Genomic DNA, 144,179 nt, shown 5'->3' on the forward strand with positions numbered 1-144,179 from the left:
TCTCGCCGCTGGCGTATAAAGTGAAGGCTGTGAAGTGAAGCTACGGGTAGTCAGGCTCATGCCGTCAGTGCAAGAGGTGCGTTGTGAAATCAGTGCGCATTGTTTACGTTTGTTCCAAAGAAAAGGTTCCGTATCACAGATGTGAAATGTTGTTGAGTTCACACGAATATAGTTCATATCTAATTGGATGTGCATGAGGTACGTTTAATTGATTATAATACTCATTTCAATATTATATTCTATACCAATATCTTGGTGTCCGAAAAAGTATCTTCATATTTCGTCAGCTCGGTTGCCGACTTGCACCGCCAGCTTTTCAAGCGTGAGAACCGAAATTAGTTTATTTTGTCTTGAGCGGGACGATCTCTTTTGTTCTTAGATAAATCCAATCAATTATCCAGTTTGGAAGTAGAGTTGTTAACTCATGTCTTGTTTGTTCCAGTTGCGCTTGGTCACTTTGTCGTGCCAGTCGCAAAGCCATGAGATGGGTTCACTTGAGCATGTCGAAAGATTTCGCAGGTAGGGTGGTCCCACGCCCCTTCCTAATTACCGAACCCGCTCTGATTCCTTCGTGTTTTCGTCACCGTGAAATTAGTTTCAAAAAATATGTTTTCGGGTTTTAGATCTTTCGGTGGTTCTACTTCGTATTACATTCGTTCGTCCTACCGTAGATCCTTGCATTTTCAATTATCGGGAAGATTTATTGTTTTATTTGTCTATTTATTCACTATAATTTATGAAAGCTCACTGTCACTGTTTGGATTTACAGTTCGATTATTCACGGAGGTTACATCAATAAGAAAAATCATCATTGACCGTTTGTTTTTCTCTTGGCTGGATTGGAGTAGATAGTGAAACTCTCAGGAGACAGGAGGCTTATGTCCAATTTATGAAGTATATCAATAGAAAATCAACTAAAATGACCGTTTCCGTTTGCAACTACATAAGAGTATCACAGCACGAAGGGAGTGAATAAACTCGCTGCTCTCAGACTCAAACCGTCAACGCAACCCAGCAGAGCTAGTAAAAAATTAGTTTTTTTGTTTCACGCTGCGTCGAGCATTGATAGTTTTTCTATCTGTAAAATATGAATAGGAAATTACGAAGAGATAAGTTAGGGTTAGCACTTAGCATCAACAACGTCAACATGTATGGAAACCGCTGTTACGATAGTTGCCATAACGATTAACTCACGGTTAATGTGAATTGAACGAAAGCGCTGGAGTAAAGTTGATTATTATTAGACAGGAGTTACTGACGGGGAGTAAGCCCAAATTTTGAATTTATTTATTCTTGTCAGAAATTATGAATATATAACTTACGTCACAAGGATGTCGCTTGCCGCTGTATTTATTGGACGTATTCTAAAAGGATTCAACTGGCTCTTTTAAGTTTATTTCTTCTCTTATATGTAATTATGTTGCGCAAGAAGGACGCATAACTATTAAATTGCCGTCAACAGTGCAACGTTTATTGAAAGCGAAATTCTAATGCACATTTTAAATTTGGTTACCGTACTTGAAGTTCATAAATTGTTAAGTATATTTTGTAGAAAATTCAGCTGTAAAAATATATTTTTGCATTCCGCTAACTTCAACCTCCCTCGTTCATCTTGGAATTTCCGGCGATGCCATTGGTTTTTATAGGCTGAATTGGTAATGTGTACTCCTGCGCCTCGAGCTCGTGTTCTTATCTTCATCTGTGTTGTGGAATAAAATTCTTAGAATTGGTCTTGTCATTCGACTCGGAAATGCGAGGCTTCTGCTGAGTTAGAACATTTTTGCTTTGGAACCGGGATTAAGATTTGCAGTATGAAAGAATTTGTAGAGAAATTGTCTTTGCTATTTCTTTCCATTAGGTGGCAGATTAAATTGATATTTTATATTATTCATCGAAGGGATAGTTCATATGAACATTATATCAATTATGTAATCGTATTTGGATAGTACTCAACACACTTGCGGTATAGATTTCTTCCGTAGTTGTTAGTCGCTGTATAAAAGCATTTGTATATAACTATATTTTTCCAGGGTGGGATTAATTAATAATTTGCCCTCAGCTTGTTTTTTTTTATTTATATTCGTATATTTTCATTTGTTAAGTTTGATATCTTATGGTAAGAACTCGAGGAATTTGCTCCTTCAGTTCGGGATTCGTGACTGACAGAGACGGTGGTTGGTGTCGTCATCACGAACAAAGGACTACTCAAATATCGCGCAGCTGAAGAGCCAGACGACTCTCGCACAAGACTGCCTCACCATAACCTCTTATGAATTCATCTCTGTGAACTTCATTCTTTTCGGAAATTGCTGATTTTGTTCACACTTCGATGACTCTTGTTTATTATTTATAATTTTACAGCGCAAGATTTCGTTAGCTAAGAATACCGTACGCCTTTTAATTTAACCGTAGCTCCACTGAAAAATGTTACGTTAGCCATTTTCAACCAATTGGTGGGGCCTAGAGTTTGTTTTTCTTGCTGCTAGCGCTGCAGTATGTTAACTCTCCTGTAAGGATAACTTTGTTCTGCCTCATTGCGTCAGAAAAATACAAAATTTTTACATAGGAGGCGGAAACGGTATCGGCCTAAGGCCCTAAGCAATAACATATGGCCTGCTGGGCATCGTCCGTTGCTTGCAGCAACGGGTATGTGCCCTCGCGGCCTTCTTGACGGCATTAAAACCTGATTCTGAGAGACATTGGTAGATGTTCAAGGCTACAATCAACCTTATGTGACTTGAATAACTTAGGGATTTATGTGATTAGTGATAGTAACTAGCAAAAAACCATCCGCAGACGTTGGCTGAATGTTTGAAACGGCCCGATCAGCTTCGTCTAAAAAAATGCATTTCGCTTTCCTTACCTCCAAGCCTGCATGGTAACAATCATCAGGATATGACGCCAATCGTTAAGAAACCGGAAGAAACGTTAAGAGATAGACTTTAACCTGCAAGAATTAAATTACGAGATAGGCTCTTAATTTTAGAAATGTTTACGTGCAGTAATATAATTCATAGACAACAAAGAAATGTTGCCTACGGTTTTCAGCTAAGGAAGCACTTCCACATGCACGTCCAAGAAATATAAATACTTCTAGTAAATTCACACCGAGCTTCAGCCAGGTTCTCGATGGAAACTGAAGGACTGGGTCAGTGTGATGGAATGATCAGGGACGTTCAGTGCTCATGTAGACAAGAGGAGGGATGATAATGTATTTTAATTACTCGATTTGTCGTTTCCTTCTATGGGGATATTTTTGTGCCTCTCAATGGTTACTATTTCTGATGCAAGTTATGAGCTAGTTCCCCATGCTCTTTATAGACACCGTAATTAAACGGGGATGTAGGACGCTGTCTACATTAGATGTGGTTTGTCTTCGCTGCAATAAAGGAGGGTAACAATCACTTGAGCGAGCTGTGTTTCTATTTATGCTACTGTGAAGTTGTGAACTATTAAATGGCTGCTCTTCAGCAGTAAATTTGCCTGTTTGGGTATTGATCGCACATTAGTAAACCAAGACTCGACTGATCATTCCATTGTGAAGGCATTCATGGTGAAGAAATTTTCAAATATCTTTTGAAATACTTCATTTCTTAGGAATCTATGCTGCAATTTACCACCTCTGGAGATTATTGATTATTAAACGCTTGACAATGTTTTCATTTTGTTTGAAAAAAGTGGCTAGGAAATCATCTAATTATACAGTATCATTTGAGATTGAAGTTATTCCTCATGTAGGTGTAACTGTATCGCATCGCATTAATTTACGTTTTTTTTCAATTTGTCAGTTCACTCTGGGCTAGTTTCCTCGCTTGTAATCATTGTGAAGAGTGCGTTCCTGCTGTCTGTATATGTCATGGCGAGCACCAGGACGTTGTTTGCGTCGCAAAACCCTAAATATAGCGTCGACGTCGAGCCCTCCTCTGCGAGGTCTCTTTACTCTCCATAGACTGCTGCTTCTGAGCGCACAGCGAATGATATGGTGAAACCTATGAGCATTTTTGACCATATCTAAGTCGTTTACGTCGGTAACTGCAGTAGTCTTTATTGTTTCTTATGTGGCGGCCGTTTTATGTGATCGATTTGGCGTAACAGTCTAATGAAATGCGTTCTTTTTATTTTGTTAAATTCTTACTTGAGCTTTTGATTTCATGTGAAAAAAAGAGGTTCGACATCATTGATTACCAATCAATGATTTTGAAGTACAATTGCAAGTTTTTAAATTTGCAAGAGACCCTTTGAAATTTTATTATTAACTTTGACTTTTACAAAATGTAATCTATTTTTCCAGAAGCTTGCATAGGCCGAATTAAATCTTAATTTTTACGAAAGCATCTTTCACCTTAATACGATTAAAATTAACCATGAATGTGTCTGTGTTTGGCAGATGAAAATGGGGTCACGACGATGAGTTTCCAGTCGTGTATTTTGCGCTGCAGTCACATCGAAGCAGAGACCGCAATGCAGGGCCAGCTTGCCGTCGGATTAACTGAAGACCTCATCGCGACTGCCATCGTAGACTTCGTGCTATAGGATCCGCTGGTCTTGGTGTTGAAAAGATCAGCGCCACGAGGTCTTCCGCTGACATGAACGCAGATGTGAGGTGAGATAATATATTTATTTATCAAAACAAAGAACGAGTTGTGATTAAACGTGCACGGACATAACATAAGTTTCTGCCACATTACATAACGTTCATATATAATATCAAGGTAAGGATGTTGAAAGGCATACGTATTTTGAACACGATGCATGTTTTTGTATTAAGATTTTAAATAAGCATTAATAATGGTTATTGTTCAGAAAATATTTTATGCTCACAATATCTGCGCATAGCACAATAAACCGCCAATTTCTGACGTCCGATGAGAGGAGCATGGCCGACCAACGGGTGGGACACTCTGGGACTGAGGCTATCAATGGATTATTATTATTATTAATGATGCAGCTGGTAACATGCGGGCTGCCCGCGGTTCACATCGCTTGAAAAATTCCGCTATGGATGCATTTTAGCACTTCCCTGATACCATTTCTGCAGAAAGTCGTCATGCTGTTTGATCGGTGTTGTCTTTTGACTTTTAATGTCGTGCGCTGCTCGCGTGACTTGTAGCTCATTGCTGTGGCTCGTGTACCGTAATTTTGTATTGCGCTCCACAGTCATTTCTTATATTCGTGCTCATCTCATAACGATGTTACTTTGGAACTTTCGGATGCGAATCCGTGTCATTCTTGTAGTGGCCATCGTGCAACTAATATTCCGAGTAATTCTAACAAGCTAGTCACTTTTATACCTTATTTATTCTGTGTAAAAAAGCGGAGAGTGTTCTTTAGAAAAAGATGGAGATTATACATTTTAATGTAAAAGTATCAACTGGAAAATAATTCATATTATTAAGAATTAAAAACACAGTCTTTGCTCGGTGTTTTGTATTAAAAGTGAAAATTTGCGATTTCCCTATTAAAAATTTATCATTTATGTAAATTTTTCTTTTTAATCTGTGCCGATTCTACACTATACGACAGTATACGTGTATACTTTGAATTTTCAACCGCTCACCAGTGTATTCAATAAATGCAAGCATGCGGCAACTAACACTTTTTTCCTCTTATTTATCAATTTATAAACATGATTAGACCTCAATGAAAATGATATTTTCAACAGAAAATACAACCAACTGATCTGTCGTAATTTGGTATTCATGGTTTGACTGCTACGCGAGTGAATAAAGCTAAAAACGATTGTGGTAATAAATATTATAATTTTGGTTAGATTAACCCTGAAACTCGAGAATCTGTCGCTTAAATCGTCTTTCTAGATTTCCTATGCTCAAAACACCCAATTCTGTTGAAAAGTTCAAGCAACTCAAGGTTTTTATTCGTATCGAACTTTGGTAAATGAAAGTAAAAAAAATTTGTAAAATGTAAAGTAAATTTGTAAATTTACTTTGTAAAGTAAATGAAAAATTTCTTATCAATCCAACTCAGTTCAGCTATATGTCATTATTTTACCATTGAGATTAAAATTGACATATATGATCCAGGTAGTATTCCGGATTAAATTTCGAACAGGGAATCAGAAATTTGTGTCAAGTGCCGATGCCGGATCCAGCAAAAAGTGCCCATTCATGCCGACCTCTATGAGGCTATGATCTCCACATGGCCAGTTCGAATATCTTATCTAAGTAGATTATGAGAGTTCATTAAAATTTGACGTTTCTTTTATGGCTGTGGATTAATACATCCCTGGCATGCTACGCCGCCTCTACCCCTCACTCCACTGCTGCTGCTTCTCTAGCTGCTGCTGCTGCTGCTGCTGCGGCCGCTGCTGCTGCTTGTGCTGCTGCTGCCGCTGCTGGTGCTCTTACTAGCTGCTGCCCTCCTCCCACGAAAACCTCTCATGCGCTGCATAGCTTAGTATTTGCGTAATACTTCTAGTGCTCATTATGAGTTATGCGACAGCTTTGAGATGCGACGCCTAGCGTCTTTGAACTATGGTGTGAATACTTTGCTCGCAATGACTTTCAACTCGTCACTGGATCATGTTAAAATTCTTGGTTAATTTCAACAATTTCAGTACTCGAATCCCATGTCTCCCATTAGCCCGATGACTAGACAAGTGGACAGCCCTGGCTGTTTGCAATGTTGAAAATAAGTTTTCTATTCCTGAAAATCTTCTTGAGCCAATTCTGATTAACAGTTTATTGGAAAAAATTTCGGCTTATCGAGAAACCACGTGCACTAGAATAGCTTTTTACGGTCGCTTTTCCACGTATTTTCATTTCATTTCTGATTCTTGATTCACAATTGAACTTGAATGACACTTTACGAGTATAAAAGTATTTTGCTGACCAGCTTGCGCTGCGTCTAACCTGACTTCCGATAAACTTGTATATTATCTTGTATTGATATTTAATGAGATCCTTCACTTCCTAAAACAAAAATAAATTGTTAATTCATCTTGGACTCCCACTCCTAACATCCAAATACAACTTCTAATTGGAATTATTGATGCTGAGAACGAGGAGTATCGCTTAAATTTAATTTAATATCCAACTTAACAGATATAATTTTTGTGAATTGTTTCTATACGAAATAATATTTAAAAACGATATTCTTATCTACATAATTATTTATGTTTAATATATTTATTGTCACATTGCTGCAATAATTAATCCCCGAAAATCACAGTTATTGCCTTTCGTTCAATTGATTTATTTTGTATGCAATTTTTTGCGTGGATGCATTTTTACCCGACCAGTTAGATAGTAGACAATGACTTCCATTGTCAGAGAAACGTTGGGTCGTATTTTGGCTTGAAGTGTTCTCACTCGTTCAGCTCTGATCTCACCCTTACGTGTCATCAGCCAAGGTCTATGCCTGATTAAGCTATGAATGCTGCTTGGTGAGGCTATGATGTCCTTATTAAGAAGCACCACGAAGCCCCTTACGGTGTTGAAGCTCTTCGTCCCGAGCCCATTTAGTCTTTCATGGCAAGGAGCGTTTTCTTTGGAACATCCCAGCGTCGGCCGGTGTACGCAATGACATGGCCGTTGGTCTATATCGCTTCGTACACACGCACGCCAACCGACATGCACGCTCACCTCACCCACACCAACACACGAACAAACTTGTACTAGCCTGACACCTGTGGTGAGCTAGCCTTTACAACCGGACTTGGGGAGCTATCGCCGAGGTGAAACTCCACAGTCTTGTGACTTCATTACATCTAATAAGTATATCATTCATGTGTTCATATGTGTTTCAATTTCAACACTTATAAATTTGAGGATTGGCAGAAATTCTTTTGCTTGAGGGTGGACTATGTCAGTTGGTAGGCATTTCCAGTGGCTCGAAGGAATGGAACTTGGAGTGTGGTGGCAACGTGCAGGTAGAGCTGCTGGATTTTTTTTCAGTTGGCTCCTAGCAATGGCGAAGTGAAGGCACTCGTTCACGCTCTCAGACGAGTCGCGTCTCTCTTTGTTTCTGTGTAACAGGACTTGTAAATTGTGGGCACATATAAAAACATAAGTGAATATAACTACAGTGTAGTAAGAGAAACAGTGTGAATAAATGTAATTTAATGTGTTTTCACGACATTTTTTGCCGAACGTACGCTTGGAAAGAATCTTGGAGCACTTATAGGTGGACCGAGATGCGGAGTGAAGGTATGTTTTCACCCTCAAGTTCTTCGTTCATTTTAAAATACACTATTCACTGCTAATTTGTATTGCTATTTACTAGAGAGTCCGAATAAGAGTATTGAGTAAATTATTGTTGTATTGTTGCTGATATACTTGAGTAGCTCAAGTTTTGATTTACGATTAGAAAAAAAGGGAGAGTGCTGGTCGTCTTAAGCGGGTGGGTAGTCAATTTAGCTGCCGCTCGTTAGGTTCTGTTGCAAGTTTTGGCTCTTCCTGGCACTTGGGTGTTTCGAAAGAGCAACGGGGCTTTGTTAAAAGTCTGACTGAAACCTTTTATTTCTCGTTCTCTAGGTTTTAAAGACTTTATGGTTTTCTCGGGCCTGGAAACGGTGTATGTTAACGTATTTCAGGTTTATATTTTATTGAGCGCGTTCAAAGACCACAAATTTTTACTAACTCAGAATCAAATCAACAACAGTCAATGACACATGGGCCTGCGATGCTACGATCCATCCGAGCAGATACTGCACTCTACTCACCGCTCAAAAAAATAAAACCCCATTTGATATACCAATTTACCTATCCGGTAACCTTGTTATAAGTACGAAGCTGTTTGGATCTTGTCAAAAAAACTTGCGGTTCAATTTTGTTCAGGGAATAGATCATTTTATTAGAGGCCGTCGACATAATTGTTGTGGCCAATTAACAGGCATTTACGTTAGAGATATTGCTTGCTTGGTTCCTGGCGTTTGGTTCGTTTGAACCGGGCGCCACGAAAATTGCTTCATAGAATAATAATAATTCCTGTGCTACTTATATTCCGAAAACCTCTATTTTTCGTTGTTCCTGGAATATATTTTTTTTTTCTTGGCGTCTTGAACAACTTTTTGATACTGTGCGAAGAACAATCTGTATTGTCAGTGCCGCTTACGTCGCAACAAACTTATGTCGCCTGCGTTCAATAGAAACAAGCTACTATGTAATCAAGAGTGAACCACAACTTTCATGCGAGATCTGCTTAGCTTCATACTTAGCATGTGGTAATCCAACCCTGCAAATCATAGTTCTGTAAAGTATTAAACACTTTTTAGTGACGCGCGGCGGGGTAAGTGTCACTTGTACTCAGCTGAGTGGCGACTAATGTGTCACTGACGGTGGGTGTTGTATGGGAGAGGGAGACAAGGTATCAATCGGTTGGAGAGAATATTTTATGTACTGTGATTTATCCCGTTAACGCTGTTACACAGAGCGTCGGTTGGCGGTCGCTGGACAAATAAGCAGGTGTGCGACTGTTCTTGCGGCAATGCAGTTCTTGTGATATCGGTCTCTTGTAACTTTATACGCTTCTTGCGCTCATTTCATGATAATTATCTGTGACGATTTTACATAGATTTTTGCCTAATTTCGTTTTTATCTGTGAAACTTTTGTTCAATAAATACCTATAAGTATAAAAATTGGCTCGCAATTGGTGTCATCGTGAACTTTGTATCCATGTATTTAAACCTTGATAAGAATATTATGTCAATCGAATTTATGCGCAGAAAGGCCATCAAGTTTATGATTGTTCTTGCTAGTGTTTCATAGATACAGTCTAACATGTTTTCAGGTTCCTATCTGTCTACATTACATACATTGCTTATTAAAGAATTCGTTCATTAAGGACTGAACCCGATTTTCTCGCGGCTGTCTGGACGGAGCATCAAAGATATATTTTTTTTATAATATTACAAAACTATATTTCCGATTTATACATTTTCTAGGATTTCAACTCATTTGTGCTCAATGGATCCGAAACTTTAGTGTGCGCGAATAGATCACTTACCGAGGAAACAAACTAATATATATGTTTGCAAAAAAAACTGAAAGTTTTCTTTTTACACTGAATTTTGCACGAGCAGATACTGCACTCTACTCACCGCTCAAAAAAAAAAAAAAAATAAAATAAAACCCCATTTGATATACCAATTTACCTATCCGGTAACCTTGTTTTAAGTACGAAGCTGTTTGGATCTTGTCAAAAAACTTGCGGTTCAATTTTGTTCACGGAATAGATCATTTTATTAGAGGCCGTCGACATAATTGTTGTGGCCAATTAACAGGCATTTACGTTAAAGATATTGCTTGCGTGGTTCCTGGTGTTTGGTTCGTTTGAACCAGACGCCACGATAATTCCTTCGTAGAATAATAATAATAATTCCTGTGCTAGCTACCTACTTATATTCCGAAAACCTTTATTTTTCGTTGTTCCTGGAATATTTTTTTTCTTGGCGTCTTGAACAACTTTTTGATACTATGCGAAGAACAATCTGTATTGTCAGTGCCGCTTACGTCGCAACAAACTTATGTGGCCTGCGTTCAATAGAAACGATCTATTATGTAATCAAGAGTGAACCACAACTTCCTTGCGAGATCTGATTAGCCTCATACTTATCATGTATCATGTAATCCAACCCTGCAAATCATAGTTCTGTAAAGTATTAAACACTTTTTAGTGACGCGCGGCGGGGTAAGTGTCACTTGTACTCAGCTGAGTGGCGACTAATGTGTCACTGACGGTGGGTGTTGTATGGGAGAGGGAGACAAGGTATCAATCGGTTGGAGAGAATATTTTATGTACTGTGATTTATCCCGTTATCGCTGTTACACAGAGCGTCGGTTGGCGGTCGCTGGACAAATAAGCAGGTGTGCGACTGTTCTTGCGGCAATGCAGTTCTTGTGATATCGGTCTCATGTAACTTTATACGCTTCTTGCGCTCATTTCATGATAATTATCTGTGACGATTTTACATAGATTTTTGCCTAATTTCGTTTTTATCTGTGAAACTTTTGTTCAATAAATACCTATAAGTATAAAAATTGGCTCGCAATTGGTGTCATCGTGAACTTTGTATCCATGTATTTAAACCTTGATAAGAATATTATGTCAATCGAATTTATGCGCAGAAAGGCTTTCAAGTTTATGATTGTTCTTGCTAGTGTTTCATAGATACTTCCTAACATGTTTTCAGGTCTCAATAAGTCTACATCACATACATTGCTTATAAAATAATGCTTAATTAATGACTGAACCCGATTTTCTCGCGGCTGTCTGGACGGAGCATCAAAGATATATTTTTTTTATAATATTACAAAACTATATTTCCGATTTATACATTTTCTAGGATTTCAACTCATTTGTGCTCAATGGATCCGCAACTTTAGTGTACGCGAATAGAGCACTTACCGAGGAAACAAACTTATATATGTTCGCTAAAAAAACTGTGAAAGTTTTATTTTTACACTGAATTTTGCAATTGCAAAAACCTGAAAGTTTTCTTTTTACACCGAATTTTGTAATTGCAAAAAACTGTGAAAGTTTTCTTTTTACACTGAATTTTGCAATTGCAAAAAAAACTGAAAGTTTTCTTTTTACACTGAATTTTGCAAATTAGCCTAATTAGATTAGATTGTGAACTGAAATTTACCGTTGTGAACTGGACTGGAGTCCAGTCGACTGCAAGCGAGACACTCTATACGAGTGCAGCGTTGCTTGTGGTGTGGGTGTGGGATGCCCTTTCGCATTGACCTCTGACCATAACATTTGCACAATATCCGGGGAGTTTTTTCAACCCTGAAACATCATACCTTCACGTTTAAGAAAGTTCGCCAGGAATTGCCTGTTTTCTCCCATTTAAATTGCGTGAATATGTTTTTTTTTGCTAGAATCAGTGTTTCCTAAAATCTGGACAAGCGTTCCAGCAAAAAGATCAGTCGTAGGCTGCGCCTCACGAAATCCTCTTTTCTTGTGGGCTCGTTTGGTTAACCGCAGGAGGTCTTTCTTTGTTGACGGTCATTGATTGTGTTTTCGATGCTTGCTTCTTCTCAGGCATTTCTCGGCAAAACAGGCGCGCCAACTTAACCTTTGATGTTTCGTAAATGCTTACACAAATTACCGTATTATTCCTGGATGACCTTTAATATTCAAATTGCTTTAATTGATAGTTGGAAGACTTTTTTACCATCTTTTTAAATAGAAGTACGAAATATGGCATAAGTGCAAATTTGTGTTTAGCAATCAATTATATATATTTATTCAATACCGTGCTTCAGCATTGGTTTACATATCTAAAATTTTTCTTGTCTATGTATGAATTTGGCATTTAATACGCGTAATGGGAAGTATTTTTTGAATATTCAATTTTTCAATATGCGCAAGTTTAGGAAACTAACAAAATTTGATGGGATTCGAGTCAGGATTAAGTTTTAAGTTGTTCAAATCATCATATAAATCATTTTCTCTTATAGTTCATACAATCGGTATTTTGGATGACTGCTAAGAGTAAAGTTCCGTGACATATGTTGGTTGCACAATGCCCATTGCTCGATAATCGTGTTTATTCATGTAAGCCTTAGATCATAGATTGATTTTTTGATGGCACGCAAATTCAGAATCGGCGGAACGGAACCCAAAGTAGTGCAGCGCCGCCCGCATTCATCGCGCCACGAGCTTAGCTTGTATTTATTGGGAATATGTAGAATAGCAGCCGTTGATGCCCGAACTTTCTCGTCGGCGCTGCCAATCCTTCGTTGCGTGCTCTTCCGACCTCACAACCGCTACCATGACATGCAGTTGAAGCTCATTTGCTAATCAAATAATTTTTATTCGGGACATTTTCCAGCTGGAAATATAACCTACACCTACATCAATATGGCAGCTACTTACTCGATTAATTAATGAAATATATTGACCAGCATTTCAGTTAAGAAGACGAGAAAGAAGAGAACAGATGTGGTTTTACCTCAGTTTAAGCGGAAGTGAAAATTTTGCCGCTGAATATCTCATTTTTTTAATCAGTTTCTCACTCTAATTCGTTTTTCTTAACACTAAATGGAAGTTAATAGTTTAATAACTTTTCAGAGTGAAAGAGAACGAAGACGGACGACTTCACCCTCCAGGTTCATCAAGCAGTCTGTCCATCTCTCCAGCGTGGGGTGGGAACGCAAACAATAACGAATTTTCGCCACCGCCTCCACATAATCAGCCCAACAAAATTCTACGAACTTACGTCCGCAGCCCTACCCAACCGAGCCCCTTACGACGGTTCACGCGACCTGAACTCCCACATCAACGCTTGGTGCAACTTCACGATAACCTTAATTACACGAATGCACAAACGAACAAATATATTATCGACGACACCAATAGACATCAAATTGGTTATAGCGATTCCCAATTATCACAGGTTTTTAGACAGCAGCAGTCCTTTGATCCGAATTCCCAACAGACATTTGGGCCGAATACCGCACAGCTATTTGATCCAAGTTTCCAGCAGTCCTATGGTTCTAATTCCAAACACTCTCATTATCCAATTTTGCATCAGTCATTTGATCGAAATTGTCAACAGTCATTTACTTCGGATGGCCTACAGTCTTTTGCGATAAATTACCAACAACCAGTTGAACCTAATAGCCATATTTCGTTCGATCATAATTCCCAACAGCCATTTGCTCAAGATTCTCATCAACCATACGATCCAAATTCCCAACAACCATTTAGTTCAACTTGCTTACAGCCATTTACTCCAAATTTATATCATTCATCTGGTTCAAATTCCTCTCAATCCTGTGATCAAATTTTGCACAAGTCATTTAATCAAATTTTACAGCAGCCAAATAGCGCCATCTCATATCACAACAGCTCACGTCTACCCTCTTGTAATCCTAACTTGCAACAACAACTTTCCATTTCTAGCGCACAACAATTGCAACAACGATTTTTAGTTGAAAATACCTCTCATCCCCTGGAGGCGGAGCAATGCTCGCAGTTGCTTTTGAGTGCTGACAACCGCCTGAATTTGACCGCCGAACATCTTCAGAATAGAAGCCCAAGCCTTCAACAGCATCCTAGTTCTCAGCTGTCGTTCATTTCGAGTGTCGAGACTCCGACGTTTGCCACTATTTCTCACGAACAGAAGCTGAGCCCAAGCACTCAACAACAGACAAATAAAACAAATTCACATTTGCAGGGGATCGGTCTCAACCCAAAACATCAGGAACAGAAGCTGATACATTCGAATGCTGTACCGAAGTTAGTGCCAAGTCCAAATCAACGGACCCATCCGACGGCGGCTCCATATCAGTGCCACTATCGCAGCGCCACTTTACAGTCAGATGCACCGCAGCTGTTACCGCCCAGTCCCGAGTTGAAGGCAGTACCTCATCGTCCTCGTTCCCCACATTTAAAAAATCAGTCGCATCGCCAACCGCAAGTTCGAGCTACCAATAATTTGGTACATGATTCGAATCATTTGTTAGATCATCAACCTATTAACGACATTTCTCATTCAAACAATCAATCGTTTTTGAATCATTCGTTTCTGGATCGAAGCTATTCATCGGACCGTCTCAATCGCTCTTCTTCGTCCACTCACGCTCCCAATGCCTCCTCTAACGATTCCATCAAACGATCACAAATAACTCCAGAAAATTCTCCGTCTCAATTGCCTCAAGTACAAACTCCACGAAGAGAGGCCGTTGCAACCCCGATTTTCACATCAGCTGACAACGTTAAGAATAGTTTCCTGGACACCAGTTTAACTAGTGAACCTTCAATCCAGTCCTATAATTGGTCAGATCAGGTTTGTGGATTCACGAATTAGGTTCAGTTTTGTCATCTTAGCCGAGAAACTTTGATTTTGATTAGCACAGGGTTTGTTTTGTGAGCGCTTCATCACCTTGACGATCCCTTCTCCAAGATTGAATGGCCTGTTGTATTTTCAAAGACTTGCCTTGAATTATGCTCTGCCACAACTGGGGTATCGAAAAGTAGCTGAGACGTAAGTTATTGGTTTTTTTTGGAAACGTAGGTACATTTTGGTGTAAATTACAGTCTTGTCTGATTTTTTGCCGATGATGGCTAAAATTACTCTCTTTGGTTTGGTTGGATTCAATCGAATCAATTTGAAAATATTCTTGCCGGCATTCTACTATGAAAATTCATGATAGGTCTCCTTGTAGTTTGTTCTTAAAAATTACCACTTTTTAATTATCATGGCATGAATACCCAGGCCATTTCCAACGATTTTATATAAGTTTATGGTTAATAAATTCACTTTTATTTGTCATTTACCTTAAACCGTTTGTTTGTTTTTATGAAAATTTTAAGATGCGTTGTTTTTTGATGATTGGAGCATAAAGTATGGAAAATTCTGAGAACTACAAATTTATGGCATCTATGAAATTTTATCGAGAAATTAAAAAATATTGAACATTGAAGTTGAAATAGAATTAATTTCTCTATGCAAATTAATGTTTTTCATGTAAAATTACATATGTGGCAGTAAGGGGTCATTTTTCAAGCTTGAATGTTTTCTAATATTATAAAATAAATACACTACCGAAATACCTACCCTATCAAGACATGATTTCTTGATCAGAGAGCAGGGAGAAAGGGGCCATTAAGCACGTCAGTATGAATAGAAATCGATTGTGATGACAGAGAGCTTAATTACTCCAATTAAAGTTTTTGCTATTAATTTTACCATAAATGTTTTTTCAATATTCCGTCTGTATTTTCAGGCTTACAATGCAAGTCGAAGCGAAGTTCCAGAGAACAAAGTAAATGCTATCCGAAGCTCGTGCATGCGTCGTCCTCAGCCTGTGTATGCCAATGCCCCACCCAAACCAAAGCGTCAGAATGTCTTCACCGATCATAGTTCTTCCCCTGATCTTGTCAGCAGTTCACAAGAAGACCGTCGGTCAACTGGTCAAGCCTCGTCATCTAACCTAAGCGGTAAAGTTTTCTTGCTGAACACATCCTCTACTGAGAGACGTACTCCTGATGTGTATGGTGCTACTGCGTCTTCCAGTCACGAGTATGAAGAAATGCACGACTTGATTGAGAAAAACACCACAAGTAAAGAAGTTCGGGCAGATGCTCAGGATTTCGACAACACACACAATTCGTCTAAAGTATCCGATGACTTCGCTGAGCTAGATTCGTTCAAAGTAATAGAAAGCAATTCACGTAGAGTGGTTCGCCCTCAGAGTGCTGATATTTTGGACTACCAAAGGACCAGGATGTCGTACGATTCAGGTTTTGCGAATGATCATGAAACACAATCCCTCTCTCGCATGCGAAGTCAGTCTTCTATGGGGGAGGAAATTGATTATTGGTCTGAAGAGAACTACGCTCAAAAAATGCGACAATCCTCAATTTATCATTCCAAGAATCTGGCGCTGTCTTCTCATGGCCGAAGTGCCTCGTCAATCGGAGCCAGAATCCCTCCCGCAGGCGCCACCACGCCTGACCTTTACACCATTAACCATCGGCGAACTGTCCCGGAATTGAGGGAAAAACTAACCTTATTTTCCTCCAATATTCGAGAAGATAATGGAGCGCGGAACGATGTAACGTGCAAAAATTCCTCGTTGCCGACGGCCGCAGAGGAACACAACTTGTCGCAATGCAGCAACAACGATGCGTTGAACGCAAGTTGTGCCGATACTTCGTTCTCGGGCTCCACTTCGGCCAAGCTAGTAGGTGACCGTAGAGATGATTCTCTCAGTTCTTCATTTGCGCAAGAATTTGAAGAACTGGATGATAAGAAACTTTATTTGGTGAGTAGTTGAACAATTTCTGTTGTATAGTACACGAATTTCTTGTATTGCTCTCCTCCGTTAACCTTTTTTCTATCGAAACATTAGCCGCTTTTAGTGCTATTCTTATCTATAGCCTATGTATTATTCTCTTATTTTGAGATTTTATTGCTGACATAGCCATGTATTGCACTTATTGTGAGTCTTTATTGCTGATAAAGCCATATATTGCACTTATTGTGAATCTTTATTGGTGATAAAGCCATATATTGCAATTATTTTGAGACTTTATTGCTGATGTAGCCATATATTGCACAGAGAGAGGAGTCGATGAAGAGACTGCTGGAGTGGAAGCAGCGGATGCTGCAGTCGCCGCTCACGAAGAAGAACTCGCCGCGGTCTGCGTGCCCGTCCCCAGCTGTGGGGGCCTTCGCTAGCGCCCGACGCTCCAAGACTCCAGACGGCGCCTTAAACTCCACGTCATTCGAGGTGATGTCCTACACAGTGGAAGTGATGAAGGTGTTACTCATCACCGTGGTCACGGTGGCACCCACAATCACACTGGAAGTGATGATGGTGTTACTCATCATCGTGGTCACGGTGGTACCCACAACCACACTGGAAGCGATGATGGTGTTACTCATCATCGTGGTCACGGTGGCACCCATAATCACACTGGAAATACTAATCAAGTTCGTGAAGGTCCCGGATGTTCGAGTCCTCAATGCACTCTGCGTCAGCACGTAAACAGTCACAAAAGTCATTCTCGGAACGATGCCGGGATTGATGGTACGGTTGGTCACTCCTGTGCCTTTGCCGTACATTGTAGTGGGTCTAGAGTGCCCTGTAGACCGAGTCCTGTGGGATCCAAGGATCCTGCGTGCGAGTCTCGAGATCATGGTGCCAGAGGGAGCCTCGAGAAAACTGCCTGTAGCAGCTGTAGACGAGTACGAGACGAGTCTCACGCCCATTTACACACCTGCAAGCACGAGGACTCGCGAGACTGTCTCAAAACCAGTACCCGGAGGAGAGACGAGACAAGAGACAGCAGCAGCCGACGTAAGGAGAAGGAAGCGAGGCGTTCAGTGTCGTCGTCTCGTTGCGCCAGCTACTCTTCTGATGAAAATGGTATGTAATGTTGTATAAAATGCACCTCGATTAGGGGAGAGCTTACATTTCGCTCTATTTGTGATGTTGAGTAGCCCCATTTCTGACTGCAAATCCATCTGCATTGCACTGCCGTTTGCACTCTGTTCGATTTTTGCGATAGTTGTTTTGTAGTTTTCAAGTCACATTATTTGTATATGTAATTGTTTTTTTTCTAGCTGTTCCCAAATTTTTCATTGAGTGCGAATTAAATGTATTTCAAGTTCAAAATGTTTTCCACTGCTTTCGGTTCCCCGTTTGCAATGAGTGCAATCACAACATGTTTTTAATTTTGTAAGTTTACGGGGCTTGGTTTAAATTCATCTGCAGGGGAGTCTTCCTTCTCATATTGTAATTTTTTATACATACCTTATTTCTTACTGATTTTACTGCTTCGTCTAAAGTTTCTGTTCATTTTATATTTTTATTTGCTTTTAACTGATCGATTTCCTCTTCTCCGTATTACGGAATGATTAAAAATACCCACTTATGTGTAGATTTTTCACGTTATTCTAATCATTCAGTAATCACTTCATGAGCACCTATTAGCGTAAGATATGCTTAGGTGCTGAAAACCTTTTATTTTCAATAATGTTCACCTCTTTCATTCGTGAATCATTTTATACCGACATTTTTACGTACCTATCTACGACAACGCTGTCACTTACACAAAGCAACCTGCTAATTCTCCCATCCCTAATGTGTTTTCTTTAAAGAAGCCTGCATGTTGCTTTGTTCTCCACAACCAACCAATCCCGAGAACTTTATTTTGATACGAATTTTCGGTACACCAGCCAGTTAACTCAAACCTTGCTATGTGATTGCATTTCTGTTGAATGTAATTTAAAAGATCGTTCTCGTCTAAAAAAATGTTAATGCTTGCCACCACTCTTACTTACACGAACTGACTGACCGACCGACTAAAATATTCTCACCATCTCCATCTTTTACACAATAAACTAGAAATATCTTAACCAGAATGACCACTGTTTGATGCACCGTGATGCTCCTCTGGTCACAGATCATGTTGAAGATCGCGGATCAAGAAGAAAAACTCGTCGAAATTCCCGTCGTAGTTCGTCTTCGGAAATCATCAACGTACGGAAAACAGACACGTCATCTAAACCTGAAGTTTCCAGAAGGCCCTCGAGAAAGGTCAAAGTTGGAATTTCCTCACCTGATTATGTGAACTTCTCGGCGATGGGTAACTCGAACAGTCAGTCAGGTGACACTCATAAAGTAGTTCCTCCAAGTCTTCGTGCGGAGCCTATATTTATTGATAATCTCGGAAATGAAGTGAAGAATTCGTGTCTTAACAGTAGTCAGGAGACAGCTGTGTACACTGACAACAATTCTAGCCTTGAGAGGGAGATACTTTTATTGACCAATTCGGATGACCTGAATACTGATGCTGGAGCTCTTACTGCATCCGGGTTTCACGATGAAAAATTTATTCCTGTTTCCTCTTCGACCTTGCTTAGTCCAAGTACAGACTGCCTATCCCCTTCGAATGATGTCAAATTCAACCGATGTAGGAGATCTGTTGATGATCATTGCGCTAAATATTCAGACAGCGGATATGACACTTTACGCCCTGATCATAACGCTCGTAATGATCAAAGAGATAAAGACATAAACAACGGTTCTAATGATTCTCAGCTCATCGCGAGTGAAGAAACACCCGTTAAAATGAGAGATATTCGACCGAAGAAAGCCTTGAGACCAGAAACATGGAGCCCGGGTAAGTTTTCCAACACTCTTTCAGTCGATGGAGGTTTTGAGCCCAATTCTTCTTATGCCGATGGGAATACTTCGCGTAGTATGAATTCGAACAATTCCCCAGGACAAAATGCATGTCCGGCAGCGAGCATGTCCCTTGAAAGTCCTAAAATTGTTAGAGAAACTCAAGAAGCTGCTCAAAGGACGCTCGTTCAGGACCGAATAAAAGCTTTTAACCGAATGGAAGAAAGTGAACTGTCCAAGGGCGCTAATTCAAGGAGAAAAAGCGTCGATGATTCTCTCTTGCATCCGCCGCCTCGTCTGCCTAAATGTGAGGACGTCAATCCTGCGGATGACAATTCAGAAAATTTCGTTTCTCCGCTTAATGCAACGTTTGCTTTATCTCAGAGCACTGTAGTTAAGGCATACGAGGCTCAGGTTAAAAGTGTTCAGAAGTATGGGAAAATTTCCGATCATTCTCTTCCTGAAGAGGTCAACGACACTAAAAGCCCCGAAGATATTGTTTTTTCTAGGCTGAGCAGGAACAATCTTCGAAGATTCTTATTCGAAGAAGAGAATGCTACGAAGACTACATCTCCCAGTGCCCACTGTAATAGGTTGCTTGAGCGAGAAGGTCGAGGTCAAAACCGTGTTGCGAAAGTTATCCGGGACAATTTTGAGACGAACCCAAAACCAGAAAAAGTAATAGTCAATCAAACCCATTTGCCGAAGAGGAAACCTCACAGTAATATGCATATGTTTTCTGACTGTGGGCCGCCAAGTCGAACTGAAGCGGAATTATTACTTCATGGGACAAAGGAAAGGCATGGACCTGTTGAAATGAACACTAATCCTTCTCCTCCAGCTCGCAGGGAATATCTTCCTGCGGAGCCTCCTCGCACTAAAAGTACTCCGAGTAATTACAGAGTAACTGCAGAGATAGAAGAACAAATGTACGTTAATAACCCTTGTGCTCTGAATAATGTGATGGAATGCCGTGCTAATTCTGAAGCTTCTCTAGGTGACGCCCCTTCAGAAAATGCTCCTCTTCCGCCCACGAACGCCTCAATGACAAATTCGGCCTGCCATTATCCTGTTGTTCCGGAGGAAAATTACTTACCCATGAGCCCACCCAGGAAACCGTTATCTGGAGCCACAGCTCCAGCGAGCTCCTCTAGCAGCTTGAGTAGCAAGCATCAACTGACCCCAGAACCGTCGACGTACGTGCCAATTGATGCTGCTGGTGAGTTCGAAGAGCACACTTATATTGAGATGAATGGCGATGTTCCTAAACGTGGCCAGCGCCAACTCCTTGCTCCTCCTGTCCAGAATCCAGCCACTTCGTACCAACGTGATTCGAACAAGTTTGCCGCATCGCAGCCTGTAGAGAGTCCACGGTATTATGAGATAGGCGACCAAGATGAGACCCAGCATTATGAATACATTTACAGAGCAGCTTCTCATTATGAATCAATTTATATGGAGCTGCCTGGCTGTCGACCAGCTGGTATTCTTGAAGAAAAACCGGACCCCCCCGAAGTATCTTATGACGATAAGTACAAAAATTCAAAGTTTGCAGTTGCTCCATCTTCTAATCCTAAAAAAGGGAGGTCAGCTATGACTATTCCTTCTGATCGCTCATCAGACGCGGACGACGAAGCATCGAAAGACTTGGATTCAATAGATTTTCCAAGGAACAAAAGATTCAGTCTTTCCGATACTTTCCGTCCAGCTTCTTATTACCTGAACGGAGCAGAACCAAGCAGTGATCCTGAAGGGCATGACTCCTCTGACTCCGATTTAGTTTCGCCTCCTCCTATTCCCACGAGTCCGCCTCCTTTAGATGAACTCGACCACGATTCGAAAGTCGGTCTTGATTATGATAATCTGGCTACGCCAGAGCCACCGCCTCATTTGCGAAATGCTCTCAATGCCTCACGATCATCTCGTTCAGGAAAACGACTCGTGAAAGAAGAACAACCAACATTTGTTCCCGCCAATTACATAATGCATGAATCTTCAAATTTTGTTAACCCTGTTGGTCCTGATATGTCGAACTTTTCTAAAACACCCTATTCTGAAGAGCATTTTGGCTCGCAAAACTTTGATAGTTTTATTCTAGGATCGGAAGATCAATATCCTGTGTCGGCTGCCTACCCTGAAATAGACTCAAGATATCATGAACACAGCCGAGCTAACAGTAACGTTTCGTTTGAAACGATGCCGTCTCCTGCTAAACACAATCCCCATTTAGAAAATCCTGCTATTCCTCGTTCTGGATCATCATGCAAGATCGAATCTCATGTTCGCAGTTTTGACTCTCCTCGAAATCTTCCTAATACCTCGAACAAAAATCAGCGTCAAGTTTCCAAACCAGTGGACGGTTTATTCGAAGAAGCACCTCGAAATATCGATCGCGTTGTTGACAGGGAGACAGAAATTGCGTCTCATTATGACCAGCAGTGGAGTGGAGTGGTGTATCAAAACTTCCCTGCGATGGGTGCCAACAACTTGTCGGTTTTAGGCGACAAAAATATCAACGATATGACTGAGTCTAAAGATCATGTAACTGAGAGTCCTGATTTTAAGCATTCTAATACTTACAGTAAAAATCTTCCTCGGAGTGAGAAGAATGTACACGTACGTGATCTCTCCACGACATCGAACCCTAGTGATACGAGTCCCAGATCTGCTCCGTATTATTACTCGGATGTTATCAGAGATTCCCCTGATTCTGTTCATCCAGTAGCAGTTTCCCCTAGAGCTCGAATAGGTCAGTTGAATAATCAAAGAGACATGGACCACAATAAACGCCAGGACATCGGAAGGAAAGTCAACCACATTGGAATGTCCTCCATCTCAGATCAGCGTAATCTTGTTTCTGAACTGAGAGCTTCTGCTCAAATATTTGAGAAGAATTCAGGCCATCTCGTTACAACACCTGAAACTGAAATTGTTTCTCAACTTTTGAAGCGTGGTCAGACCTCAAACTTTGAAGTGGATTCTCGTAATATTTATTCTACCACTTTATTCTCTAAAGCCGACCCCATTACCTCTCAATACGTGCATCGTCGTACCCGTTCGTTGGAGGGACTAATGGATGAAAACAACTCTCGCAGCCAAGAACCATTACCCTCCGTTGAAACAGAGTCGAAAGTATACCCAGAAAAGCAAGTACAGCAGAGATGTTTAAGCGTTACTAGTCATTTGTCGTATCAGTCGAATCAAGAACTGGCCAAGTTTCACACTAGCTATCACGAAAAAGAAACTTCTCGTTTAGAGAGTAACCCATCTCGCTCATCAATCTTTGGAGATGCGCGTCGAGCTGAGTCTCGAACGTCTAATGATCCTAGACGATTATCGCCTCGCCAACAAGACATGGGCAGTGAATTGAATCATGATATGAGTTTTCTGGAAGCGACAGAAGCTGCTAGCAACTGGGAAGACGATCAAGAGTGGCGGAACCAGTTAAGGAGAGCTTCACTTCGGCACACGAAATCTTTGGAAACCTTGGATGAAAATAAAAGGGGTCCTATCCTTCCCTCAGAATTGCCCTCATTTACAGAGCAGGTGCCTCCGGATGTTACCGAAGATCGCAGAGGAACTTTACACAAGCGTTCTCAACAAAACATGAACGAGTATCGAGTCGATTATCGTGAAGGTTTAATAAATCCTATTCCCAAGCCCCCGGGTGCTCATGAGACACTCGAGAGAACGCGTCGTGGTGTGACGTACCTGGAAGGTTACGAATGGGATCCCATGGAAGAAAAGTTCACCAAACCTCTAGATTCCTCAGCAAGCGATGTTAACGACGTAAATAGCGTCAATCAGTTTTTAGACGAAGGCCTCTCATCTCTCCTAGACGAACAAGCTACGGACACAGTCGAAACAAATCATCCTGTCCAGACTTTAACACCTACTTCGAGCAGCCAAATAACAACTTACGATCAAAAGTCAACAATCCAACCAAAAACGGATGGCTTTAACGATCGAACAGAGGAAGAGATTAGTCAATCACAAAGGGATGAGAGGCCGAATATACTTAGTAATAACGCGAAACGCCTTGAAGACGTTTCACGTACCTACGCAAATAATTCAACCGAGCACCAAGAGAGCTGCGAATCTGAGTTGGCCAGGGAAGGACTCGCTACCAACCCTGATCAAGCAGGTAAGTTCATCACTTGTTCCCCGTATCACAAAATAACTGCAGACTGCATGACGAGTGCGTGAGGGTGGAAGAAGAAGGCGCACACTGTCCAACGTTGCCGTGACAAACTTTGAATTGTACAGCACGTAGTTTCGTTAAATTTGCAGCTGAAAACGATCCAATTTATCTGATCTTGTGGCTCTCTCTAGTTTGCTTGATGATAAGCTAGTTTACGATCACCGTGACACAATATTACTTGGCTGCACCTCACCTCAGTGCTCACCTCCCGTCCTTATTATGCAGTCTGCACGTCAATTGTGGCTTCAGCTCTGTACACTACTAGTTGTTTTATTATTTTTTATGCTTGATTTTAATGAATTTCAGTCTAGGTTGCTTTATATTCGAGTGATGTTTGGTTGTCATTTCTTTGCGATATTCACGGTACACTTCTAGGACTCCTCATCTCTGCGTGTTTAGTTTATTTTGAATTTTATGTTCAATATTTTTCACTAGCACTCTTTATTCCATGTGCAGGGGAATTATTCTTTCTTAATCTGATATTTTTCTGTAAAGTCGAATTATGCTCACTGTGGTAACAAAATTGAGTGCTTCCGTCGTGCAAGTTTTCTGTGCCCTCTTGATGCATTATAATATTTTCTACTAGTTTCATTTGATTTTACTTTTGAACAAATGAGTTGCCCCTACCATTTCCCGATTTTTCACCCGCAGTGTCAATTCTTGATTTTCTAAGTCATCAGGATTTTTTTGATAAAAAAAACAACGTTATTGTACTATACTGTTAGTCCAATTTTTAAGAGGTGGGATTCATCTTTTGGAATAATTATTTATTCTTGAATGGAATTAAGAAGTGAGTTTCAGCATGCATTTTCGGTATGCGTAAGTCGCGGAACGCCAAACGCGAAGCTGCAGCCACAGCAGAGTGCAGACAGCTGCCGTCAGTAGCGACTTGGCCGCGGTGAGGTGTGCGTCTGCGTAGCTCTCAATCCCCGCTGCTGAGCACCGTTATGAATGGGTGCGATGCCCATGTATTATAAACCATTCATCGGCAAATATTCTATGCGCCTGCGTAAGACTGTTTACTTCGGTTTATACATTAATATGCACTATTGCTGTCAAATCGTGCAAAAACATCATTTATATCAAAATACCTATTCGAAATTAAAATGACAAACCTTTAAAAATTGCAAATTCGAGAAATGAAATATAGGCCTGACAAGCTTAAACTTTGTGAAGCGAGAGTGCGATGAGGTATTTTTTTGCAGAAAGATAGTCGTGAGAAATACTTAGCAGGGTCACTTACTAGCCTTGGGTCAATACGCCAGCAGCGAGCCTCTTCTGCTGAATGTCGCAGCTGCTTTTGTAGCTGCAGCGTGTTCGGTTCAGCGCTTCGAAACCTGCTTGCGTGATGAGCTTCATCATGACATATATCCTAACGGTACTTGCCTTACTTCAGCTCTGCCTATCAGTTCAAGTTATGTGTTTATTTCGCAATTTGAGCCTGTATTTTATTGAGACAATTTCATTCGGCTGGTGATCATCTTTCGTCCGACCTAAACTTGCTTGTTTACATTGCGACCGTATACGACTTTACTTCTTGAGTTTTCCTAGGAATTTCATGATGCGTCCCCATGATTGAACTGCTTCTTCTTAACATTGGCGCGTCAGCTTTTACTTGTTGCATTGCTGAAATTAATACCTTCCTCTAAGTTGATTTTGAGAAAGGATTTTTTTCATGTAAAAAAACTCACGATGTTTATACATATACGATTGCCGTCTGGCCGGCTGATAAAGTTTTGAGGTAGGTTTAAAGAGTCAGGGGCCTCAGGGCTTAATTTCCGTTCGTACATCTTATCAAGCGTTAGCTCACGGTTTTTATTTTAAATCTTTTACCTATTTCTTTCATATTCCACCTTCTGAATAGAAAATAATGGAGTTTATGAAGCATTTTCTCGCCCATTCAAGGTCGGTGGCAGCCAATACAAAGAGAGGCGTAAATTTCTTGAGCTCTGATACGTTGATATGCATAGAGTGGCGTGCCATGTGTTGTATCAGGCATGAAATGGATTCGTGACTATTTTCTGATATAAATTAACAAACATGATGCTTACTGGCACCTTCCGTACTTAGTAGCGTTTCGTCGCATTTGAGATGTAGAAATTTGTGTGTTAATTTTTTAATACAGTTTTTTTCCGTCTTCCCGAAAGTATTTGGATCCACAACTATGATTTTCAATAGATGTTTCATTCAATACAATATTTTCTATTTAGTTTTGTTCGTAATGAGGCAAATGTAGTTTAGTTACTTGCTTGGACTTTACGGTAAATGTATGCAAATTTTCAATATGACGATCAAAACCTTGAACTCTATCGATTGTTGCTCTATCGATTCTTCCGTAACTATCCTGATTGCTATGCTACCATGTTGCCCCTGCCTATATTTTGTTTGCAAAGGGCTAAATTTTTGTAGTCGAGAACAGCAGGTTCCGCCATGATATAATTTTACACTTCATAAAAAGGATAAAAGGGTCGAATCGTCAATCCTTTGAGGCTACGATCCCTTCCTTAATTGATTTCTCTCGTGCGGGCGTGATAGGGGATTCGCTTGATGGTGAGGTGTGACTTATATTCACTGTTAGAATTCGGGTTGCATCTTAAAATTCAATAATCCACCTTTCATTTGTAAGAAATTACCGTTGTATTTGCGATAAATTGTTTGTAAAACACCCGTGTGTCAATGCTGCATAGAATGGGGCGGTGCCACTTATACTGGGTTGCGAACTTTCACTTTTCTTCACCGGCTTAGTTTATTTTTGGTCGTTTGTTATTTGTGGCGAAAATGATATATTAATTTCTAAAATATTAATTTCTAATATATTTCGAAACAATATACGACGATACTTTTCGACGACGAAAAGTTTTAATATTAGATTCACCAAGACAAATTAGTTTATGTTCCGAACTATATTTAATTTTATTTCAAATACGAAACAATCAATACTTCGAGTGATTCCCTCAAATCACTGTACTCCTGGATTCGCAAATTGATTAGAAAACTTCCATTGTATTAGATGTTGGTATTTGATAGATAAATGGTAGAGGAAAAATTCTTCGCAATTTTCTACTATCTAATGTGGCAATTATGAGACAATAACGAACATTTTTATTGAGGTCGTCCTGCATTCATGTGAGTAGGATACGACAGCTATCAGTGACACACAGACAGCCAAAGCAAGCGGACGCTATAGTATTTTGCACTTTTGTGATTGCCGTTTTTTATCATTTCGTTTTTATTTTATATATTGTTATTACGGTTGCATATTTGGCATCACAGTGCATCTTCTCACTTTATTCGAATTTTCCATTTGATTTTTGCCATGTTATTTAAAAGCGAAGAAGTTTTTATTCAACTTTGAAATTCAACGCGCAATCAAGAGAAGACTTATCATGTTCTGGATCTCCTGGCTTCGTTGCAAGGCTTGAATTTCTCGCTTGTGGTAAGACGTGTTCCGTCACGGCAGTGTCGTGTATCTTTTGTAGTGCGACCTGTCGTACATATAGCGCGTGTTTATTTATTGGGCTATGACCGCATTCTCGCGGGATTCCCATTGCTGTTCAAGAATGTCATTCGCAGTCAATTTAACCTAAGTCGCGATTCATTTTAATATAACGGGGACTAAATTCTGAAGAGTCCTAATTAAGACGCTCCGTGTAACTGAGAAACATTAGGGAAGGTATCTCTAAAGCTGCGCTTATACGTTCTGCGAAACTTGATGATATAAAATTTTTATTTCAATTGGTAATGAATTACATGTGTGAGATATTTTGTGGATAATAAGCATCACAAATCGAGTTTGCAATGCAGTTACGTTCAAATTTGAAACTTCATTTCCAGCACTGCGAATATGTATTAATGCCGCGTCTTTTTACGTATTAACAAACTCTTGATAATTCGAAAATACTGCGAGATTTTTCGCGTTTGCCAACTTTTTTGATTCTCAACTTTCACAAAGGTTCTTCAGCGAACAAAGGTTCACAGCATGCACTGGAATGGATTATTTTTGAGGTATTCGTTGCCATGTGAAGCGGTGGTGCAGACAGTGAAAATCTTCCTGCTGCCTATGTTGTTGAAGGACGGCGAAAACAGTGCGCGTTATAGTCACCACTCTCCTGGCCAACTAAGTTCATGCGGTGACACTCATTCCGGTGACAAATCCTACTCAATTTTTGTTAGGTCTCAACGCTTCATTAAATTCCGCTGTATAATATCGTTGGTGAGCTGATGCGCACCCTTCATTAAATTCTGGCCTTAATTGCAATTGGAGCACGCGAGTCATCTCGTCCTGCGTCGAATTTTTGTAAGTCTTGTATTAAATTCCAGCTGGGATGAAAATTAAGAAAGATTTGTAATAATTTTTTCTTTTCTGTTCTGGCGAATACGAGTAATTTTGGCATTAAATCCCAAGTGAGAGCTGTTTTTTTTTTCAAAAAGGATAAATATTCATTCGTCTAATGAAATTTTCTTTTTATTCCAGTCACACGCAAATTAACTAGAATAATTAATGATTTGTCTATCTGCTCTAATTTAGTAGAAATGCTTGCCGCTCAATAGGCCGTACATATTTTCTCGTGATATTAGCACATGAACACAGCCCTTATATGGACAATAGTAGGCGGAACGTGTCTCTACATTCTACAGCGCTAGTAATTAGCTTCGAAATAAGGCTTGTGTCGTCTAGTTTGTGCCACCGGTGCCTTTGTTCTGACACATTGTCCAATTTTCCGAAACTCGCAGTGAAACGCTTGGTCTTGTCAGCGTGGTCAACGTTGTTGTGGTGGCCATTGTGTTGTACGTCCTTGTTGATGCAGAACATAGTTTACGCCATTGATAGACTTCATTACAGCTTCTAAATATTTGTGCGGAAAGTTATTTGCGACATGATAATTATTGCAGCCATGACCGCTATCCTGTTGGGACTGTTGTTATTTTTTCTGTTTGATTCTAACGCTTGTGTACTCAATTGGCGAGTAAAATTCCAAGTTCTTGATCGAGGTATAACGCAATTTTCATGGCGCTGGCCTCTGCTACCGTCGCGTTGACGTAGCTTGGTTACCTATATGTTTAAGGGTTGTTGGTTGGCGGCAGTTTATTTAATGTCTACATTCTGAAAATCGTTAATTTTTTGATAATGTATTATCTGCAAACATTGTGTGAGGCTGCCAATGATTATTACAATCAAACCTTATGCTTTCACACTCGATGATCGAGCTATTTCTAAAAGCTAGTTGCGACAATTGCTTGAAATAAATTTCTACTGGACTGAACTACACTGCGCGAATCATAGCACTTGTTGAGGCGAATCAAAACAATTTAATGTAAGATATTTAGGAAATTTTCAAAAAACTTACCTAGAAAATTGGTTCGAAGTAAAGAGTTACAAAATATATTATTTTGTAAGAACTTTTGACTTTATCTCTTATTCTGGTATGATGCATTTCCTTTCCCTTTTTCGTTTCACATAGAAAATAAAATATTAATTCTAACTGACTTACAAAATTAGTTAGTTCTAACTAACCTACAGTGGAAAATTTATTTTATAACTTAACTAAATCTTCTGCTGAGATCTCATTGCGATAATTTTTTTGTAAGTAGGATTCAACTGCAATTTTCATTTTTGTACATGAAAATTGTACAGTAATTAAAATCGTATTTTCGTACTTCAACACCGTTTCAAATATCCTGTTGAAGTGAATAAATGAGAGTTCAGGCGATAAAAAATAACCTGCTTAAGGATTAGTTCGTGGAAATTTAGTTTCTAAAATTACCTTATTTAGAAATTAACTAAATGGGACTTCTAGTATATTGTATTGAAGCTGGGTTAATGGTGACCAATATTATACCTCGGAGGCATAAAACCTCCATAGTTGTTGCACTTGAAACTTAATTGTACAAGTTTGAGGTTGAGAACAATATCTAAATATGGGGGCGAAGTGCTGCTTGTTGTGTCAGGCGCCGTATGCTGGATACCGCCCGTACGCCGCTGGTGAGTATCAAGCTTCGTCTACATATGTTGTCTTTCAAACTTCGATTCTGTTGACTAAAAAATAAGCAATCACTTGGGTATAAACTTGCTAATTACGGTTCAAAAAATTTTAAGCAGTTTGCTTTTTAGTTTTTGTTCTTCACTATTTTTTGCAATGTAGATCTTGTGTTAAATCGCATTATAACTCTAATATCTTTTCTAAAATGAGTTGCCCGCGTTCAAAACATGAGGTTCTATTGTTCTCTATTCTCATTTGCATCGATACACCTTATGTTGACTTCTTGTTGATATTTATCGGTGTGTATTAATTTGCGATTAATAAAAACGTGAAAACATTTTATATTGGTACCTACCACAGTAATCATGTTGTCCATTGTCCAACTTGCCCGGCCAGTGAGTTGGGCAGGTGCTGCTATAGGGGGAATCTGCGCCTGTAGCACCAATACTGACTAAAATCGCGTTGAAATGACAAGCATAAAACAAAACATTTCTGGATTTATTGTTTATTCTGGATTTTCTGGATTTATTTATTGTAAAGTCTATTTGGAAATTTAGAACTGAAGACACGTATGGTATGAAATTTCGGTGTAGTAGTTCATGGTCTTTTTTTGTCTTGGCTTTTTAAAAAATGACAAGTTTTTAATATTTGAATGATTTTTCGATTGCTTCAGTAATTAGCTGCGACCATTTCGAATCCGCGTGACTCGAAACCAAAATAATGTTAAAAGAAATGTCAATTCCTCATAACTATATTATAATGGCATTATTCATCGTGAACCGCGACTCTATGAAAATTCCACATCATTTAAAAAAAGATATCTCCGTCTCCCTTGTACGGAGATGTCACTGACAATTGTCCACTGCTGATATTTCGCTGCTTTAAAAATGTCTAGCCCTCCGCGGCCCACATCCTCTCTCCTCTCTTAAAAAAAGTTAAATTCGCTTACTAAAAATGCTAGTTTATGCTGAATTGTGAGATTTTCCGAGCCTGGCCGTGGACAACGATTAATGCCTCTCAATCGTAGCGACCTATTCTATGAGCACCCATGTCGCGCTCTATCGCTGACAACCGCGAGCGTTCGGGTCCGCTGGCGTCCTCCGTTCTACCGCGTTTCGTTGCTGGCAACGTCAGGCTCCGCGCGCTGGCGGTCGGTAGACATTAAACTCAGCCTTGTCGATCTGGAAGTATCGTGTCTAAACTTTCCAAACAATTTTTACTGTTGCAGTGTTCAGGGATCACTCTTCCCGTTTCACCAGTTGCGATAGTGGAAAATCTGAGGTATCTATTTGAACAGTATTATGGGTAGTGGTATAATCTGTAAATAATCGAACACAATTCCTTAGTGGCTGAGATTAAACGGAAATATGTTCGTAACGTCTTTAGATGAGCGATTTATAATATTGATTCCACAAAGCGGAAGCACGTGACCGTCATTAACCATAACAAAAAAATGTCGTTTGACAATAACATTGAAACGTGAATCGTAAGTGCAGTGACAGCTTTAGCATTAATAACAATTTTGCAGCGGAAAAATAACAACCATCAAACATAACCCGGCAGTAACATCAACAAAAGCTAATGCAGTTAGAAAGTTCATAGAATATTTTAACTGTTATTATATGACTGGCAGACCATGTCTTTACCATCATCGAAGCAACAACAACATTGCTCTCACATATGATCCTTAGCAAAAGCATACCAACTGCAGGAGCCGGCTGCAGGCTAGGAAGCTGTGCTGTTAAAGGGGACATGCTCATCGCAGACAGGCTGCTCGCGCCAGCTGGCATCGCTGCGTCACATCTTACTATAATCTTATCTATGCGGGCCCTCAGCGGGGCAAACTGCATGCGAAATTAAGATAGAAATCATTAAAGAGGGCCTAATGAAGTATTTATTTATCCGCGCTCTCGTGTCTGGAGTTACAGCGACGAAGTTAGAGGAGTGACAAGATCGATTTCGATGAATGGAATATTTTTATGTTGCATGGTTACCAAGAAAAATATTGCGTGCAATTTTATTTATTTTAATGTGAATTTTATCTAATTCAGCGTTTTGATTGCAATCGAGTCTTAAAATCTGCGACTATGATGCACTTGAAGTTTTGCATTGGAAATATTTTGATATATAACTTCTAGTTTATTTTCTGCCGTGAAAAAGAAATTCAGGTGTTGATTGGCGACGAAAAGGCCTTCAAAAATTGAGAAATTGCCAAATTTACGGAGACGACTTTTTTTATGCCGTTAACTTTTTCGTAGAAATTTATGAACAGCTAATGGCAAGATAATTTTTCTGCTTACCTGGGACATGATGTATCTCACTAATATTAATACTATTGAAATTCTCCAGATGTGAGCAAGTTGGGAAGCAACCGACTAGAGCCATACGAGAACTCAGCCTACGGAGGCAAATACTCGACACAGAACTGTGGAGGGTCCATGTATGAACCCCTGACTCAGAACCAGACATACCAACCGCCGCTGCAGTCAAGCGACCTCCAGAACCAAGCATACCAGCGGGGCGCTAACATTTACTCCAGTTCGTCACACCTTGGTTATAGAGGCGTGACAGATAACATGTCACCATACCACCAACAGCCACCACAACCACCTAACTACCAAGAGACCGTCAACAACCTCTACAGGCGTTTGTCCCAGGAACAGTTCACCGACCCGGGAAGAAGCTATGGCAACGGAAACAGTTTACCTCACTCACATTATTCCGAATACAACGCGTACAGTAGCGAGACCAGTCCTGTGCATGTGTATGGGCACAATAAGGCCAACCAAAATACCTACATGTCAGCCACTGCTCTGCGCCAGAGCATAGAAGGTATGGACAGGCTCAACAAGTATCACAATTACGATATCGACAAAGATTATCCTCCAGAAGACATCTACAAAACCCGTGGTGACTACGGAACGTACGCGACTGGACTTGGTCACCTCTACCGAAAAGGAAATTTAGACCTCAGCGATCCAGAACTTGTATATATGGAGGTGAGACTTCTGTTTGGGACTCATTTAGGTTGAAATTGTAAATAATCGTTATTTTTATTATTGTGATGAATTAATAGTGCCCAAAGTTGTGAAAAATCGTTATCTTAAATTTATAAACGTCGATGCTATTTATTATGCCTTCACGAACTTGTACGATAGAAATGAAGTAAAAATTTTCCCTGTAAATAATAGGATCCACTTTTAATTTTTGACTGTGTGTGCAGCAAGAGCGCGTCCACCAGCAGCACATGCTTATGAAGGAGGAGGAAGAACTGAAGGCGGAGGAGCGTCGTCGCAAGATCATCTCAGACGTGGTGAGGGACGGCACCAGCAACGGGCTGGCGGGCGTCAGTGCCGGCGAGCTGTTGAACAAGACGCACGAGGAGCTGGTGCTGCTGCTCATACAACTGCGTCGGCAGCACTCGGCCCTGCAGGAGGCCAGGAAGCAGGCCCGGGCTGAGAGAGATGCTCATGTGAGTCGCAACACTATCTTGTCAAAGAGCTTGTTGCCGCCCTCGTAATGCTCGTATTTATCCCTAAGTAAGGAACCCTAGTTTTTGTCATGAAATGATTAGCATTGTTCCTGAGCGCCCCACCACAAATCTCACTGTATCTGATTGCTTATTTAAGTTGTTTGTTAACCCTCTACCGCCGTATGTCAGACTCCGTGAACGTAACTTTCAACTTAAATTATACGTAAACTATTGATTGTAGCAACCTGAGGACATTTGTACGCAACAGAGAACATTTTAAAGTTGTCGTACGTGTCGGCAACAATCTGCGCAAGTAATTTTGCGCTCACTAGAACGTCTCCTTTTTGGGAAGTAGGCTTGTAACAATATTGCTCCGGTTACTCATGTCAGGCGGTAGAGGGTTAAGTGTCCATGTGGGCAGGATTCCTTGCATTTCCCTTCCCTGTGTCTCTCGTGCGAGTAACCGATCTCTTGTGTGTGTGTAAGGACCTCTTGTACGAGTGTTTTCGTTCTTTTTGCTATTCATCTGTTCCTCCTTGTTACGTTAGCATCTCTTTCAAATGCGCTGCTTCTTTCTTGCCAGCTTCAGCGGCCTAGCAACTTGAGACCTTCCATCCCTTATGGGTGATGTACGATTTGAGAAATTTCCAAGAATTACGATATTCCGCCCTGTTAACGATGTTTATTTTTGACCTCCGTTGCGAAATTGCTTAATAGCTGAAGTGCTAGCAAAAACCGTCCTACTATTTTCACTCTGTCTACGAGGCCATCACGTTTCTTCATCAGAAGTGATCTTGGTTACTTCTAAGAAATTACCGTATAACTCAATTCGTAGCAGCAACTGACGCGAATATTATTATGAATTATTTTAAGAAATAATGATGATTAATCGTGACCAATTACGGTATTTCCTTGAGAAAGTTCTTACTCGAAAGCTTCGTTGATTCAATTAGGAAGTTAGTTCAATTCTAAAAATGTTCTAAAATAAAATCATTGTTCTAGTTGAATGACGAACATCGTTAATTTACGCAGATTATGAGAAAAAACGTAACTTTTTACTTAGCCCATTCTATCTGAAAATGCAATATTCGTGCATCAATAGCAGCACGTAAAAGTTTATGCGGAAACACCCTAAGGCTGAATAACTCGTGAAGGAAACATAACATTGATTCCTGATGACTGCTTGCTTTTGGTTCTCGTGTGGACGATTTTGAATCTAATAGCTTACTTCTGCTTCCCATATTCTTCCTAGTGGCAATATTGGGTGAGAATTAAACTTAGACTTTTAAATGTTTCTACTCCTCTATTAAATAATTTTTAATTTCTTATTGACCTACGTTTGTGCTTAACGTAATTTTTGTTTCCCGAATGGTGCCTATGAGTAATTGATGTCACTTGGCTGCATGTTTCATTTATCAGTACCCCCTCGTTTAATTGATCATTAATTCATTATGATTCATAGGTCATTATAACCTCCTTTTCATAACAATACACGAAACTTATTGAATGCGTTGTTAAACAAAAAATTCTCGAGACGTTCATCTTAATTATCTTATTAACACCAAATATCACAATTTTTCATCTCAAGGTTATGCTGTTATTGTTATTTAATTTGAATCAGTGGTAAAACACGCAATTCTTTCGTAAAACAGCTAAAAATATTCATCTGATTTTCCATACGAATCTCCATTATGATGTGTTGTCTTAAATCTGTTGCCATTTCTCAATATCGTGAAAAATCCTAGAATCGGGTGTTTCTTTTTCACCAACATAATATTTCTCTCGTGATAGTGACATAAAACTTAACCTTTATTCATTGCACTGTAGTTCTGAGTAAGTGTAATGATATTGACTGTAAATATTGCCATATTTATACTGTGTATCATTGTTGTAAATTACTTTACGCTTAGCTTTATGTGATCACAATTGCATTGTTGCTTCTACAGTCTTTACATGTCTTATCAGTTCCTATTTTCTAGTCCCTGCCGTGACTTGTCCATCTCTTTGCTCTTTGTTTTTTTTTTCAAGTTTATCTTGCACAGACACGCTCAGGACTTTTTAATAATCCTGAGACGTTCCCTCTCCGAGGCCACTATGTATTTGTTGACGCTTAAACCGTATTAACCCCCGCCCTTCGTCCAGAATGCAAATTTTTTTAGTTTGAACATGAAAGTGGGATAAAACTTGTGATGTCTCAGCGATTGTGCAGTTCAATCAACAGAATTTATTTGTTTATATCAGCTTGAAGTATATCACTCGTTACGAGAAAAATAGAATAGGTACATTTATTAAAATGGTGTGATAGCGTTGCTCATTTCAGCTCTTTCTTTGTAGGCTACGTCTGTGCCATGCTACGTCTGCATTCTGATGCTACGTGCTAATTTTTTTTACTGTAATAACACTATCATGGCGAGGTTTAATGGGTATTAGTAAACTTTTTAATTGGTAAACTTTTTCGCACTATTACTCAATCATGTTTTCGAGCATAACTCATTGAGCGTTCTACCCCAAGACCAAACTTGACCGCAGTAACAGCTTTTGTTATTTTCTTGGTATTAACACTTTGGGCGTTCTGCCATAAGACCAAGCTTGACCGCGGTAACACCTCCTACAATTTTTTTTTGGTAGTAACACGTTAAGCGTTGTGCCCTAAGACCAAAGCATGCCTGTGCCTGTTGTAACACGTACCCCCCGTCATGCCCAGGACGCCCAGAACGCCAACGACAGCCTGGAGTTCACACGTCGCGTGCAGGAGCGCCGCATCGTGGACGAGGACAGGGAGGAGTACGAGCTGCTGTCCCCCGACCAAGCGGACCTCGAGGTGAGGCGTCCAACGATTTTCGTTCATTTATCCTATTTAATCATGATTTTCTAAAACGTTTATTTATAAATCTTAATATGAACATTTGTGCTGAATCGTAACATTCCTCATTATTTCAGTCCAAATTCTCCTCTCTTGACAAAGTGTGTTACTTTTACTTTGTTTTCTTGTTGGTGCTAATTCTCTAATTTATTGTAGAGTTTAAATGTTGTTTTGCGATATTCCTTGTCTGAAACATTAGTAATAGTTTTTTCCACTCTTAAGCTTTCCTTATCGTAGTCTTGATCAAGTATTCAAACTAAATTTGTTTCTGGTATTTCAAGATTTGTATGTTTTTTAATGCACTTGATGGTATTTATCTTGTAACTAGATATTTTACGCGTTAGTTACGTGTCATTGGTGTTTTAATAACCGAGTAATGTTGGTCATTTTGACATTATGAACACTTTAAAGTTTATATGGCAGGCACCATATACTGTTTATGCTTTGAATCGTCGTTGATGCCGTTTATTGCATCAAACGCTGATAAATACTTTGCTAAAAAATACATTACGTTTGCCTTTTTATTTGTGTGAGCGTGCGCAACGTTTGGGTCAAATGCACGACTTCTGAAGAAGTAACTACGTTTTAGAAGTTGTTCTTGACTTGCGGTTAGACTTTGCATTGCAGTATTTTTCACTTTTTCAACTCTTTCTTACTAAGTTAGTACGTTATCTTGTGTTCTTCTGAGGTTTCATCGTCTTTAGTCGATACTTAGTGATTGGTTTCATATGCATTTTTGAGTGGTAACTCTCAAGAGACTCTTGATACCATTAGTTAGCACCTCACTTTAAGTAGTTTTTTAATATTTCCCAGTATTAGAGTTTCCCCTCGCTTGCTTTCAATTTCTGTAGCACCTACGGCAGAAATTAAAATCTACATTTAAGATTTGCATTCTGTTTTACTCATGTCTTGCGAAACTTTTATTGCTATTCTCTATAATCAATCCGTTCACGCATTTACTTCTAAACTGTGTTCAAGAATCGAATAACTTTGTATGGTATAAGCGCTTCTGTAATGATCATATTTTTTTATAGACGTAGTTTTGCGTTTTGAATTTCCCTGATTTATTCACTCCTCAACGCTTCTACTTCATTGTGTTCTCATCCTCCTGATTTACCTTTTCTTATCCTCCTAATTTACCTGTTCTTATCCTCCTGATTTACTCGATCGAATATTATTCGATTCTATTGTGAACTCTTTTAAATAATTTGTTCTATTATTTATTGTCTGCTGATCTAATCAATTTTTTTGGACGACTTTTTCGATTCAGGGTAAAGTCCTGCGCTTGTATAACCTGGAACACGCGATCCAGCAGGAATCTCTTACCATTCAGGCTTTGCAGACAGAAAAGGTACTGGCGAATGTACAGCTGAGTCGCAATTGCCTGTCAAATATGTATGCTTGATTAATTTAACACTAAACGCGTGGTCACTAACAAGTATCAGTAATTTGGCTCTGGTATTGCTAAAAAGCCTAATATTAACTCAGCTATTTAATCGGCCGTGAAGCCACGTTCATATAATAGTCTTTTTTCTTTTTATAATAAACTTCCACATTGAAATTTTAATACGGGTTATTATTTTTTAACGCGTTTTTCATCTGAGCCATTTGTTTGAAAAGATGAAACTCCTGTGTAATCAATGCCAATATGTACGGTCTCTAGCAAGCCATTAATGCTGTTATTTAACGCTTTTTCCACTAAGAAGTTGCTATAACGTACTAAATTGCACGACAGTAAAGAGTTACCGTATTTACAGCAAGGATGTACAAATCATCTCTGGTTATTGCTTACTTACACGACTCCCATCTTTCTTGGCACCTTAGGTTTGATACTATCACCTTCATTATGCAATAATTTACTATTTATTGAACAGAAGATGGATGAATTCTTACAGAATTCGAAGTTTTTAGCGCATTTTCTCATTTATGGAAAAAATGCACTATTGTGCTCGCCATCTCTTGCATTTATTTTGTTCATAATCCTGTTAATTATATTAACGCTTATGTATTCTAGTTAAAAAAACTGTTATTAAAAAAATTAACTAAAATTAGCTTTCAATTATTGTCCATTCCTTATCTCTAGTCTAAGTTTTGCTATGCTTTCCTATTCTCTCTCGGACTACGTACTATGGGAACAAATTTTCAGTTCAGGAAATATCACGATATCCTGGATACGCGCCAGGCGTATCCATGATACCGTATCCTCAAACTACGGTGCCAGGCTCCAAACACACATACAAAGAAACGCCCAAAAACACATCAACTCTGAAAAATATATTTTAGATTTCTTTCTCGGTATGATAAATTTTATGCATGACTGATTTTATTTTCACGGTTGCATCCGCTGTTTTTTGCAAAGGTATTACGTGAGTTATTCATCATTAAAACTGGGTGTTTAAGGCTTGGTTTGGGGTTCCTTTTTTTCTATCGTAATATTGGTGTGCGTTTTCTCTATTTTAGTTAATATGATATACTAAAATTTTCACGCTTTCTTAATTTTCTACTGGTTGTGGTTCGCTAAATTTAGATTCTGGTGGTCCTGTCAGTATTATGCATTTATTTATTTAAATTTTATTTCGTCTGGGAGGATAATTATTGTCATTAGTTATCGTTATTATTATTTTTATGATATTACATAGAGTCAAAAAACAGTATTTCAAGATCAAGCTTCTTTGGTGAAATCGTGTAAAGCTAAACCTCGCAACAAGCATAAGTAGAATTAAAAATTGTCGACCTACGGGCCTGTATAGTGTATATGCGTATCTGCTTGTGCAACTCGGAAGAAAAATAATTATATTTGAATGGAGTATGAAATTGCGTTATAATAACTATGACTGTAGAATTTTCTTTTGTTGAATCTTTAATGCCTACGGTTTTGTTCAGGAGACCTGTACGAAATCTGAACAGCTTTAAGCTTACGGCTAAACATTCACGTATGATTATAGTAATGATGCAAGTCACGCGTTATCACATTACTTAGAATTCATGTACGATTCTAGTAATGATGCAAGTCACGCGTTATCCCATCACGTAGGAGTCACTGGAACGCGCGTTGTTTGCTCTGCACTCGAGTTCGTCTCAAGTTCCAGCCACCATCGAGGAGGCTCAGAGACGAGATCGACTCCGATTGCGCCTTGAGAGGGAGCTTTCGCAACTACGATCCCATCTTGCCTTGTCTTCTGGGGTGAGTTTTGCGAGTGATGTTGCATTTGACATTCACTTCTTTGGCAGTTGACGCAAAAGTAGTCCTTATTTGGCGTAAATTGCTTCAACCGCTTGAATACATTGCCTGTTAACCATTCTATGACAGTTTTTTTTGTATGACAGTACGGTATTTTTTTATTTGTCTTCTATGGTAAGTTGATTAAATTACAACGAATTGTAGGCGTTCTACTTCATGTGGTATGTTTCCCGAATAAAATTAGCCTCGTTTTGTTCTCAGTATCGCAAGTGTTCACTGTGATGAACACTTGTAGCTCGAACGTCAAGGCGATCAGAGAATTCGTTCGCAACGCGTCTCAGTGTTCCACCATCAGCCGAGTGATGACCATGCAATGTTAGATACCCTAGTCTCGCCGTGCATTTTTACTCATGTCGGTGTGTGACGAAGACTGTATTCATGTACAAATAATATATGCAGATCCGTTTAATAATGACCTCCAGCATCGGATGCCAACAGCGATCAACTCAGAATACCGTGCGTGATGCGTGAACACTCGTCATAAACGAGTTTCCATTTCGTTCGTATTGCTCGTGCAGTCGTGCTGACACCTCGAGCAACTCTGGTCGCTTGTGCAAGGAAATAAGACTGTTAGCTGTACATAACGTGCGAATTTATATGAGGTTTTCAGTATTTTTACTGTAAACAAATTCTTTGCTGGAAATATATTAATTATTTTTCTTATCCCCTGTAATTTTCAATGAAAAAGAAAAACATTACTCGAGCGAAAATTAAGGTTTAAATCAGCAAACATTCTGAAAAAGATTATAAAATCAGTTGAATGATTAATATTTCCGATCTTTCTTGCTCACAAAAAACTCTGACGAATTGTTATCGTTTCTTTATAAATTTTTCGGTGAACTCCTTGAGATTGTCAATTTGTGATTCATGTTCTCCCATGTCATTTTTTGCCTGAAGAAATGAGTCACGCGCGACTGGTTAATGGGCATGCTACTCGTCAAGAACAATAGCAAATATAGAAACATTCTTGTTTCATTTCAGAAAATTAGCCGAGATCATAGAAACTTTAAATTTAGTTTGAAACAGGTCATAAGTTACCTCGTGAAAGACACTACATACATAGGTATGAATTAAAGTTTATATTTGTCATAATTTATCTCGAGCCAGTTTTATTGAGGAGGCGCTTTCTTATGAGACCGAACTGTGTCATGTATGATTTATCGTGAATTAGTCTCCGTATCGCTGCCATACAAGATTGATTGATCGATTTCGTGTATGCATAATATTTCCAGATTTACTTGCCAACCCTCGGCAATGTTACAGAATAAACTTAATAAACTAAACACAAACTTGTCCTTGCGTGCAGAAGCTGGAAGAAACCGCCGCCGAGAACAGTCGCCTGGAGCACGAGATGATGATGTTGCGGCAGAAGATACAGCAGACGATGGCCCGCAACGCTCGGCGTGACTGCGGTGACGGCACATCCAAAACCCGGCACATTGAGAGCGAGATGCTTCGCGTTCAGGCGCTTCTTGAAGACCTGCAGAACAGACGTTTGCATCTGAGTCAACAGGTGACTGCGCTGTCTCGTGCTTATCAAGATCTTTTCTCTTTCACGTTCCTGCTTGCTTTCTCGTTTTATTTGTTTTTCTGTTTTACTCATTCTTGTTGCTCTCATTCTATTGTAAAAACATTTATTCTTTACACATGATGTACTCATTGTGGTGTTGCTCGACATCGTAAGCAATATTTCCATGATATATATATATATATATGATTTTCAGGTTTTAATGTCCTCGCGATTGGTAAGGATCCAGCCTTTGCTGTATATTGCAATTGAATTTAATCGTTCTGTACCAAAGCAATTAGATATAATTTATGGGCATTAAGTCTGTGTCCTCTTTCACGAATTCCTCTTTTTATCTTTCGTGAATTCTCATTCTTCTTCCATGACATTTCACTCCCATGTCCCGAAATCCTGCTTCTATGTAACAAAACCCCTTCCGTCGTGCAAATCCCTTTACCACATAGATCCAATGTGTATTTCAGATCCACAAGTTGACGATGTCTAATTCCGAAGAGAAACGACTCTATGGCCTGCATTCCTCCTCGCCCCTGAGTCTCTCCAGCTCATACCACAGCAGCACGGGAGCTTCTCGGCATCGTTCACACACCACGTGGCTGGAGACCGACCTCGATCTCATGATCACTCGGGATATCGGCGTAGACATGCCCGACTCGCCTCTGCTTGATCCAGACTCCATGGACATTTATCGGAGAGGAATGGGCTATGATTCTGAGGTGAACTGTCAGATTTTATTCAATTAGGATTGAGTGTTCGTTTGTGCCACGGCTTATTTATAGAGCTCCTCTGGCTTGTCCTGAGAAGAAACCTTGGGAATTTCGTCCTTCAAACATATCTCAAAGCAATATAATTCAAGTATTTGAACACATATTTGAATATTGCTGTTTCTTTCGAGGGATATTATTTTATTAGTTAGTTGTCTTTAACTCAATGTGTACTTATACGTTGATCATCGTTAATGCTATTCGCATCTAAATTCCTTTTAAATATCGTTGCCATCAATAGACGATGGTTATACTGATTTACTTTGAACTTCATGGATGTTTTGGATCAAAACTTCCCACTTAGGTGACTAGTGAATTAATGATAGAGTACAAAATACTAAAACGCTCGAATTTTCCAGAGTCCTTACATGTCCGGGATGTACGGCCGGACTGGTCTTCCATCATCCGATGGTGAGGGATCCCGTCGGGAATTTTCAGGTATCCGCCGTCACACGATGGACTCGAGCTACTCCCGCAGACTGGAGCCTGACGAAGCAATGTACGCCGTGGAAAATCCAATGGCCCTATCCTCTGGGGAGCTTCGTGATCGCGCTTTCTATGGCGTCGGTTATGACCGCAACTCTGCGACCAATAAACCCGACGGCCAAGAGCAAGCGGGCATTGGTGGACTTCGTCTTGATGACTCTGATGATGCTGATGAGCGCATGAAGAGGTTCTATGGTACGTTTGATTCTTTGAGAAATTCTGAGCGATATTTGTGTTTTTATCAGCTTGGCTTTCATTGTCTAAGCTTATGTTACACCATTCACCCTCGTCTTTAGTACTGCTTTTTTTTATTCAATATTTTCTTGTGATGAATTAATTTTTAGGTAGTATATTATCATTGCTCCCAGGTTTGTTACCTAAAGAGAAGTCTCTGGAGCCGAAGACTGTGCGGATCGTGAAGCGCGAGTCCACAGAGCGTCGCAAGGACCGCACCTACAGCTCCAGCAGCGGCAAGAAACTTGGCGGAGACTCGCCCTTGTCGCACGTCTTGGAAGACGAACTCGAGAGCGACAGCGGCGAGCAAACATCCGAGCCGGAATTAGATTCCGAATCATCTCCTGTTCACGTCCCTCTTGCTTCCTCCATATCAATGACGAAGGGTTTGCCTCGTCACCATTTATCGTCTTCGTATTCGTCTGGATATTCTTCCTCGTCTCAAACATATCTTGCTCAGCAACAGTCATCCTATCCTCCCTCTACAATAAGTCTTTATCAAAATGCTCCTGATTATCAATCTTCTTCCGTTAGTTCCGTTCCTATCACCACAGCCGTGCCTGTGACAACCTCGGCGCTGCCCTCGTATCAGGAACGCACGGCTTCCTTGCCTCGTAATTATGGCCGGGATAGCGAGTGGGGCGATCGGCCCAACAAACGAGCAACTCAAACTGGGGCAACCGCGACCAAAACATCAGTTGCATCAAACGTCTCTGCGTCGTCCTCCTCCCGGCCGAGTAACCTGCCTCTCAAACCTAAGTCTGCCTGGAAGTCAAAGGTAGGTCGATTTCAAGTTAAGATTCCCAAATGGAAAAAAATAACAAAAGGAAACAACCCTCCTGCCGCCCCGGTGGTAAGGGAAAAGGTTTATTTAATTACAAATCTTTGGAAGGTCAAGCGCCTTTCGATTGTGCATGCAACTATTGGCACAGAGGAAGCATGATTTCATTCTTAATTTTATGCAATGTCCCTCTTTAATTTGACACCACATTTTTTTAAAGAGTAAAATCACGTATAATTTAGATTAGAAGCAAAATTTATTGCTGTGGTGGTGGAAACTTAACAGTGGTAACTCATTGATGTCGTAATTACAATATATGTGTTTTTATACTTTTTATATCTCATGCATTCCCCTAACAATCTTGACACTTGCAGGGAATTGTTGGAATTCTATTATCCACTCACATTTCATTAAGTATAATTCCTCATTGGTGTAAATCCTGCCTGTAAAGCTGTTCGCTTTGTGTTACCTGTACGAAAGTTTCATCTAATCTATTTTTACATAATTTTTTACAAAATTTTCAACATTTGTATTTTCCTCTTGAATCACAGCTACACTTATTACGTTGTCCGTGTACTATAGTATAGTTCTCTGAATCTAAGAACAGTACGATTTTGCTATGAATCCAAGTGAATCTTCATTAATGGACGCTATATACCCATGTGATATTTAATAATTATTTAACCTTACTGACCCTTAGTGCTTATCCGCTTCCTTTGTTATTGTACAAATGTAGCATGCGTTTGATGTCGATCACAAACCTCGCCTTATTCCTCGTCTCGTCTGTAGATGAATTTATTTATACGTCACATAAATATCCTCTTTCCGAATACTGTATAAGATGTGCGTGAGGATTGTAGTATGTATGTTGTGTACGTTGTTGTGAAGGTCGAGACAAGCCCCGCGCAGAGTGCCAGGGATCAGCTTTTCGGCAATTCTCCACCCGTATCTCCTTCAAAACCCCAGTCCCCGTCATCCCCGGTGTTCAAAAGTGCCGCTGCACAAGAGATTATCAAAGAAATTGTCTCGGAAGCTGAGAAATATCGCCGTGCTGTGCCAAAGGAGAAGAGGCGTCATGTCACCATTTCTAGCAGCAGGCCAATAACAATGGAAACCTCTCGTGAATCTCTTGAAGAGGTACCGACTACTGTTCCTTGTGCGCCTTCGAGCCTGGATGACTTTCTATCTTTCGGAGGATTGCCTGCGGTGCTAGACTTAACGACACTAACAAAACGTTATCAACTCTTCGAATTAATTTTTTTTTCGTTCTTTATTTTGGATCATGACTCGCAACGTGTTGCATCTTGAATCCGTGGGTTTTTGATTTCCTAATATGTTTGTATAATTCCTGCTTTTATAAAGACAGTGTTGAATACTTTATATCTTCTACGGTGTAGAATGTAGATCGTTAAATGTCATAATAACAGCATGCGTTTTGGATGCATTTTTAATGGTGAGAGATATGCTTTGGAGATTATGTGAGCAGTTTTTTTCGATTTTTCTGAGAATCGTTAATACAATGATCAATATTTTTTGTTAAAAATACTAATACTATTATCAGGTTTAATCTGAATAATTTTGCCAGTTCAAACCCTCAATTTAATTAAGGGTAATAAATAATTCTCATTGAATATTAATTAGTGAAATATTATCACATTCTTTAAATACATCAAATCTAATGAATGGAATGAAGGCATCAGTATTAAGTCTTCACTATCGCTAATGAAATGCTTCAGATTGTGCTAAATTGATATTTTTCGTGTTGCATTAGAATTGAGTAATATTACAAGCATGGATTTGCATGAGGTTGAGGACTTGGCATTAGTGCTTTGAAGTTATTCTTCATGTCTAGGAATAGGAATAGAATACTCCACCAACAAAAATAATCTATGCTTGTGGTGAGAAAACAGTCTGCAAGTATATGAACGTTTTAAAATTATTCCTCTCTGAAATCTGTCACATTCCTGTAACTCAACACTTTCCTTTTAGTTTCTATTCGCTATTTGGAACAGTGAGACACCTATAATTCGACATAGAGGTGTAATTACACTTCGGTTAGAGAACAGCAATTATTAAAATGTAAATAATTTGTGTAGTTTGATGAGAGAACTTAATGTTTAACAGGGAGCTCGATCGCGCGACGACTGCGACATGGCCAGGGCGCTGCGCCCCCGCAACCACCCTGACGTGGTCAAGTCGACGCTGAGCACCCGCGACCTGCGCATCAACGAGACCACCATTGACTCCATCTTCGGGGCTCCCAGCAAGATACATATTCCTGAGAGATACGTCCCTGATGAAGTAAGTACTTATATTTAGCAAATATTCGAATGTACTCTAGAGAAATTCTTCTCTCTAGAACCAACTTACTTTCTATGTAGCTACGCGACATCCTGTCAACTGATTCTTTTCTTTGAATCGGATTCCTTCTGCATATACTGCGCAAGAAGACTTTCTCCAATATGCGCACTATCGATGAAGTGATTTTTGCATAATAATATCCTTCAATAATCTGAAATATATTGTTACAACATTTCAAGTGTTATGTTTACCAAACCATTCTACTAGCTTTAATCTTGTCGAAAAAGTTCTACTTTAAGAATTTAATTGTACTTTAGTTATGCTGATTCGATGATCTAATGATGCTAAGAACATGTCCTGCCTTCGTGTCCAAATTTGCGCTCCATTTTCATTCTGTTATTCACTCTTTTTGTGTTCACGCATTCAAAGCGGCCTTTGAGTAACTCGTCTCGTTGCCAGGACGATGCAAAAGACGTGTCGCCTGAGGAGCGTCGGCGTCGTGAAGACAAGGCGCTCAGCATCAGGCGTATGTTGACCGAGTCCAGCACGAGTCTCGCAGCGGACGCCCCTCAGGACCAGCCCTCACAGTGGGCCAAGGGTGGCGCAGACAGCGATAACGGCGGAGAGTTCGTTGCTAAAGCCAAGGAGAGGAAGGAGAGGGAACATATCCTTGCTATGAACCAAATCCTGGCACGACAAGTCATGGAGAAAAGCCGTCTTGTTGCTGGTGAGTTATATGCTTTCCCGATTCTGTAAAATTTTATTATTTGTACTGTATGTTGTTTTGGTTGTATTATTTTATTGCTAATTTTGGTGTGCAATTTTTTTAGTAGTCATTATTTGTGTGTAAATTTGCGTTTTAACAAATTCTTTTTTGTTGCTGGCAATGCAATAGTTTTGTAAGTGTAGTCCTGAAATTATAGATTTAGATTCATCGTGACATTGCTTGAAAAAAATTGAGTATGTTATTGTTGCCTGAATTGTTTCAAGAAAGGTTGAGTATTGATTTGTTCACTTTCAAAAGTCTTCTTTTGATAATATTCGGTGTGAGTATTCTTTGTGTTTTGACTGTTGTTTGAGCAAAGCTCGAGAGCGCGTTTTATTCAAACGTGTTCCAGTGTTTAGGCTTTGGTATTCACCTGCAAATTCTGATAAATATTTCCGGGTCAAATTACGTGTATTATATGATGTTTGAATTTTTACAAACTTACAAAGTGAATTTCCATTCGAATTTCTATGGAAGCAGATTTTCCTGAAAGAACCTACGGTTGCTGACGAGCTTATTTGAGTGAGTGTTCAACACACTATTTTCCTTTACTGATGCATGGGTTAACCCTTGAAGCTTTCCCTACCCTGTATCCACGATAACTGATTTTCTTTGCATGTCTTCAGAACAGAATGTGATAAAAATATTTGTAAGTAATAAGTATTTATTACGAACGAAGCTCTACGAGTAGCATTCGTGTTCGCTGAGCACACATGTTCTAATTTCATACGTGTGTGCGTGGTGTTCATTTGATCTTCTAGGGACTTTGTTGAGGTTATGATATTTTGAGCATTTTTTTATGTTGCTTGCTTTGTAGCAGTTTAGCTTCTTAATTTTTTGTTTTTGTACTGGCGGAATTCATCGCAGCGAGGATAGTGCTCATTAAAATTTAGCAAATCTCAAATCCAGAAATGTTTTATTCTCTATCAATGAACTAAATTGAAAAGGAATCCCTTATTAAACTCTGTTGATAATTGATACATTTGTTATTGAGACTAAATTTTCGATATTTGTATTGATCAAAGCACTAACCGCTTCAATGAATTCTTATCGCCCTGGTAATGACGGACCGCTGCTTTAGAAGCCCCCGTTTGCACGTATGCCGTATTGTTGTGTAGCTCGTTGTTTATTTTCCGTTCATCGTGTGCAGCGTCATCATCTTCTGCATCCCCTGACCATCTCTCTGGTCTCCAGTTTTGAGGTGAGGATGCTGTTCAAGTGCATCGATGAAGTAGTTTTTGTTTAACTCATCAGAAAATGACAAGCTGTCATAAATAAATATAACCTGCATGAAAATTATGTCGTAGAATGCCGTATGGCTCCCTGATTAAGTAATTTTTTTATTTCTGCAGCTCGAGCTAACAAGGCAGTTGAAAATCATTCAAGCTCATCAGATGACGACTCATCTCCAGTTCAAACTCTTCCTTCGCGTCAGCAGCGTGAAAACGTACTAGTGTGATGCTGCCGTGCATAAGGAGAACGAAATATCCATGTACCGTTGGCACTACATTTTGAACTTGATCAATTGTCTAAGCTGCCATCAACGATGCGGGTTCTACTCTTTCTTAGAAAGTAAAGCCCATACTTATAGGTGTTTAATAATCAAATTATCTCTTCAAACAATGTACAACTGTACACTCAGTGTTGAAATGATTTATGTTGCGGATAATCGAAGAGGTTAATTAATATCTATAACGCTGAGCTTACTTTGACACACTAGATGATAAATTTACACTTCTTGTTTAATGTTGCCACCTGCTCAAAGACTTGTAAAAAACTTTGAAAATGTTAATTGATGTTTCTCTGTGACGAATGTTGTCTAATCGTCTTGTATATCTACAATGTTTTAGCTGCTAAACGCAGAGTCTTGCGTGTTCCATGTGATCTCTTGTCAGCTGCGGAATAGACAGTGTGTTACCAGTCGCATGGGAAATAATTCTGTTGGAACTCTTGAGGAATGACTTTGAACCATCCGCAATCTAGAAGCGCTTCGATCGATTGGTCGTCTCTCATGTAGACGAGTAAGCCTAGAAGTTCTGCGACTAGTTACTGACGTATTCTTGGCTTCACAATCAATGTTTCGGTGAATAATACGCGAGCAGCTCACATATCATGCCGACTATCAATAGTTACTGTCATTTACTGGCGGTGTAGCTACGTCGCTGTAGGCAACTCCTGGAACATTAATTGTTGTGTTGAAGATATGGAGCAAGACTGCAAGCTATGTACTCACTTGTTAGTTATCTTTAAATCCCACAATACGCGTGTCGTAATAAGACTGATATATTAAGCTAAACCCTTGATACGCGAACCTTGAACTTCTTGATCTGCAACGCGATTCTTTGAAATTTCATCGAATTTCCTATTTTATTTTTTTACCCCACAAAGTTTGTTGATATCAAAGTATGTGTTAGGTGTTTCACTGTATGATTAACTTTACATTGAAATGAATAACTCGTGTGCCTCCATAATTTGTTCAACAGTTGAAGTTCAACGTAGTGTGTTCTTCCATATAGCGTCTTCGTATGAATTTTATTGATGGAGCTTATTAAGCTACATCCTTTCCAATCAACTTTCGTTACCTTAAGCAACTGCATGATTTTGATATGATAAGCCAGTTGAATAATTAATGCGCATCTTATATTTTACTTAAGTAAACTATCTGCTTCTTTTCTTCATATTTGGTGACGTTATTTGCTTTAGTTTGCCTCAACGTTCTACTTCAACTACGTGCCAATTTGATCAATTTGTGATCTCTGTACGCATGAGTCTGTGTCGAATTATGAAGTGTACGTAATCTTCTTCAAAGCAAGAAACCTACTTTGGTTCGTTCTAATCTATACTATTTGTATCTAATTTTTTTGTCAATGACGTGCCTATGTAAGCTTCTAGGTTATAGGATCACGGCTCATGATAGCTGAGCCATATCGTTATTACAAGAATAATTTGCAGGCATGTGTTTTACATTCTCTTGGTTTGACTCCCGTAATTTAAGGATTGGAGAGATGTCGGCACTTCATGTTCTTCATGACTATACTTCTTTATCCTGTTGGCATTCTTAATGTTTCTTGTGTTGATTTCAGTAGTGTAAGTGCATTGACTGTAGTTCAAGTTGAGTATTTGTAGATCTGCGATGTACTGATCGTATAGTTATGCTACCCTTTGATGCCATACATATCGCACACGCGAAAAATATCACTCGTTATAGGTTCGGACCGGCGCATTTGTAAATCCTTCTGTCATATAATACCGTGTGATTAATATTTATTTATAATTGGTCTATTGTAGGAAGGCTGCTGATGCGTATTAGGCCTACTCTTCTTGTTAGATTTGATTCCATATTTTGGAGCGCAAGTTTTATTTCGTTCAGAATTCTCAATTTTTAAATGTTATCGAGACACCAGGCAGTGTTGCTGGGTAAAATTAATACTATAATTTCAAATAAACGCATCAATTCTATTTTGTAAAATATTTTCAGTGTCGCCATTCGGTACATTTTTTTTATAAGTGCTGTTAAGATTTCATCTTGAATGTTTTTAATAGTAATTAGAGTTCATACTTGGAACTCGCTAGGAAGATCTTGGTCTTCCTGTGAATGTCGTCAATACTGAGCGAATGGAAGTTAATGCAGTTCTGTCCAATCGAATGGGAAGGCTAAGTGATAATAAGTGTGTATAAAACATATGGAAGCGTCACACCTCTCTGTCGAAATGTTAGTTGGCTGATCTTTTCTCACTCTGTGTTGGCCCTTGATAATAATGTGATAACGAAGTCACGTGTTCGACAATATCATCGCTAAGGAGCCTTAAAAATCAACGACCTTATGGTTGCGGTTAAAACTGTACTTGTTCATGGTTCTAAACTTAAGCTCGATACTTGCGCATTTCATTTTGTCTTTCAACTAATTTGTGGGACTACAGTAATGAATAATAATGAAAGTTGCCTGATATCAGCACACAAGTTCAGTGATCGCATAATCTTCATGATTCCTTGTAGCAAATGTTCAGTTTCTTGGTTCCTTTTCGACAACTGCAGGTGATCATATGCAATAAAAATGTTCCTTTCGTATGAAAATGTTTTATTTTGTCTTTACATAGTCATCCATCACATTAATTTACTTTTCATTAGTACCTTAAAAAGCATCAACGTCATTTCCTTGGAAGTGTACATTGAAATTATACAATTATTTGAATAACTCAAGATGAAAAAGGTTTTCTTCATACCCGGTACTCTATAACAATGTAAAAATTTTCTATTACTAAGTGGTTAAGAGAGCGAGTCGCACTTTTCGGTTCTTGAAATACTTCTTCAGTAAAAATTACCGGTGTAATAAAAGGTAAGAATTACAAATACACAGGAGCTGAGTATTTTTCGCTTCGTACGCTTAAAATGATAACCAATATCTGATAGCAGTACTTGAGTTTTCAGATTCAAAAATATTTAATCAGCGTCCGTTGTCAAGCAATTTTGCTCTAATTGGTAAGCCAAATTATATGTTCTACATTAAACGTGTTCAGTGGAGTGAAAACTTGTGCTAGAAATGGTGCGCGATGCAGCATTAGTACGGTTCATAGACGGACGAGTTTCAGATAAACCGAATAAGGTAGATAAAAAGGTTATGTAAAGCTTTTAGTTTGCGACGATACTTTCATTCATAACTTTAGACAATAACAAGCCATAATCCTAACCCATTATATACAAAAACGGGAAACAAATTATCACAGGCTGAAAATGGGAAACGAAATATTTTGGCAATATGATAAATCTGGTAATATACTAATTAATATTTATGAAATTTTTTATTTGTTATGACATCTCGTAAAACATGAGAATCACATGTTAAGAACAGCATTGTCAAAAGAATCAGCTATTCTGAAAGTTGTACAAGTAACTTTTTACCTGAGGAAGTTGAAACTTTTGATAAGAATACTTGAGGAAATGCAATACATACATGCAAAAATATACCCAGGAGTCACGCTCAGGACCATAGCCAAACAAGACATCTCGAACTACGGGGCAGTTTACCAGGATTTATCAAGATGGCGTTAAAAAGTTCAATCTCACACCTCGATAACTTTTATGAGAAGTGATCCAAAAACAAAAATGTGGAGGAAGAAGCGACGGTTACTGCCAATCAGAGCCAAAACCACACGCGTTGTCCGAGTCCGAATCGTGGCCTTGTTGGACGGAAAGGCGATGCGCGTTATGAGTTGGGATTTGCTGAGAATTGTAGTTGACATTAGTCGGGTTTTGTTGGGAGACGAAGTTGTGATGCATGACCGGGCCACTCGAGGCGCCACCTGGCTTACTGACGGCGCTAGATGTTGATGACAAGGAAGCAAGGGACGACGAGAGACTGCTCAGGAGTGGCGACGAAATCGGCCGACTTGACGCCGACGAAGACGCGGACCCGGGGCAGATCTCACTGCGCTCCTTCTTGAGCTTGCGCTTCTTCATCGGCCCGAAGATGGGTGGCGGCATAAGCTTGCTGCTGCTGTTCGAACCCGACTCGCGTTCCTGGAAGATTGAGCCGCTTTAAACTGCATCGAGTATAATGCAGCAACTAGGAAAATACTATAGCTAAGGCCATTTTTCTATGAGGCGTAGAGAACGGGGCTACAGCTACAAAATGAATGCCAGCAAAGCATAAATTAAAAGCACGTAAATTCAGGCAAAAAGTTTGGAACATTACTCAATGGAAACAACTTCTTGAACTTCTGAAATTCGATAGAATAACAATACAAAAATATTTTGTAGCTATTGTATCCAATTAGATGGCCATTCTTGAAAGCATGTGATAGAAATGAACCTACAATATTATTAAACGACAAGTGCAAATTATTAGCTACCATTTACTGACGCATTAAAAATATTTTTCAACGTTAAAGTGCATCGCAAAATAGATACCCACGGTATTGTTGAACAAGAATTACAAATAGAGTCAGCCTGAAACAATAATATGAGGCTTACTTTAGGGTAAGAACAGTACCACAGTACTAAGTGACGTTTAGCAAACGCCAACATAAATTAATGAATTTATTGCTAATTTTAAGTACAAATTTTGATTTAAAAATTTCATGTAACGCTATTAGTATTCGTGTACATCGCTGAGTTACATTACAAGTAAGTTCAATGTAACACCGTCATAACACTACCAATAATCACCAAATTGGCCGTTATATATTAAATTGTTATATATAACCGTGCTTGGCTGTTATAAGCATTGGACGAGCTAGAAGAGTCAAGTGATTTGATCGAATTTCATCGTATAAAAAACTTAAAACTTCAAGTGCAAACCGACCCTTTCAACATTTAACCCTCTACCGCCGTATGTCACACTCAAGGAACATAACTTTCAACATAAGTTATACGTAAACTATCGAGTGTAGCAACCTGAGGACGTCTGTACGCAACAGAGAACATTTTAAAGTTGTCGTACGTAGCTGCAGCCATCAGTGCAAGTCATTATATGTACGCTCACTAGAACGTATCCTTCTGGTAAATAGGCTTGTGACAATATTGCTCCGGTTACTCATGTCAGGCGGTAGAGGGTTAAAACGATTACATATTTTTGGTAGCATATAACAAAGAAATTTTTCAGTGTTGCAACCTCAATACCATTTATAATGCATTTATTTAATTCGAAGCTCTTACGTAATCTAAAAACATAAAGAATCATCGCCAAGTTTATTCCTAACATAACGCGATTATGTTATGTGATTATGTGTTATGTTAACGTATAAAACAATCACTGGGCGCCGGGAGGAAGCAGTGCCGGAACTCACGCTGCGCGCGTTGGGATCCGCTTGGTAGGTGCCGGCCAGCAGACGGACCACCTCTGCACGCCCGTGCTTTGCTGCCCAGTGCAGCGCCGTCTTTACAGCACCGTAAACATTCACAAGTTAATAATATATATACTGACCTCATAATGAAAGATGTTTCGAATTATTATATTACCAGAAGAAGAGAATCACAACTTATTACATATTTATATAAAATTGGGTTCTTTTCCTCCTTATCAATTCCCAAGGAAATCTTGCATGCGGTCATTAATTGTCTTACATGGACCATACTAAGCGAACTACGCTGCGTGTAAAATTTTAAAACTAAATATAATCTGCATGTTCGAATTTGGCTAGATAATATGTCTTCGTCGTAGTATTTTTTGGCTTAATGCAAATTCACTAATTCAGTGGAAATTTTTAAATCCCGTAGCAAAATGGAGAAAAAATTTCTATACATTACGATTGTCTCGTTGGAAATTGGACCAATCAAATGTGTGGTCGTTCAAACAAAATTATCACACAAAAACTATCATAAAATAAATCACGCAGCTTATAAAGAGTTGTTCGCAGCTGTAACTCGCAGGTATTTCTAATAAAAAACGCACTAATCGTTCCAGCCCCAATAGGCTGCACATAACAAAAGAACAGACGACCATATAACCCGAACTCAATTTAACGGAAGCAAACTAATCACAAGGTCTGTGAGGCTAATTAGGAGTGGGTCAGTATTATGCAAATGAGCAGACGTGAGGACGACTTGATTGTTTTTCTTTTGTTCCGGCACGAGGTTCCAAGATCTTCCCGAATCATGGGCGAGATACCTGCGTGCTGCTGCCTAGGTTTTATTCACAAGGGGTCATTAGGCATCGTAATAATGACAACGCCATTGAATGCAACCATGATTTATTTGCCGCTTGCTTACGCGAGTGATTTCCTCGAGTAATGTATTGCGATTATTTGAGTCTTGAGCGTTGGTACGAGATTCGCTGGAAACTGCGTTCACCGTAAACACAGCCTTTTAAAAACTATTTAACGTAAAAATGAGCGTCAACTCATTCGAATCAAAAGTAAATAAAACGTTGTAACCTAAGCAAGCTCAAAACAGATTCAAAAACTTTCCAAGCGCTGGGTTGTCGAATATCATATGTTGGAGTCTACATAGCAAGCTCGGATCGTACGACGATCAGAATAGGATCGTAAAAGAAGCGCAAGCCACGACGTGAGAAGGGAAATTTAACGAGACCTGTAGTCTGTCATCAAGGCTGCAAGTGATGGAGATCTTTGGACTAAACGAGGTTAACCTGCTCATTTGAGAGCAATCTGTTCATACAAAAGAAGCATCCCCGTAAACACACATGCCTAAGTCATCTAACTTCACGGCCTCCACAAAGACGAGCGGAAAAATGGGGAGGCGTTCTTGGGAGAACATAAAGCGAGACAGAAGATCGGCCCTCACGCTCAGCTGAGAAGGCGATAAATGTGTCTAATTGAACTGTTCAAAGCCTTGAGTGACGGAAAATGAAAGCTAAACTCGCAAACCATATCTCCATATAGCCTGTAATTACGTGTAGTCGAGCAGCATAAACAATGATCAAATTACACGTTCCTCCGAAAACCAGCACTAAAAACAAATAGGGAATCGTACTTCGAACTTCATACGATGCAACGTGTGGAAAAAAATTAATGGTTAAATGACGAAAAATAAATAAAATTGTCTTCAAACTTACCGAGTTTTTATGTGAATCATCTGGCAAAGGTTTTATCCTTTTATTTACAAATATTGCTACTTGAAAAAATGCACAAGCTTCCTATACACAGATTATTTTAAGGTAAAGCTGACAAAAACTTCTGCTTTCGTGTGGATTGTTTACTCACGTACTGCGCGATGATCAGCAGCATTACACAGCATATGTGGAGAACAAAAAAATGGGTTAATTTTATGGGTAACATTTTATAGAATAAAAAAAAAACGATTGTTACCGTTTAAAGAAATATGTTACCGAGATGCATAACCTAAATTATCGCAGCCCCGTCAGTGCAATCAATATTACACAGAAATTCATAGCTGAGACCCACTTACACAGGCGCCCTGATAAGGATTCAAAAAGGTTCCAGGCGCAATATATACCGATATCTGGGTTAGGTTTGACATTGGGGAAGGCTTGATAACACGGTTCTTCTACGTCGCACGCGGAGATAAGGATTGCGTGGCAGTAATTTGGCATCAACATTTTTGTTACTGTTCACAAAGACCTTGCAAGCAAGAAAATTGTCTAAATATTAATATAAACCGTGATTTGGTCGAAATGCGACTCGTTCGTCGAGATGTGATACTCAGGAGTGTTAGTTATTCCTAGAATTGTGATTAATACGAATCCTTAATCGAAAAAGTGATAGATTCATAAAGAGTTGACACAGACATTTACGTTATGATAGATTGAAATTCAGATGAAAGCAATCGAATGTATTTAATTCATTTTACAATCAAACTTCATCGCACACAAGCTAGAAATAATCGAGCAGCAATTCCGAAAATATCAACTGAGGCCGATTTGCAATCGGTTACAAACAATACAATAGCAGCAGGTGTCGGAGTTGCTCGACTGCGTTCGAGTCTCGCGACAGCAGCGCGTTGAAGGCCTCGGTCGTGCGGCGCACCTTCACATTCAGCGACCCAATGCGCAGGAAACTCGCGCTGTCTTTTACTGCGCAATCAATAACACGTGTTTAAATATGAAATGATTTTCGTCAAGTTCAAAGAGACCATTGCATTGCAACTACGGTATATATTCTTTTCCCTCACCCACTGTATTGTTCAACCTTTTCTCTACTGATACCTTAACCGCGTTATTCGTTAGACGCATAGTAAAGGAAGTTATCGTCAGCAGACAGATAGTTCAAGTGCAACATGCTTGAAAGAATTTGATTTAGAACGATATGTCTGTCAAATTCATGGTTTAGTATATACGTAGGTAGTAGATTTGACGGTTAATATTTCAATAGGCTGAATGAGGTGCGATATTGTCAAATATCTCAGTTAAAACATGACTATAAACGAAGTTTACATAAAATCGATTTAAAGCTTCAAACAACAATTAAAACGTGCTGAGTATAAAGGAGTATGCGGTATGCAAACAGGGTGAAAGTCATTACGAAATACATTAGCAAATTTGGATTTTTCTAACAATACCAGTCTTCAGGATAAATGCTTGAAGGTTCTTACGAACTTCATTATTGTATAGAGCTTGCTGTAAAAAAGCGAATTATTGAATCTTAAATGCAGACAGAAAACGATTAACAATAACTAGAGAATTATTAAGCTATCTACATATCAGAAAATAAATTTATTTTTATATAAATATAACAATGCAATACGAACAAATATTGTACGCATTAAATGTCAAGGCCAGCGGAACAAGAAGCGATAAGACCAACAAAATTCATGGCACTAATTCTTTTTTTAACAAAACACGGGAAGCGTATAAAAAAAACACAGATGTTTGTAGTCTGGTAAGAAACATACACACAAAGTAACTTGAATACCATTCCAGTTTCAGAACGTACAATTTTTTAGAAACAAACCACCTGAAACTCCAGGTAAATTATTGTAAATTTCCGGGTAAATCAAACACAAAAACAAATTTCAGCAATGAAAATCAAGCATATTCTGCAAATAAACATAACGAGAGAAATTTAATAGCATTCGGGATGTAAGTTTTTGTCGTCATCACTGATGAAATCGGCAAAGGCTCGTTCATGAAGCAATTATATAATTGCACAGCGAACTCGGAGTACGACACTCGCTCTAAAAAAATGAGTTTACGCTGAGATAAAATTTACCATGAAATTTGGGTTTGTAATTGCCATGTTCTAATTGAGAATGATATTGTCTCGCACAAAAAATTGAAACGTACTTCAATTTCATGAAAATCTTAAACAATCTTCTCACTGTCCATTCCACTTCACTTGTGAACTGCAATATTAGGCGCTAGCAGTGAAAGTATAAAGAGATCAAGTAAAATAAGTAAAAACAATTGCCGGGTAGTGAAAAACAGTAGACAAACTACAACGTGCATTGCACAACGTAAGAAAAAATGTGCACATTCAACTGCAACTGTTAGGTGTAACTAGCCACTCAAAAAACAGTTAAATTGCAATGCCATCACCAAGACTACACGACATAGAACCCCACTTTTGAACGGCTTGCTAGGCTGGTCCAACCTCACGCAACTCCGCTATGGCTACTTTGAGAGCAGAATTGTTGACGCGATTTTAAGTTGCTTCTTCGAATTCCTTTTGTTGATCCGTCGCTCCACTGTTCATGTCAGGAAGGCGCATCAAGTTTATCGTTAGTAACTTTAGATATTATTAGTGATAAATGTTAAAAGAGTTGATCATTTAAATGATTGATAAGTCGTGTAAAAGAGAACTTTAGAATAAATTTAAAATTAATTTAACTGAATTTGATAGCGATTGTTATGAGAGCGTTTTGTTAGAAAATTGATAGAGAAGCGATGAAAAGTAAGCATTTGATTGTGTACTCATTGAATAGATTAAATTCAGAGAACAAGTAACGCAAACATTGTTTAGGAGGGTTGGGATACTGTTTTCAGACCAAAATGTTCAATACTCATACACATCTCAAATTCTCGCTATGTGTCGATAAAAACATGGGATAGTAAATACTTTTTCGTCGCTGATTTAGGCCAAGGTCATGTTAAAAATCGACTAAGTTGGTATTTTATTAGAAATAATATTATCCCGACAATCGACGATATTGCGAGAAGCTCAACAAAAGTGTTCTAAAATAAGGCTTGAGCTCCACTTCTCTCCGACAGGAATGAACAAAAATTAACGCTAGTAAAAATTTTTTGAACAAACGATGCATTTACTCACTAGAATTCCGGCGCTGGACAATACCTGGAACAAAGAAAAGAAAATTTATTAATAAAATTAGAGGAATTACTTCAGATACAAACTTCTAGCAGTGAACAGTTTAATTTAGGACAAAAACTTTGACCTAATCTTCGCAATGAATATATTCGTGAGCTTAAAACAAACAACAATTGAAATCAAATGAAATGAAATTGAAATCAAATGATTTTTCTGGCATCTAACGACGGAACGTGAAAATGTCTAACGACATTTGTTTACAATATGGTAATATATTTGAGCTGCAGGCGCCAAACAATTAGGATACATTGAGGCATCATCACATATAAATATCATTGTTCATAAGTGTGACCAGTGTCACTAAAAACGTATTAGGTAGCCAAGAGGCATGAGATACACTAGCGATTAAGCGGCGGGAATGAATTCACATTTTGGGTTTTCAAAGCAAAAACGCGCGCCATTGTTGTCTCTAACGTAACTGAGCGGAGCCGCTGATAAGAAACGTTGTGATAAGACAAGGAAAGAAGCAAGTGGGTGCTGCCATCTACAATCATGATGACATGACAAGCTTTCAAATAACAAGGCATATTTTCATCAAAAGTTGATACAAATTACAAATATACTAACACAAACGTCATTAGATAACATACGTTAATAATACATAACACCTTCAAGTATTTGTAAGATTTTTAGATAGTAACAAATATGCCCTTCGTAGGAGACCGACTAAAAGAGAAGAATTCATCAGGAAGCTAAAGTTTACGATTGCTCGAACTGAAAAGTTGCGATATGTTGAGCTGAATTAACTAAGAAAAAAATTAAGAGACTGAATAGCTATCAACATGCCACAGTTTTAGACACAAAATTAAGCACAAATATAAGCAAATATCAATAAGCTGAGGGGTCCATTCGAGGGAGCAACTCGGAGATTTGATGAAATTTCGTCCCACTCGATAACTCAAATCTCGGTGTTAACTTTTAATAATAATAATAATAATAAAAAAATAATAATGATATTATTATTACTTGATAAAATTTAATAACTCGCAAGACTCAAGTCTTGGACCTCAATGAAAACGCATCCAGTTATGGAAAACTCAACGTGAAGCGATATTTTAGAAACAAAACTTCCGCGGTTGTGATCGAATTGTGAGCAGACTATTATGGATTAATTCGATTATATTTGTTTAGGACTCTCAAATTAAGAACGGAAATAATGGCGAATATCAATAAATAAGTTGTTAATTTCTCCTTCATGAAGAAGCTGATGTTTTCAGAACTTTCAGACACCGAAAGTTCTTCGCTACATGACATCTGCGCGAACAATTTCAATAGCATGAAGTCAGTTCATGAACGAGGTTTCTCGGTGTCGTCAACTGGTGAAAATTTGAAGCAAAAGTTCTTAAGAAGTATCCGAACGCAGAAATATATTGTTTTGACACTTGTTTTGGTCGGGCATTCCAATAAATCCCAGTTAGTAGTAGATGATACCATCAAATAATTAGTATAGAACTCTCTTTATATACAATTTTTCAACCTGAATATGAACGATACCAAAGGAAAGTCAAAGTAAATAAGTAAGGATGAAGAGGTCAATAAAAACTCATGCAGTTAGTGCGTTTATGACCAAAGAGTGCAGGTCGCGTGAGAAACCTTTGAAGCTCTCAGGAAAGTATTTTTATCTAAAAAAGTATACAAAAATTAATCCAAATAAAAAGCAGAAAAGAATAGATTAGGATGATGAAAGAACCATTGCGAGATGGGTTAGATAGGTTGAAAGTTAGAGTTCAGGATGAAGCTCAATTATTCCATCAGCAATAATGCTAGACCCGAGATGGTCAACTGTCGTGGTGGAAAGGAGAACAGACCATCCTTGGAGAACAAGAAAAAGAAAATTCGCTTGAAAATTTTTTCGATAAAAATTATAAATTACTTCAGCGTGAAATTAAGAAAAAATACCTAAACTGTGAAGCAAGTTGTTCGTATTACTAGAATATTTTGAAAAATATACGAAGTTATTAAGTATAAAATCAGAATAAAAATGCATGCAGCACTAAATCTAAATAATTAAAAATTATAATGAATTACATCGTTTTTTCATTGCTTTATCTTAGAAAGTCAGTTTAATGTACGTGAAGAAAGTTCATGAACCAAATACTCGCATAAATCACGACAATTTAAATGATCCATTAGATAAATTACTACCAAAAAGAGCCTTCGCGAACACACCTAGAGCCTAATGATATATAAAACTTTTCATGCAATCCGTCTTGACGATAAACACAATTACCAGTTTGCAATGGGAAATAATTCCTCAAGAAGTTATGCGGCAATAAATGTTGCAATGGAGCAGAAACGCTTGTCGCTGATAATGCGGCAATAAATGTTACAATGGAGCAGAAACGCTTGTCGCTGATAATAAATGCGTGACTACATGATTACGATTCAATTAGATTACTAACGGGTAAAGCTAACTTTGATACGTCAGAATGTTAAACTAGGTTTAATGCGCTAATAATATGGAAAATTTCATTATCGAAATAGTTCAATATCCTTGAGGCACAAAAGTTTAATAATCACACCGGGTTTGTGTAAAGTAAAATTTACACCAAAACAGCATGGTGTTGTCGTATAAATAATACTACATTATATTAAATCACAAACACCCGACACAAAATAATCAAACTCGAAGTAATCCCGACAAAGAAAACAACAGATTACCTTACTACAAGCTAAGTCACACGATAAGCAAACAAAAATGCAGTTCTTTCTTAATCCTAAAATTTTGTGACGGCTTTCAAAATTTCGAACTTCTTGAGGTGTAGCAATTGCAGTTTGATCTCACAAGAATAATTACCAAGTTAAGGTCCAAGTTACAGCCTAACTAAGTTCAAATGGGATCGATGTATTGAAGTACAAATGGGATCGATGTATTGAAGTACAAATGGGATCGATGTATTGAAGTACAAATGGGATCGATGTATAGAAGTACAAATGGAGCTTCAAGCATATTAGGCACAAACGTTAGTCTGCCGGTCAAGCTGGTAGCTAAAATTTCGTATCATTGATACAGAAGAACCGTGCGACTTTGTCAGTCAGTTCGGGGAGGGAGGAATTCAGTCATGGAATAAAAAAAAAGCTATATCATTAAAAAAACAATTATGAGGAAATCTGGAAAATAGGAACGTGTAGATTAAAAACCCATTACATATTTTAACAAATAAATAAATTTGATTTAGGATAAATTTTTAATCTTTTATATCTTCGATCAGATGAAAATTGAGGCGTCATGATGAGGTCAAAACGAACCATCTTGAATAAAAATATGGAGAAAAAAAAAACAATCAAGGTAAGAAGAACTCTAGAGAATCTGATAACTTAAACGAGAAACAACAGCATAATAAGCAATTACCTATATTTCTACTCTTAATCTTACGCAAACGCTAACCACACGAGTAAGAAAACACATCTGGCAGAACTTGATTAGTGTTAAAAATCCAACAAGAAATTTCTAGCGCATGCGCTAATATTTGAAGAAACCGGAGGCCCCGCTAATCGTGGCAGCACATTAACTTCCTGCACTGAATTGAATCAGGGCGAGCTTAGTAGTGCAATCTATAGAAAATAGTTCTAAATGAAGCGTGCAGTGGTTGGACATGTCTTAAGGCCCTTCAATCGTTCATCTGGCAATTATTAGAATTTTCACAATAATTAAATCACCACTAGCAATCATTGTAACTCATGCAATTCCTTTACCACTAGCAATCATTGTAACTCTTGCAATTACTTTACTACTAACAATCATTGTAACTCATGCAATTCCTTTACCACTAGCAATCATTGTAACTCTTGCAATTCCATTACCACTAGCAATCATTGTAACTCTTGCAATTCCTTTACCACTAGCAATCATTGTAACTCTTGCAATTCCTTTACCACTAGCAATCATTGCTAACTCTTGCAATTCATTTACCACTAGCAATCATTGTAACTCTTGCAATTCCTTTACCACTAGCAATCATTGTAACTCAATATATTGTCATCAACCGTTGTACCTTTAGCAATCCTAATACACCTGTCAATCCACATACAAATGACAATCTTTTCATCTCGGGCAACTCTCATACCTCACACAATAATACTTGTGGCAATCCTTATCCCACTAGAAATACAATCAATTATGGTAATTATAGCGTCATTGACAATCATTTTACTTCTAGCAGTCATAATGCCCGCAACAATCATTAAAACGCGTAAATTATTGAACCTCCTTCAATTATCTTAAGACAATCTCTATACCTTGACATTACAAGGATATAATCATTTTACCGCTCGAAATCATCTCACGTCTGGCAATCAGCACCTCTTGCAATCATTTTATTTCTGGCAATCCACAAGCCTCTGCCAAAATTTACATTCTTGGAAATCACTCAAGATGTTTAGTTATAAATTAAAATAAATTTACGGATCACGCGTAGCAAATCAAAATTATCCTAAAAACACGCCAAAAAAATTCTCATTTCTAAACGCTTACTAGTAAGGTTTTGTCAGAACTTATTTCAAGTTTTCTCTTCTTTGTTTCGACAGTGAATAATTTGTTAAATCAATATAAAAGGAATGCGAGATGTAAGAATGTTTAACAATGATCAAGCTCTAACTCTAGATAATGCATTTTATGGTTTTCAGTAATTAATGTATTTTACAAGGCCCAAATGAGAGTAAATATAGGAATCCAATAGATGCAGATTAGTTATGGAGTAAAATCAAGCGACTATGTACCGTATACGAAATGCTCAAATGGACATTGCAAGCAGCTCAAACTGATGTCTCGTCGTGGGCTGTCTGTGGTTGCCTCTTAGCCTTCTTTTCTTCGAGTTTAGCTTTAATTGCAAGGGCACTCAGCTTTTTGTTCATAATCGCAGAATCATCCGAATCTGTATCAGAATCATCTTCCGAGTCGGTTTCTGAATCTCCACCAGAGTTGAATTCAGAATCATTTTCCGAGTAACTGTTGTAGTATTCGGGATAAGCCGGGTGAGGTTTTCGGGTTTCCGTTTCATGGCGAGAGTGAGAAGGAACCTTTGGAGGAGCCTTGGCTGAATCTTCAAGATCGGGGCGCGGTGACTTTTTCTTTTTCATGTTAGAACCCGGAAATGCCTTGGGAACTTTCACCATCGTGCCTACTTCTTGGTGTGATGACAATGTATCTTCCTCATAAACATTACGAGAATGAATCTGCTGCATCCTTCTTTGATCAATCATATCTTTCACTTCTTGGTCTGCCACCCCACTACTCGGATTGCCACCACTGCGACGCTTTGGTTTGATGGGCTGAGGTTTAGCAACAGAACTTGAATCTGAATGAAAATTGTCTTCACTACCAGACACCGACTGAGGCATGGGCCAACCCATCGGAGAATTCCTATAAGCTGTCTGAGCTTTCTTATCGGCGAGTCGATGCTTGTTGAAATGTTGCACGTTACCTCCAGGTGATACATTTCGAGACTCAAAGTCATCGTTTTTGTAGCTTGGAGGAGAATTCGATACATATTCGATATTACTGTCGACGGGTTCATTGAGGTTCTTGTAGGATAAAGATTGTTTCATAGTGTGCAAATTTTCATCTTCAGTGTGCTTCTTTTTGCCACCGAAAACAAGCGAGAATATGGACGTTGATCGTCCCAGCTTAGACTTGTGACCGTGAACAGGAGTTTCTTCTGTCGTGGTGGCACTTCGGCCGCGATTCTTGTAGGACGGGAGGGTGTGATTGTCGCCGGTGATAGAACGACGTCGAGGACGGCCTTTGTACTTCTTGACTCTTCCACGCGTCCGGCCCCCGCCTCCACGCATAGCTCCCCGACGGGAAGAATACGCATAATTTCCAGCTTGAGGGTTAGCTCCTCTACCTCTTCCCATAGAAAAATGTCCATCGTTTGTACCTTGGTCAGGTTGCTTTGAATAACTGTGCGCAGATTTACCAATTTGTTTGTCGCTCGTCAAGTCAGGACTAGACAGACTTCGATCTGAATGCTCTGGCAGTCCTTCATCTCCACCATCATCTTCAAGAGGCCAGCTGGTCTTTGGCGTCAACGGCTCGATGGTTGGTCGGGACTTTTGTTTCCGCTTCGACGAGAATAAACTACCTCGTGCGAATAGAGAACTTCTTTTCTTCTCAGCCCGTCTGAATTGATCTCCGGTGCCGAGTGTCATCTCATGTACCGGTCTTGGTTCGCGTCGAGGTCCTGGATCTCGGTGAGGTTTCGATGCGTATCCTCGAGAAGCTGCGGTGCTGGGATACTTACGTTTTTGGTGCTCTGGGCTGATGGTGGACGAGGCTATGGTGTTGTACTGGCGAGGCTTCTTGCCGGAGTAGTCACGGAGGTTCAAGTCGGAACCTGAAAAAGAGAAAATCGAAATATCGCAGGAGCAGATCAATATACAGCGAGGGTTAGAGATGGTCATAAAAACGTGTGGCTTTTGTGTAACGATCAATTGCCGTCTTCATTTGAATAAAACAAAAATCAAACATTCATATATTTGCTAACTGGGAAAATTTTAGTTTGGACGTGGACTATACGTCCCCGCGAAAAATTTTTTCACGGACTATACGTCCGCGAAAGTATAATTTCAGAGCATATAATTCGCGAGAAGAATAAAAGTGCATCAAACTCCCGTCAATGTAAGAACTTAATCAGCCAGCCGTAAATTGGTACATCAAGTGATGAGATACAATCACCACAGATATATGATGACATAGAAGATCTTACCGTAGTGAACGAGTAAGTCGAAGACGTCTTGTCTGTTGTAGTGGGCAGCCAGGTGCAGAGGCGTGTACCCCTGTTCGTTGCATGCATAGAATTACAAAAACATCTTATACAAAAATAATTTGCATTAAGCTTTAGACCACACAAATGAGCTAATCGAGTTGTTATAAATGAACCCAAGAACCAGAGCCGGCAAATTCGAAGCTTTGAAATAAATTTAATTTCATGATCATAGCGAACACCCATTGCCCATCATTCATTTTAACTCCATAGCAAATCGAACAAATTTAAAAAATGATAAATAAAAGGCAGTTATCGACAAGCATAAGGAAAAGATAATATTTAAATCCAATTATTAACAAATACGGTTTCACGCTTTAATGCACACAAACAACACCAATAACAATGGTTCTCGTTATAAGGTAATATTTTGATGCGCATTGCAATCGTACATTTTGTAGACAAAAAGAAATCAATTTTAGCTCGTAATAAATATAAATTCCAAAAGTCTGTCAGAAATACAAGCATAGATAATTAATTTTCTTGCAGTAATACGGGATTTTGTTTCTATCCTTGCAGTGCGATCTTACCCTAAACCGGCAATGAACACACTAAAAATGTAGAGATTTACGCACCCCATTCTGCACGAATAACAGGAGAAGCAGATAACGGCGGAAGTTCACAGCAACGGCAGTCAATAGTCACCAGCCAGGAAAAAAGGAAACCGTTATTAGAAACAAAATCATGAAATATTGAGAGTGAACTTTAAACCAATATCCAAAACATTAATTGTTTGATAGTTGCGTTTTAGTCAGATTATTCAATCACTAAGTGACGTTTAGCAAACGCCAACATAAATTACGTGAATTTATTCTCAATTTTAAAAACAAATTTCGCTTTAAAAATTTCATGCGACGCTATTAGTATTCGCGCTTATCGCTGAGTTACATTACAATGTAAGTTTAATGTAACACCGTCAGAATACTAGGAATAATAACCAAATTAGACGTTGGGCTGCAGAGAAAAAAAGCGCCTTGCTTGGCTGTTATAAGCAATATGCGAGATAGAAGAATCAAATGATTTGATCGAATTCTATTCTATTACAAAAAGAAACTTGAAACTTCAAGTGTAACCCGACCCTTTCAACATTTAATACGATTACACAGTTTTGGTAGCATTTAACTAAGAAATTTCTGTCTTGCAACCTCAATTCCATTTATATTGCATTTATTCAGTTCAAAGCTCTTTCGTGATCTATACATAATACACATAAAAAAACACCGCTAAATTTATTTCTAACATGAGGTGATTATGCGCTACGTATAAAACAATCACTGGGCGCCGAGAGGAAGCAGTGCCGGAACTCACGCTGCGCGCGTTGGGGTCCGCTTGGTAGGTGCCGGCTAGAAGACGGACCACCTCTGCACGCCCGTGCTTTGCTGCCCAGTGCAGCGCCGTCTGTACAGCACCGTAAACATTCACAAGTTAATAATATATATACTGACCTCATAATGAAAGCTGTTCCGAATTATTACCAGAAGAAGAGAATCACAACTTGTTACATATTTATATAAAATTAGGTTCTTTTCCTCCCTACCAATTCCCCAGGAAATCTTGCATGCCGTCATTAATTGTCTAACATGGGCCATACTAAGCGAACTACGCTGCGTGTAAAATCTTGAAACTAATTATAATCTGCATGTTCGAATTTGGCTAGATAATATGACTTCGTCGTACTATTTTTTGGCTTAATGTAAATTCAGTGGAAATTTTTAAATCCTGTAGCAAAATAGAGAGAAAATTTCTATACATTACGATTATCTCATTAGAAATTGGACCAATCAAATGTGTGGTCGTTTAAACAAAACTATCGTAAACTAAATCACGCAGCTTATGAAGCGTTGTTCGTAGCTGTAACTCATAAATTAAATCACGCAGCTTATAAAGAGTTGTTCGTAGCCGTAACTCATAAACTAAATCACGCAGCTTATAAAGAGTTGTTCGTAGCTGTAACTCGCAGGTATTTCTAATAAAAAACGCACTAATCGTTCCAGCCCCAATAGGCTGCACATAACAAAAGAACAGACGACCATATAACCCGAACTCAATTTAACGGAAGCAAACTAATCACAAGGTCTGTGAGGCTAATTAGGAGTGGGTCAGTATTATGCAAATGAGCAGACGTGAGGACGACTTGATTGTTTTCTTTTGTTCCGGCACGAGGTTCCAAGATCTTCCCGAATCATGGGCGAGATACCTGCGTGCTGCTGCCTAGGTTTTATTCACAAGGGGTCATTAGGCATCGTAATAATGACAACGCCATTGAATGCAACCATGATTTATTTGCCGCTTGCTTACGCGAGTGATTTCCTCGAGTAATGTATTGCGATTATTTGAGTCTTGAGCGTTGGTACGAGATTCGCTGGAAACTGCGTTCACCGTAAACACGGCCTATTTAAAAATTGCTTAACGTAACAATGAACGTGATCTCATTGGAATCAAGTAAATGCAACGTTGTAAACCTAAGCAAGCTCAAAACAGATTCAAAAACTTTCCAAGCGCTGGGTTGTCGAATATCATATGTTGGAGTCTACATAGCAAGCTCGGATCGTACGACGATCAGAATAGGATCGTAAAAGAAGCGCAAGCCACGACGTGAGAAGGGAAATTTAACGAGACCTGTAGTCTGTCATCAAGGCTGCAAGTGATGGAGATCTTTGGACTAAACGAGGTTAACCTGCTCATTTGAGAGCAATCTGTTCATACAAAAGAAGCATCCCCGTAAACACACATGCCTAAGTCATCTAACTTCACGGCCTCCACAAAGACGAGCGGAAAAATGGGGAGGCGTTCTTGGGAGAACATAAAGCGAGACAGAAGATCGGCCCTCACGCTCAGCTGAGAAGGCGATAAATGTGTCTAATTGAACTGTTCAAAGCCTTGAGTGACGGAAAATGAAAGCTAAACTCGCAAACCATATCTCCATATAGCCTGTAATTACGTGTAGTCGAGCAGCATAAACAATGATCAAATTACACGTTCCTCCGAAAAGCAGCACTAAAAACAAATAGGGAATCGTACTTCGAACTTCATACGATGCAACGTGTGGAAAAAAATTAAGGGTTGAATGACGAAAAATAAATAAAATTGGCTTTAAACTTACGGGATTTTGATATGAATCATCCAGCAACGGTTTTATCCTTTTGTATCGTTACAAATATTGCTACTTGGAAAAATGCATAAGCTCCCTACACAGATTATTTTAAGGTAAAGCTGTCAATAACTTCTCCTTTCGTGTGGATCGTTTACTCACGTACTGCGCGGTGAACAGCAGCATTACACAGCACATGTGGAGAACAAAAAAATGGGTTAATTTTATGGGTAACATTTTATAGAATAAAAAAAAAACGATTGTTACCGTTTAAAGAAATATGTTACCGAGATGCATAACCTGAATTATCGCCACCCCGTCAGTGCAATCAATATTACACAGAAATTCATAGCTGAGACCCACTTACACAGGCGCCCTGATAAGGATTCAAAAAGGTTCCAGGCGCAATATATACCGATATCTGGGTTAGGTTTGACATTGGGGAAGGCTTGATAACACGGTTCTTCTACGTCGCACGCGGAGATAAGGATTGCGTGGCAGTAATTTGGCATCAACATTTTTGTTACTGTTCACAAAGACCTTGCAAGCAAGAAAATTGTCTAAATATTAATATAAACCGTGATTTGGTCGAAATGCGACTCGTTCGTCGAGATGTGATACTCAGGAGTGTTAGTTATTCCTAGAATTGTGATTAATACGAATCCTTAATCGAAAAAGTGATAGATTCATAAAGAGTTGACACAGACATTTACGTTATGATAGATTGAAATTCGGATGAAAGCAATCGAATGTGTGTAATTAATTATACAATCAAACTTCATCGCACACAAGCTAGAAATAATCGAGCAGCAATTCCGAAAATATCAACTGAGGCCGATATGCAATCGGTTACAAACAATACAATAGCCAAATTAACTATAAACAAAGAAATACAAGAATCGATAGCAAAACTAGTAAAAGTAACAGTAGCTGTAATGTTTTAACTGACAAATGACTGCTTTATTTGGTGAGCAGTGAAGTGAGCAGCATGCATAGAACGGTCAGTAATAACATGGTGAGAGTGAAGCAGGAGAGCGAGCAGCACGCAGCTCAGGGTAGGAAGGCAGGCAGCGGTGCGCGGCTCCCTCTCGTCTTAATTGGAACATGTTGCTGGTGCATTTTGCAGGGAACCCGTGACAGCCAGTAGCTGCTCTTCTTACCCTTGCTGCTGTTGCGTGGTGCTGCTCTCTATAGCAGCATGTGCTGCTTCCCACGCACCCATCACACAAATATATCTCTGCACCAGGCAGTACATACAGTAGCCAGTCTTACTCTTTCTCCTGCATTGTGTCACTTGCAGCATTGCGGAAATCTTTTACCGACCGAAATTTTTTCAACCGACACGAATAATGAATAAAATTCATTATTCATCGCAAATGCAACTAAACATTTGATATTTTTTTAAATTTTTTTTTCGCTCAAGGTATACTTAATCTTTGCAGTAGTAGAAGTAACGCGTGCGAAAGCCGCCTCGCACATAGCGATCCAATTTATGACAAGTCGCTTGATATTTCCAAGTCAGATGTTATCGAAATCAACATTGAACATTTAAAACTGACTATAAAACTTTCAATTGCATGTATTAATTGAAAATGCATTTGGTAATTGAATCGGAGTCACTTCATTAATGATTCCGGATTGCAGCGAGCGGAAATTATTAGCCATGTTTAGTGCAAACTAACGCCTCGTGTAAATGGAGTATGATGAATGGAGGAGCAATAACAGTCCACTCCTGGTGCCATGGAGGCATCTCTAGTGCAGCACTCACGGGGAATGAACCTCATGCAAATGAGGAGGGCAGCAGCTGAGGCACGTCAACGCTATTCAATTTGGCTGCTCTATTGTAATCTATCAGGGGTCGCTGTTATTAAGGAAACCTCAACACGATGTTGGTATGATGATATAGGACTGTAAAATCATCGGTGATTGACGGGAAGTTATTGTTTGATTTCTATAATTACATGGAAAACTAAATAGATGAATGAGATTACGGACGTGATCGAGAGTTGTAGTGTGCCATGCTTTTGTTGCGGGTTCAAATTGCAGATGGGCAAATTCAACATAAATCAACACATTCACGCATAGTTTTACAAATATAAATACAAGATGTCAACACAATAGGAATGGTTAGGCAAATATACACTTCGATTAATGCATAATCAAAATGCTATAACAAAAATATCTATAACATATCTCTTCGATGGTGTCAAGTCAACCAAATAATAAAAATGCTACGAAATATACAGCGTTCAAGCAATGATTTATTTAAAGTAGTTGATATCTAAATTAATATCTTTTAGGTAAAAATTTGCTTCAAGAAAATGCGACGCAATTAATGTAAAATTTCAATTAAGAATTGATATTATCAATTAAGAATACATTTAATAAACTCCTCCAATTCATTTGATAATAAATTTCGAGCATTGATATTTGCCATGTAATGATTCATGATGAATAATTCATACCATCCTAGCAATGATGTATCACAATTAATTTAAACATATCGTACAGTATAAAATACTTACGCCCTGAAGTAGCGTAAGACCAGCCCACGCACAGCGCATCGCCGTCGATGGAGAACAGCAGCATCCATAGATAAGAGAGGAATAAATTAAACGTCACGTCTTCTAATAACTCATAAATATAAAAATTACCTCCGACAACTGCAAGAACAGTCTCAGGCATGTCAAGGAAAAATTATTGATGAAACTGAGTGAATATATATTGAATTGTAAGCGAAATTCCTGAATATGCTGAAAAAAAGATCTAGCATAAATTTGAGCTCCTTCTTTCTTACACTTTTAGAAGGACCTGGAAGGACTTCGTAAAACTTTGGCACTGAAGTGCAAAATAATAATAATCTCGACACATGAAAAACTATTACTTATTAATTCTATTCATTATTAAAATGCTGACTTGAAGGCTAAATGATTAATTTAGAGATGGGGCGTCATTAGACAGGTGGTATTGAACTCGAGCATCTTTGCCCAGCGCAATATTTACTACAGGCAAAGTTGCGAAAGTTCTTATGCTTCATCTACCAGAAGAACAGTGCTCAATTCATAGGTTTCACTTCACAAACCAGCTTCTGTATGCACAGAGGCATCATTATCGACGAGAACCATTTAGTATTCACCAGTTTTTATGGGCACAAGCACCACGGGAGTCTGTGCCAATTGATAGACTCTAATGACTGTGCGATTTCGAGGCACCTTTAAACAAAGGCTAAGCTCGTATTAGAAGCTTGTGTGCTCATAAGCCTTCACAGAGATGTAATTAAGATTGAATCTTCAATTATAAATGCCGTCGAAATGAAAGGTAGCATGAGGTCTCACAGGATTACAAGGCAGATAACTCGTCATGAGATTGCCATGACCACAGGCACCAGAACTCCAATTCTCTTTGCTCGCGCCACTGAGATCTTATCAAATACGTGCATGAGTGGAACAGTGCCAATGATACGTGCAATTGCGAGGCCTTTACAATTTCATCCAGTCTAAGTTCGTTCAATAGAATTTGTAATTTCTAAAGAATTTAAATATTGACCTATCACGATTATTTGAAAACTTGAAAACGATTAATTTATTCGCAATTTAATGAAAAAAGCGCGTAGCCTCACTATTTTTATAAAGCAGGTGTCTAATGTTAATAATAAAGATAATTTACTCACGTTATGCCGGTCCTGCAGAAACCAACCAACCATGTGAAAAAGAAAATAAAGATTCATTAATTTTAAACCAAACGATATGCAAACATGTAGTTATAGATACAATAATTTTGAACATTAATATAATTGTGCATTGGAAATTACCAGTCATAGCACAACTCCCATGTATAAATAACTTCAGGAATCAAGATACTAGAAGAGTGACTTTATTTTACTTTTATTTGTTTTCGAATTTCACGTTCAAGGAAACAACGTTGTGTTATTTGTGTCCACGTTATAAGATGAATACGTATTGTATACAAAACGTATACAATAAATACAAAAACATCAACTGAAAAAAAAAACATTGACTGAAAAAAACATTAACTGGAAAACAATTTCCCAGAATATTATAAAGTAGTTTGTAGAGACCATTTAGTTACAGCAATGAAAGAAGAACACGTCTATATGTGAGTGCATGAGAAGCACGGACAGCTATAATGGTTCGAGTGCAGTGTCGGGAGAGGCGTGAGCGTCAAGAAGGCCGTCGGTACACGACAAGCTACTTCGCTGGACGACGCAGGGTAGCAACAAATGCTGCCTCGCTGGACCTTCAAGAAACGCGTCTTCATTGTTGCTCCAGCTGCCTGTCTCAATTCTCATCCTACATCCAAGCAGAACATCGTCACCATTGAAAAGCAGGGACAGGTTACAGGGAGCCAGACGTCCGCCCGTCATGGCTTCGCTCACCATTTTCAGCAGGGGTAAAGCAGCAAGTAATTTGTCACTTCGTCAGTCCAGATATCAATTGAATGGTGTGTTTTAATCCCGCGGACTTAAAGTAAAACACTTATTTTATTTTCAATGGCAATAAAATGTTTTGAATGTGAAATACATGAAGAAAACAACAGTGGACAATTTCAGAGACCATAACTGTTCTGATGAACCATGTATCAGGATTCCAGATTTTAGACGATATTTGGGTCAAAAACATCACTAATGTTTACATTAACAAATAACTGTTTCATTTCGCTGTATGACAAAAATTTGTTTCATTTCACTATATGTTATGGGCAGTTCTGAGCTAACGCATTTCAGTAAGCCGTAACAAGCTATGAACAAGGTGCAGTTAGCGCCTCACTTGTGTTTAGACATTTTTAGAATGCAAATCGCTGACCAGTGCACAGCACCAGATCAGCAGAACATTATTTACATTTTATTTACAATTGTGCCGAAGAAGCCGAGGCGTGATCAACACGGTCCCCTCATCACGAATGCATTTAGATCGCTGAAGGTGTCGCTCAAAAATGCCACTTACACGCTGCACGGCCTTCTGAATGACGCAAAAAACTTCATCGTGGCCGACACCAATCCGTGGCAGAAAATGCCGGCGACAAGCGACCTGAGGAAGGAACAGCGCTCCCAAGCCTCCCTGACATCGTCCAAGCCATGTCACCTGGTCGCTCATATGTTCCAGCTCTGACCAGCAGCTCAATAACAATGCTAGCTATAGCGATATCTTCACTCATCGGATATCTGCTGTATTTACCCACCGTATCTGACGTCTAGATATCTTGTGGAAGATAAAAATTTTATTCAAATCTGTCATAAGCAAGACCATATGCGTCAAAGATGAAGAAATATGAGAACACTAAGTACAAGGCAATTCATGTTATCAGCGCGTATAGCTGCATTAAATTTTCAAAATTTTTATGTACTAAGTTAGTTACATTCAGAAATCTTACATTAATTGACGAACATGACTGCAGGTAATATTGCCAAAGAATGACAATAAAGCAGAAAGATATGACGACGAAACTTATTAAAAAAATTGAATCGTACGTGTCCTTTCCTGATAAAGTAATTCATCTAATCTTGTCATATATCCACTGAATATGATCATAAGCGGTAAAGAGAAAACACCGAAGTCAACTTTAAAACGAAGAACTGCTTTGAATCTCTATAAAGAGCCTAGAGAAAATTGAAACTCTAAACTAAAATTTAAAAAATTAACCCCAATATGTTGAAAATAATCAGAAGTCCGGCAGGCTAAAGCAATAAGTACTGAAGACCGTACGTGTCCAACCAATACAGAGATACTCAGGAAGGCAGGCAAGAGGCTGGCGCATCGTATATATGATACGTGAGCTAAACAAGAGATGTCAGCGCCGAGTAGAGCGATGATGAGCCAGTGGCAGCAAACGGCATTGTCGGGCGCCAAAAATCAACAGTATTATCACAATGCAACAACAGAAGGAGCGGAGAAAACATGTCACGCTCAAGGAAGAGCTATCGCAGCGCTTATCGTGCTAGATATCTAAAACAGCCGCCTGCTTCTCTACTATGTTTGACCGCGACGTAGAAATCATCTCCGAAGCTCATGCATGCAACTGTAATGAGGATCCCAACTCTTCCCTCCGGGCGTCAGTTTCGTTCACTGAGCACTTTTAGGAAGAAGTCGAATAATTGAGACCGAAATAATAATAAATACCCACACGTGCACAAAAATTACATCCGTAGCAACCTAAATAAAGCAATTAAACTAAGCTCAGTTTATTACGTCGAGAAATCGCACACATGTTGGATTAGATCTAAATATTCGCAAGCCTAAAACTCGTACGACCGATGTGATGTCAGCTGCCTCGGATACGATGCATATTTTGGCCTCAACGCGACCAACGGGGCAAGAAACGAACATCAATTGGGTACGTGATTCTCTTAGGTTTAGAGAATGGAATATTAAGATTTATACAAAACTCAGGCCGGAATATTTCATAAAAAAAGGTTACATGAAAAGGTAGGCGTTAGCTTGCGACACACAAGATATTCAATCTTCATTAAAATATAAGGCTATCAAGGCGGATACGACCAAAATCTGAACAAGATCAAATTCCCAGAAAAAAGATATTTCAAGGAAATCACAGCAAGCTTGGTATTTGTGTTCAATTGTTAATATGTGTGAAGGCTAGTAAATCATTAGCAACATTATAATGACAACTCATCACTTATAATGACAATATTTATCGAAGAGACTCCAACATCCGTGGAAGTTTACCCCAAGTATCTCAGAGTTCGGTGTCAAGTTAAGGACACGCCGCGCTGGGGCAGGCAATCGAACGCGACGAGCAATACGAGACCCAGAGTCTCATTGACTGCTTCGTAACCAGGCCAGTGATTTAGGAAGAACAAATAGAGAAAACGACTTAGTTGAGGAAATAGTCCCAATGATTTAGCCAAGTGTCACAACATTCGCGCTCCGGTACCCCGCACCCTCGTCGTAAATGTGAACGAGGGTTCGGGTTAACAAGTAATGTGATATAGAGAGACCTAAACATGTGTATTATACAACACTCGTACGCGCATCGCAATCAAGCGAGACGTTAACAATCTCAGAGAACGTTTAGGAGAGGATGCGGCTGCTTGGCAGTTAGAAAAAAAAAATTGTGAAAAACTAAACGGAAAGTCAACGTTTTCAAAAGCTTCCTTAATTCAACGCGCAATTTTGACAAAATTTATTCAATTGAAAACATTTTCGCGTTTCAAAATGCCATTTCTGTTCAAATTATCAGAAATACTTACAGGAGATTGAGATCAACAACTCAAAACAGCGTATGATTATAACTGATAATTATTCAAATAAATGTTGATAATGGTGTTCGTACGCGACTGAGGTCTTCCAGTAGATTCTAAGCACCCGAAACGCAGGATGAAAAATCACCCGATTCAAAATTTATCAATTGCTTTGCAAGAGGAATATGTTATAATTATTTGTTGACAATGCTTGTTATTGTGTATATTTATTATAAACAAAACATGATGTACAAGTTACGTACTTCATACTAGAGCCAAATTGAAGTCCCGGAGCAGGCGCCATGGTGCTGAGGGACCAGGCAGCAGGAAATAGGAAACATTGCTTCACCCTCCTAAGCAACTCAGAGATGTACACGACTCAAATGGCCCGCGGCAAAGTCTTCGTCGATGATCAATGCCGCAAGAGCCGCCGGGGTGCAGTACATTTTCCCTACCGCCAACACGAGGGTTAACTCGCGCGTTATAACAAGACTTGCATCACTTATAATTGAAGGCCTGGGAAGCACTAGGCCATAATTGAAATTATTTCTGCTCTAAACCAGGGAAATAAAATAATGATACAAATTCGATAATCCAGATTAAAAAAGAGTTATCTCCTCTCGGGTAAGAGTAAAAGAGGTAGCGAATTTTCATCAAATTTGCGTTGTTGACAAATTCATACATAAAATTTAAGAAAAAAAATTACTACACTCGCATAACAGTGATAACATTAAAAAATAAAAATATAGAGTTGAATTTTCACTGCTTATTAAACGCCTCAATAAGGTTTACTTATCAGTCATTTATTTATGCCGCGTAAGTCGGGTAAACCAGTCCTCGGAGAACCGCTGATTTGATAGGCGGTTGATGCCTCAAGAATTCCCAGCCCCAGCCTGTTGGGTAGCAAACGATTTTGCGCATGTGATGGTCTTTAGGGATGGCGTGTGCAAAGCTGTGGTAGATGGCTCGTTACGGAATGAGCCACACGAGGCTAATTAGCCCTCAGGGGCCCTCAGCACTGCACACGCGAGGGAGGGGCAGGATCTCTCTCTCCCTCAACAGCTCTCATGCAGCAGCGGCCGCGCGCACTGCATGCGTCGCACCATCCAAAGGGTTAAGTACTCTAAATGTTCTCTTGGTAGTTTTACTCGGCGCATAACCTCCCAAGTGGGGCCACACTGCTGTCCTAAGGTCAAAGGCTAAATTCTTTGACCGAAATGGGTCGTTCAGCGTAGTTAAAAAATGCCAATGGAACTTTAATACAACATTCTTAGGAGTTGCGATATTTTAGTTAGTGAATTTGTGTGTATAATACAGACATTTAGCCGCTTCACATAAATAATTAAGCACAGTTAGCTATGCTTATTTTAAATGTTGACCACCGGAGGAACCGGAGTGAATTTTTCAGTACAAAACTGAGCCGTTGTTAAACGATCGATGTAACTGTGGGTTTGACAGCATTATAAGCGAGTCGATTTCCTAATTTTTCACGATTTATTAAAAAAGTAATACCTACATTAAGCGGACAGATAAAAAATTCTTTAATTAAGATGGAGCCTGCATAAATCCGGCGAACAACACGAATCTTAGCGAAAATCATCATGGACATTAGCGCTGTTTTTAATGCAGCTTTAGAAGGCGCGAGAAATATTTCTGTCCAGTTTAAGACAAGGCCGCTCTTATTCGCTAAGAATTTGACCCTGGGAGCCTTATAAATCGAGACAAGACTAGCAGACCAAAATGTTAGCTTTGATCTTACCAGGCGCCGGGTTTCCCCAGGTGTGCACTCAAACACGACTGTTTGAGTAACATGACGTAGAGTCGGGTAATTTGTGGTCAAGTTTTAGCTCGTCCAGCAACCTTGGAATTTCACGATATTTTTCCAAAAAGAAAACAAATAATAATTGGGGCCGAGTTATATAATGACTGCAACCGACTTTCAGATTGTAATAAATTCACATATATAAGGCAGGTGAATCAAAATTTTATTTTATTCGCTTCGTGCATACACATGCATTAGGAAAATATTTTGTTCAGAATCATTATGAAACATAAGCTAAAAAATTAGATCAGTACTCACTGCAGTGAGTGACAGAGAGCGCATTTTCTCGTGAACGAGCACAATAGCGTGACGTGAAGTCACGGACGGACGGACGGACATTACGAGCACAATAGCGCCTTTTTTTCCTATATGAGAAAATGCGCTTAAATGGAAGCTGGAAAAATTCTATTCCCTGAATAACAAATAGAAAAGTTCTATGAAATTTGAGTACAACAAAAAAATTCATCCAATAAATTATATGAGCAATACCAGTGCACAGGATAGAACGCAGGTTGGGACACGAAATATTTACAGCGAATTGCAGGCTTCGAGGTAATGGCGTCAAACTTTGATTTCCTGCTCATGACGAAAGTGAACTTTCAGGGAAGTTTTCGATAAATTTATTTAAATCGCGACTCAATATGAATTGCAGTTGTTGGATTACTAACTCAGATCGTGGGTCTAGGTAGTCCGCATGAAGATCATTGCATTGGACCAATGACTAAACTTTGTAGCAGTCCGAGAAACTTGCTGCAGCACGATCATTAGCCAAACTGCTCGACATCGAGATACTTCAATAACAACCGTCTCAGTTGGCTCTGCTTTGTACCGTTTACAGTGTTCATCGCATACAAATTGAGACCGTGCACAAGATGTGATAAAATAAAGCTGTATCAGTTCTTCATGACAAAATTTTTCGTGCAATACACGAGCATCAGCAAACTATAAAAAATATTAAGGTTGCACATAAGAGCAATTACATTTTTCATTGCTTTGCGAATATCCAGACCAGGATATCTATATGCAAAAAAATTTCTGTTCCTGACACTACCGAGAATTTTTTTGTTCAAACGACGTATTTCAGGTTTCAAAAAACGGGTTGTTTTCCTTAATGAGTTGCAACACAGAACTGTTGAAAAAACAGTAGACGATGTCTGAATGGTCCAGGACATTTCCGAAATTACAACAGACAAAATTTTCGCATCGAAAATCTGGTCGAATGCATTTTACCAACATGGAAGAATTTAACACGTTGACTCCGAAGTGGTACATATGCGTACCACAAAATGTATTTCTCGAGGACATAGTGGTACATAATTCAGGTTGCTTAAAATCGGCCAAATCCGAGAACAGAAAAGGCCAATAACTCAATATATAATAGTTTATTTAAAGGTTCCGCTATAAAAATTCCATTTATTTTATTTTTGCAGTATTTGAAATTTAATTAGGAAGTACCCCTATCATAAATTTGAGCCGGCCAACGCAATTGAGAAAAACTAAATCACGGAATTTGTCCGGAAAAAATGACCGTCTGGCAACCCTGTTTAAAAACAGTACAAAAAAATGAAATAATAGTACAAGATGAAACAATCGGAGTCAAAGTGTTAAGAAAATAACATCTTTGAAATCTTATCCTAAGTTATCGCGCATGACGCAGGGTAGTTGTAAATCACCGAGTAGCGGTTACCTTACGATAAATAACTACGGATAGGAAGCGTCTCACAGCGATATCTCGGAGATCAACTGATAACGCTGTGTATACACGTACACAACCACTGCTCGACGGAAGGCACAAGATCCCCGATACAATAGCATGAGATTTAGTCGCTTAATAGTAATCATGAATTGGTAAATCATGCAATGAACATATACAATAACTAATAAATAAGTTCGAGTGTGATCAATCGAAAAGCAATGTTTTGATACTGAATACGAAGTCAGTGAATTGTCTATGCGTACAATTGTACCTACAAACCTAATTTTGAACTTGTTTTTTAAGGGAGAATTACGTATAAACTCAGATTGCTATTTTCAATTAGAAGAATACGTTTAACATGGCAAAGAATTTAGTACAGATTCAGACGGGGATATTTTATGAGAAGAATAAGTTAATAATGAAATTGAAGAGCTTGCTCACCTTGCGCCGTATGAGCTCAGGATGTGCCTTGAGGAGCCGCAATATCTCGTTGAAGTCGCTCGACGCTGCTGCCACCAGCCAGTCCTGACCGTCCTGCCCGTACTGCGCGGCCGGGACGCAAACACTCAAACATTCAATACCGCTTGTGAAGAGCAGTAATGATTTATCAGGATTTATACATTTTAGTTACTAATTATAATTTAGTTGATTGGCTTTATAAAAGGAGAGAAAAGTTGAGTTCAGCATTATTCAGTTCGCAATGAATTGGTAGTGGAAATAAAGTACTCATTCTCCATCAAATTATATCAACATTTATCCTCTAGGATAAACAATGAAATTCCTTCGCTGAAACCAGCAAAACGTGAACACTAGCTACGCAAAACGTGCTAACATAAAAATAAATTGGGAACAAGTCTTACACAGCAGTATTGAACATTTTCTTATGAAATCAAACCCGAAATATTTACAACCATCCTGAAGTCCTCCCATCAAACCAAAACTCACACTAAGGATGGATTTGGTGTCGTCGTAATCCTGAAACAGAAAAAATTTAATATCACTAATATGAGTTCCAGAGGACGATACTTATACACAGGATGAGACAAGTGAGATTAGAGTATATATATGACACATAGTTTACACGAGTGAATTATTCTAGCAGAAATTTAGAGTGAGACAGATGATCATTTGTCATTTGTCATGATAAATACATAAACGCGGTACGCGGCGTAACATGTTTCATTTGATGCAATTTATGAATATGTGTTTGGATTAAATTGTAAATAAAATGCTATTTTTAGAGAAGGGTTTAAAACATAGATAGGCTTCAGTGAAGACCAACGGGGAAGGTTGAATGGAGGTAAAAGAATGTCATACAATATTATATAGGTATAGGATATTCAAGCCAATTATTAAGTCGGCAATCATACTTTGAAACCACGACACCAGCGGTAACGTAAACGAAAAGTTTCCTGGCACAGAAAATGGCATGATACTCTAAAATGTCCAATAAAAGAACTTACTTTCTCCGCTCTAGAGCTGCGGTTGCTCTTGGAGCCGTTCTTGAGCAGCTTGTCGCCCAGATTGGTCTCCGAGGCCATCCTGTTAAAGATCTGAGTTTTCTCCTTTACTGAGATTTTCTTCTCGTTTCCTCCCGTGGTCGGCGGAGCGAGAGACTCTGCATCTCCGTCTGGATTGTTCGGCATATCCTTCATTTAAAGTAAACGATAGGCAATTAGATATTAGACAAACAACACGATCTACGATAAATAAGTGCTGGATGCTTTCTCGTGCAGAAAGCGAGTGCTGTCAAAGGTTCTCCCGATTGACAACTTGATGGGTCGATGGTTGAAACCATGGAGAATATGCAATGCAACATGAGGACGCATACATTGCAAACGCATAGCAAAAAAAGAATTCGACAGGAATTATTGCAAAGAAGCGAACACAGGAATTATTGCAAAGAAGCGAACAAAGGAATTCATGAAATGAAAGCTGAAAAATTAGCATGAATCTTTTCAGGTATTAGCTGAAAAATTAGCATGAATCTTTTCAGGTATTTGTAAATGAAACTGTAATAATAAAGAAAAATATGTGCATGCGCGGATTTCAACTCGTGTCATCTACATATCTATAAATATAGGTACCTATACAGAATGAATAATTTATATAAAACGTACACTTCGGTAACGTACCGTCTTTGAAATTAGCATACCTGTTTTGATTGCATAGCGATACTATGAGTCGGAGGTTCGAAATTTTCCTTGTTTCTGTCGACTTGATTGTGAGACCGTCCTCTGTCAGCAGCACGCAACTCAGACGAATCATCGGACGACGCCTGAGACGCGTCAGATGGAGGTGAATCATACTTGTTTTTCCTGGATCTGGACTGTAGAATCCCGTCTGGATGTGAGGGCGCTTGTCTGGGACCAGTCCTTTTCGTTGCTGACAAGGGAATGAGTCCTTGGTTCGACTGCTGGTGCTGGGAACTTGCAGGAAAGCTTTGGGGCACCGGTATGCCAAGATCAGGAGGCTCATCGAATGATGAGCTCCGGTTGTGGTTTCTGAAGTCCTGTTCAGAGTGAGCTTCGTAGGAAGATCTTCGATGGTGCTCTTTGGGATATGGATCCGGGGAGCGGTACTCGTGCGCTGAAATCTGGTGCGACAACCCACTGGGGTGCCCGATTGCCCCAGGTGCCGGAAATCTGTTGTACTCGTGCGAGTTGTACGAGGGACCGAAGTTCGGGTTTCCGTGCGGGTTGTGCATGAGTGATGGATCCATGATTTTCGGGGATTCAGGAGGCGGGGGCGGCGGACGGTACGGCGGAGGAGTACGAAGTCGAGCCGCGGGTGGTGCTCCTCCATTGTAGGGCGAGGCGATCTGGCGAGGGGGTAACGGAGGAGCAGAATAATCCTGATTAGGAACGGCACCTCCGAAAGAAGAATTTGAATCACGTCGCTGGAATTGCTGGCCGTAGGGTGACGCTGCGTCATTTTGTTGGATTCCTTGAGATTGTTGGCTACCATAACGTTGGTTGAAATCGGTCATTTTCGACATCTGCTCACCCGGCATTTCGGGTCCACGGTCATGAAAAAGGTAGCCTCTGCCCGAGCTAGCAGCAGCTTGCGGTGAGACGGCAAACTCGTTGGGGATTGACACGTTGTGAGGTGCATGATTCTGGCTGTACTGGGCAGGGATAAAATTGCTGTCGGGTGACTGCAAGACATGAGGGTCAGAAGGTCTGTTGTTTGACGAGGTCAAAGGCGCATCTACACAATATTTCTTCTTGAGGACCAAATACTTGTTGTTTTCTTCCTTCACCACGTGAGACAAGGTGTTCACATATTGCTTGAATTGATCCCGCGCCAGTTCTGTTGATAATATGAATTAAAGATTCACAAGGAAAATGTAAGCTAAATCAACACAAATGTTTTACACGAGTAATAAAAGATAAATCCACACAAGGGGTTTAAAGAGGAAGCTAAATGACAGCCAGTAGGTATATTCTAAACATTATTTAAATGCATGTTATCGGCTATGTGATCAAAATGCAAATTAAGATGTCATGAATACTTATGATAAATTAATAACTTCGTGAACGCCCTCAATTTCAAGTACAAACATTCTTCAACTAGGTATTCTTTATATTATTTCCTATAGTTCATTAGGTAGCAGAACCATGATTGGAAATGCAATTCTCGATTAATCTATTCGAAGATTTTAACTAAATTTGTGAAAATGAATTTGGCTATATTTCTTCATCCCGCCTAGTCAGTTGCCACTATGCAGTGGACAAATGAGCAGCGTGCGTTTGCTGTCGAGGCGTAATTTTCTACTGGCCGTTCCATTATTGCTACTCAAAGAGCCTTCCGTACTCCATTCTGTATTCGTCCTTTAGGCGGGTTCCCGATCGACTCAAGTCCTAATCGGGTTCCGATTTGGCTCAGAGTGATTTTTTATAGGGTTATTTTTATCAATTGTTCACAATGATTGTCCAAGGACCCAACTTCATTTGAAGAACAACATAGGTACGCAAACTAATCACCAACCTACCCGTCATTATGCTTCTGATGGTTAAACAGTACATAAAGATCGATTAACTTAATGCAATGACAATGAGGGGCCGTCATTTGTCCGATGTCATCTCCAAAACTAAGTCTTATAAAAATTCGGGTAATGCTTTCTTCAATAAAATTTATATTATAACGATATTTTTACTAGTTGTTTTTCTATCAAGCTTTCGAATCAGGAAGTTTCTACGAATCACCCTATATATATAAATGAATAAATAGCAATTTTGGCGAAGACTAGATGACCGTTTCCACAACTTCTATCAAATTATCATTGAAGAAAAATTGGACCATCAAAATTTACATTTCATTTATGCATTTCACCTAAAAACAATATATTTTCACATGCATGTTTCCAATGATGGCAAAGTTTCAATTATTGTTCTGCTACTTTTCCTCTTTATTTATAAGAATTTTACTTTTACCCTATAGAATTTTGTCTTGCACTTAATATAACACAAAGCATAGATACTAATCTCGTAAGTATTGTTTTCTTACTTTTTCAGCAGGTGGCCAGTAAACACTTAAGTGCATTTGGATGCATACTATTTTTCAGCAGCAAATTATATAGGTACAGTATATTTCCATAGGTGGTTCCATATAATTATCCAAATAAAGGATGGCTCTGTGATCTAAAACTTTGCAAACATGATACTATCAGAAATGAGATACAAACAAATTTTTAACATAAACAATGTGTTGTCTAAAATATCTCTGATAAAAATTAAAATTTATTTTTATAAAGATATGTAAAAGCAAATAAACAAATTGATCAAATCAAAGAGATTTTATTGAAACAAAAATTTGACTCAAAATGGTCACTGTTGCAAGTTTTTTAGACTTAGTTTATTTATAAGTAGCTATAAACCCTGTTGAAGTCCTATTGTCGTAAGATGTAGGTTATCAATATTGCCATCAGACCTGGGAAATGGGCAAGGATTTCTGGTAAAGTAGAGATTTTTTTCTGCATTTTTAGCACATTTTCTCCTTTATGGAAAAAAGGCGATATTGTGCTCATCATGTCCCTCCGTCTGTCTGTCCGACCGTGACCACGTTTTCGTCGACAATAAAATGCGCTCTCTGTCACTCACTGCAGTAAGTACTAAGTTATATTTTTTCTAATCTACATGAGTAGATTAGAAAGCATCCTGAATCCCATAGTCATAATACATAGATTTTATACTTTAAAAATCAATCAAACCTTGTATGTTAATTAGTTCCAAAATATCAGCTAAATAGTACAAAAGGAATAGGTATATATTTTATACCCAAAATTTACATTCCAATTTGGTATATGTACATTTGCTTATGTGCAGCAGCAAACCATTCAGGCCAAAAAAATATTCATCGTATTAAAAAATTTTACTTACATAAAAGTTCTACACAGGTGTCAGCTTGAAAACGTAATTGACAGAATTTGCCTATCTCATTAAAAAAAATGGCAGCCATTTCCGCGCGGCGGCGTAAAAAGGGACACCCCCCAGGGGTAATTAGGGACAACCCCTGCGGCAATTAGGGACAACCCCTAAAACACATTTACAGCAGATCCTCTAATAGCAAAGGCCACAGTTAAGATAAATAAGGGTTAATCACAAAGATTTTTGCTTATATTTTAAATTTAAGCAAAAATTTAAATTTAAATAAAATGTTATTGGGGAGAAGAACAGCCTGGATGTTAGGCAGAACTCCTAACAACCAGGTCACTCAATGCAATGGTCACTCCCTAAAGAAGCTTGTTGAGCTTCTCGTTGTTACGCTACATCTAAAAGGAAAAGGAGGACTTTGGAGTACTGCTGGTAATAGGTGAGTAGGTACACTCTGCACACTTCAAACGTTTAAAATTGAGTTTTGTTTCAAGAGTCCCTTTTTACCCTGTTTCCAGATAAATTCAGGAGCCTTTTATATTGCGTCTAGCACCTTACAAATAGCATATGGAAATTTTTTGAAGATGCCATTCGATAGCCCTTGCAAAGAGCTATAAAATGAGCCTAAACTTGTTTGCAAAATGTTTCTTGGTAAGAAGTTATCAACAAAAAACGCTCAAAACCCTCCCCTTTTACCCCATTTGACGGTATATTCCATGCCTGCTGGTGACTGGTGTAGGAGTAGCTATACCAGATGCAGTAAATTAAAACAATTTTTGAATATTTATTTTCTAAGCTTTAGGATTAAGGCAATAAAGAGAGTAATATTTTTAGATAGATACGAGATGTTGTTCATTCATTTATTAAATTGTAAAGCCATAGTAATTTCATGAGAATTTTGGAAAACTCTAATGAATTACCTGTAGGGTAAACACACCATATTCCGACACCTTAAGGACGTAGCAAGAAATAAATGGTTATAAATAGATCACCGTATGCGCAACCCAAGTTTGGATTGGTTTATGTCACTCTCAAAACACCACACTATGTACCAGCAATGATGAAATGTCACAAACTGTTGCCATATTTATTTAAAAGCCTTTCGAATTCAAATCTACAAAATTGCTGAATTCTGACATGTGTGTGACTAAATGCTGCATATTGTGAGACTAATTCCAACAGCGCTTGAAAATTGTAATTTAAAATTCTGACACCCTGTGTCAGAATTCTGACCCTCTGCGTGAGCTGTGTCCGAATACGACACAGCTTGGAACAAGCTGTGTGTGTCTAATTCCAAGCTATGTTGGTAGGGTAAACGCAGTATATTCCGTCATCGTGGGTAATTCCGTCACCTCTCTAGTTTTTCCTTTATATTAAGCTTTGTTTTAGTTCCATGCGTTTGTTGATGGTTGAAATGATGACGTCATACATTTGCGCGTCGAACTAATGCCAAAACACTAGGTCTTGGCCATCTAGTGGGAAAATATTGAGATCCAAAGAGAGACGATGCATGCTACCCCTGTCTCTTATACACATCTAGATGTGTATAAGAGACAGATTTCAAGCTGTGATTGGTTGATGGGGATGCTTTCCAGCTGTGATTGGTTGTGCCCATAAGCCCCGCCCCCAAATATGGTATATGTACTACAGTACTGGTTAACTAAATACTTAACTTAAACTTGATCATTACAAACAAAAAGCCTGGAAAATTTTCAAAAAAATACATTAAATAAAAGAAAAATAGAGAATATCTATCAAACAAGAGACATTCAAATAATTTTATAACAAATCTGAGGTACTATGCAACTGAAACAGTTTGTCCACTTTTGATCCTCCTTTTCATTTATAGTCAGTCACCTGGCAGAGCACTGTATCTAAGGAAAGCATTCCACCTTGGGTGGAAAGCTTTTTTATAAGTGAACCTCCATTTCTAGAATTCCACCCTGTTTTACAGTACGGTTATTTTTTTATAGTTTTTCATTTTTCGATGCGTCCTTAATGTGACGGAATATACTGCGTTTACCCTATTAGTTATACGTGTCTAAAACCATCTCTTAAATTAATCATCTATTATGTTATTTACCACTTAAAATCAGCAAATACAAGTATACTTAAAGGATTCCTTATATATTCACAGACCTAATTAAAAGTATCAAACCATAATATTCTTTCTACACAAACAGTTCATCACTATTTGGTAGAGCAAGGCCAACTATCAACTTTCACTTGTGTTTCGATGTTCTCACTGGGTGACGTGGAGTTTTGCTCTGCAGATCTTAACATTTTCCTGCCAGGCCTAGTGTTTTGCGGAAATATTGCGCGCAATAGTATGACGTCGCTATTTCAACCATCTACGCATGCGTGGAACTAAGACAAAGCTTAATATAAAGGAAAAAGTTGGAATTTCCCAGTGTTGGAACATAGTGACAAAGCAGAGAGTTTTTTAGACTCTCCCTCAAGTTCATTTTTGAGTCCTGTTAGTAGACCAGTAAAGTATCATGGATATACCAGCATTATCATACTTAAGAAATTGGTTAAAATCTTCAGCAAATGAGGAAATTAAAAATGAACTGATTCTAAAAAAGCTCTGGTTTGCCACTATGTGGAATATGGTGCATTTACCCTAACTGGTTTTGTGTGTAATTCAGTAAGTATTTTTAATTATGGCATGCCTGTTTCTGTTTGGGCTGTTAAGTGTTCATTACCTCAAACTTCCAGTCAGGATTCAAGATTTCAAGTTAATGATTTTGATGTCAGAGACTAAAATTCAAGCCAGGATTCAATACCTAGGTAATGCTCACTGCTTCAGTGCTTCACAGTTCATACAAAACATACCTAAGTGAGAAATCAAAGTTTGGGTCAATCAAGTTATTCAAGTACCAACCAAATAACTGTTTAAAGTAAATAAATCATTAAATGTGTCAAGACAATACTCCATTAATGCTGGATTTGTTACTGCAAATTCATAGTTAATGTTAAAAAACATAAAAGTTAAGACTAAACCTACTGGTTCTTTAACTATTTTAGGTTTTTGTAGTGACTTAGAACTTTTAGATAGTACCTAGCTTACTTACCTTTGTTATCAGTATTGGTGAGAAAACTTTTGAAGTGTTGAACCAGTTCATGATTTGTAACTCGTCCACCACGACATAACATAAAATCTCTAACAGCGTCCAACGAAAACTCAGTAGCTCCGTTGGCCATGGCTACTCGCTTATCATATCATTACCGTCGTCACTGGGCAGTGCCAACTGTCAATAAAGAGTCTAGTGACTACAACAAAATACTAACTTTGAAAAGCCGAAACAACATATGTCCAGAAAAAGACAAAATCTCGCAAAAATGAGTATAGCCTAAAATGAACTATTTCATTAATTTTACTCCGATTTTTAAAAGTCTATTTCGAATACTCCCATAGTTTTCCATATGAAAAAGTCCACATTTTTCGGGATGATCCTTCGACTTTAAGTGTTAATTCAAATCCGTTCCATTTTCCGGAATTGAAATACATTTTATTAAATGATTTATCTAAATTTAGGCAAGACTGTGATATTGTAATAAACTCAAATATATATTTGCATTTGTTTAATGATCAATAATGATTTTGAAGTTCGAGTGTAGAATAGAATATCGAGGTAGGATTATATCATGGTTGAATAATATAAGGTTGACCCACGAGAAGTTCCGTCTTTTAGTTCAGCTCTTTTGTTACGTCACTGAGATCGAGAAACTTAAACAAACCCGTCATTTCCCATGACGGATTGGTTGACTGCTTGGATCGTATTTCGGTGATTGTCTAATGTCCGTGACGTAACTGAGATCAGTGACGTCACAGGCGAACAACGAACTAAATCCACAGAAATGGGCTTCTGATGGGTCAACCTTATACCAGTTCAGCCATGGGATTATATCATCTAAAGGCAATACCTGAAGATGTATTTGAAAGCGATAATTTTAAAACTTAAGCAATGGCCACCGACAAGGGCTCACCCGTATGACACAAAAATGACCAAAAAAGAACCTCCACCTAGCGCATATAGAATGCCTATTCCCAGCATGCAATGACTTTACCTACTCAGTTTCGGAGCGATAAGCAGTAGACTGCACAGGAACACGCAAACCACACCAGTTACTCATCAGCACGCAATTGTTTAACTCAGCTTCGGAGCTAGAAGCCACAGAATGCACAGGAACACCGTAAACTAGACCAGTGCCACACTGCTTAAAGGCAATACCGCCGTAAGTATTTAACCAATACCTGAGAGGCTGAGAGTGCTCGCTCATAAGCATGCAGTTTTGCAACCGGCCTCACCTACTCCGGCCTAGCCTCTTCTGGCCCAACGTATTCATGCTGAACCGACTCGCAACCTTCTTGGAGCCAAAGTCTGGTTCTACCAGCAAACTTTCTCCGTCTAACTTATTTTGTGTAGCCAATGAGGCTAGATTAGGTCCACTCAGGTTTACTTTGAGTGGAGAAATATCTCAACGTGAATTGGTTAGGCCAGAAGAGAGGGGGTGTCTTAAACGATACTAGTACGACGTGACCGTACGTGACGAGAAAAGCCGTTTTTTCAGGCGGGAGCGCAGCCGTGCACCACCAATTTTGTGCAACAATAAGCCCTGAATCTAACGTCTTGGATCTCTCCGGAAATCCACCAATCAGCCGTGCACCACTCGGCTTTGTCCTCCTCCGGCCTTGACCACCACCAGCCGTGCACCACCAGGCCGCGGGTCGAATCTGACCTCCAGGCGACCCTTTTCAGGCCGCCACCCGAAATATCCCACTTGTCTCGCAGATTCGGGTGCGACCGGCCACTATTCCGGTCGCAAACTTTAGCCTCAAGTCTACTTAATATATGACTGTATTCAACTATATGATTTGATACGCATATATAGTCATAAGCGACAGGGAGTGATTTTTAGGTTAAGTTGTTAGTCAGAAGCAGCACTGTGCACCTTGATCATGTGCTTGAGTGACATTTTCATATAGTCTCACCTAATTTTCAGCTGCAACCTGTTCACGTATTAGGGAAACTTTGACCTTCATCCTGGTTCCAACGTTGCCACGTAAATTCAATCGTGCATTTTCTGAGCTGCTACGATCTAGCGTCAGCGGTTTCCAGTCGCCTTGCCTGACGTCTGTCGCCTTGCCTGACGTCTGTCGCCCTGCCTGACGTTTGTCGCCCTGCCTGACGTTTGTCACTCTGCCTGACGTCTGTCGCCCTGCCTGACGTCTGTCGCCCTGCCTGACGTCTGTCGCCCTGCCTGACGTCTGTCGCCCTGCCTGACGTCTGTCGCCCTGCCTGACGACTGTCATCCTGCCTGACGACTGTCGCCCTACCGGGACGAGCACGGGACCCGTGGATTGGCGTGCGCACTTGGTCACAGGTGAGATGTGTGACTTGTCCGGGGGGTGCGTGCTGCTATCTGATAAATCCAGGAAGTACCTGCCATCCGCAATGACTATAACAATTACTATATAACTATAACTATTACTATTAGCTTTAACTATTACTATTAGCTATAACTATTACTATATGACTAATACTATAACTATTACTTTGAATCCATAATTGAAACGAAAGGTGAAACCTCTGTCGTATTCCCTCAGCTTCCCGATCGTCGGACTGCACGGGTGCGACACGGACCTCATTCGATCGAGCGGGGGCCAAAATCTATCTCCAGTTTTCAATATTTTTGTGCCAGTTTTTTGTTCCTTATTAAATACATTTGTTGTATTTTCAATTATTCGATTTACATGTTTTCTTGGCCCTTCGCGTTTTCGTTAGGGGGCCATAGTAGATTGGGCCAGATGTAGCGTGACAACGCTTAACTTGAGCATGCTTAAGCTGTGGCTGCGAGCGTACCGTACTATGGTTTCAAGCATTTGCCTTCATAGCAAATCAAGCGCTAGCAAAACCTGTCCCCGCGAATGCCTCACCACCAACAATTCGGCTGCAAAATTCCCCCACTATCGGCCGCTCTCATCAATCTGAAGTGCTATATAGCCACCAACATTCAGCTGCGATATTCCCATCATTCGCCAGTTACCGAACATCGGCCGTTCCGTGGCCACCGGTAATACTTCGATGATATTACCACCTCATTATGATTTTTCTTGATCCTGGGCTTTTTATAACCATTAAGTATTCTACGAAATTCCAAATGTAGCCTGAGTGACCGCTCATTCAACGCGCATCGCCGTCTCACGGCCACCTGTAAGCAGCGTGTGAATTCTAACAAGGCCTTCCCACCACCCCCCTCCTCCGGTCGTCCAAATATGCAGATGAATTCACGTGTTCTTGTCTCTATAAGTCACGTGACGATGAGCGCTCGTATTCATGAGGCGCTTCCATAAATTCCCTGTAAGAATAATTGACGAAACAGCCTTCCCTCTGAACCTTCTCGTCAGCGTTGCTTGCGCGTGGAACGGCAACAGTGCCCTTATTTTAAACTTCATCGCTTAAAATTGATACGGATAGATTTGCTTTAACTTGCATGTCATTGAATTTAAGATAACGCTTTTAATTTGACTACCAAAATGGTGCGGAACTATGGTATATTGAGCGCTTTTATAATAATTTCATGCTATAACTAACGCCACTGTTGGCGTTTTAAACTCGAAGTCCTGAGAGAAAATAATTGGGCAACTTAGTACGCATGCAATTTAAATTTGCGAAAAATTATTTTTTATGTAGTTACCTATGTGTCAGTGGTGTATGGGGTAACTTTGAACTTCATGCCATGAATTTGAAGTATATGTTTTAACTCGAAGCTTCCTGAATGCTTTTTGAGTTTCTTAAAATTTTTCACAGTTAAACTTTCTTATTTTTAATGGAAGGGCTTCAAGTTACATAAAATTTGAGTTGTTCAAATATAAAATTTAAGTTTCCGGAGTTTCTGTAGCGTCGGGCACAAACATTTACTTGACGTATAACTCAGCGATGTATACAAGCTTTTACTTGACGTATAACTCAGCGATGTATGCAAGCATTTACTTGACGTATAACTCAGCGATGTATACAAGCATTTACTTGACGTATAACTCAGCGATGTATACAAGCATTTACTTGACGTATAACTCAGCGATGTATACAAGCATTTACTTGACGTATAACTCANTAACTCGTATCGAAAATTCTCCCTAACTACGGACGCGTCGTTCTCCAAAGAACCATTTTTTCAGTTCTTAAGTCTAACTAATAATTGAGAAAAATACGTTAAGAATAAATAAAATTAAAGATGGGCTTAGAAAATTAAAGAAGTGCAGAATAACAGAGATAAATAAAGATTCTACTAAACAAACAATTATCATACGGTATGCCGATCACAACAACAGTATTGCTAGAAAGATTGAAACGACTCTAGACAAGCTAAGTACCGAGTCCAACAGTTCACAATAGGTGACAAAGGTCGTAGCACGTCCCAGATCTTGGGAGCAAGCGAAGATCCTTCCAAGCAAATACCTGCATGGGATACACGGTCCCGGAGGCAACTCACTCTCGTGACCCGCAACCATATATTGGAAATAAATACTTTCATACTGACCGAGATTACTCACTCACGCACTTGAATAACAGATTCTAAATATGATCACTTTTCAACCGATTAACATGAAGCAGAAATAGCAATTTATTGTTACGATACATTTGGTCTAATGTAGCAGCTCGCCAATATAGGAAGTGTAAGTTGACTCAAAGCACAGCAAGAGAGTGGTGCAATAGGTCAACTAGGCCTAGAAATGGGTTGCTCACGGTAGGACTGCCTCTTAACGACTGACCTAACGCACGGTATTGTCTCTCGTAAGAACGATTTCCTTTTGGTGCCTTCTAATATGTAACTAACAACCTTGCACACTAATAAATCTCAAAATTCACTGGAAGCATCAACGGAATTACAAGACTAATCAGGCGAGTCAACGTACGCTGACCCAACGAACGTCTGGCCTCTACGCTTTATAGAACAAGTCTTGGACAAAACTGACAGAGAGGGGCTGGTGACAAAGGGTTGCAGTAGAAAGATTTGATGAGTAGTTGTGGCAGAAAGAATATAGTAGAGGACGGAATTGACAGAGGGTTGCAGTAGACAGAGTCTCGTAGAAGGCGGAACTGGCCGAGGATTTGGCGAAGAATTGTAGTATACAGAGCCTCGTAGTAGACGGAATTGACAGATCTACTGTCGAGTCTAGACGACACAGACGCCAGATAAGAGGTCGTATTCACACTGTCCGCTGCGCCGTCAGTGCACCGCGTCAGAGTATCCCTGTTATTGATGAGGCGTTGAGTTAATTTGAATTAATAGAATACATTCCTTCCGTTGCCAGGAGCTACTATTCTTGAGAGTGTTGTCTAACCATGAGGCAAAAATATTCAGTTTAATAAGTAGGATATATGAGGCTGGTGAAACTCTCACGAGCTGGACGGCAAAAACAAGTGAATATTGGTAATGTGTTAGGAAAAAGTGTGAGCCGTCGCCACAAGCAGTCTTGCTGCCGCAACTTACGGTTATTATTTAAAAAAAATCGTCACTTGCATGTCAAGTGTGGACATAAAAACTGGGGTATATCGATGCAGACTAAATGAAGTCAACAGAAGTTTAACTATCCAAAGAAAGATTTTTCGGGCGCTTTTCAAGTAGTTCTACGTCTTTTTCAAAATGATAACAATACCGGAACTGAAATGATTTTACTTTTTTAATTATGGATAAGCTTCATTTGACATGACAATTATTTCTTTTCATCCATGCAGGGTCGAGCTTCACTCTATTCAGCGTGTTCATTGAATTGTATTGATCTGAATTGGCCTCATAGTGCAGAAGTGCTTAGAACTTTATATAGTCATGCACAAGATGCGACCATGTAAGTGAGATGGATGCGTCACAAGTCTGACTCGGAGAGTCTGGCCCCAAATCCCCATATAAGAAAAATTTGCTGTCACAGAACGGCCGTCAAATCGTTTATTGGGCGCTAATTTGTCGTGATGTGTCGCCTGCGCCCGATTAGAAGCTCCACGCAGGAATAAGCTTCCAAATTGTCCACTTCCATGACTCACTCTATATTGGAGAACAAGCTTCAAAATTTACCTTATTGCCATGATAGGATTGCCCGTCTATGGGTTGATTCAATCAACATTAGTGCTTAAATATGGGTTAAGCTTTTTAGTTTTTACCATTTATGAGTTTATTTCAGTTTTTTTTCTGAGCCTGTAGCTGAGGTTATCGTGGCGTACGAGGGCGAACATGAGTCATAATTAGAAGGTGGCGCCTAGTTGAGTGTGGAGCGGTTCTAATCTTCATAACTAAGCGGGTATAACAAATGATTGAAGAACCTCAACTATGACATGATATCAAGTTAAAAAAAAATAATATTGGAAGGAAATTTCCTCAATACGGAGTGACAACCGAGAACGAGAGCTGTATTACCCTGGGGCGATGTGATCAATCTAGCATTAAGTGGACAAATAAATGTATTGTGAATGGTACAGAAAATATTTCTCCGTTGTTCTGAATATTGTTACGTTAGATTTTATGGAAGAATTAAAAGAATTAGAAACATGTGGTAGGAACTAGGAAAAATAAAAATTCAATGAACAAAGATGTAGTTTCTGAGTTGGAATTCTGAGAGACTGAGAACAACCATCAGTCTGAATTATGCTTGAGTCTGACTTGAATTATTCATATTACGACGGCATTGTGTTCCTTCCTCTTGTTCTTTCTAACCTGAAATGTATGACGCAAGTCCTCGACCACAATGGGAGGTTCTTAAAATATTACTCGTATTCCGTGTTTTTGGTGCGTGGCTGAAACAAATTTGGGAACTTTGTCTGAGGCATTTTAAAAGAGTTGTCATAAATTGTAATGCAATATTTCTTATTTCTGTTCTTTTACATTCCGAGAGCAAATTTTTAGTTGACACAGTTGAAGCGTAACTGAGTCAATAAAACGATTTCATTTATTTTTACATTGAATTCAAAGCTGCACGCATAAAGTGAACTTGTGGATTTTAAACCAAATTTCGAACGCATGATTTGAAGTGGAACTATTACTTCTTCTCTAACTTCGTGGTCTTCTGTTCTGACGGAAATTGTGACGTTTGTTGTTGTTGGTTGCTGTTTTGATTTCTTCGTCTAAACGATTAACGAAAATCAACAACGAAGTTATGATTTCTTCATCTAAATGATTACCAAAATAAATGGTTAACATCAATTTGTAAAACATTTTCATTTGATCTGAGCATGTATCGAATTCTGATGAGAGTATCGTCAACCTGGTCGCTGAATTCTCCATCGTGAGTGTACGTCATGACAAAGTTTGTTAGATTTAAACCGCCGTTGACAGGAGTATGCTATAGACAATTCATACTTGCGGTGTTGTGTGTGTTTTGTGAAGTTACTAAATCAAAAGAAGTGGCATTTCAAATTGTAAATTGAGAACAGGAAATTACCCGGTAGTCATCCTGATCTTTTAACGGCCGCAGAAACCGTAATTTTATCGCAATTAAAAAACATTGTAACTGTCCTTATGTTATGTATTTTCTGCACGTTTTTTCCTTAAATCAATAGTTACAGGTTATTTTCTTAATATATGTCAAAATTTTTGGTGAGAGGAAAGGAGCAACGAATTAGGCAGTTTCTGTTCTAACTTCCAACTCGTCTATAGTTAATTTGTGGCGTCAAGTAGCCGCCGGCAGACAAGAGCTGATCGCCGTTATAATAACTGGAAGTGAACTAAAATAAAAAATCCGCAGCAAAACTCAGGAAAAATTTACGATTTTCACAGCTCAGGAACTCCTTCCAAAACCACGTACCCCACACTTAAGTTTGACATTTATTTTGATTTCTGGAAAGTGAGTTTGATTTCCTTTTGTTCTCATTAACAATTACGATGCCGGGCTATTTGGGGGCAGACGAAAATCAGGAAATCCAATTTTTTTACGTTGAATGTAATTGCCGTACGCCGCTCGGCGACGATCTTAAGCAATTTACGATCTGTACGGAACTTATTTGCGCGAAGTGCAGATGAAGAAATTGGGTCGATTGCTGCCTGACAAATAACAAACTTTCACTGACGGGGAAGTTGGATGTTGACGTGGCTGAGTAACGATGATTAATTGAACCATATTAATAATATGTTCATCAAGCCCTCAACCAGGGATGTGAAGAGAAGCAATTGCAATGAAACTTTTTATTAATGGAAATTCGCAAAAAGATTTTAAAGTGCGAATGTTACATTTTATTAAAATATGCAGAGAATTGCACATCGGGCTTTAGATTAATTTGTTAATATAACATATAGATCGACTGGATTGGTGGGATTTTAATTCATTTATGAATAAGTTGTATTGAGTAGGACTGATAAACTTGATCAAATTATCCGTGTTCTCAGAGTGTTGTATGTAGCGGCAAGACGCATATGTTATAAGCTTGTAGAACAGTAAAGAACAGACGTTACTTCCGGTCTAAATGTTCTGAACAAGTAATTATGTTTCAGAACAAGGAAAATCAAATCAGTAGAAAACTTATGGAGTAATGAATTGTTGATTCTACTTTGCGATAAAATCTGTAGCGCAGGAGAAGTACTAAGAATACGGTTACAGAGTGGATGATTTTACATTCAACATTAGAGCTTTGGAATACGAAGAAAAGAATTTTTGAAATTGTGAAATGATATTAACGATACTCACGTCTGTAGTCCGCTTAAACTGAAAGTTCACCAATAATATACATAGATACTTAATTATTGAAGAAGAATTTACTTGGCATGTACTACGATGAATTTATCTTCTTTGCTTCAAAGCATATGTTGGTAATGATTCTGTGTCGCTTGAATAAAAAAAAAAAGAAAAAATCGCAAAATTTAGATTAGAACCAGAGTGATGTTGACATCAGCTGCGCATGCGCAACAGGCTGAGCCGCGCTCACCGACACTCGAGTGTTTGCGCTCAGCGTCACGTGGCGCGATCCTGACGCTCTCGTCGCAGTGCGAGTCACAAATGCTTCCTAAATAATCCTGCCCGATAAACGTGCATTATGAGAGCGAAATATAGAAACTCGTTTGTAATATAATCGAACATTTTGTGGCATATCTAATCTCCCGTTGAACAGGAAATGGAGAACGCAATATATGACAGGGTTCAGAATAATTGAACAGCGCGTAACTCATTACGTTGGTTGAAGGTAAAAAGCGACATAGCTCTCAGGCCGGAGGAAGTTTCACAGGCATCGCGTACGAAAGTCCAGACTCGGCGTATTCCAGATGCCCCTATTAGAGGCTGTTAAACTTCATCTCGGACCGCCCTCGCTTCCGCCAGCGATCTTTACTCTTCGCAAGTGCGCGGCCTTAGGAACAACAACGCGACGTAGTTACCTGACGCTGTTTTGATTAGTTGTGTCAAAGGTTCATGTTTGGTGTTTTTTCGCTTAAAGTCGCCAAATTTAATTAAAATAAGATGATTTTTGTCGGAAAATAATACAATAGATTTAGTCACAGTAGGTAGAAATTAATCCTAGCCATATTTAAAAAGAGACACAATGATTAAATTACCGTTGGTGTCATTGCGATCTACTTTTAGAAGAGAGGATAAAGAAAAATAAGACACAAAAAGGCGCTCGTGGAAGGTTTCTTCACTAGCAAATGATATGTATGAAGTTAGATGCCATATATCATCTAAATGGAGGATTTCAATTTTGGGATGTTAACCAAATACACGATCTGATTCCGTGTTTTATTTTACTTTTCGTTGAGTTTTATTCCTATTTTAGCTGTTATCTGGTTTAATATACAGCAACTGCAGACGAAACACACGGAACTTTGATGTGTGCTGTTTAGTTTCACAACTGAAACACTAATTGAGTACCAAAACTGGGGCGCGCGTCGGATATTATTTAGAAAGTTTAGACATTGCAACATTCGATGGAAAGGATTCGAGGGAAAGTTTTAGTGAAGGATTGTAACCGTGGGAAAATATTATTGATGAGATTGCTGTCACACTTTCATTGCTGTTAATAATTTGTCATGATTTTTCAATAATTTGCAATAATTTTAAGCTTGAAACATGTCAGCTAATATTTGAGACTCTATTCTGGGAATATTAAGTTGACGAAGAAACGAGAGACATACATGAATTGGAATTACTAGTCAATCAGAATTAAAATTCTTTGATCTGGAACGCCAAAAATTGTGTAAAGAAATTTAATTATGACGCATGAAGTGTCGACCATGAAGAAAACAAACAGATTTTGTTTGAGATTTCTTCCGAAACATGAAAAGGTGCGTTCTAATATTTTCAAATTTTTGTGAAAATTAAAAGCACCGACAAATTTTTTGGAGATAAGAAATAATTAACAAGGCTAATAATATTCGCGGAGCTAAAGAATAATTGAGTGAAAAAATCATCAGAAGGAGTATGGGTTGTAATTATCGCCCAACTTTTAACAAGCAGTAATTATCGCTGCACTTATAACGAGCAGTAATTATCGGTCCACTTATAACAAGTAATAATTATCACTCCACTTATAACAAGTAATAATTTTCACTCCACTTATAACAAAATTTCCAATTTAATATCACGGAAAATTAAGTGCAAAATCTGTTGGCTAAAACCAATTTCCAAGCCCCGCGAAATGAAGTTATGTTCAATCAACGGTATTTGAGCATCGCATGAATATATAAATTAAATATTCATCAATAAAAAACAAGGGTATAGCATTAATAAATAGGGACGTGCTCGGTATAGCGCAGCTTTGATTGGATACACGCGCGCGTATATAGAATGCGAAATTTCGCATCCCGGAAACCCGAGCAAAACACGAACACATTTTGCGTTGCAGGAGGAATTTTTTACGAGAAGCTGCAACACGACACCGAAATATTCCGCCCTTTTATCATCAATTAAAATTAACACTGCTGCATAACATTCAATTTGTTGGGGGAAAAATGCACAGAACATGCATTGGGCGATCGGCGCGAGCAGAAACATTGACGTCAATTCCAGTACATTCAAAAAGCTCTTCTAACAGCGACCTTTTAAACGAACCGAGCTTCTGTTGTAATTGTTGTGCAGTGAATGCGTTTGCCATGCTAGACGTATGAGAGAGAATGTTTGATTGTTCCGCTTGAAATTGAGTCATGATAATTCCTGCAACATAATATTTATCTGAATTTAAGTACATGGAAATGGATAAAATTCATTACTTCGAGGTTCTCCAATAGGCGTGGAACCCAATTTGCATGCATGGCAGTTGGTTTGAAAAATTTCGTGAATTTCTCGGGTAAAAAAATTTTTTGCTGTCTTGAAGGAAGACCGATTTCGCTTTAACTAAATTTGTTTGTTTTGGTAGCATGGAGGAAATCTCGCATCTTAAATTAATGTATGGGGACAATTTTATTGGCCAAACCACTCACAGGAAAGAGTTATCGCCATCAAAGCAATTGTTCTGATCATTTTATTGCCGTGTATATTAATGAAATAAAATTCTTGTCTGCATTTACACACATCCGACAGGCACGCTAGTCTAGGCCCTGCATGTAAATATTGTTCTCATCTCATATTGAAGGCTCAGACCTGTGTCGGCATCGCTACTTTTTCATGGAACAATTTTTCCTTCTCTGAAATCTTTTTGTAATTCCATGTATTTTTGAACGTACACGAAAGCAAGGGATCGCCTGCACCTGCAGGCTCATGCAAGCAACCAACGCTCGCTCTGTTTTGCCTCGTGTTTGTGTTGGTTTTCATGTTGCAAAATCAAGACCAGGCGCTTTTCGCTGCGCCGGATCATCTTACGCATACGCGCTCGTCGCCGCGCGTCCGGCGCCCGGCCGCGAGTTTGGTCCTCGTAAACACGGTGGCCGGACACAACTTTTACACGGCAACACTTGCGTCCATTTATGTCAGTTCGCAATTAGCGATGGAAAAAACAACGCGTCTAATTATTGATGTTGATTTCAGGCTGCCTGCTGATGACAACAGAAGCAGCTTGTTGTACATCGCTCTACACATGATCGTTGACTCTGGTTGCAATATAGTGGGCAGTTTTTTAAAACCATATTCATACATTTTTGTGCGTAAAAAAAGCGGAGGGCAGGTATATTAATGAGAAATTTAAGAGAATTTATTAAGTTTGAATTTTAAATAAAGTTGTTGGTTAGTAGTTTATTAGAGCAGCATGAAAATAAATGAAAATATATGCGAGGAATTAAGTCCTAGATGAAAAATTATTCGCAAATATATGTAATAGTTTTTTTCAAATTTATGGTGCAAAAAGTGAAACAGCGCTCATTTACCGTTACTATGATATTAAAAAAAGTCTGTTAGTCCCTTTTAAAAATTGTCGGAAAGAAAATTCTCACACTATGCATATAGGGAGCAGAGTTTAGAGAAGATTTATAATAGGAAATAATTTGTGGTCGGCGAGCTTGGCATCGCTGACGGACGTGGACACGGCGGGCTGGTGGTGTCGCCGTCCACTCTTCATTGGACTGCATTACGGCGCCGCGGGGCCGCGGTCAGGCTCATTTGCGGCCTACAGGCCAAAAAGCGGCGCACGGCTCATTTGCGGCCTACAGGCCAAAAAGCGGCGCACGGCTCATTTGCGGCCTACAAGCCAAAAAGCGGCGCATGGCTAATTATTTGTGGCCTACAGGCCAAGATGCGGCGCATGGCTTATTTGTGGCATATATAGGCCATGAAGCGGCGCACGGCTCATTTGTGGCATATGGGCCTTAAAACAGTGCTACCTGCGTCGTATAGAGGCAGGATATGAACATTACTTGATGCATTGAAACCAACAATGTGTATTACCACAACACGATCCACGTACGCACGATATATAGGGGTGGAAATCCTAGGGTATTGTTGTTAAGTCCTGTTTATACCCGCATTCTATATAGGCGTGTGTTTATAATAAACTTAGTATTTCGTGGGAAGTAATGATTGATTTTGATCTTATGAAAAGAATAAACGACTTATTTCAGTTTTAGATCATGTTTCATTACGTTTACATCGAACGCATCTAATTCTAACGAATATGTGTTGAGCTTGTCTGCTATTTGATAATCTTCGTCGGTCGGGCACTTTGTTTTGTTTGAATCACGACTCGGAGATAGCAGAATCTTTTATTACTAAGTTTGAAAGTGAAGCGAGATCCTACTTCTTGAATTTGTAAGCCACTAATGGAGTAATAATGTGAATGATATACATACATATCCAATGTTAATTTATCTTTGGAAGAATTACAACCCGAGAAATAATTCATTTTACTTGGGTCAACATCGTGTATATACAAGAGAAATTGCCCCTTTAACTTGAATGTCTAGCGCAAAATTTTGGTTTACTAAATTTTGGATGACCTAATTAAAATCAGTAGCAGTGATAACACAAAGAAACAGCACTATAATTGCGCAAATTAACAATTCTACGGGTTCCAGTGCAAACATTTGACTATGGGACTGAACATGTTCAAGGTAATTACCAGCCTCCTTATCAATTTAACTTACTTAAATGGATTCTTATTTGTAATTTGCAAAACTAATCAATCCTATTTGGTACGAAGTAATTAGAGCACAATAATAAAAATTTTAATCGTGATTAATGGTGGCAATATATATAGTTTAAAATGAAAGGTGGCAAACGCCATATTTGCCTCTTAACTTTAATCATGCCCCTGAGAAATCCTCTGTTCCAGATTTTCTTTATTTTCACACTTAAAAATTCCTTTTTAGCGTATTTTCTCATTTATGGAAAAAATGCACTATTGTGCTCGCCATGTCCGTCTGTCTGTCTGTCCGTCCGTCTGTCCGTGACCTCAAGTTTTCGTCAACGAGAAAATGCGCTCTCTGTCACTCACTGCTGCGAGTACTGAGTTATATTTTTTAAATAAGTTGCTGATCTTTACAAATATCACTCAGTATCGGCGTGAGGAAAACTTCGACAACTCGAAAACTCTGACGAATACGATATTATTTGTGAGTTACTTTTTAAGATTTTTTGCGCAACAATAAATACTGCCAAAAATAGTTACGTAATAGCGTTAAATTTCTTGGGATTAAAGAAACTGTTGAGTATCATTATTTCCCATTAATATAAGAGTACTTAATCTGATAGAACAGCCCTCAATTGTGTATCCCACTCTTTGAATTAATAGGTATAAGCATCCCAATAGGCGTTCTTCATATACGAGTATATTATATGTACGGAAGTTATAGAATCAGAATATAACCGAGGTGTTTATATAGTCAATCGTGCGCACAAAGCTCGCTATAAACACTAATTTTGAATTTAAATTACGGTTAGTTAAATCAATACCTAAAATTAATTGAGTTCATTATAGTTAGAGACACGTTTTGCTAGTGAAATTAAACTTGGTTTGAGAATCCTTCTATAGTGGTTTATGGTAAATGTTGCCAACCATTATATTTGACATATGCATTTATACTGTAAAACAGCGTTTAGCAATCTATCATTTATAAATTTCTATGAAAAATTAAAGCAATTATTTCCTTCAACAGCTTACGGTGTTGGGAAATGCGTAACTCCATCGGATTTATTTACCGATTTTTCCCGGAACAGCGAAAGTTTTCTCCATTCCGCATAAAAATTGTACAGGACGGAAAGACGGTTTTCAACATCAAGTTTATTGCGGATGGAAAATTAATTGAATGCAAGGGCAAGAGTCGAGGACGATCGAAAGACTATATTGTTGTCAATAAGTCATGCATAAATACGCGAACTAGAGAGGTTCGATATATATGTACGGTTACGTATAAGGTACGAGTGCAAAAAAGGGGCTTCCCGAGCCAAACCTCACCCTCCCTATATATTCAATCATTTCGATTTTTTTGAACAAACTTGGTCATGAAAAATCCGTTGACTTGTGTATTTTAGTCTGGGAAGCATATGTCGTAAATATTGGAGAGACAATTGTACAAAATGTTCGACTAATTCTCTACTCCATGCTTGACTGTCATCGGACATCGTCCAATCAGGGATGTGTTGCGAGTAACTCTCGTGTGGGTTGGTTCAGTTCCTTCGTCTCCAGGAATTTCTTTGGCTGATCCTCGCCAATAATCCTATGTAGCCGAGGGAAGACCTGCCTCGGTCATAGGGCCCACCAATAGCAACAGATCCTGTAGATCTTGGGATCGCTGCACAACGCGGACGCCTCCCTTCCGCGCTTGCTTTGCCCCGCCCGAGCTCATGGCTGTTGTGTGTGTTGTCGAAGCCTGTGTTTGACATCATCAGTTGAGTCCAGTTGTGCCCGGTGGTCGCTTTGCAGTGCAGTGTCGTCTTATTTTGTCCCTACTTCTACGAGAACCCTTTCTGGCTCGTGCTAAAAGAGACCGAAGATTTCGAGGTTGTAGTAATATTCTTTGCATGCGGTGACATCTCAGTGATTAAGTTCCCTATTTTTGCCCGTGGCTGGCTCCCTGTCGCTGAACCAGTTATATGGAGCCTCCTTCACCTCTCAACATGTCTGCCTACACACAGTTTGGATACCCATACCCCAGCCCAGCCTCACAGGTAGGCGCTTCTCGATAAATTTAGAAATAAAGATTAATACTCCTATGATAATGAAACGGTCTTCTGATCCTACACATAAATTAAGAAATATTTCTTCTACAATCTCGTGTTTTCTCAGGCTGTTACAATTTTCAAACTCTCACTGGAAAATGTGACCGCGATTCAAATCATCGAGAAGCAAGTGGAAAAACTTGACAAAACAATAAATTTCACTATCAAATCCACAAAAGGAAGTAGGGATATTTTCACAAGTTCAATGCATAACTTGTACGTTAGATCAACTACTTCAAGTCCTAGAAAATTTTCCGTCTGCTGAAGCGCGCTGTGCGAACTTTTAATTGACAAGCCCGGCCATGGTCTAAATGATGACGCGTCCTAATGCGATATGAGGACCACTAAAAATGTCCTCGTCTTATATGCATAGAGGTGCGCAGGTCCTCAACTTATCAATCAATATTCAATACTTTTCTCCGCCCCCGGGCCTAAGAAACCCATAAGGAGGAGCTCGTCTGCCTTATTACGTCCCTCATCAATGGAGGAGCGAAGCATACACGCAGTCACCCAAGTTTTTATCGCGTATTATTTCCTTAATTTCGGGAGCGCGTAATGACTTTCAGAAAGTTCTGGTGTCGTGAATTGACGGAAGGGAGGCTTTAATTATTGATGAGCTGCCAGCTCCGCAACTTTGGATGCTTATGATGGAGGTGGTGCGCTTGAAACGGAAGATTACTTTATTTTTCTGATATTAAATTAATTTTTTTCCTTGGATTGGCTTGAAATTAGGCGCGTTGAAACCAAAGTGGGTAAAATTCCCTATAGAATTTAGCTGACATGCGACTAAGTCTCAATTGTTCAAAGGGTGTTAATACAATTTAAAAATTTATTTTCCATATAAAATTGTTTATTTCAAATTTTAATTATATTGTTGAATAATTTTTAAAAATTAGCGTCGATTATGATTCTGCACTATCTACACAAAATACGAAGTTTTGTGTTTTTGTTCAAATTCAGTTTTGAACAATTCACGAATGAAAATCTTGAGTAACATTTTCTAAAAATTATTGCTTTTTTAAATCATGAAGTTATTAAAAATGTAAGCGGTGTGATCCATCTCCTCTGATGAAGTAACTACAGTCCATAATCTGAAGTACAAAGAAAGAATGACATCTCGCCATAAAATGGTTGAATAAATGTCGAACACGATTTTGCCATAAAATAACAGCAGAAAAGTTGAACAAGAGTTCGCCATAAAATGATATAATAAATGTTTAATACGAGGTCGCAATAAATTGACAAAAGAAATGTTGAACAAGGGGTCGCCATAAGATGACATATATAAGAAATGTTGAACACCAGGTGAACTGATGAACTTAATTAATATATGCATTTATTTTTTCCAGAATGGAGGAGCCATGAAGCCATTAGTTTATAAAATCAGACTTTTTTATTGTTGACAAACTTTTTTCATGTAATGATTATATCTTAGAACAAGATCCGTACATATGAAGCTCTACTAATTTCGAAGAAAATAATATTAACATAAATATAACGTAACATAAATTGAAAAACTGTATTCAATCGATACATTAAATTTTTACACTGTTATATCACAAATTAGTTCTAATCGATACATTGTTTACACTGTTGTATCACAAATTAGTTCTAATCGATACATTGTTTACACTGTTGTTTCACAAATTAGATCTAATCGATACATTGTTTACACTGTTGTGTCACAAATTCGTTCTACTCGATACTTTGTTTACATTGCTGTATCACAAATTAGTTCTAATCGATACATTGTTTGGATTGTAGTGTCATACATTAGTTCTAATCAATAAATTGTTCACAAAGTTTTATCACAAATTAGTTGTAATAGTGCTGGACAAAGCCATGCACAACTCCCGAAACTGAACGCGCAGGCAACATGGGAGTACTCCTGTAGTCGCGCACACTTTACAGTGTTCACCAATTGAGCTCAAAGCACGCAATAAGTATGCGCGCAGGTGCCTGCTACAGGCCAGCTTCCGCGCGTTAATAGCGCCTTATCATGCTGCGTAGCGACGCTCATCTCACGCGCGCCTGATACCGCGTCCGCGCGACGCGTGCTGCGCTATGCGCGTCCCCGCACATCTTTTGGCGAGAGAAGGTGCAGATGTTCACATGAGGTGCATATGACGTGGCCTTAAACGTGTAATGCTTGTCATAAAGACTTTTACTGAACTATAGTCTATTTACCGTTTGCTATTGTTATTTTTGTCCAACTTCTATGCGCACAGCTCCAGTTTTTTGTAAAGCCAGTATATAGTTACAGTTGAATATTTTCGATTCGACTCTCCGATGAAATTTGAGTTGTCTGCATCGTACAGAAAAATTGCTCACACTATTTCGGTACATCGATTAACAGACCTTTATGATAATTTATTATATTATATTATATATTATATAATAGACCTTTATGATAATTTATTCAGATAATAAAAAGGACCAAGTTATCGAATTTTCAGAATATGCAAATATAAAACTTAGACAACTGCAGCAACTCGCACGGACGGGCTGCAAGTGACTTTAAGCCCATCATAATCGGACGTCAAATCCCATGGGATCCGCGATTACTAGAATAAAAATGTCAATGATAGATTGATGAAGTATTGCAAAGCCAGGGGATAAGGAGTTGAAATGAGAATGTTAATTTTTTAGCGTCTTATTATTTTATACGATGGTGCTTCGTACACACATATATTCACACATCATATGTCGATTTTAAAGCTCCCCTCCGAAGATGTCGGTGAACATTTACGACCTAAAATATAGCACATTGTATTATTGTTTAGTAAATTACAACCCTGAATCTAAACCACTATTATCGAACATGGGATGTCGGAAGCATATTCGAAAATGGGTTGTAATGTGCAATCGCATATATAGGCTTTTGAAGTGGACAAGGCATAATAATGGGCATAAAACATCCAAAATACTTATCTTAAACTTGAATAGTTTAGCATTTTAAAAGGATTTTAACTCGCAATGGTCTAACGAATTTAATCGATGAAATGAGTAATTTTTGATATTCCTGTATTGAGTACAATTATCTGGATTCACATATAATACAGGTAATACTTTCCTTAAATATCATGCAATATGGTGCTGCTAAATAGGCCGAAAAATCAGAGTTCAAATATCTACTCTAAGAACTATGCCTTTAATTATTATTTCAAAATACGTTATAAAATTATATTGAGCTCTGCACTTTCTCATACAATAAGATAAATAATTTTCATACACTTGTCATCTAAAATAATGAATAATAATAAAATATCATACATACACTAGTCGTCTAAAATTTTTGGACGACTAGTGCCAGGTATCATTTTCATGAAATTGTATTTATGCTGCCGAGATAATTTATTTCTGCTTTCTTTGTTTTTGCTGTAAATTTGTTTAGCGCTCGTTTAGAACCTAGCTGATTCGGTAAATCAAAGCGCGTATCTACAATATCTATCATGTCGGAATATTACCGACACCCGACATCGGGATTTTTAGTGCTTGAATTGTTAGCCATTGCAAAACAGGAGGCGGGAACTTGGAATACAGATTTAAATTTCTCTTTTTACTTAGTAGATTTATTTTATGATACAAACAATCAAATTTCATATGAAATTAGGAACGAAATTAAACTTAAAATTCGTTGTTAAAGCTGAATTTACACGGGTATTTATCTTAAAAATATTGCTGCAGTTTGAACAATATAGCATGAGAGTATCAGATTCCGGGTAAAGATATTCGGAATATCATGATTCGGACAACGGGACATGCAGCTCTCATGGATTATCCACCAATCTGCCAATGCATGCTACGTGAAGCTACTAGTAATCTATAAAATTGTTATCGCATATAATAAACTAAAATATATTGAAACATGCAAGAGGTCTAGTAAAAGTTATACCCTTATTCATGTTACAACTTTAGGGCAAGCGAAGCATGCAGTTTGCTTCTTTAGATTGCAAAGAGAATCATTAGTAATAAAATAAGGTTACAAACTACTATGAGCCACGACTTAATTAATTCACATCAAGACAGGAACAAAATTAAATCGATTCCTTATAAAGTTCACATTTGTTGCCGCTTGGGTTGAACGTATTAGTGCTGAGGGAAATGTTGTATTTTGATTTGGTGTACTCTTTCTAGGAGGATTGCGTGGTGTGTATATGGGACTTGATATAAAATGATCATACATTCGTCCTACGCTTGTTTTTTATTAAAAATAGAAAATGTAATAATGTTATACATCCATGCGCTGTGTTTGTTAATGCAGCTTTAAAAATTTATTTCCATATTTTACAGTTGATATGATGATTTTCATATCTATTGTAATAAAGATGATGTCAAATACTACAATTAAGTTGAATATGTCGCAAAGGGGCGCTGATACTATTGATTATATTGGAAAATCTTGGAATTAAAAAAAATTAATTATTTTGCATTTGAAATAACAGTGCAATACTAAATGTTTTAATGATGACTTATAAGTTTGGAACGCTTCACAATGTGTAATTTTCCAAAACACCTTAGAATTTTTTTTAAATTATGATAATTCTTAACGAAGCTTCTTCTTTCTAGCGAGCAAAGCCGTGGTAAGTTTATAATGAACATCATTGGTAATCAAACGTTACTCCACTATTATTTAAAGACTACTTGATTATTCATTACGAAGTAAATTTGATTATTCTTATAATTCTGATTATGGCAGCAGTTTTGTATATGAGGCCAGCATTTCGGTCAAAGCTTCTGTGATCTTTCGCATAGCTAACAAACTCGTCACTGGACTGTCAGGCTCGACTGAATATTCAATGTAAATTAAATATGGCTTTGAAAATATATGAAACACTCTCGTATATATATATGCGCTTGTGTGTACCAATTTCTAAATTTTTTACCAATGACTTTAAAAAGAATAAAGACATACCTAGCTACTAATCTTGCTTGCCTTGTAATAGCCGTTTAGTCAGTTTAGTAGTTTGAAATTTCAGCATTCGTATGAGTACATAATTTAGTTTATATTATATCATAGATAATTAAAACATTCAATTTGCTCGTCGAAAGACTTCGATAAATATAAAAGAATCCTGCGGTGCAGAACCTCGAACCTTCCGCCCGCATTTAATCCACAAAGCAGTTTATATGCAATAAGCGTGCGATGTTTGCGTGCTACACCACATTAGTCACTCTAATTACCGCACTGTTCTCATTAGAGGGCTCGAGAAGGTCACCAAAACCGTTCCTACTTAACAACTTATGTAAATTGAAAGCGGCCGACCGCTTGCCAAAGAAGGCCACCCATGTTTATCTTTCGATTTCCAGCGCTTGGTCTTGAATGGGAAGTATAAATAAGTCCCCTATACCTTCTCCACGCCGTAGTTATATCATTTATATGGGCTCCATGCATTGTTTTATATAGGAACGCTTATCGATTTGTTAAGAGACACGAGTGCTTCCTGTCGACGCTTGTGTTGGACTTGTAATTGCTTGATAGTTCTTTGAATTGTCATAATTTTTCCAGGAATAAATATTTAATTTTGTTCAATACTTAGTTAGCCAGTAAAACATTAGGAACAAATATTTTGGTATTGTCAAAGCAATAAAAAATATTTAACATTCGACCAAGAAGACTGACAGTACGTACTCCAGTAAATGGATTTTTCTGCACAGAGTTTTTGAAACAAAACACAGTTTAATTTAACAATGTTTACACATACCATGAAGTATTAACGCCAAACCCCGGTTTTCATGTTTTAGCTTTAATAATGTACTTAACATGAATTGATGTTAAGAATTCTACAACAATCCAATGGAAATAAAAGTTTTAATAAGGATTTAAGATGAAAATCAAGAATTCAGTTAGTATCTGTTGAAAATAATATCTGAATAAAATATAATATCTGTTGAAACAGTAACAGACGAAGGCTATCGAAATATGCAATCGTAACATTTCATAGTTAAAGCATATATGATTATATTAAAGATTAATATAGATAGAAATCTCGCGAATATATCACGATCATGATAACGAATGCTTGTTTTAATTGTTTTCTGAATGCATGGTAAATTCATAGAACTTGAATAATTATCGTAAAAATTTTGTACGGTAACTATAAATAATATTGAGGATTGTCGATTACCGTTCATTTAAAGCATTGTTTCGAAGTGGACGCCGAATACAACGAAACATTTATTATAAGGTGCCAAACCAGCACACAATTTGCAGTGCAATGTCAGGGTATTATAATGATGAGGTTGGTAAGTACAGGAAAGCGATTAACTTCAAAATCTTCTTGTGTTATTCGTTATACACTAAATATTTACTTGTTTCCATATCAGCTGCAATAATATTGTTCCAGACTTCAGTTTGTTTAATTGTTTTAGTTGTATGAACAAAATAAAAATACAAAATATAACTTGAAGCACTTGTTCTCCCTACTTTATTTAGTATAAACGCATTTGATATGAAATTCATCTTATATATGAATACATAAAATTTAGCAGGAAATTACAAGGCAGCTCATTCGATCTAATTATATTGGCTTTAATAATAAAGTTCTAGGTATCGCGCATGGAAATTGATCAACAAATTGGGTAAAAACTTAGTAGACAGTACGAAGTAAAATTGAATTCCTAACGTTTGATTTTCGAGCGAATATAAACCACACTTCTAATTTGAGTTTAAATAATCTTTTAATGGATTAAACAATATAATTTCATGACATTTCCAGATATGAGTGCTAATTCAGCATTGAAGTTAACAAATGTTTACGGAACATGCACATTCTGTTGCATGAGCTGAACCTGAAATGTACTGCACCTAAACAACATGTACCAGTAAGTTACTGGCTTGAATGCATAGAAAACCAATAAAACCAAACTTCAGCAATTTTGTACAACTGTAACTCAAGATTTTCCCTTTTTACAGCTCCTAGTCAGTCAAGCGAGCGGGGGTACGACAGCGAGCAGTGGGGGCGGCTGTTGTGAAGGCGGACGTACGATCATGACAGACCCTGGCTCAGGTCAGCCCATCTGCTCATGCCAGTACGACAGACTCGCCCTGGGCTCGTACTCGAGGCTGGGTTCGGGTCTAGGCGCCTCTGGGGCGGTCTACGGGTCCACATATCCGTCATCAGAACAGAGCCCGTATCCCTCCATCGGGGTCGATTCTTCAGCGTTCTACAGCCCTCTCGTGAGTTGAAATTTTTCGTTTCGATAAAAGAAAATACACGTAAAATATAAGAAATCGAAATATTGTCTGTTGTAAGTTCGTGAAATTTTTACAATTAAAAATTTGTAGTGAGCGAGGCAAAGCCTGGAGAATTTTTTTTTCAGGAAATCAAAACACGAAAATGATAAGCAAATAAGATATACTGGCTACATATTAGTTATAGGCGAGAATAAAAGCGACCTGCTGCAAAAATTAGGTGTATAAGTTTTAGGTCCGGAAATATATTTCTTCTGGGTATTTCATTCAAGAAATAAACTCTGAAAATGGTACGATAGTTAAATAAAATTAGAATACTAACAAACTTATTACGGGAACACGTCGTACAACGAAGGAACGATGCATGATGATGTGCTTCTTCGCTGGTAAACTTGAAGAGATAATCAACCGTCTATAAATCATCGCAATTATTTCAAGCTTCAATTAAAATTTCCGTAGAAAGAATTACTATGCCCATTAATAATTATCGAATTATTCCTAACATAAATTATCCTAATATAATAATATTATATCCATGATTCATGATATTTGAATTTCTTTCAAGGTTTTTTATAATCATAACGACGCATTTTCTCAATTTGCATTCAATGAAAAAGATGTTGCACATTCTAAAACATCATCGAAAATCTCACTTAATGAGACCATAGCATAAAAGAGGCAAGATAACCTTTGGGTTTCGACCAAAAGAACCTTTCGACCCTTGCAACTATCAAATGAAAATATTTATTAACAGCAAAATGACATGAAAATGTTAAGCAATCGCGTAGTATACAGGTAATAACTAAATAACAGAAAATCATATAAAAAGTATACGGAATTCATTCGATTTAATAATTTTAAATGATGCGAGTCCTGATTTGTACGGCAGGAGAAGGTATACAGTAGGTGTAATTGGAAGCTATTGATCGGTGCTGGGAGTTGCAGTGCAGCGCTGTGATCTGCATAATCTTAAGAGGTGTGACATAATCTCCTCGCTTAGCATTCAGAAAATTAAAAATTGAATTCGCAATTAGTTGCGTGCGCTTAGCGTAATAAGGGTGTACTGAAATCTATTGCATCAATGTTTAATACAGACGTTTCCATTAGATATTTGTATAGGTAGTTTTGCTGTTTTAACGTCCATAATAATGTGGTTATAGGGTTTGAGCGACTTTAATTTAGGCTAAAATGAGAAATGTTTTATGTGAGAGGAACCAAAAGAAAACTTAGATTTGAAACTGCATCACTGGTAGCTGCATATTATATTTTTTAGTAAGTTTTATTGGTTCTATAATCTATAATTACCAAATGCGAGAAAAGCATATTTTCCATTTTAAATTTGTGATTAACAGTAGCAGAGCCGGCGGTATGCGAGGTGCACCATGGGGCTCAAGCTTGACTGACGAGCGTGAGAGTTGTTCAGAGTGTGTGTCATGTATCGCTAAGAAGGCAGTATTTTTAGGGTGACACTCCGAGGATACATGAGGTGTCAAGTGTGATCTTAGGCTCCTAGTGTTCCCAAATACATCAAGCGACTCGCCAGTTTCCTATACACGTACATCGATCAAGAAGAAGCTGCGAAAATTTCTAGGACATTAATATTAAAACGAAAGTGTAAATTTTAGTGATTCTCAGCTTTTGATTCAGCGCGTTGGTAGAATAGTCATGAAACTAGCTACTTAATTATTGAAAAACTTAATCAAATATTAATATTTTTTGATATACTTTAGTTTGCATGCGATTGATGTCAGCATGAAGTGGTCTGAATTCCAAGCGGGAATTTAATCAATTGATATTTTAAACTTCTAATGTAATTTCCAGCATCAATGAACCAATTATTATAATTATGGGTAATCAAATTATTGTTTTCAAATAACCCTACTGAAATTTACAGTAAATACAGACATTAATATTCCCGCAGAATAATTTTGTCTCGTTAGCAGAGATTTTGACGTTGAAGCAAACAACAGACACTCAACTTTTCACCTTGCGCTAACACGACGTAATGATTGCATGATACAGTATATAACCAAAATAAAGACTATGTACCTAGATTTAAATTATATTCCGTTTATATTGAATGCTTTCATTTTAAGGTAAAAATTTCACTATTGTTAGACATAATCCTTTAAACTAAAGCATTCGTTTCATCCAAAAAGATTAAGTTAGTCCATCATAATATAAAAAATGTTAAAAAAATTCGTATTTTTTAATTTTTTTTATTAGTTTCATTCAAATAATTTTAATAATGCCCCGGCAATTTTGATTCATCAAGCCCATTTTAGTTTGAAAGTTGAATATAAACTTGCCTCTAATATTTGATCCAGAAATGTGAGAACAAATTTGACGAATATTTAGCTATAATTCTCTCGAAAATTTAGTTGGAGGGCGAAGCTTCTCCATGTTTTTGTTTACCCTTGCAAGCCACACAGCTTAATCTGAAGCTGTCGCGCTGACTGACAGAAAGCTTTTCATGGCATTCCGTATGAATTTAGTCTCGTCTAATACTTCACTTAATATTTAACTCGAACAACGTACGAGCTCAGGCATTTTTGATGAGAAATATCCCAAGGTTTTAAGGCTTGAAAAAGGAAGGCATTTTCATTCATGCTTCTAACCAACTCATAAACATAAATGTAGGTTTTATGTTCACTTTGAAGCCAGCGTCATTATTCATTAATTAAGTTATTCATTCAGTGGGCCTTTCGCAAAACAGGCCGGTAAGAAATTCAAGTGCGTAGTAACACTCCACATATTTATGAAGCCAGGCATGTTGACTCGCATGAAAATGAAAGCAAAACATGGCGCGATGTTTTGGTGTCCTTCTTTATGTATGGCAGCTTCTGACAAGCGTGTGATATGCAAACACCTCCGTCGTTGCTGCGAATGCTATTGTTTTTCTTGGCATTTCGCTTATCTTCGTTCTTACTAATTTCCTTGCTTGAATGAAGCCTCAATGTGTCATGAGGGAGCGACTTTATTTATTAATGTCTGTGCTGCCAGCAACAAGAATGGATACTCATCGCACTTCAGGAGCAAGCTAAAGCTGAAGACACTTCGATTATTGTTACTCTGATCAAATTTGGTTTATAATTCATCACGCTTTTTCAATAAATACCTTAAGCGGTTGATCATGTACAAATTATCCGAAGTGCTGAAATTGAAGTTAAAATAAAGAATGAGTAGCAGTTGTCAGTTTTGTTGGATTGCCATTTCTTTTGATATTATTTTAAACGCAATGATTGAACCGATTTAAGCACACTGATTGTTGCACACACTGTTCACTAATTGAACACACTGCAGTAAAAGCTCTAAAAAAATATTTAAGAGTATATATTCTTGCATCATCTGAGTATCGGTAAACAGTAAAAAACAGCAAAAGTGAGTAAAAAAATACTGCCCGATACGGAGAATGTATTATGTTCGAATCTAATTGCGCTCTACAGATGTGGAAAAAATGCCCTGTTCGATTGATTGAGTATACGTATGCTTTCGGTGAATGGTATGAGGAAAAGTTCTTTGACTTCTGTTGCGAACCATTAAACTGTTCGTGCGACTCTCATTAGAACAATTAAATCATCACGCACACGTTCCCTCAGCACGCAATATGCCGAGTAAACCTAGTGCCATGTATACTGTAGGGTATACCTAGTGTGGTAAACTCGTGCAGCTCATTAACGCAGTTATGCCCAGACAGACACGTCACAATCTGTCTGGCGCAGTTCCGACAGTCGTGACTGTGACGGCAAACTGTCAGCCGCTGTTCTGAGTGATCGCGTTGCAGTGTCAGCGCCACCACGCGCAGATCTTATCTCAATAACGAGCTTATTTCTCGTCCAGCTTTTCTTACCACCAAAAACTGCTCAGTAACATTAATTACGGTTACAATTACGCGTATAAATTAAATATTGATTAATATTTTAAAGTGTTTTGGCAAGATTATTACCCCTTAATGTGTGACTGATGGGACTTCTCGGTCCCAAGCCACTAGGTACGAATAACATTGACAGCGATAAATGAATCTAAGATCAAAGGTTTAAGTATATAGTATACATGAAATATGAAATAAAATAAAAGTAGTATGTTCTGGCTGCATTTGTTACTGAAAACTATTGTGTCTATGCTATCAATATTTCAGCATTCAAAACTAAATCGACTTGTACATTTAGAGCCAAGCTGGATGTAAAGAAATATATCTTGCAGGGAATATAAAGTATCTTTATTGATTTTGCGCATTGAGATGCCACGCTTCATACTGCCAATTTTATACGACATTAGATTGAAAAGAGTTTTGTTCGATACCTGAGTGGGATTCTCTATTTTTCGCGACTGTTATTTAAATGCGATGAGTTCATTTGTTAAGGCATCATTGGCTACAATGACAATATCAAACATATATCAGCCAAATGATAACGAAATCGTGAAGAGTTTACCATTAAAATATAGAATATAAACTCTGAACTTCGCGTGAGGGCATGATTGCAGCACACGCGGAGCACAGGTGAGGGAGAGCCAAATTAGAGGGTAAGTGAGGCTGTCGAGGGGAAGTGAGCCGCTAACGCCTGCCTCTGCCCTCTATCTCGTCCTTGTTGAGGGCTTCGCTAACCATTAGAGGCGAGTCAGCAACCAAATAATTCAAGGCTAACATTTTTCGAGGGAGTAGACATCAAGAATGTTAAGAGGTCTTCTAATCCAGACAACACTTTTGAAGCTCACGGCGACCAATGTGTGCGTGTGCCGGTATGCCTTATTCATTCAGTTCATAGAATTCGGTCAGAAATAGCATTAGTTACCAATAAATTTATTCATAAAATTCTACGGATTTTCCAACAATATTTAATAAGCATCACTAAAAAGTTTTTTTTTCAACATTACACCATCGTTTCAATCGAAGAGTTCTCGTTTCACCATGAAGCCGTCATGGAAAGCGGCCCAATATCAGTGAAGCATCTTATCTCGATGATCAAGTTCCCCTGTGATTGCGGACTGAGGCATCCATCACACCACTCCGGTCAGGAACGTAACGAGCTCGGAATCGCTTCTGAAGTTACGGACAGCTCGCAATTATTTTCGGCAATCCGACCCCAGGTCTTCTGACTTCCGCTCAAGGATGTGACACCGGAGAGTTTGTTTGTGCAGACAATTTACACCCTCGCGACCTGGGGCTGTTGTTACCCTCGCCGGAGTTACCCTCACCGGAATGGCTTAATTCCGAGTGACGGAAAAGTATATAAGTAGAGTAAATAATATCCTAGTAATTTTTTTTATAGGATTACTGGGATTTTTTCGAAACTGTATTCATATAGCCAAGGCTACTCTCATGACCTCACGCATCTCAGGGTTAAGCTTAAGCCATATCCTAAGCTAACCAAATTACCCCGTGCTCTGAGGCCCTATCATCAAGCCATTACCCTCTTGCGTATTTCCCTTATGCCACTACCCTAATTCTACTCCCCTCTTGAGGGTTAGCCTTTAGCCATTACCCTCTTGCAGCTTAGACTGGAGCCGTATCCCTTTAGACGGTTATCCCCAAGCCATTACCCTCTTGAGGGTTACTCTTAAGCAATGACCCCTTTGAGGGTTTTTCTTTGCCATGACCCTCTTGAGGGTTACTCTCAATCCATTACCCTCGTGAGGGTTATTCTTTGCCATTACTTTCTTGAGGTTTCCCCTCAAGCCATTACCCTCTTGAGGGTTTTTCTTTGCCAATGACCCCTTTGAGGGTTTTTCTTTGCCATGACCCTCTTGAGGGTTACTCTCAATCCATTACCTTCGTGAGGGTTATTCTTTGCCATTACTTTCTTGAGGTTTCCCCTCAAGCCATTGCCCTCTTGAGGGTTACTCTTACGACATTACCCTCTTTAGGTTTACACTCAAGACTTTACCTTCCTGACGGTTACTCTCAAACCATTACCCTCTTGAAGGTTAACCTCAAGCCACTACCCTCGGGAGTGTGCCCGTAATGAAGTGTAACGACCCCTCAGACGACCCACGTCGCGGGGCGCGGTGACAACGGTGGATGAGTGGCAGTAACGGTGGATGAGTGGCAGTGGCGGTGGATGAGTGGCAGTGGCGGTGGATGAGTGGCAGTGGCGGTGGATAAGTGGCTATGATGATGACGCAGAGGAGTGTAAAAACGATCGATTAAAAGTGTTAAATTTAGACATGTTCAAGTATGCATTTAAAATTGCATTTTTCTAACGAGTTTGCTGCTTGTTTATGGTTTCCCGCATTCTTTCATTTCTAGGTTTAATTTAAATTCAAAGAAATCAACTCACGAAAACTTCTGCCTCGACAAAACTTCACGGTTTCGGAATTTTTGCGCGAAGCGAAGCAAATATTTTCCTAACGCGCACTGGCCGCAGGAATTTAAACAGGGCCAAAAATATCGTTTTCCAAACACAACAAAGTATGTCAGGACCAAATCTTTCTTCCTATTTGCTTTATTAATGGAAAATTTTAGTTAAGTATAAGGTGCAAACAACGCCGATAAATACTTTAAACGAATTAAATATCAGTCGATGGAGCCCTCGTAAATGAGAGTTGGATAAACGACTACCGGATCATCTGGACGAACGAGTGAGACGGAGCTGTGATGCCGCACACGAATAAGCCTGGTAAAAGACAACACAATTTTTGTGGGATTCGTAAATCGAGCATTGACGGTTGCTTAATTTATTCGAGAGAAATCAATAATGGTTCAAAATCTAGTATTTAAACTCGCTGATTCTGGGTGCAATTTACTCGGGTTTGGGGAATTTACATAGAAGATTTTTAAATACATTTTTTTGAAGAAAAGTTATGACACGTGCTAATACTATTCGCAGGCAATACTATTGCATGCATTCTGTATTATAGAATTATCCTTGCAGAGAGCAATAAATACATAATGTAGAGGAACCAGACCTATTTATTGAAATTGCCGCAATATCCTTCATATTTTCCCCATAACGGACGAATGCACAACAAACCAGTGATTAAAGTCGTGGATGTGCGTGGGAGCTGTTAGCTCGACAAGAGAGGGGGTGGCGCCCCCGGAGCATTGACACTGTGAGAAGTTTTAATCCGCTAAGCCGTAGCGAGTATCGGCGAGCGAGGGAGGCTGTCCCCTCTCAAGAGGGCGACACGGACTAGCACTTTGAGGGCCTTAAGCTTCCCTCGACCAGCCCTTTGCTAACTCCTACGTCCCTTTGGCCTTTACCTGCTCACTTTCCTATATTCTCTTGCCTTTCCAAGCTCAGTTTCCACTATTCGAACCGACTCTATTTAAACAACCATGAGTTATTTTCAAAACCAATAAAAACCCACATCTGATCTGGCTCCTAAATGCAAGTATTTAGCAATAATTATTCATCGTGTTAAAGTGTACTGTTCATCCGTTTTACCCGAGTTTATGTGGTTCTGTTGATCTGCAGTTTAAGCCTTTAAAATTTACTTCTCTTTAAACTGATTTGATAATTAAATGATCACTTCTCCTCTCATGTGGCTATCAACTGCTTCATAATTTCTATCTCTTGCTATGGCAAGCGTCTATTTTTTCCGGCCCGGCAAGCCACTATAATTTACTCGAATGCATTCTTGCCACCTGCGCCTTTCACTTCCACTCAGCCTCACTACATTTCTCTACTAACATCCGAATTCCTCGCAAAGTTTAGCCTGAACTCCAAATGCACTACGGAAAATCACGCATGTTACTCATGGATGGCCGACCGTCAGCCATCCAAAAGTGCATGACCACGGTTAACCTGCTTATGATGCTCGGCTGAACAGCTAGCATATATTCATCCATCCGAAAGTTTGTGCAGAAAGATACCAATTTAGTTCTAGCGGTTGCCTATATTTTCCTTTACTTGTGTTGGTGCTGAGATTCGGCTGCCCGAGGGCAGATCTAACGAATTCGACGAGGGCAAGCCTTGCAGAGAACTCCCCTCTGGTCTGTAAACTTTCCTACTGTTGCGCGGAACTGCCCATATACATTTGCTTCGCTTTTCGGAACTGAAAAACTTTACTGGAAAATGTTGCTTTATGGTACTTCATTTGTATGGCAACAGAAATAATTTGAATGATTTTCATTTATCTATGTTAATTCATTACTTACAAAATATAATTTTTCTACTTTATTTTGAGAGTGATGGTATATCGTCGACGTAGCTAACTTTTTTCTTCTTGATATCAGGCAAGTCACCGAATCATAGTTTTACAAAATTCAAATTATGTAGACTTACAAACGACAACAAGATTTCTGTACAGTTGCATAGACTCTCTATATAGTTCCGATGTTTACGACTGTTGCCAAAACATTCAAATCATTTAGATGATTTTTCACCTGCCGTCTAGATCTCTACCATCAATTGATGTATAAATTCCAGGACTGTTTCATATTTTCTGTCGTAAACTCTTTTCACAGATAAAAGTTCAAGTATTGTATAAGACAAGATCCCCTATACTACAAATGAAAAACAAATATGTATCGCCACTACATATAAGATTGTCTTTTAAAAACTGTCGTATAGCTACGGCGATTAACTTATTCAAGTGAAGACATTTTGCCTGGCGCTCTCCCTCTCTGCAGAAGACTAAATAATTTCCTTAGAGCTGCTCGCAAATCTTTGAAGCGTCACTTGGCTACGCTATTGCCGTGCCGTCGAACGTATGTATAAATGCTGTGAGTCATGAATAAACTAATGACAGCCGTCCAGAGCCCAACTGTCACTGTATTGAATTATACCTTCATTCTTATTGCAATGTTCTCACTAGTCCCTGCAGTGTGCCTTTAACTAGCATTATTTCATAAAGTGTGTAGCAATCTCTGAGATAGCTTGTAAAATATCCCTAAATAGTGTCTGTACAAATATTTGTACCTTAAAATTACCCTTATCACGGGCCTTCAAATTTGATAGTTTATCTGCAATTCAATACGTTAGCAGCTAGAACATTAAACGTAACTTCAAACGTGTAAAATTTATTGCCAATAATAAATGGCATGAAAATATAAATTATATAATTGTCTCTCTGAACTTGTATAATATTATAAATATTAAGCACGCCTGTTAACCGTAGGTTTGAATAAAAGAACAATTAAAAGTTAACCCATATTGCTGGCAATGCTACTTCGAAACGTTGATATTCGCCCGTGATCACTTTGCGTTGCAGAACGCCTCCTGAGACCAAATAATAAAGCGATGTTTCAAGCAAACTCAGAGGATTCGATGAACAAGAAGTGATGGAGAGGTCATCCAATATATACATGGACGAGGTGTTCTGAGCAATATTCAGGGACGAGTCAAACATTGATGAAATCCAATATTCCGATTCCGGAAACCGTCATCAAGTTTTTATTTCTCTTGGCCACGATACTTGCTGGGGATCGAGGACTGTTCGCCCTGCACTGGACATGCTCTGCTCAAACGCCTCTAGTAAAATATAGTTAAACCTTACCAAATAATTTTTCTTTGAGAAAATTTCATCAGAAATTTTAGTTATTATGTATTTGATTGCTAGCTTAGGTTCTTAAAAAACACTAAAATATAAACAAATAAAAAAGTCATGACTATGTAGGTGTTATGTAAACATAGAAAAAGACTTTTAAGTTATATATCGTACCACTCAAATACACGCTAGAGATTACATCACGTACTGCCATTCTGCCCTTCCTACTCTACTGCACCAAAACTTTTATATTTTAGCTGCATCATGGCTGGATGTTGTGGAATTTGTGTGACTAAAAAAAGCCCTACCACGTTAGGGGTTAGATGGATTTTCGGGATAAATTTCGTGTGAGGTTTAGAGCGGAGGTTTGTTGGCCGCGATGTCGGTGCGGAACATTGCACGGCATCGCTCAATCTTGCATGCCGTGGCTTGGGTTTCATGTGCATTCTGTCCTCAACAATTCAGCGGATGCTTGCGAACTACGAATCTGCCGCAACACCAGCACTTTATATTTAAGCGTTCCATCCGTCAAGCTGTGACCATCAGCACTGGACGCACAACATCAGGAAGAACAGTTCAAAAATACGATGGAAGAAGAGTTATGGCATGTGAAGCTGATATCACCAGTGACGGCCGACTAGTAGATAAAGCATAAAACCAATTATTAGACTCGCGCGTGTTACGAACTCTAGATTTAATGAAAACCAAGATATTTTAGACAAACGAATAAGGTTAAGTAAAAATCAATTTTACAGGAGAGACATATTGATGTGTTCGATTTTTGTTGTCATTTAATTTTAAACGCGATTAATTACGCTTATTGATCGAACTGGTTTTCAAAATTCTCAATACAGTGCGTCAATTATACTATCTATCCATGATCCGTCTATGACACTTTCACGGAGACAATGCTCGGAGTGTCCAAACCCATTTTCTGAATTTTTGGCAGCATATTGTTAACCACCAACTCCTTTTCCCTACATTATTTTCGGTATTTCTAGCAGCCTAATGTTGTGTAGGTGTGAGCATGTCTAAATGCACCTCACCAGGCATCTGATCTTGGAAAAAGTTGACTAAACGTTGTTTCAAATCAACATAAATCAATTCGTAATCAACCACGTTTGAACGTCACACGCCAGAAGGCAGGATCTGGTGGCCTCCGCTGAATGTTCTGTCGGAGCGGACGGCAGCGCTCGTGTACGTAAAAAGCTGGTCGGCGGAGGGCGACTCGGCTAGACAGGCGATGACTATTGCGCGTCATTGACAGCAAAATGTTGTGAGAGCAAAAATATGCATTTAGGAACTAAATCTAAAGAAGCAATGAGCAATAAATAATTTTTATCGTAACTTCAGGGCACTTATTGATGGAAAATAAATTCGAGCCTTTCATTGTATTGGAAGCGCGATTTCTTTCATAATTTACTCATAATAAACTTGAATGTATGCAACTTTTATGTTTATGACAGGCGCATTATGTTTAGTTCATCTTTAGTTATTTGATTTTGTCAGATAAACGCTATTTATTGCCACACGAGCAGCAAGTAAAAAAAACTATTTGCCAATTAAGCATTTTCCTTTAATCCCCTTATGTTAAATTGAATATTTTGAGCATTAATGTATTCCAAAAATCTGTATATTCATGTTTTTCGAACATAAACCTACAAATTTGCACAAATTTTTAGCTCTGGGTTTCTTAAATATTATTAGAATTATTATTCTAACTTCAACATAAGAAGATGTGATGGTGATTATATAGGAGCTGTTTGGGAGGGCGCGATCACATATATCCTATAGAGGGGCGACGCAACACGCAGGATATTCGTCTAGATGAGCTTGGCAGATACTGGGCATCCGTCCTTCCTTCCTGCCTGTATGTTTGTTGTAACACCTGCTCTGATAATTACCAAGCTATTATGTAAATAATTGAGTACAACAAGTGTTAATGAAGTGAACACTTCGTGTCATGAATCAAAATAATTATTTTAACGATATGACACGTGCAAAATTTCAAGTGTTAATTAGCACAACGTTTAAATATGTAATCTATAGTTAATAATGTACGCAAATAAACTTGATTATTTAACAAAACTTCGTCAATTTTGCCTGTGTTAAGTGTTAACACGTGCAGGAACATACAGTTCCCAAGAGTCGCCAATGCATTGTTAAATATAAAACTTACTTAATTTGGAGCGTACAATAGAGGCGGCATTTAACAGAGCTAGTTGCATGATTTGCGCGTCACAGACCTGATTAATTACATTGGATAACATTAGACATGCTCGAAACATTTACATGATAGTGGTAACGATTTCATTCGTGATAAGTGAAGATTTTTTCGATAATTCCAGGGATAACTTTTTAATAATATTTATTTGTAACATGATATACTCATGTTCATAGTAGTTACCATATTTGTGATTGTATGTTTTCCTGTTTTACATAATCATAATTACCTATGCGACATATTATACGTAGCGAGTCAGGTTTGGACTCTTATATAGTCTAGAGGAAATTATGTTGATTGGGTCACATGTCTGGATCATTTATACTTGCAAGACATATGAAGTGTTAAATGTGTATAAAATATTTCTCATTAGCTACACAATAATTAACAGTTCCATCGTCGCTAAGTCCCGGCACTGTAAATGCTCCTAAAATTATATTGTACACGAGGCCTACATAGGCCTGCAGTCGCAGCGATTCTAAAAAGCACTTGCGGTGACAGGCCGTTTTTTGTCCGCTGTTTTACGCCGCTGCGGTCCACTTAAGAATTCTCGCGGACCAGAAGAATTCCAGCAGGAATCATTAAACATGTTGTTGGTTTTTAGGACATGTTAATTTAAAGTCTAATAAAAAAACAATATATTTTCATTCAAGGCTAACATAATTTAAGTAAGATAAATTTATTTATGGTGCTTACGGTAGAATTTCGTTAGATTCAATAGAAAGTAGTATAATTCTAGCGTAAGATTATCTTCATTGATAACGGTAGAAATGGTCGTACAATGTGTAGATGCCTTCCAGGCAAATGACGTTGAAACGTTGTTATTTTAGAGTTAACTTCGTTGAAAATACTTTTATTTAACGTCATATCAACGTCATTTGTTTCGTGAACCCAACTCACGTGAAGAAAAATAAGCAAAAAAAAAATGTCTGAGCACCCTTCGAAGGTTGCTTTACACTGATGTAAATATTTTCAACACCAACTATTAGTTGTTAGCCAGAAACTCTGAGTAATTATAGCCACCAGAGTGTGATCTAAGATATCATCAACGATACAATTACCTGATCAGCATTTATTGCAACTCAAGACAGCTATCAAAACATCCGAGACAGCTGTAAAAACAGTCGCTGAAGCTATCGAAATCGTCGCGGCAGTTATAAAAACACTCATGGCAGTTATGACAACAGTAGTTGCAGCTATTGCACGAGTGGCAGCTACAAAATTAGTTGTAGCATCTGTAAAAGCAGTCGCATTTATTAGAGCAGTTACGGCAGGTATAAAAACTGTCGCGGTAGATATAAAAACATCGCTGCACCCTGGAAGAAACAGTCGAGACAGCTATAAAAACAGTCGAGACAGCTATAAAAACAGTCGAGACAGCTATAAAAACAGTTGAGACAGCTATAAAAACAGTCGAGACAGCTATAAAAACAGTCGAGACAGCTATAAAAACAGTCGAGACAGCTATAAAAACAGTTGAGACAGCTATAAAAACAGTCGAGACAGCAATAAAAAACAGTAGTATCAGCAATAGAAGCAGCACGCGGAGTTCAGTGAGGTCTAATTACTTCATAAGTAAACCAGCCTGGGGAACATCAGCTGAGGCGCAGAAGTTGGACTCGTAGCTCATGGATTAAGCAGAGGCCGCTTTTATTAGCGCTATTAAAGAGCAATTAAGCTAGACTCTTCGTCGCAGTCTTGAATAGTTAACACGAGGAGCACTTGACCCGAGCTCCTAGGGTGGCGCTGGCAAAACCCTTCACTTCTCCTCAATGGCCAGCAGTTGAATCAATACTCCTTGAGACACCCGACACTTCTTGAGACACCCGACACTCTCGAGGGAGCTTCAAGATGAAATTGAAACTCGTGTGTATTGAGAGATATTTGCATCATTGCTATTGTAAATAGGCGTTAATCTGAGATCAAAATAAGAAGTACTCTGTTTGATAGCCTCTAACAAGGTCTTACTAAAAACCACAAGGAATCCGTTTGATGGCTGAATCGATCTTCAGTTGAGAAACATTTTTTTTTGTGTAAAAGCCAAAAGCTTTCACAGTATAACGCTTTTAACGGCCAGATATATAAAACTGAGAGAAAATTAGAATTAAACATTCAATAAAAATGGTAGAAAATGGAACAATTTAGAAAATTGGTAATAAGTGACAAAAGGTTTATCGTTGGAATTGTGTTTGAATTTAGATTGATTGGTTTCTCGTCAAAATTTCGACTAGAAACCTGCAGCAAATTTTAGTTGGGTTTACTCTCAGGATCCTCGACACTTAGCAGCAGCAGATGTCACCTAACTGCGTGTAAATGAAAAACTCTCTCTAGTTAAATAAAAACCTGTGAACGAGGGATGCGCCTTCCTGGAAAGTTCAAGAGCAATTAGAAAGACTGCCAAACTCGAGGACTTAATTAATTTTCGGAAAGACCTAAAGCTTCTTAATTGAGCGCTTAAGAACCTTTAATTCTTCAAATGAATTTCGTCGTGAAAGCAAACTGTGATTTTTTAAAATGCGAATGCAATCGCAAAAAATATTTTCCCAAATGTCCATTTTGCTTGATCATAAAACTATGGAAGGGAATGCAAAATTTCTTTTCTTTTAACTTGCCTGTTTCGCATGGTTACTAAACGTATAAGCTTTAATCACTGTACAAGATACCGCATACAGGGAAAATTTGTGAATGGTAAACTTGAGTGTATAATTTTTATAATTGATAAAATGGAAAATAACAATTAAGGATTTAGTCTTATTGTATTTTCAAAATATCCCTTTTAAAGTATAATTGATTGTAAACAGTTTTTAGCTAATGAAATTATTGTCAGAGGGCTGATTGGAACAAGAATAAAAAATTGACGCTTAAGTTCCATATATGCATAAAATATCCGTGTTGATTGGATATTTTTTTTTTAAAAAGGCCTCCCACACTCACCATTCCAACAAAACACAAATGGATATTTAAACATCGATGTTTGGTGTCAATTTGAGGTCTTTTTCACATCAATCGTTCTAACAAAATTGATAAACAGCTTTGATCAAAATTATTATTTTAAATTGCCATAAAATATCTATTCATATCAGACTGAAAACAAGAAAACCTTGAACAATTTAGTAGCATCAATAATTTTTTGAACAGTAAAGATGCTCTGTCCCAATGTAGTTGAAAATGTAAGTGAAAGAAATCGTACCAAATAAATTTTTGGGCTTGAAGTCGATATGCAAATTTATTCACTCCATCAGGGGTGAACAGATAATTTTTTATAAGAAGTTACACAACGAAGCAGCTTTTTATCATTAAAGTCTATTGAAACTTTCTAGAAACATCAAGTCACCGTAAGAAAATAACTGAAACCACTGTAGAAATGTGTTAGGTAGAGGTGCTTCATTTGAGGTGTACATAGCAGATCGCAGAGCATAGCAGAGTTTGCGACAGCTCCTACGAACGATGGGGCGCGTGTTAGAACATTTCGCTAGCGCATTCCGGCAAGCGAAAGAGTGTCTCTGCGACAGCTTAGAGCGTCTCACGGACTCCTGGGAGCCTTGTTAAGTCCAAGTATTGGCGAGACAAACTTCCTTTAATTGGGTGATTGACATGCCTTGTTGACAAATATGGGTGACAAATGAGACGCGCAACTGCGAGCTTCTCGCAACAACTTTTTGGACATGCCATCCGTGGTGCAGATTCCCGACAGATGTCGCTTGAGTTTAGGCATCTCAATGTCTATTGATTCTATGATCTACTACATGGCTCTGGTGTACCAGAGTGAAATTAGGAACTGCTTAATGAACGTCGTAAAACTGCAAATAACTTCGGTGAGTCGGAAGAAATGTTTTTTGGGCTCCTAAAAACAATAGAATGTTATTTTTGGGGGGATTTCTGACCGAGTGTAAAGAATTTCAATTTTTCGGAAGCTGCATAATGCGTATGTGCAGATACAATTCGAATTAATTAAAATTTTCGGGAATGTTGGCTCCGTGATGTATCATGTTTAATTCTAATTAAACTCAATATAATCAGCCACTTTGAAGAAGATATCATTGCCAAATATTCTATAAGTAAAAGTGAGTATAAGATAAGAGGGCAAGAAGAATATTTCAATTATTTTTTTACATTCAAGTAAGCATTTGTTGGGCCACATTATTTGTTTTCGTTTGTTTTGCTAATGAACTTGAAAAAATCTACTTCCTCTGCAAAACAGATTATAGATTTCAGGGCGAACGTGATTCTGTGTAGCTTGTGAATAATTTTTCTTTAAATATTTGTAAGCAAATCAAGGTTAAAAAATCGAAAAATGCTCCAATTAATAATTTTTTTCTTGTTTCCTGCCGATTTCAATAGAATTTTTTTTCGCGCAAAGACCAAACATCATTTCTGAGCACTTATAGTTTCAATATCAATACTACTGTTTGTCCACATACAACATTACGAGTCTTCTCGCTTTGCTTGGTTTACTCAGAGGAAGTGTTAATAAATTTTTGGCGAGCCGTTTTGCTGTTCGGGTACGACAATAAAGACGCCAACTGATACCCGCGGATTAAAGACGTGCGTTCGGAACACGGCAGCAGACACGCGCGCCGAGCGGCTGCGGAAGCGCAGGCCACCGCAGACTGTGTTAGGGGATTGAGGGATTAGCGCAGCAGCTCGGTGGGGAAGCTGGGGAGAGTTCGAGTCGTGAACACAGGAAACGGACGAATTGCTGTGCTGCTACTGACCGAGTGGTCAGCTATAGATGGGTGATACCTGTCTCTTATACACATCTAGATGTGTATAAGAGACAGGGGTGATACTGATAGATGGGTGATACTGATAGATGGGTGATACTGATAGATGGGTGATACTGATAGATGGGTGATACTGATAGATGGGTGATACTGATAGATGGGTGATAGTGATCGATGAAAGTCATTGATTAAACAGTGTTAGTAAATGAATGACTAATTTTATCACGTAAAGCTTGCTGATCTATTACGGAACGAATGACAAAGATTAGGCGAAATATGTTATAATAAATTTTGCAACCAGTTTTTTTATCATGGAAAAAGCAACAACTTCTGAGAGTGAATTGCAACTTTAAAATAATTTAGTTGTAATATTTATTATATATAACAATTTCATTTAAACCTTTATTGATAAGTTCATGATAGATATTTCATGTAATTTGATTTTTATAATAACGGCGTCACTATCTCGCCTACACAGTATATTGACTAATAAGAGGCAGATCTACTATAGCTGTGTCTCGCACCGGCAGTCTCTGGCTGGAAAATTAAGCGCACGTTGAACTCTTGATTCCTGCAGATATACCAGGTTATATGCGGGAAGCTGTTCTCACAAACTTTTTAATCAAAGTGAAAGTGTTAGAAAATTAGACTTAAGATATTTCAGGCATATGGAATTCTGAAAAAATGAACATAGATTTTTATATGAACATAAAATAGAATGTTCAAAAGCAAATAATTAGTTCCGCTATAAATAAAGGACACAGAATGCGGTATGACTACTAAAACTTCTAACAAGATCGGGTAACAAGAACGATGTGTTAATAAGTTCAAACTGTTTTTATAGACCATTGTCCACAAGATAATAATACTGATCATTGGCACTACTGCTGCATTATACAAATACGTAGTTCTATTACTTATTTGCGAATAATAAAATTGAATATGGTAAAATTTTCTCCTATAAGTATTACACAATACAAATATTCATGATAAACGTTACCATTGTATTTTTGTGCATTGTATGCTTTTATTTAAACCCCGAGTCTATAGAAGCCAAAATTTCCTCAGTGAGTTAATTTGCGCAGTATTCTTTGAAAAAAATAAATATCTTTTTGTTTCGTTGGAACCTCCGATCAAAAATTCCCAAAAGTCGTTCAATAAAGGACGCCAGGAGGAAAAACCTCACAAGTTTTTTTCCCTCTAAAATCGGCGAGAGCGGCGGCATATGGAGGTGACCATTTTTTGCAAAATACTTTGAGAAGTTGGGATTTTTTCATCCGTGAATATTGTGACGTGTTCGCTGGCCGGACTGGAATTGGCCGTTATTTTTTTATCGATGTTCTCGACCAGGCCAGGGATACGATATTGAATAATTCTACGCGTTTCGATTCTTTCGCCATGAGACAAGTTCATTTCAAAAGAGGCTCGACCCAGGGCAGTTGTACGAGTATTCCGTTTATTTTATTGTGGTAAAATATTTGAGAAATTGTTGTCTATATTCAAGGTTTCACTTGCTTAATCCGTAAGAAACTAATGATTGATAAAAGGTATATATTAAAAATATAAATAATTATCTCAATAACCGATATAATTTCTTATTGAAACATCCACTACATACTTGAATTATGCTATTTGTCTGTTTTGAAAGTACACACTTAATAAACATTAAAAGCATAATAGAATGATATTCCGCTTAACAAATACATACACATTCAGACGACCAGTAAACTTTAATTACCCAATGAAAAATAAATAACGAGCTAAATATTCTTTTAATTCCCATCGTTCAATAAATTCCCCAGCCCTAATTAATATTTAATTTTAATACTGCAGGCACGCTGGCCAGATTAGGCGCACATTAATCTAATGAGCTGGGCAAATAGGAACATTTCTACTAATCAGCGTCCCATAACACACGGCCTGACCTCCCATGTGACTAACGAGCCTCATTTGCGATGCTGCTTAACACAGCAGCGCGCATTATCATGACTGATAATTACTTCACAATGCGTCCCGCATGCTGCTTCACGCTGGTGTGCGCATTATCATGACTGATAATGACCTCACAATGCGCCCCCGCATGCTGCTTCACGCTGGTGTGCGCATTATCATGACGTCACTCTGATAATGACCTCACAATGCGCCCCCGCATGCTGCTTCACGCTGGTGTGCGCACTATCATGACGTCACTCTGATAATGACCTCACAATGACCCACCGTTGGTGTGCGCATTATCACGATATCAAAATTATTTTCGCGGAGATTTTGAATAAATTAATAAGAAAAATTAGCTTACCCTGCATGGCTTATGCATAATTGATTAGCATATGTACACGATTTTGATTTGGCGATTTTTACTCTTTGTCGATTTTGATTATAATTTTAGTTTTTATTGATGCCGAATATTATATGTTATAGAAATTATTCGTAACAGAAACAATGTTGATACTTTGGTTTCGTGTTTGAATTCACTAAATATTGTTAGTTGAAGGCTGCTCGCTTATTGAATTACATTAAGTGATTTACTTGATAAGCACTTTCTGTTTGTATTATTCGTTCAAAACTTAACTAGCAGAAATTACTCATGAATCTCTAATTTTTTATTATGCACCGCATTCGAAGAGATTTAAGTTACAATATTGTCAGATTGCAAGACCGCGGCCATAAACGGCACGTAAGATAATAAATAAATCGACCTTGGTTATTTGGTGTCGGCTCTAAACAATTTCAGAAAAATTAATTTCAAATAATTAATTAGACTACGTTAAAATTAGATGAAGTTTTTCTGCACATAAGAGCAAGTTACGCATCAGCAACTGAGTACTCTGATAGTTTGGTTTCCCCTCATACGCTTGCCATGCCCTTCCCTCGCGCGCGAGGGCGCTGCTAAACCTCACAATGCACCTCCCTGGTGGGCGCTTTATCATGATATCTGAATCATTTTCGCGGAGATTTGGAAAAAAATCAAAAAGAAAAACTTACTTACATGCAACCCTGCATGGCTTATGCATAATTGTTATTGATTAGCAAATGTGCACGTAGCTGTTTTCCCTTTTTCTATTTAGATTACAATTTTATTTATGTCTCAATGACGATTATTTTAAGTTATAGGAATTATTCGCAACAGAACGAACGTAGATATTTTGTCTGGTGTTTGAATTTACTAAATATTGCCAGTTAAAGGCAGCTTGCTGGTTGAGTTCTTCTAAATATTTTACTTGAGAAGCACTTTCTGTTTGTATTATTCATTTCGATTAACACATTCGAAGAGATTTTAGTTACAATCTTGTCAGATTACAAGACAGCGACCATAAACGGATAATAAGTCGACCGTGGTTATAGAACTTCGGCTCTAAACAGTTTACGAAAATTTTAATTCAAATAATTAATTAGATTACATTAAAATACGTGAAAATTTTCTGCACATAAGCGCAAGTTACGCATCAGCAACTGAGTACTCTGATAGTTTGGTTTCCCCTCATACGCTTGCCATGCCCTTCCCTCGCGCGCGAGGGCGCTGCTATACCACTCGCTTGCTATGCAAGCTGTGGCGCTGCTATCTTTACTCTCTTGTATTAATCAGCTTTACTCTATCCCTGTCCCTTATCCTTGGTCACCGTGAGAGGCGGCTAACTGCAACACTGACAGCTCGATGACTTCATTTGCATTAACAACCTGGCTAATATGCAGCGACCCTCCCGTGGCTGCCACACGTACGATGCTCTCCCAGTGACAATATCTCTCAGGATTGCATCTTCCTATTGTATTCAACGTGGTTTAATTTAGTCTTGAAACTGTTGGTATAAAATAAAACTGAAGGTGAATTTTTAGTTTTGTATTAACCTAACTATATTTCTTGTCTATAAGCAAGGGTTTGTCATATCCATTATAATATTCTTTGACAACTTAACAAGAGGTTGAATTCTGAATAAGCACGTAATGTACTTCGTAAATTCAGTGGACTTGAATGTTTTTAATCTGAACAAATCATTAAAACAATCAGCAGCGGCGCTCTCGACAGTTTGTCCGCTTCACCCCCCTCCCCCGCTGCTCCGATATCAGCTTCAATATATGACAGCTTCTATCCCTCGTTTTCGCTCATCCCCCGGCCGGCCGCCGCCGCAGTTTTTCGTTAACGCGGATGTTTTTGCGAAAGCTTCATTGATTTCTGCCAGTGGCACTGGAACCTCGGTAAGTCCATGATGCCGTCAATTGAGTGAGTCCCTCGGTCGACCTCGTAAAGAGGGTCGTCCCTTTCACGCGCCGCTCCCGAGGTGATTTGTTGTTTGGCGACGTGGCTCAATTGTCGCATAATGAAAACATGCCGTCTTTTGACGCTGATTTTGATGAATCAAATGAATTTCAAATCAACGAGGATATGCAATTGGAGTCTTTTTAACGGGTGATGCATGTCAATTTTTGTACTATAAGAAAGGTATCTCACAATGTTGCCTTATCTCTTTATTTTGAGTCAAAATCAACGATGCAAGGCATCAAGATTATACTAGCAACTACGAATTATTGACTGATTCGTTGCTAGATGGTTTGGTAGCGTTGTAATGGCTCCATCCGCAACATTATTATAATTGTAATGCTCGGTTTATGTACATATGAAACAAACATGTTACTCTTTTAATCGTAATAAGAAATAGCAAATTTTAAACTTTGAAACCTACGAAACAAAGTTAGTTTGCAGAGTGAGAGACAGCTAATACCTAGTTTTAGAACGACCATAAAGCGAGACACAGAGTAAGCTGGCCATTTAGAGGGAAACAGAAAGAAGGTAAATAAAAATGAAGAAAAATGGAAGAAACGAGTAAAGTATTAAAGAAATTGAGAGATTTGCAATGAGATCGGAAATTAGACAGGAAGGACACCCGGAATTAAAGAAAGAATGTGACGAGAAAAGCGAGTTATCAGTGAAAAATAAACATAGAATAGACTATGAGAGGTAAGCGGAATGCGAGAAGAGGGATGAGAGAGGGTAAGGGCTAGTGAGAGGGATGGGAGAGTGGGGCTGGAATTGTCTTGAAGCGGACCTCTGGAGCAGATGACACCGATTTCAAATTTGGGGCTGGCAATTAAATGGCCCGGTGATTTAGAAGGAAACTGACGCGGGAAGCCAGACCAACTGCCGCGTTTCTGAGACCAAATTTTTGGCCCAACCCGAGCGCATGTGAGGAAATGGAATTATTTGACATTGAAGAAATGAATTGTGAAGAATTATTGTATATGCATGGTGTTGAGAGACCTTCTGTTCATATGAGTCTAGGAGACCCAAGAGCTAGGAGAACCAGGAAATTCGAGGAGGGAAATTTTAAACCCGTTCGGTGAACTGAAGTGTTTTATAAATCGCAATTATGTCGTCCTTAATTATTGTCAACTGAAGCATAATTCTAATTTTCATGATGGAAAAATATATGGCAAAGTTTTTACTATGATAAAAAAATGAGAATGAGAAAGCTCTTTTTAGCTAGATGGTCCCGGAGAAGCGAAGTCCCAAGTGTAGCGGTCCCGCTTGTTTTTAGAGTGTCCAGATGTGAGGTCCCGAGAGCAGCGGTCCCACTTGCTAGATTGTCCAGAAGATGCGAGGTCTCGAGTGCTGCGGTCCCGCTTGCTAGATTGTCCCGGAGATCTGAGGCCCCTGCGCCATTATTTAGGCTCATTTAGCTTCATTTATCGCCGGGGCCCGGAAGTCAGACCCGGACAGCCGACAAGAGCTAATATTGTCAGGCTTAGGTTTTTTGGGTGAACATCGCGAGGGATCCCTTGGGACCTAGAGAATCTTAGCTGGAGTTGACCAAAGACTTACTTGTTTGCAGAGCGAGGCTCTTTATCATTATTTTGGGGTGTATTATGGTTGATCGTAACTTATTTCTATCTCGGTAATAATTTGAAATCTGCTATAAACGGTGTCAAAATATTATTAAGAGGTCATATATATTCCTTTACTATTTAATAATGCTTCATTTTACCAACATCCATTTACATAAAATGTGAAAATTATGGAGGAATATAAAAATGCTTCCAAGTGCTTAATTTCCATTTCAAGTGGCACAGCTGAAGTTCTAAGAAGCATTGTCCAGTACAAGCGCTATTCCAAGCAACTGTCGTGCAGCGGACGTCTCATAGAAACGCTTCTCATTTCACGCGATGAAGTGCAGGCAATTAGCGGCACCGCAGCTGAGCTGCATCGTGCGAAGGAGGCATGTAGGGATAAGGCAAGGGTTGTGAGTGCAGTTGTTGTCTTTCAATATAGCGCTCTGTATGGTCGCTGTATTGTTGCACAGGATGATACTGCATATGCAGCGCGAGCTGAGCATTCAAGCCGTCGCCGCTCCGTCCTTCAGACGCAAGTTCCTGACAACAGACGTCGCCTCCATGAACGATGAGGGTCTACGACATGTGAGGTTGTGTTTCAAAGAGTTATATGGAAAATATTTAAAATTCTTTCACAGAATTAGCTATCATTTTAAACCCAATCTCTTGGAATGAAATGTTTGGAATAATAATTTTACAATTTGAAATAAAATTTTTAAATGAAGCTTTCGATTTTTATCAAATGATCATAAATGATACATTCTTACATTCACTTAAGAAAAAAAAAAAAACAAAAAATGCACTAACAAGTTCGTAGCGAACAAAATCTATATTCAAAAGCGGAAAATTATTTGCTTTTGAATAAAAATTATCGTCCTTAATTATCCTCATCACCGTCCAGCTTCAACTTGCCCAGCTTACCTATGCAAGACGACGCAATTGACGTATAGGTTTAAGCCGCGTCTCCTGAAGCCAACACTTGAAGTCACTTGGCTCTCCCTCTCCTGGCCAATATATATAGTGCAAGGTTTCACCAAGACAAATGCGTTTGGATCCATGGCGCTGAAACGGGAAGCCAAAAGCGTACGAGCTTCAATTGCTTTAAAATGATGACAAATCTATATCTATATATATATATATATTGTCGCAATAAGCTCTTTGACTTTTTCTTGTAAAAGTGAAGCCAAATTGTTAAATACAAGAGAACTGTTTCAGTGTGAAAGTTATAAGCTAAACCACATCCGCACACTGATGTGTTTAATAGCATAAAAATAAGTATTATTATCTCCCTGAACTAACTTCTGGGCTTACGGGATCCCAAACAGAAGGGACAATTTAAGATCAATGCTTCATTTATAATTCAGTGCGGCTGAGGAGCATCACTGCAGTATCGCGTTAATTAGGCAACCGTCACTCACAAAGCCACGCTGTCTAACCCATTCGTCAGTAATGAGGGACCTGATTGAGGCCCATAAACGCGTCCCATTGTATTCGGAAGCGTCCCTAAAATAACCTGCCATCTGTGCCACATCGGGGCCGCTTCAAGCTTCCTGATTGACACAAGTGCGCGTCCCGCCGGAGGCTCCCATTGAGAAAAGTTCGGCGTCGGTGGAAGCCTGGCTTGTTGCGTTCAGAACGTTGGCTTACAAACCGCAATAAACAACGTGGGCTGCAAGACAGTGAATTAGGTTTCCATCTCTGGCTGCTGTTAGTGTTGGTCTCCAATTGTGGTGTTAGGTGGTTTTTAATTTATTATTTTGCAGTGTTAGAGAAACCTATTTATTTTTAAAAATTACTTTTAACGAGTGATAACATATGTATTCGACCTATCGTTAGAGACTTTTATTCAAAACCTAAAATTTTCAGCATTTGTCGATATAAATAAACATTTAAATGTTAATCAAACTCGAAAATTTCTTGCATTAGGCAGCCTGCGGTGAAGAGAGTGTGTGATAAATCCCCCGCGTTATAGGCTCGGTGCTCGCAAGCCTCGCTCCATTGATCCACTTGGAATAATTATAGCGGTGGATCGCGACGAGATTTATTAGCGAACTATAAGAGTTACCCCTTCCCTGTGCACTGCTGCGTCATCCTGCGGCGATACTCTCGGCCGCGCCACCTGGCCTAGCAATGCACACGCGCGATATATGACAGGGAAACCTCAGAAAAAAGGGAAAAGCTTTTCGTAAATGTGAAAAGAAAAATTATGACCCATGGCTGGAATAGCACCATGTAAAAATTCGTGCTTTAGGGAAAACTGAGTCAAGATTATTGGTGCATGAATACAACTGAGTTTTCGTTAGATTATAATATAAACTGAGTTTATAACTAATAGCATAAAAAACTTGAAAAACGATTTTTCACCTCGAGTCATGTAGGAAAGAGTTCGTCATAAGAAATTTGAACGACGGGAGTTCTACTGAAAAAAATATAAAGTTGTTAGATTTAATAATGCAATAGGCCTGCCATATATAACGTCGGTTAACAACTTTCAGAAAATAGAAACAAATTTGATAACAGTTGACCAAATTTCAGAAAAGCGAACAAATGTTCCGAAACAAATGTTCAGAACATCGGAAAAAATGTCAGAAAACAATTAAGGCAGAATACAAAGAATCCAATGACCTTGCGTTTCGACATTGTACTGTTAACCCTATTTTACTGCAAAGAATAACAAAATAACTGCGAGTCTGTGAAATATATTGTATTGGAAATAATAAATTGCTCAATCCACCACCATCTGAAGACGAATTTTATTTAACTCGTCAGTAGTTTGCGAAATGAACTGCTCGGGCAGAGGAATATCAATGAAAGTCGATTAGTTGACACATTGCTGTGACAGACTCATTGTTTTCGCTCAGCTAAAGGAAGGAATCAGTTGTAAACCATAAAAATTTTGCTCTAGACGCATGCGAACTCCCAGAAATACCTGGAATTGTGTTGGCTGTTTGGTTCATTCCCCAAATAAAATTCCCCCAAAATATAAAAAAAGATGATAATATTAAGTGTTCATGCGATAGAGTAGACTACAAAATTACCCTTGAGGAATGTGAAATGTTAACGCAATCTCATGAAGGATACACCGAATACTAGATGTTCACCAAATACGAGGAGATGTTCACCTAATACGAGGAGATGTTGACCGAATACAAGGAGATGTTCACCTAATACAAGGAGATGTTCACCTAATACAAGGAGATGTTCACCTAATACAAGAAGATGTTCAACTAATACAAGAAGATGTTCACCGAATACAAGGAGATGTTCACCGGATACAAGGAGATGTTCACCGAATACAAGGAGATGTTCACCGAATACAAGGAGATGTTCACCGAATACAAGGAGATATCACTGAACACCCCGCGCGATGTCGACCGCCGTATACCGTATAGACACGTCAAGCCGCGGTATTCAAATTAGAAGTGATGCCACACGGGAGGGTTCGCCGCGTAATGTAAACATTTATTCACACGTAAAATAGGTTTGGATTAGTTTGAAGGCAAGTGCTCGGGTTTATTGTCAGATTGAAATGATAAGCGTCGGTTTAAGTAGAGCAGTTGTGAATAGAAGAGAATGCAAAGTGGGTGTTAAGGTGTAATAGAAAGGTTTCATGTTCTGCGGGATTTGCTTGCACTTCTATGAATATGGATGGGATAAGTGATCGAGCTGAGCTCCAGGAAGCTCAGAGCTTAGCAAAAGGTCTTATTTCCTCTATATTGTTGTTATTTAATATAAATAATGTTCTCGGAAATTCTGCTGAAATACAATTGTGATTGTGGTGGGTGTGTGATAGCCACATGCTACTCTTACGCAATATAAGCGTTTTGAAATTAATTAGTATAACAATTAGCAATTATTTACAATCAATTATTCTCTGGAAATTACCTCCCGAAAAAAATAAATCCCCAAAAATTAAAAAAAAAAAAACATGAGCTAACAACACTCATTTTCATGCAGCGCTCTACATGTAACAATAATAGAAAACGTCGGAGCATTAAATGGTGCACTGCAACGGAGCTTGTAACAATGATCTAACGAGAAGAAGTTATCGCTACAACTTATGCTGAAGTGTCGTTCAAACTCACTAAAAATACTTCCAAAGTTTCAAGATTGAAAACTATGACAATAATGAAATGGTAAGTATTGAAGGCAATGCAAGTTATGAATGGTCAAGAGATCATTGTCGATAAGAGTAAAAACAGGGATTGAGCATTCTGAAAATCCTACATTTTGTAGTATAATAAAATGATGTTACAGTAATTTTTTACTGTTATTATGATTAAAAATTTAGTGTTATACTAGTTCCTCATGTACGTTGGATGCGTTTCACAAAAGACTGATTGCAATCACAAAAACATTATTAGCAAAGCCGTCGGCTACCTAATATGTAAAGCAATCATTTATCATCGAAGACTCACGCAATGATAGCTCCTCCCCAGCAATCGCTCTCGTGAGAGATCAAGCGTCCCGCGTAAGCACGACGCTCGTTTGCCGGATGCTTGGCATTTTGCGTATACGCTCTCATAATGAGCGGTCATCCGTCGTGCTGACGCGTGCGCGCGGGGAGCGTAAAAAGAAGCGTAAAAAGACACGAGAGAGTGCGTGCAAGGCAAAAAGGAATATTCAGTGCGAGAAAAAATTATCTGTTTACCTAGTGATGCACGTGATTATGTATAAGCGTGGGTGGGTGGGTGGGGACCAATGTAACTTGTAATTGGTATAATTGGTTATATAAAAAACATTGCTATAATTGGTTATTCAGAAAATATCATAAAATAACAATTTTAAGATAAATTGATATATCGAGGTAAAGGTCAAGTATTTAGGTACACATAAAAGATAAATGATATAAATAGGTATTGATACAAGCTACATTATAAATTTATAAGAGAAATAATGAATTGTCGATATGATATAATTTAAAATTATTAATTAGTTATAAACGCTTGAAGAACTTTCGGTGCATAAATAATCTATAGTTAATGCTTTGGTAATCGCTTTATTTGATGCATACAAAAAATTTCGAAATTTATTTTGCCGACTATCTTCATGAAGTTGATGTTTGTGTTGTGCCCTCACACGTAATTTGTTGTTTGATGTTTGTGCTCTGATAAGTAGTTAAAGGACGGCTCGGCGGGCGACATGTCGATGTACGGCAGCAGCCTGGGCGCATCACCCGCAGGCTACTACCCCTACGACCCAACCTTCGCAGCTTACGGGTATGTTCACATTAGTAAATTATATTATAATTCTTAACATTCATGAGAGATTAACGTTCATATTGTTTATAAAGATCCTTTTTTCATGTTCATTAACATATAAATGTTCGAGTATGTTCAAAATACATTATATTCAAATTATTGAGATGTTCGTGCGACTAACGTCCATACTGCTTATGGAGACTTTAGTTCATCTTCCATAACATGTAGACTCCAATTCATGTCGATTGAATACACCTTAAGTTTAGAGAAATAACAAAGGTCGCTAGGATAATCTCCTGTAATTATTAGGAAAAAACAGTCTTCAGTATTCAGCGTTTTACGAGATAAGAAGGGCCTAATTTATCATCGAAAACTTGCATTTTTATGATTTTTAGTGCCGTGGCTCGTTACTTGGCACTTTACATGGCATATTACCTGGTACGTTACTATTAGCACGTTATGTGGCACGTACGTTTTTTGCGTGTAACTTGACATACAACCTGTAACGTTACATGGTACCTAACGTGGTAAGTTACGAATTTTGCACGGTACTTGCACGTTACTTAGCTTGTTACGTATACACTGCAGTTGTATATACGTGCATATATTATCGCTGCGTGGCAACTTAGACCTGCAGAGCGCTCGCGGTTCACTCTTTTATGGAAGATCTAATTAGCAAAACGGATTCCGGAGCACAAAGTTCGGAAGCTCTCGCTCTTCCTCTCGACGAATTTCCTCTCGCATCCTTTGAATATTTATGACTTAGTCTAATCGAGTTTGTTGGAGAGGACTCGGTTCCACGGGCGTCCACAGGCTAAAAGCTAGGTCGCGATCTCCATAGGTTTGACTTGCACGAAAGAATCTTGAACTATCGCCTCTTGGGAGCGAGCGACATCGCGCCCGAAAATTAATCCGGCTACTTTATAAGGAAACTGAAATAAAGTGTCAGGTTATACGGGTTAAATGGCCGTCGTAGCAATAAGATGCGTTAGTGTGATTTGGATTGAAACGGTTTGTATGTTGACCACATTGTGGGATATATATGGCGAGAAAATTGGATTTTGTGTTGGTTTTCAGCTTATAGGTGGAATTAATTATGATGGGTGTGTACATTGCATTGGTAGAATCAAGCATCAAAATATTTAGACGCTTAAAGGTGCTAAAAAATATATGAACGAATATTTGATTGTATGGTCAATTTCATATCCGAACCAGCCAACATAAATTAATAAGTGAAATAAAAATTAACCAACTAGTGAAATGACTACAAAGAGGGCGATATAACTATAAGAACTAATACTAGAGACTTTATGATAAACGAAGTTCTTTGTCTGCTGATCGAGGCCAATTTAATTCACACGGAAATAGAAGATAGCATTCGGGACGCAAAACAGGAGGCGCAGACGTTACGATACACGCACGCCCGATGCGTACCTCTTGCAAGCAGCCCCGGGCGACTGCACAATGTGATATGTGCAGGGCACATATTGACCATGCGATGCTCATAACATTCTGAAAACAATCTTACGGTGATGGGTGGAATAAATGCTGAAATATTTACTATCATCATGTATCATACTATAAATAGATGTCATACGGAACGCAAACTCATTATAGGTGGACGCTTCGATATACGATAGAATGCCGAAACGCTTTGATTCAGGTTGATTCATTATGAACATGGTGATTTCTGATTTGAAAGCTCATTAAAAATAGAACTAGTATTTTATTATTACAATATAAATTTTATTGGAAAAGACTTTGCCGGATTTTTTATTTTCGTTTCACTTAGTTTTAAAGGTGAGTTCATAGGGCTACACAAAAGGCGAATACATATCACAAAAAATATCATTTCTCTTCGTATCACAAAAGAAAGAGAAAATTTCAAGGATAGCAGCAATGGCAGTTCAACAAGGCAATGTATTTGCATGGTCGATGTTGAACTGAAAAGAGGATTCAAAATTTGGCTTCCAACATATGGCAAGTTATGAATACGAACATGCACATGAGAAACGATTTTGAAATATTTTCATGGCAAGACAACAAATGTAGCCAGATACGCTAACACTATACGCCAATGTAATTATCATATTATGTACTTGAGTATGTACAAATAATTGGAGGGTTAAGAGTTATAACATTATTATGAGCGTATTTATTCATGAGGCAGCATTTAACACTGTCAACTAGTCCAACTATCATATCCAAAAACCCTGCCTACCAGTACAACTATCACGTCCTACAACACTGCCTACCAGTACAACTATCACTTCCTACAACCCTGCCTACTAGTACAACTATCACTTCCTACAACCCTGCCTACTTGTACAACTATCACTTCCTATAACCCTGCCTACTTGTACAACTATCACTTCCTTCAACGCTGCCTACTAGTACAACTATCACTTCTTACAGCACTGCCTACTAGTACAACTATCACTTCCTACAACCCTGCCTACTTGTACAACTATCACTTCCTTCAACCCTGCCTACTAGTACAACTATCACTTCCTACAACCCTGCCTACTAGTACAACTATCACTTCCTACAACCCTGCCTACTAGTACAACTATCACTTCCTACAACCCTGCCTACTAGTACAACTATCACTTCCTACAACCCTGCCTACTAGTACAACTATCACTTCCTACAACACTGCCTACTAGTACAACTATCACTTCCTACAGCACTGCCTACCAGTACAACTATCACTTCCTACAACACTGCCTACTAGTACAACTATCACTTCCTACAACCCTGCCCACCAGTACAACTATCACTTCCTACAACACTACCTACTAGTACAACTATCATGTATCCAGCGAAGCCATGTAGGAGCAGCAACGCTCGCATGTCATGCATGTCTAGCTGGTGTTCGCGTTCTCAGCAGGTAAGGAATAAAACCCTTTTCAATGACCTATATGAGAACTCACTCTATTTCATAATTTAACTCAATTAACATTCCCTATGCCGCATCGCCCTTTTCATTTGGGCAAGCATTGCCGAGCAAGATAATATCAATATTTTGATTAATAAAAATGTTGAATTTGGTTGGCCAATTACTTTTGATGCAGAGAGATATTTTTTGCAGTAAGTATTGATGTTTTATAAAAAAATTAAAATTTTTGAATAAATGAAACCGCTTAAGAAATTATGAAATAATTTTATAATGATTTATTTAATCGCGGAATTTGCTCATATCATTTACAATATGAATGCTGTTACGATAAACAAGGTGCAATTAGAGGCCGCTGCATAAGTAATTTCGATAAAATATAGTGCGAAAAAAATTCCAAATTTATGAAAGAAACTTTCATTACATGAAGACTCAATCGTGAGAAAATTGGTATAAACTCAAGCATTGTGGCTCCCAGATGATGTGAACGCAGGAAAAAACTCAAAACTGCACCACAAGCCGCCAGGAGACGATGAGAATATCAGCAAGAAAAACGCGGAACAGGAGGAGGAGAAGGGGAAGAAGACGAGGGTAAGGGAGGAAGTGAGGGGGCAGAGGGTATGAGCAGGGGGGTTGTAGTTGTAACAGCGAAAAGGTGGAGCCAATTAACGCATTGCTCGAGAAGGATGGCAAAGAGGCGGGCGCTCGAGATAGCCGTGCAGGGGAGATCGAGCGACAGCGCTCGCCGTAATGAATTGAATCTGAACGAGCCAAGTCGTGCCTGCCAAGCCTGGCGTGCTGACATCCGTAGAGTTTGACTACTTCTTGTCGTTGCCTTTATCTAGATTACTAACAGCCCAGAACTGTTTTCCTATAATTAAGTTTGTTCCCTGATTTCACGTATTAAGGGAATTTTGATTTAATAGTAATAGGTCGATGTTTGAAATTCAATCCGCCAGAGTTCAGGAATTCAGTCTTATCTCTAACTACCATCGATATATAATCGGATAAAACAACCGTGAAATAAATTATGCTTCGAGTTTCAAAGCTTTAACTATTTATTAAATTATAAAAGACAGATGGCACGTAATACGCGAGGAATCATATCAGGGCATGCACGCTGCCAGGAAGGATGATGTATAGAGTTCAGGATCACGATCTTCTTCAGTTCCAAAGGTGTTTAGTCTATCTGGTGTCTGAAGGGTATTTTCCTGGTTGCCAGCGGCCGCAGACACGCGGCAAGCATTTGCTGAGTAGTTTTGACCTTGAAGAGTTAATTGTTCCGCAAATAACACCTCAAATTATGTCTTTCCGGGGAAAAAATTGATTAGATTGAATGTCAACTGAATTGGGAATTGGATTGTACGGAAGTTCGGCAAACTTATGGTATTCGCGGCCTCATTCCCTGATATAATTTAGTGAAATAAAAAAGCAAGGCCATTCAGGTACCGAAACCATAAGCTTCTTAGGCATGTCCCATGCCGCACCGAAGGCCGTTCGCTTGCCTAACGTCTAAAGGAAGTATATGGCTGCTGAAGGTCGGCCAATGTGCGGCCGTCGATAATATGGCTTAAATGTTCACCCTGGTATGAAGTTCATCAGTTATCCGGTTAAGATACTCAATGAGGACCATATGAGACGGCAGGACTGGAAAAAACTCTGAATTGCTGCAAAATCCTCTATTCATAGGAGCCTCTGTATTCTATTAAATTTACAAGTAAATGCCAAGCATTTTAAGTGGTGGGAATTGCCGAGAAATTGAAATCCAGGTAAACGATACTGAAGCATCACTAATTTCATGTTTATTTTAACATTAGAACAACGTAATTTCAAAGTGAGATGCTAGGTAGGATTAGGATCGATATATGATCATTAATTGTCAGTCGAGTTGAGTATTCAGTCGCTGCAGCAGAGACACTGAGGATGCAGACGCTGCAGCAAGACACTGAGGATGCAGGCGCTGCAGCAGAGACACTGAGGATGCAGACGCTGCAGCAGAGACACTGAGGATGCAGGCGCTGCAGCAGAGACACTGAGGATGCAGGCGCTGCAGCAGAGACACTGAGGATGCAGACGCTGCAGCAGAGACACTGAGGTCGTTGAACACTGCAGGCCGTCGCCGGCTTCCTGGAAGGCTCAGCTGCAGGCCCGGGGCGCCGGCTCCTCGGAAGTCGTGTTGCTAACCAACAATTTACGCCGCTGCTCTTCTATGGCAACGCGCGTCTCGCTGCGCCTATTTTGTTCTCACTAAATGAAGCATAAATGTTTGCATTGTTCCGAAATACCTAAAACCATGGTGATTTATTTGATGGCTATTGATAGGTGTAGGAGGAAGACGAACGAGCGAGTCACTTGAATAACTGTATTGTAAAATGGGATTGTAAATTAAATGTAACTATATGTGATATATGAAATTGATTATCGTATAATATTTGGTGTAAAATGAGAAGCAATTCAATGAAACTTGTACTGTAGAAACGGGACGACTCTTAAGTAATACTAAAATTTCAATTAAATGTTGCATCCGCCGTTTGGGGGTAAAATTTTACCTTTCATATACAAGATTATAAGGCGAAATTGTACTTGCAGTATCCACCTTTGGGGGCTGAAATTGCACCTGATGTATGTATACCAGGTTTCAAGGTCGAAATTGTACTTGTTTCATACCACGTTTTGAGGGCAAAAATGTGCCTTATGTACATTGCTATTGTTTGTGATATTATGGTGCATGTTATACACACCTATGCGTGGATAAATTGTAACAGTTGGATACTACGTTTGGGTGATGATATTGTGCCTGAATGTTAATAGTTCTGTGACTTTGAATGGAAATACAACAACACAATTGAATACGCCGTAAATATCTTAATTTTGCAGAAAAACGTGGAATTACCCTTGTAGATATAGAAGCCATTGTTTGCAATGTTTATATTTCAACGCACTATAACGGTGCATTATTGAAAGTTGTATTTGCATGAAAGATTATTTTCCGTTATTAATGCCGACCACGAGGCGAATAGAGCGCGTGATGAATGCAAGCCGAGACCTGCTAGCGCCTGAGGAGTTTTGAGTTTGAACTGCAGCTCGCTGTGTCGGGACGCGACGGCAAATACAAGAGAGTCTATGTTCAAAAACATTTTCAAGATGGAATGAGATCCTAGAGTGAGTGAGAGTGCAACAGTTAAGTGAGAGTGACATGGAGTGAGAGTGGCGCGAGAGTGCGGATGAAATGGAGTGATAGTTATACTGGAGTGAGAGTGACATAATAGTGAGAGGGGCATGAGTGGCTGTGCCGCGGAGTGATAGTTACAAAAGAGTGAGAGGGACACAATAGTGAGAGTACTGCTAGATTGAGTGAGGATTTAATTGAGTGATGCTGGAGGTGCAGCGGCTAAGTGACACATAGAGTGAGTGATGTTGAAGTCGAAATATACAGAACACTGAAGGTAATTAGTATACTGTGCTCAGGTTGATATGCAGTTCTGCCACATTATACTCGTAGAAAATTCAGGAGAGCATCATTAAAGATTTTTGGTTACTACTCGTTTCGAATCTTGAAATCATTGAGTACAATATAAAGAAGATGCCAAAAGAAGAAGCTGTATACTGTATAATTACCAAGAATAAATAATATGAGCAAGTACCATCATGCCCAAGCAAGTATTGGCAAGAAATATCAAGGGGACTCATAGAGCCGAGGGTCGGGACGTCCTCGCAGGATCATCGCTCACAGGCAATTAATTTCAGCGAAGTGCAAGCCCTCACCCGAGAAAATGCACCCGCGATCGTAAATAAGGCGCCCATTATCCAGTTGTCTTTATTATTAGGTTTCCATTAGAACAAAGCCAAACTCGGAGGCCAAGTAATGGCAGCGGACATCCGACCATACTCGGCCATTAGGACGCGAGGGATCCTGAGTGACAGGGAGGCCTGATTTTGGCCATCGGCACAGCAGCGGTGGTCAATGCTGTGGATGCCAGTGTTCTGTGGCCAGTGCTGTAGTGGCCAATGCTGTGATGGCCAGTGCTGTAGTGACTAATGCTGCGGTGGTCAATGGTGCAGTGGCCAGTGCTGCGATGGACTGGCGAGTATAGTAATTTATACGCGACTTCAATTTGATTTAGTAAAATTAACCGACTGCACTGTAACGCTGCAGTTACACTATAACGCGTAACCGGTGAGATTTTCATCATACGGTCT

General features: G+C 38.7%; 4 protein-coding genes across 4 annotated transcripts in view; 3 read left to right on the forward strand and 1 right to left on the reverse strand.

Moving 5' to 3' along the window:
* The first annotated feature begins 4,528 nt into the window (after nucleotides 1-4,528).
* On the forward strand, nucleotides 4,529-49,705 carry LOC108672400. Its single transcript, XM_047882979.1, has 20 exons — nucleotides 4,529-4,603; nucleotides 13,040-14,759; nucleotides 15,700-16,740; nucleotides 17,038-17,182; nucleotides 17,239-17,847; nucleotides 18,887-23,752; nucleotides 32,140-32,789; nucleotides 33,014-33,262; nucleotides 34,515-34,526; nucleotides 35,967-36,083; nucleotides 37,396-37,476; nucleotides 39,160-39,309; nucleotides 40,673-40,879; nucleotides 41,356-41,607; nucleotides 42,015-42,336; nucleotides 42,510-43,153; nucleotides 44,045-44,293; nucleotides 45,281-45,457; nucleotides 45,917-46,184; nucleotides 47,576-49,705. Exons 1-20 carry the CDS (start codon nucleotides 4,587-4,589, stop codon nucleotides 47,680-47,682), a joined length of 11,883 nt encoding a protein of 3,960 aa, XP_047738935.1. The 5' UTR covers nucleotides 4,529-4,586; the 3' UTR covers nucleotides 47,683-49,705.
* Nucleotides 49,706-55,590: 5,885 nt separating this feature from the next.
* On the reverse strand, nucleotides 55,591-87,323 carry LOC108672407 (ankyrin repeat domain-containing protein SOWAHB). The gene is made up of 14 exons (XM_018160054.2): nucleotides 87,000-87,323; nucleotides 80,706-81,862; nucleotides 80,014-80,199; nucleotides 79,496-79,525; nucleotides 78,992-79,093; nucleotides 71,487-71,498; nucleotides 71,426-71,431; nucleotides 66,034-66,123; nucleotides 65,301-65,306; nucleotides 64,669-64,738; nucleotides 64,204-64,296; nucleotides 57,905-57,928; nucleotides 57,201-57,323; nucleotides 55,591-55,713 (listed from the first exon to the last, which is right to left on the reverse strand). Exons 1-13 carry the CDS (start codon nucleotides 87,127-87,129, stop codon nucleotides 57,250-57,252), a joined length of 1,980 nt encoding a protein of 659 aa, XP_018015543.1. The 5' UTR covers nucleotides 87,130-87,323; the 3' UTR covers nucleotides 55,591-55,713; nucleotides 57,201-57,249.
* Nucleotides 87,324-102,151: 14,828 nt separating this feature from the next.
* LOC108672401 (homeobox protein araucan) lies at nucleotides 102,152-109,679 on the forward strand. Its single transcript, XM_018160045.2, has 2 exons — nucleotides 102,152-102,439; nucleotides 109,407-109,679. The coding sequence occupies exons 1-2, from the start codon at nucleotides 102,365-102,367 to the stop codon at nucleotides 109,677-109,679; spliced, it is 348 nt and encodes a 115-aa protein (XP_018015534.2). The 5' UTR covers nucleotides 102,152-102,364.
* Nucleotides 109,680-137,009: 27,330 nt separating this feature from the next.
* Nucleotides 137,010-144,179, forward strand: part of LOC108672402 (homeobox protein caupolican-like) — a 14,864-nt gene continuing 7,694 nt past the window's right edge. Inside the window, exon 1 of the mRNA XM_018160046.2 lies at nucleotides 137,010-137,101. Within this exon, the coding sequence (XP_018015535.1) occupies nucleotides 137,025-137,101 (77 nt within the window). The 5' untranslated portion in view covers nucleotides 137,010-137,024. The remainder of the gene's footprint in view (nucleotides 137,102-144,179) is intronic.

Source organism: Hyalella azteca, unplaced genomic scaffold, assembly GCF_000764305.2.
Source record: "Hyalella azteca isolate HAZT.00-mixed unplaced genomic scaffold, Hazt_2.0.2 contig11722, whole genome shotgun sequence".
In the NCBI taxonomy this organism is placed as follows: Eukaryota; Metazoa; Arthropoda; class Malacostraca; order Amphipoda; family Hyalellidae; genus Hyalella; species Hyalella azteca.

Bases quoted from the DNA above. Each gene is read 5' to 3' on its own strand.
- LOC108672400 (XM_047882979.1), top strand. The intron at 37,477-39,159 runs GTACTGGCGAAT...CCCATCACGTAG, and splicing joins AGGCTTTGCAGACAGAAAAG to GAGTCACTGGAACGCGCGTT. The intron at 46,185-47,575 runs GTGAGTTATATG...TTATTTCTGCAG, and splicing joins GAAAAGCCGTCTTGTTGCTG to CTCGAGCTAACAAGGCAGTT.
- LOC108672401 (XM_018160045.2), top strand. From the start codon at position 102,365: ATGGAGCCTCCTTCACCTCTCAACATGTCTGCCTACACACAGTTTGGA. The intron at 102,440-109,406 runs GTAGGCGCTTCT...CCCTTTTTACAG, and splicing joins ACCCCAGCCCAGCCTCACAG to CTCCTAGTCAGTCAAGCGAG.
- LOC108672407 (XM_018160054.2), bottom strand. From the start codon at position 87,129: ATGGCCAACGGAGCTACTGAGTTTTCGTTGGACGCTGTTAGAGATTTT. The intron at 80,200-80,705 runs GTATGCTAATTT...CTTTAAATGAAG, and splicing joins TCGCTATGCAATCAAAACAG to GATATGCCGAACAATCCAGA. The intron at 79,094-79,495 runs GTGAGTTTTGGT...CCGGCCGCGCAG, and splicing joins ACACCAAATCCATCCTTAGT to TACGGGCAGGACGGTCAGGA.